The sequence below is a fragment of the Amia ocellicauda genome, chromosome 14, assembly GCF_036373705.1.
Source record: "Amia ocellicauda isolate fAmiCal2 chromosome 14, fAmiCal2.hap1, whole genome shotgun sequence".
Lineage (NCBI taxonomy): Eukaryota > Metazoa > Chordata > Actinopteri > Amiiformes > Amiidae > Amia > Amia ocellicauda.
In genome coordinates, this window is record NC_089863.1 from 15,949,675 (window position 1) to 16,091,931 (window position 142,257).

Consider the following 142,257-nt stretch of genomic DNA (forward strand, 5'->3'; position numbering starts at 1 on the left):
ATAAAAACTCCCATATGTCCCCAGTATTTAGAATATGGTGATTTAAGGTGACCTAGAAAATAAAGTAGATCGGGCCTCTCCAGGACTAGGGTTGGAGACCACTGGTCAGATTTAATAAAGGAACCGACTTCCGGCTTTTCTTCCAGCCTTTAGAATCCCTGATAACTATATTTCACTTAATCATTAAGGTGACATAAAGAGATCAAATATGCCCTATAGATGCTGCGGATATCATTCGGCAAAGGCCAAACCGAACTGAACCGATGGTTCATCCATTGCTCAGCACTACGGAGTCTACTGGGACTCGTGTAGAAATGGTGTTACTGGGATAATGGGTAGGAAAGTATAAACTGCATTGTTGTCATAACGCGTTGCTTGAAACCAGAGAGCAGAATATCAGGGTGTTGAGGCCTCAGGGAAAACTCATCTCTGTCTGTATCAGCAGCCACCAGCGAAAGGCAACCCGAGACTGGGGAATCGAAACAGCAGCCACAAACACTCCCGTACACCACAGGAATGAGAGGGGCTGAAGAATGTAGAATATATAATCTTGGGCTTAAAAAACAGACCATGTAATAACCATTAGTGATGATTAGTAATTAAAATGAAGTGTAAAAAGTTAAAATGTAATTCATTATAAACACCTCTCATGAAAACACCCAGCACTGCAACAGTCTCTGTTTGGAGTTTTTTGGTCTTTTTATTTAATTGTCTTTCTTTCAAGTAAAATAATCTGGAATTACACTGGAGAACACAGGAATGTAGAAACTGAACAAAAATAAAAACCTCCACCTTCTGCACACAACTCCCCCTGCCACCCCAACTCTGTCCTTTCCAAAACACCTCCCTCCCCATCCCACCCCTCAGTCCATCCAGTGGAAGAAGAAAGCTCTAGACTAGTCCTTCCGCTCCCCTCCCTGTACCCCCCAGGTTTCCATTTACCGCCCGACCGGCAGTCTGCAGCCTCATACACCATCAGAAATAATACAAAAAAAAAAATGATACGACAAAAACAAAAAAAAAGTCTGGGAATTAAAGTGTTCCAAGCTCATCTTCCTAACAGAGTTCAGAGAGACTGGGGAGTGCGCGTGTGTGTGTGTTTGAATGCGTCTCTATTCAGAGTCAGGCTATACAGTTCGCACAGCCCTTGTCGTAGTCGTGTGTCGGAGAGCAGCTGGGGATGGCCATGTGGCACAGACGTGACTGACTGGCACACGGGGAGCGAGCACACGCGTGTGAGAGGTGGTCAGACCCTGCTGTACACACTCCCCGGCCCGACCGAACATCTCCCCAACCCCCGGTTTGGGTGACCCTCTCTGTGGGCGAGAATCGAGTGATTTACACGGCCCTGCTAGCCCAGGTTGCTCCACAAACCCTGGTTTACCAAGCCACAGTGAAGTGGGGACGGACGAAAACAGAAAAATACAGGCTGCAACAAGGAGGGCACATAGGCCAGGCGCTTGGGAATGGAGGGGAGACGCAAGGATGCAAACATTTTGCCTATGCAGCTCCTGAGTCATTATAACCCCATTTTATATATTTTTAAATTCTGTGAAGAAAACAAAAACAAAAGTAACGCCTGCTTCAGGTCTTGGGGAGGCGGCCTAAACTGAACTCCCACACCTCACTCTCGGAACTCGATCGCAGCATATTCATATACATCTGCCAACAGCAAAGGGCAGGGCTGTGCAGTTTCACCAAACCCCCTCTTTGTCTCTCTCACGCTCTACTTGCTAGTAATAAAGCAGGCCAATACCACCCCCCCGCCCATCCCTGATAAAACACAGGAGTGAGATTGTGTGTGTGTGTGTGTGTGTGTGTGTGTGTGTGTGTGTGTGTGTGTGTGTGCCCCAGTCTCTCTATCCACAGTGCACATGGGTCTGTACGAGTCCACGCGCATCTCTCTGCTATGAGCAAATACAGTACATTGCCGGGGTCAACTCCAGTCTCATTGAGTGTAGGATTACAGTACGTCATCTGAAATAACCCGCAGTCTCTCTCTCTCTCTGCAAGGACAGCACAGTCCCACATTGTCTTTCCCCACAGAGAGGAATGTCTCCGTCAGCAGCACAGAGTTTCAGTTTAGTCCTTCTCTCTCCCACTCGCTGTCCATCCGTGCAGTGCCGCACACTGCAGGCCTCCCTCCCTCTCGCACTCCCCCTCTCCGTTGCAGCTCACTTCTTTCACTGACCAAAAAGCCAGAGGCGGTACCCAGAGAGAGAGAGGGAGAGGTAGAAGGGGGTGGTGGCTGAGGGGAGAGAGGAGAGGGGTGTGGGGGTGGGTCCGGAGAGGCAAAACAAAAGTTCCTGTAGATTCATCTTTTCGTCTCCAACCCCCAACCCACAATCCTCTGCGAGAGGACCGTGAAGTCTCTGAAATGGGCAGACATTGTCCAGCCGGTACCACATCCACCTCTCTCCGTCCCCCTCTGGGTCTGTCTCGGTCTCTCTCTCTCTCTGTGCGGGGGCCTGGTCAGGTCTTGCCCCGGCGGCTGGGCGGGGGATGTCTGTGGGCGGAGGACGAGGAGGAGGAGCGTGTGTTGCTGGCGGGCGTGCGGGCCTGAGCGGCGGCGGCGGCGGCCACACTGCGCAGCACCCGGTCGGGGGTTCCCTCAGAGGGAGGACCCCGCTGCCGGGAGTGGCCCCCGCCCCGGGATGCCCTCCGTCCGCCACGCTCCTTCTCCCGCCCGCCTCTCTCATGCTCCGAAGAGGAGTCCCGACGGCGTCGCGGTCGGCCACCCTTGCGGGAGTGCCGCCACTGCCGCCGCTGCTCTCGGTCCCCCCCCAGCCCTTCGCTGCAGGAGGAGGCCCCCTGGGAGCCCTTGCCCTCCCGGCGCGTGCTGTCCGCCCCTGTGCTGCTGCTGGCCCTGCTGTCTGCCCGGCTGCAGCCCGTGCTCTGGGAGCTCAGGCTGCGGCTCCCCCGGCTGCCGCTGCTCCGGCTGCTGCTGCTACTCCGGCTGCTCCTGCCGCTCTCGCTCTCGCTGGGGCTCCGGCTCTGGGCGCTGCGTTTGGCTCCAGCTCTTGACTTTTTCCCCTCTTTTTTTTTCTTCTTCTTCTCCTTGGCGTCATCAGCAGCTGCCTTTTTGCTCTCGCTCTCCAGTGGGGGCACCAGCGGCCCAGGGCGTTGTCTTGTGGACCGAGGCCCGGGGTCCTCCCCTTCCGACTCGTGCCTGCCCTGCCTCTGCTCCTCTTCCGCACTGCCACCTCCCCCACCAGGGTCCGAGTGGCTGCCCCGGTCGGCCGACGAGGAAGAGGAGGTGGAAGTGTTGCCACCCTCCTGGCCCCGAGCCCCTGGTCTCCCGGGTCCGCCACCGCTGCTGCCCCCTACGCTGGCCGGTCGCACAGAGCCCCTGCCCCTCATGGCCAGCAGCTTGGCAGCAGCATTAAGGGCTGAGCAGCGTTTGCCCAACACCTCTGTGGCTGGGGATGGCCGCTGCTGCTGCTGCTGCTTGCGTCGCCGTTGCTGCTGTTTCGGAGAGGCCAGGCTGGTTTTCTTCTTCTTGGGCTCGCTGTCGGAGGTGGGCTGGGCGGCTGTGCGGCCAGGGGTCCGGTCTTTGTGGGCCGACGTCCTGCGGGTCACCCTGACTGACACCTCGCTGCCCGACTCGCCGCCCGTGGTGGTGGTGACTGTGTTGGGCGTAAGTCTGCCGGAGCTGGCCCTGCCCCTCCCTCTCCGCTTCAGACCTCTCCTCTTCTCCTCTCCCGGCTCTCCCTCTCTCCCCACCTCCAGCTTCCGGTGCGCCGCACGGGTGAGGCGCTGCCCGCCCTCCCCAGGAGACTCCTCCGAATCAGAAGACGAGCCAGAGGAGGACTGCGAGGAGGGATGGGCGACTCTTCTCCGGGAGGTAGTCTCCCCTTCCTCTTCACTCTCCCCCTCTTCTTCCTCTCGCTTCCTCTTCCCCCCTGGCGACCCAACACTCCTCTTCTTCTGCTGTTGCTTTTTCTTTTTCTTCTTCTTCTTGCCTGAGCGGGAGGACGAGCGAGAAGAGGAAGATGAAGAGGAGGGGGAGAAAGAGGAGGATGGCGAGGAGGAACGAACAGACTCCTGGCTCTGGCTGCTGTGTTTGTGCTTCTGCCTCTTCCCCCTCCTCTCCTCCCCTGTCTGACTCCTCCTCCGTCGCTCCTTGGTGTGGGGCAGCGGGGTGCCGCCCCGGATGGTGGCCCTGGTCACCCTGCGGAGGGAGGGGGAGGCAGAGCGGGAGGGAGAGGGGGAACGCTGCTCCCCAGACGAACGGGTCACTCTCCTCCTCTTCCGGTGAGAGGGCGGCGGCTCCTCCTCCTCCTCTTCCTCCTCTCCATCACTCCTCTTTCCTGCCCTCCTCTCCTCAGTCTCTTTCTCTACGGAGTGTCCAGACTTGCCAATCTCTCCGCACTCCTCCTTCTCTCCCCTCTCTCCAGCTAACCTTCCCTTCTCCGCTTCCATTTCTGCTCCCGCTATCGTTTGGCCTTCCTCCGCCCCTATCATTTCCCCTGCTGCCTTCTCACCTCCTCCCTCTGCCCACTCTCTTGCGCTATCCGTGGGCAACATGTGGGCACCAGCAGGGAGTGGTGGTGGGAGGGGTGGACAGGTCTGGGGGCCGTCTGAGGTCACCGCGAGGCTGGGGGGGTTCGGGGGAGAGCTGCTGGAGGGGGTCGAGGTTAGGACAGCGTTGGCTGCTGACGAGGACTGGGGTGTGCTGGCGGGGGAGACCATGTCCGAATCTGGCCGCCGCTGCTGGTCCTTGCGAGGGCGGCCCCGCTTTCGTTTGGGGGAAGGCGAGGGGCTTCTCTCCCCTGCTGCGCCCCCCACCACTACCTGGGTCTTGGGAGGGGAGTTGACGGACTTGGACTCCTCCATCACCCGGGGTGGGGTCTTGGGGGGCCTGCCACGCTTCCGCTTGCCTGGGGGAGTGGTGTTGGTGTTCGAGGTGCCGGTGCCATCTGGAGACAGGCTGTCCGGGTCTGGGGGAGTGTCCTGCTTAGAGGGCGATCGCTCCCCTGCGTTGGGTCTGCGCTCCCCCCCGCCCCCTCCTCGGCCCCTGCCCCGGCCCTGCTCCCCAAGCTGGGCGGCCATGCGTGACTCTGTCTCCAGGCGGCGGCGCACGGGCAGGTTCCGCAGCACCGGCATGTCCAAAGGGTGGGGGGGAATCCTGCCGGGGCTGGGCAGGGGGTCTTGGGGGTTTCTGGTAGCCACACCAGGGGGTGTTTGGTTGGGTTGCTCCTGCTGGGCGGGCTGGCCAGTGGGGGAGGAGGATTCACGCATTCTGGCTTCTGCTCCTTCCTCGGTCCCGGCAGCTCCTCCTCCTCCGGCTGGCTGCCCTTCCTCCTTCTTCCCACCGCTCAACCCTCGCCTCCTCCTCTTCAGCTCTTTCTCCTCCACCACCGTCACCAGCCGGCCCGGGAGCTTGCGCAGCACCTTGGCCGAGGGAGAGTCCTCAGGCAGGCGGCTCAGGATCTCCCCGTCCGCGGAGACGCGCTTCCTGGGGGAGCGGGCCGGTGCCAGCGGGGGCGGGGAGCTCGGGGAGGAGGAGGCGGGGGACAGGGATTCAGAGACAGGCGAGGGCAGGGCAGGGGAGGACAAAGGGGGCACAGTCGGGCTGGTGGGCGGGGGCAGCAATGGCTGTGGCGACGGCCCGGGGGCGGGGGGCTCTAGGTCCGGCCTCCTCAGGGGCTCCCCTCGGCCCGCAGTGACGTCGCCCTCAGGCGGCTGGGGTTTGGGATCCACAAGGGCTTTGGGGGGGGCGGTATCGGGGCTGATAGCAGAGGGCGGCCCGCCGTCGTGCACCTCCTGCGTTGGGGGTGTGCTTGGGGGTGTGCTTGGGGGAACGCGATTGGTCTCTGCATGCGTCTCTAGGGCGATGGCCAGCTGCCCCTCGCCCACTTCCACCACAGGCTCCCCAGGCGAGGTGTGGGTCTCCGGGGTGCACTGTGCCCCCAGTGCATCAGAGGGGCCTCCTGGCGCGGCTCTGTCTGGGATGGGCAGAGCCACCGGGGAGAAAGGCTTCACTGGTGGGACAGGTGACAGGGGCAGGGAGTTGGGCGGGGCGGGAGCTGTAGAAGGCACTGAGCTGAGAATTGCGGCAGCGGGAGGGTTGGTTTGCGGGGGGGCCTCGCTGGTGATAGGCTGGAGTGCAGGAGGAGGGGAGGGCGGGTGGGCCAAGGAGGGGAGCTGGTCTCTCTCGGGGGGTCCGGCTGTCCCTGTGCCCGGTGACACGTCTCTCCTGGGGGAGGGCAGCACAGACTGGGCGGGCGGAGGCGGCGGGGTGGCTTTGGTGGGGCTGGCAGAGTCCAAGAGGCACCAGGGCGGCCTGGTGGCTGCTGGGGGTGGTGGCGGCTCTTCTTTGGTGTCTTGCTGTGGAGCCGGGGCAGCAGTCTCAGGCACTTCTCTGTGAGGCAGGGGAGAGAGTGGCGGGGTGGTGGGGGGTGGCGGCGGGTGGCCTGCACAGGGGTCCTCTGTAGGGGGAGCATTTGGAATCGAGGCTGGAGTCAACACCAGAGGAGGGGGAGGAGGATGAGGAGGAGGTGGGGGGGAGGTGGAAACTGAAGATGACACGCTTTTTTCTCCATTTCCCTCTGCTGCTTCCAGCCTCTTCCCCACTAACTCTTCCTTGACGTCGATATCAGCTGCCTCCTGGACCCCGTCGTCCAAGGGCCGAGACAGGGGCAGGGGCAACGCAGGCGTCTCCGTGCCTATCTGCCCCAGTCCAAGGGCCTCTGCTCCGGGCTGGGCAGGAGGGGAGTCCTCTGGGAGTTGCTCGGGGGCGGGGTTAGCTTCTCCTCCCTCTGGCGCTGGGGTGCGTGGTCCCCTCAGCCTCCCGCTGGTCCGAACGCTGGGGGCTCCGCGCTCCTTGGTCTTCCGGGACCGGCGGTTGGGGGGATCCTCGGGGGAGGCCCTGGTTGAAGGCAGCGAGGGATTGGCCTCGTCGTCCGAGGGCAGCTTGAACACCTCCTCCTTCGCCTGGTCCAGCCCCTTCCGCGCCGCCTCCACCTGCTCCTGGAAAGGGAGAGAGAGAGAGAGAGAGAGAGAGAGAGAGAGAGAGGGAGGGAGAGTCAGACGCTTGTGTTTCGCTGCGTCAGGGCTGCGCAGTGTAGGGGGTGTAAAAGGCAGGTCTTACCTCTGCCTGTTTCAGCTCCTCCTTGCACACTTCCTCCAGCGAGGCCTCCAGGAAATTCATGGCATACCGCTCTATTGGAGTCAACTGTCACAGAGAGAGGGACGGGGGGGAGAGAGGAAATGTAAGCCACCTTAGTGCTTACAGCAGCAACCACAAAACTCTGAGGAATGTATAAGAACAAGTTGATGTCTTATAAACTGTACTGTATGAATATATAACCTCAATGTGCGCATGTCTATCCACAGCCACGTACCTGTTCCACAAGAGCAGCTATTTCCTGCTCAGCCTTGGAGAGCTCCTCCTCTTCCTGCTCTCGCCCCGCCCCCTCGCTGCCCTCCTCCAACGGGATGTTCTCGTTGAACTCTGCCAGCTCCGCCACCTGCTCCGCCTTCGCCTGGGAAGCCGCGGCGATGTCCTCCTCGTCCTCTGCCCGGCACAGGGCCTGAGAGACCGAGGAAGGGGGGGAGAGAGAGAGAAAGGTAAGGAGAAGGAAAAATAAAATGCTAAAGTTCCTGGAGAAACACTCTGCATGTGAAAGTATGTTTCTGTGTACATGTAGTAGTGAGGTAAGTAGAAGATACTACAGTATACAACAGTTTACTATACCATATCACAAGTTACTACAGTATAGTATAAGAGTGTAATATGGTATAAAACGGTGCATTATAGTAGTATAATACTGTACTACAGTATTTGTTGTAGTACTGTAGTAAATACTGTATACATCACAAGGTAATGAAGTATACTATAGAAACTTATAGGGAATTAAGGCATGTAGCAGTAAATATGGAATAATATAAATTGGTACTAAAGCTCTATATACAAATGTAATGTAGTATAATTATTATTATTAGTAGTAGTAGTAGAAGTGCAATATGTATTCATATATAATACAGTATTTGAAGGGGAAACCATATGGTTAAATACTTAAAAGCATGATACAATCATAGAAAATATGCTATATTATAGGGAGGTAGAGGGGATTTTTCTGACCAAGTTTCATACCGCAAAGTTGTGACAAGACTGAATAATATGGAATAAGAGTATAAATCCATATTAAAGCCCTGTATACAAATCGTATGTAGTATTATTATTAGTAGTGGTATAATACAGAATTTTATGCAGAAATGAAATACAGGATATTCAGAGGTCAATGGGAAATCCAAGTACAACACGCAATGTGGACAGAAGAGCAGAGACAGGGAGGCGGATTCAAACTCTGGGAATCGTGCCTGCTGATTGGGCCGTAATTTCCATAACCAACGCTGACTGACTACTGACCTACAGCTTGGAAGGTCCGTGTGCAAGAAATGTGTCCCGCCACTGAAGTCAATACCAGTGTGTGTGTGAGTGACACTGAGTGAGTGAGCGTGCGTTTGCCAGGGATGTACGCCAGCATGTGTGTGTGCTATCAGTACCTGCTCCAGGATCGAGGTGTGCTTATGGTTCATTGGCTCTTCCTCCTCGGGCCGGGGGGGCGGTGGCGGTGGCGGCGGCTGGCTCAACAGCTCAGCCTCCTTCCTCTCCCCCTCGGACAGGTCGAACAGCTCCCTGATCGTTTGCTGTTGGGGGAGAGAGAGGTAGTGCTCAATATAGAAGCCACAGTGAAAGGGTTAAGCGTACTATCACACAGCTGGGATCTCGCACTTCAAATATGAAGCTTAACGAGGCCGATTCAATTACACATTTTACGAAGCGGTAGAATTAGGCCCATGGAGTCGAGTTTTTCACACTGCGTATGGCTGGAGCAGAAAACCTGCCAGACTCCAAGCATCCGGGGCTCCGTCACATATTTAGACTACAGCTGGTCATCTTGAACACCAACGATACAATTTTACAATAACAAGGTTACCTATAGTCACAATATTATGTTGTGTAGCTGACCACCACAAAAACAAACCTCCATCAATTCCACCGACTCCTTTAGTGCTTTCACCTTTTCAAGCTCAAACTCTATAAATGTAAGGTTTTCCTGCATTTGCTTGGCAGTTCTCAAACTGTTTGACCTGGCAATGAGACTGGACTGCATGTTTAGGGGTGGATTTTAAGAGGACTTGGACATCTTCCACGGCAGCCACGCTGGAAGGAGCAGCTCTTTCGGGTGAATGATAGGCTGTGTTCGGGTTCTAAACCCACCTAACGTTTAAATCAAGGGGTGCCAGTCACAGAAATGCTACTCAACTACAGTGCGCTCCCGTTTACCACCTTCCTAATATCGGAAAAGAGGAAAAACAGCCACACTATACTGTTCAACCTAAAGTAAGATCCAAACAACCCAGACTGGTACCTCAAACATACACTACACAACTGTGTTACAATTTTTTTTACAGCATCTCAGACTTCACAGACAGAGGAAGGTAGGAAAGAGGAAGAGAAGGGAGGAAGACATACAGGATGTGGGTTGTCTCTTCCCCGTCTGTGGCACAGCTGGCACGGTAGGGAGCCGGCAATGAGTTGCAGGGGGAGAATTTCATGTCAGCACCAGCTACCAAATCCTGGCCTACTGCCCTGAGGCCAAGACCTGTTAAGATGCTGTAAGAGGAGGAGGAGGACAAATGGAAGCCGAAAGAGATGAAGAGGGAGGTGGTACCTGTTTGAAGAAGGCCGTGGTGAAGTTGCCCCCCTCGATCGCCATGTCTCCCAGCATCCTCTTCTGGTTGGCTTTCTTCAGGATGTTCTCCTCCACCGTGCGCTCGCTGATCAGCCTGCAGGGACGAGAGAGTGTCAGACATCTCGCGGCACCAGGGTCCTTCCGTCACGGTGTCAGTGTGCGTCTGTGCATGGCTGCGCCGTACCTGTAGATGTGCACGTCTCGGGTCTGGCCGATGCGGTGGCAGCGGTCCTGGGCCTGCGCGTCCATGGTGGGGTTCCAGTCGCTGTCGTAGAACACCACGGTGTCAGCCCCCGTCAGGTTCACACCCACCCCCCCGCTGCGCGTCGACAGGATGAAGCAGAATATCCGCCGGTCTGCGTTGAACCTCTCCATCAGAGACTGAGAGAACGACAGAGTTAATAAAAACACACTGACAGGAAACTACAATACAGCAGTGTGTGAAAAGAGAGAGAGGGCGATGAAGGACAGACAGGGCTGTGGGTGTCTCTCCCCCGTCTGAGGCACAGCTGGCACAGTGGGGAGTCGGCAGTGAGTTGCAGGGGGAGAATTTCATGTCAGCACCAGCTACCAAATCCTGGCCTACTGCCCTGAGGCCAAGACCTGTTACGATGCTGAATGAGGAGGAGGAGGAGGAGGAGGAGGAAGAGGGCCCAAACATTGGGCTGCAGGAGAAAGAGGATCCAGAGACACTGTCCCACCTGTCTCTGCTCCACGCGTGTGCTGCCGTCCAGCCGCAGGTAGATGTGGCCGTGGTAGTTGAGGAACTGCTCCAGCACGTCCAGCATGCGGGTCATCTGGGTGAAGATCAGCACGCGGTGCCCCCCCACCTTCAGCCGGCGCAGGAGCCGATGCAGCGTCTGCAGCTTGCCTGAACACGGGGGCACACAGAGCCAAGGTCAGGGCCTGGATTCACCTCCCCCTCACCACCCCAACACAGAACCAACGCACTGCAGTGTTCAATCAGCTGATCTGCCTCCTCAGTGCTGCCTGATCTAACTATGTGTGGAGAACACACTGCATCCGTGCAGAGAGGGGTTGAGCATAGGTGTAGGAGTGTGAGAGTGTGTGTGTAAGAGCGAGCCCCAACACTCACCACAGTCGTACTGGATGAGCCGCAGGTCGGGGAACTGCGTGCGCATGTTGCAGTGGATGCGATGCAGGCAGACGGTGCGGGGGGACAGCTCGGCACGCAGCCGCTCCCGGAACACCGCCTGGTCGTGTGCCAGCCAGGGGGGGGGGTGCGAGGTGTGCATCGTGATGGCAGGGGCCTCCACAGGGGGGATGACGAAAATGAACCTGCCAGAGAGAGAAGGAATGGTAATAAAGAAATAAACCGGTGCTGAAGTGTGGCGTCAGTCGGGGCGGGGGGAGAGCACCGCACAGCCGCAGTACCTGTCGATGATGGTGTTCAGCTGCTGGATGCGCTGCTCTGGCGTGTGGATGGCGCGCCGCAGGGCCTCGCTGCGCTCCCAGTACCGGTCGGGCGCATCCGACTGGGCCGCCAGGCAGTGGGCGTAGCCGGAGCTCTGCCACTGGCCGCAGGGGGCGGCGGGGCGGGGCGTGATGGTCAGGAACTGCAGGACCTCCTGGCCGTAGATGGGCCGGGCCGAGCAGTGCTGCTCGTTCACACGCAGGATGCGCGAGAGCCGGGCCTCGCGCTGGGCCTTCCTCCGGTCTGCCAGCCAGGACTGAGAGAGAGAGCAACCACTATAAATATAAATTCCCACATAACACAAGATCCACTGACATTAACCTGATAAATGTACACTACACAACTGTGTCATGGATTCGGTCATTTTAGTTTTTTTTATCTAAACCAAATGCTTTTTGCCAACATGTCACCTCAGCAACCAGTGACTGCATCTACCAAATCCTGGCCTACTGCCCTGAGGCCAAGACCTGTTAAGATGCTGTAAGAGGAGGAGGATGAATATAAATTCCCAGTCCACATATAGGTAGTAATAAATATTTATATAGCACTTAAAGAACAAAGTGCTGCACAGTTAAAACAAGGATATTCAAGGAAATAAAAAGGTAAAGAGGACAAAATACAGTATCAAAGTGGCTGAAAATAGTTAAGGAGAACAAATACATTAAATAAAAGAATCTTATTTTTTTAATAACCGTTACATTCGGAAATGCAAGTGAATAAAATGGAGTTTTGAGATTTAAAAAGGACCGAAGATCTAGCGTTAAAAGGCTGGCTGATCCAAAGTCTAGGGGCCTTTAAGGCAAAAGCACAATCTACCTTAGACTTCAACCTAGAGTTTAGAATGGCTAAAAATCCCTGACCTGAGGATCCGAGTGGACTCATAGCATCTCAGCAATGTAGGAAGGCACCAGGCCATGCAATGCTTTGTGTGCGATTAATACAATTTTAGAATCAATTCAAAAATATACCGGCAACCAGTGCAGAGGGGCTAGTACTGGGGTAACATGCACGGACGTTTTCATCCTGGTCAGTAATCTAGCAGCAGAAGTTTGACCTAGCTGGAGTGTATAAGAATTTAGGCCTGATCAGAGGGCGTTACAGACTAAATAAAAGCATGAATAATTTTCTCTGAGCGAGAGTGTGTGAATGCAATGTCTCACCATGTAGAAGGGGGAGCGCGGTGGTGGGGGGGGCTGGGTGCGCACTCGGGGGAGGCTCAGCCCGCTGCCCAGGTGGGGGCCGGCCGGAGTGGGGGCCGCCATGCGCAGGGTGATGACGTCGCTGTCCTCGCGGCCGGACGACGTGCTTAGACGAGCTGGTGGCCAGCGAGGAGAGGAGAGGGGACAGGTCAGATCGGAGGGGACCCGCGCGCACACACACACACACACACACACACACACACGAGGACAGTCCACAACACCCACCTTGTTCGGTGCCCGCCGCTGGGCCCTGCAGCACCCTCAGCACCGGCCGCGGGGGGGGCGCAGGGGCGGAGGGCGGGGGGGACGGGGATCGCAGCGGGGGCCGTGGGGGGTGTGCCGGGCCGGGGAAGGGCACAGGGGAACGCAGGGTGAGCTGCGCAGGGGGGGGCAGGCGCAGGGAGGGGCTGTTGTTGGTCTGGGGAGAGGGCAACGGAGTGCGGGGCGAGGGCGGCACTGCCAGAGTGGGCACCCCCTCCTTGCCCGCCGCCTGACGCACCACGATCTTCACGATGCCGGAGCCCGACACCATGGAGGAGGGGACTGTGGGAGAGAGGAGAGGGAGCGGAGGGAGAGAGAGAGGGAAGAGAGGACGGGGAGAGACGGAGGTTAATAACGACAATGCACACTGACGGTCATCATAGCAGCTCCCTAGCGACTGCACAACACACGGTACAGCACGCTAACAGTGCCGCACACACGCCCGACACACACAGATGGAGACACACAGGCATACCATACCTTGTGTGGTGTTGAGAGGCAGTGCCAGGGTGGGGGTGCTGGCTGCGGAGTGCGTGGTGACCACACCGGCGCTGCTCTGGCTCACAGTCTGAATCACAGCCACCTGCGCCGGCTGGCTGATAAGGTGGTGTTGCCCCCCGCTGGACACCAGGTGCACTACATTCCCTGCAGCGTACGAGAGAGGGGAGTGTGAGAAAGAGCGAGACTGTGCAAGTGAGAGTGCTAGAGCTTGCATAGTGTACACACACACACACACACACAGACTGACTGACCCTGCACTGGGCGTGGCTGCCCCATGTTGACCTGGTGCACCTGCGCTCCGGACAGGGTCAGCTTGTTGCCCTGCAGCTGGAAGGTGACGGGTTTGCTGCCCTGAGATGTCTGGACTGGGCGGCCGGCCAGGGAGGCCAGCTGGGCAATACTGACCACCTCGCCCGCTGCAGAGAGACGGAGAGAGAGAGGGGGTTAATGTGGACAAGACCATTGCCAGTACATTGACACTGAGACAGGCAGACTGATCTGGACCGAGACCAAGACAGACAGGATGTGGGTGTCTCTCCCCCGTCTGTGGCACAGCTGGCACGGTGGGGAGCCGGCAGTGAGTTGCAGGGGGAGAATTTCATGTCAGCACCAGCTACCAAATCCTGGCCTACTGCCCTGAGGCCAAGACCTGTTAAGATGCTGTAAGAGGAGGAAAAAGGACCCAAACACTGGGCTCCAGGTGAGACTATACAGGCTTTTCTGGTGAACATTTCCCATAATGCCTCGCTGCTCGCAGAGACAGACGAGAACCGAGAGCTGCCGAAGGTGACGTCACAACAAGAAGCGATTCATAGGTATAGGCATCAGTTCATGTTACGATAGCTGTATCCGCTTTATTAAATCATTCCTAAATATAAGTGCAGCAACGTACATTTGGAGAATAATATTAGCATCATGGGCGGAGTTTGCAGGAGGGGCAACTGGATATGTCGATTAATTTAGTTCCAGTATTTTACAATTAAGATTAAACAAATATTAACAGTCGCTGCACAAAATGTAATGTGAGGGGTAAAGCAAACCAGAGCCCCACTGTGCTTCTGCCCCTCAGTCCCAGAGTAAAGCAACACTATGCGACATTCCTGTATTGGATGCAATATTTTTCAAGTTCGGTCGTAACCCATGAGAGTGAATGCTAATATAAAAGTGAACAATTACTCTTTAAAGTTTTCATTTGCTGGACACATGTAAATACTCCTCACACACGCTTACACCAGTGACTTGAACTGGGGTCACAGGTGCGAATGACACACTCAAGCATGGCACTGTGCAAGGCTTTGTATAGGCAACTAAGTTATTGTAGAAAATCACCAAGCACCCCGCAATCTTTCTATCAGTCAACCCGCAAAAGTTGGCTTCGCTACGAATCTTATGACGTCACCTGCAGTGGCTCTCACCCGTCTCCGCGAGCAGGACTCCCAGGTGTCTCCGTGAGCAGCGAGGCATTATGGGACACGTTCACCAGAAAAGTCTCACCCACTGGGCTCCAGGAGGAGGAGGATCCAGAGACAGATGTAGTGACTAGATGCTACAAAGCACCGACACTGTTGGCATTTTGTGATACTCGGCCATTCAGAGAGAGAGAGAGAGAGAGAGAGAGAGAGAGAGAGAGAGAGGGGAGACGTTTTGACACAAAGACAGACGCACAGGGGCGGACAGAGCGCTCACTCACAGGGCAGCCTGGCTTGCATGTCGGGGGTGAGGAGGACCCTCTGGGTGATGGTTCCGGTGGGGGAGGCGGTGTAACTGGTCAGAGGGGCCGCAGAGGAGGGGGTGGCAGTGGGGGGCCGCAGGAGGGTGCCGGGGGAACGCACGGCCAGGACGGGGAGGGGGGGCGCCGGCCTCACGGCCCCTGTGGCCACACACAGAGCGCTGGGGCCCGCCGTGGCCATGGGGGAGCGAGGGAGCACCGGGGCAGCTACTGGGCACAGAGAGAGAGAAGGACGTTGGTTAAGAACATATACAAAATACACAGAACACCAGGCAGGAAACTGACTGGTTCCCATCAGCAATGGCGCAGTCTTCAGATGGAAAACGCTGCCGTCGTTCACTTTCCGCGTCCGTCTGTTACTCACCTTGTGGGGCGGAGAGGGGCTGCGGGGGCACGGGCACAGGCTCCATGGCGACAGGGGGCCGCGGGACTGGGCAGGAGGGTGAGGGGGGCGGGCGGGGGCTGTTCACCAGCAGCACGGTGCGCCCGTCCGCCTTGGGCAACGGCTGGAACATCCTGACACACAGAGAGAGGGGTTAAAATACTGCGCCTGTGCCGTACTGTACTGTACTGCAGTGTAGCAGTGCGCCGTGCCGAGCTCAGTACCTGTTGACCTTCATGCGGACGGGTTTGGGGCGCGGTGGTGGGTCCGGCGAGTCCATGACCTCCTGGATGAGGCGGCGGGTGACCTTCCGGCGTGGCAGGAATACATCTGCCTGGTAACGGGACACGTGGCCCTCCAGCCCCACCAGGTCGAACATGGACAGGTCACAGCGCTGGGACACGGGGGGGAGAGAGTGTTAATATCTGTGAAGACCCCCAATCCTCTCGCGCTCTCTCTGATCAGATCTCTTCCACATCCTCTCCTCACGCCAGTGAAGCCCCCCCACCACGCTCACCTTGAAGGGGTTCGTGTCCAGGGCACGCAGGGTCAGCGAGGCGGTGCTGTAGACCACCCGGGACGTGATGAAGGGCGAGTGGATGGGCCGCGGGTCGAACAGGTTGGGGTGGTTGCACACCTTGCGCAGCTGCATCAGGATGTTGATGACGCTCATGAAGTGACCGCTGGCCAGTGTCTCCCGAGTGCTGGACAGAGAGAGGGACGCGAGAGGTCAGCGGCCGTTCCACGCTCACTCTGTCTGTCCTCCTTCAACACACCTACAGCAGGCAGAGCATCCTTCCGCCCCCGCCCCCTCCCCACACTCACGATGCTTGGGCCATGAAGTCGTCATACAGGAAGCGCTGTCTCTTGGAGAGCCGGCAGCGCACCACGTGCTCGTACTTCTTGGGCATCTGCTTCTCCACGTCCGCCTTGATCCTGCGCAGGAGGAACGGCCGCAGCACCTGTGCGTGTAACGGGAGGGACGCAGTGTTAGTGCATCGGTGGGGAACCGCAGGTGTAAACAGTGCGTCACTGTGCGTGTTTACAGCAGGCGCAGGCAGCGGGCACCTTGTGCAGCCTCTTGACCAGGCCCTCGTTGTACTCCTGGCTGCCCTCGATCATGCCGGTCAGGGGGTTGGAGAACCACTCCCGAAACTCCCGGTGCGACTGGAACACATGGGGCATCAGGAAGTGCATGAGCGACCACAACTCCATCAGGCTGTTCTGCAGGGGCGTGCCGGTCAGCAGCAGCCGCCTCTGACTGCGGGGACCGGGGAGGGGGGGGCAAGATGGACAGACATTGTTATACAAGAGTGAGATCCCCACGCGGCTCAGCTCACAGGGCTGTGGCCAGAGAGATGCGCAAAGCCGGGACGGGTGGGCTGTACCTGTTGAAGTTGAGCAGGCTCTGCCAGCGCTGTGATTTGAAGTTCTTGATGTTCTGCGCCTCGTCCAGAATCAGGTACCTCCAGCTCTTCCTCCTGAAGGCCTGGTGGTCCTGCAGCACCAGCTTGTAGGAGGTGATGCACACGTGGAACGCATTGGGCTTTGTCCAGCCCTGAGAGAGACAGAAAGAGAGAGACCAAGAGAAAGAGGAGATGAGGGGAGAGAATTACGTGATGCTTCAAAACCCAACCAGAAACGCATCTGTATTTAACGCAAGATTTTCCTCCCACATGAATCTCAGATCAGTGGAAGTATCAGATGCCCGGAAACGTGGCCAGACTAACTGGGGTGCTGGTGTCTGGCCCGGACTCTCAGTCACACAAACCGGACCAGATTAAAAGGATAGATCAATTCAAAACTAAGTAAACTAGATTTAAACTACATTTAAACTAGATTCAACGGTGCCCCCTACCTGTCTCTTCAGCTTGCGCTCCTTCTGGCTGCCATAGTAGGTGAGGATCTTGAACCCGGGGCACCAGCGCTTCAGCTCCATCTCCCAGTTCAGCATCACACTGGTGGGCACGATGATCAGGTGAGGGCCCCAGTTGCCTGCGGGACAGAGGACAAGGGTTACGGCAGGGCCCAACGTCTCTCGACTGGCTACTCCCACTCTGTCCCTCTCCCCTCTCTCCGTGTCGACGCTCCCTCTCCGTACCCTTCTCGCACGCCAGGTGTGCCAGCAGGGAGATGGTCTGGATGGTCTTGCCCAGGCCCATCTCGTCGGCCAGGATGCCGTTCAGCTTCTTCTCATACATGGTGACCAGCCAGTCCAGGCCGATGTGCTGGTATTCCCGCAGCGTCCCATACAGCAGGAAGGGGATTGGGGTCTTTACCTGGGGACAGGGAGCAGAGACAGGGTATGAGACGCAGTCCAGTAGTGACCAGTGTGGTGGCCATTGTGTCCAGAAGAACAGTCACCTGTGTGGTGGCCAGCGTGTAGCCCTTGGGCTGCAGGCTCTCTGCGGTGGCGGCGATGTCGCTGATCTCCTTCTTGGGCCGTGGGCCGGGGGGACCCTTCTCTCTGGGGGCCGGAGGGCTGCGGTCGCCCTTGAGCAGGAACTCCATCCCCACGTCACCCCCGGCACCCGAGCCCCCATCCTCATCCTCGCTCTCCACGACTGTGGAGGAGTCTGAGGAAGAGAGTGAATTTCACTTGCAGCCTCATTTTAATGTCAGTTTACGGTCTGCAGCCATTTGTCTGGTGTAACTCCTGCCCTGCATTGTTGACCTTTGTTTTGCACTTATGTAGTAAGTTGCCCTGGATAAGGGCATCTGCCAAGAAATACAAATAATAATAATAATAATAATAATATCGGACAAAACCGGTGGAACACGCAGAAACACACCCCACCTCCGATTGGTGGACTGACGCCTCACCTGATGAGCTGCTGCCCTCGTCGCTCTGCTCGCCCTCGCTCTCCTCCTCCTCCTCCTCCTCCTCATCGTCTCGCTCTCTGGAGCTCACAGATGCCGCTTCCTCCCCCTCCTCCTCGGAACTGGGGGGGGAAGCCGGGCTGGAGGGGACCTCGAAATCGTCCGCGTAGGCCCCTCTGTACCTATCCAGCAGTTCCTCCATACTCATCTCACCTGAGAGGAAGAGATATTAAGGTTAAAAGTGAACTAAGCCTGAGAGAGAAGGTATAAAACAGCAGACTGATAGAACACCAGCCAGAGAGAGGGACAGAGAGAGAGACTGATCCCTACCTTCCTTGGCCAGGTCGTTGAGCTCCTGCGAATGATCCGCCCCCCCCTCCACAACTTCCTGGGCAGCAATAGTGTCTTCCTCATCCTCCCCTAGAGAGAGCGAGGAAGAGATACGTTAACACAGTCCTACAGCGTGAGAGAGAGACTGAGGCAGGGAAGAGAGGGGTGGACAAAGAGGAGGAGGGCAGCGGTCACCTTCATCCTCATCGGCGGTGAACTCTTCGTCCTCGTCTTCCTCCAGGGCTGGACTGGAGGCGCGGGAGGCCTCGTCCACCGAGGAAGAGTCCTGAGAAGGAGGGGGGGACAGAGAGGTTAACACCATACGTGTGTGCAGTATCCTCGTCTCACATCTCTGTTTACATGCAGAGAATTCCGTCAAACAGAATAGATGCTTTCCGATGGAAGAACACTGTATATGAACACTAACACAAGGCAATCCGTTGGAGATATTAGTTTATATGTACAAGAGATGTAATCAGAACACATTTTAAGCACACAGAGGGTATTGTATTCCAATTTAGCTATTAGTCGGTTTTAGGCTTCATGTAAACACAGCCTGTGTGTGTCTCTCACCTCTTTGTGCATCTGTGCGCGCAGGGTCTGCAGCAGCTCGTCCAGGGGCAGCTCACCCTCCTGTCTCAGCAGCTCGATCTCCCTGCGCTGCGTCTCCGCGTCGTTGCCCTCCTGCTGCTCCTCCACCTCGATCGTCTCCTCGTCATCCTCTTCCTCACACTGCGGCTCGAAGTCCCCGTCTGGGAGGAAGGCAGGAGCACAGGGCACTGAGCACAGGCAGACGCACACCGAGCCCATTCACAACCAGAGAACCACACAAACACAAAGAAGAAAAAGCACTCACGCACACGTTCTGAAAAAGTCAAGACACAAACACAGTACCGCACCTTCCTCCTCCTGGGTGGGCCGGGTGGCGGGGGTGGGCCGGGCTGGGGGCAGTGGGCCGGGAGGGGGCGCCTCGCTCAGAGACTGGCTCAGCAAGTCGGAGTACTTCTCCGTCTGGCCCACGATGAAGTCCAGCTGGAGGTCCAGGGCCTTCTTCCTCTTCTCCTCCAGACGGGACTGCTGCTTGAACTGCACCACCTGGGACAGAGGGAGGAACAGAGGCGGAGAGACGGAGAGACGGAGAGAAAGGGGGAGGGAGAGGTGGTCAATACAAACACACTATGCAGAGAGATACGGACACAGACACAGGAGAATGTTACACACACTCTACAGGACTAACATTTTAACATTACTTTTTTTTACTTCACAGATCGAGGAAGGTAGGAAAGAGGAAGAGGAGGGAGACAGACAGACAGAATGTGGGTGTCTCTCCCCCGTCTGTGGCACAGCTGGCACGGTGGGGAGCCGGCAGTGAGTTGCAGGGGGAGAATTTCATGTCAGCACCAGCTACCAAATCCTGGCCTACTGCCCTGAGGCCAAGACCTGTTAAGATGCTGAAAGAGGAGGAGGAAGAGGCAGAGGAAGAGGAGTAGTGTGTCCACTCAAGAGTGCGCATCAGCCTGTGTCAGTGCGTCAATTAAGTACCTCCGCCATGCTGGTGGAAGCAGTGTGTAAGTGTGCGAATGCATTGGCTGCAGTCTCAGTGCCGTACCTTCTCCACACTGGTCCAGAAGCAGCGCACCTCCTTGGCGATGGAGGAGGCGATGCGGCGCAGCTTGGCCTGCTCCTCCCGCCGCGCGCGCTCCTCCTTCTGGCGCAGCTCCTCATGGTGCCGCATCACCATGCGCACCACCTGCACAACAACCACAAAAAACATCACCATGCGTACGACACAAAAACCACCTCAACATTTTTATTTAACAAATATAAATAACCAAACTAAATTGCTTTTGTTTTTACATAAAATACATCAAAATAAAAAGTACCTAATTTATAAACTACCATGAAACAATGGCAAATTAACCAAGGCTCTGAATTCAAAATAGTGCAAGTCGTTCAAAAAAAGTACACTTTAATAATACAAAAAACCCACCACATGCATTAACTACACACACACAGGGCTGTCCCGCAGGGTACATTTTTACCTTTGAAGATTCGGAACCTTACTGAATAAGGTCAAAGCCTCCTTGGTGCTAATTTGCATAATTTATAGATGACCTCATTAGCTACTAGTGCATAGTTTTGAATGAAATTCCTTTGTTTTATTTTTTTACAGGTCCATTTAAGAAATGCATTTCACAAAATAAAACATGTTCCTTCAGTAATTTTTGAAATACGCTAACCTTCATGAAATACATTAACCTTCCTGTAAAAGCACTACTCATAATAAACTATGCGTGGTGAGGTATGTTAACTTTAATTTGTAATCAACACAGAAAGTGTCGGAAATAGCGAATCGGTGCAAAACACTTGATGACTAAACCCCAGTGTTCAGTATATTTTAACTACTGAAAGTTAATACTAAAGACACCGCAACACAATAACCTTAACATTTGTGTTAACTGTAATAAAAAGACTCCCTTCCACAGTTCAGAGTTTGTGTCTACATTATATATTATACTGAAAAATAATAATAATGGGTCAATTGTAACTAACTTGGAGTTGGTATGGAGCTGCATACTAAAGGGATCATCTCCAGTGGGCTGCTTTCAGTTCAATGCATTGGACCTATTAAGCCTAATAAAATAACGCATAATAAATTTAAACTCACGAACCCAGAAAATGCTTGTCCCCGTGATACCAAATTTTCTCTTTCAAATTTACATTAAGCTTTTTGGAGGTCTTCTGTGCATTTAGCAAAAAATTTAAAAAACAGCAAATCTGTCGAAACAAATGATGGTGTATTGAAGAGCTGGGGGGGGATCTCGTATTGTCGGGGGTGCTTGCGGATCAGCTTTAGCCCTGGCGCAGGAGAGCGGGGGGCGGAGCATGTGCACTTGTGCTTTAAAGTTTTTTTTCATTCAAGCATATGCACCGTTTTCTCATTGTTTTAAAAGATCGATCTTGGGATTTTGCAAATCTATATCAGATCGTCCAAACCAGATCGTCGCAATTAATCGGAAAATCTAACTTTTTACCCAGGCCTAACAACCACTTTCAACATCCACACCACCTACGACACTTCAACATCAGCACCATCTGCAAATAATAATCACCACCAGCACCACAATAATCACCGCGTCGTTGCCACCACTACGCACCTTGCGGGCCACGCCCCTCTTCCAGCGGCGCTCCTGGGCAAAGTCGGCGGACAGCCACTGCATCTCCTCGCACAGGTAGTCCCAGTGCACCTTGGGCCGGGCCGGCTCCGACACGCGGGACAGCCGCTTCAGCGACCAGAAGCCCTCGCGCTTCAGAGCAGCCGTGCGGTGCTCGATCTCGGCCTCCTGCACAGAGCGGGAGGAAAGAGAGACGGAGACATGAATTTATGGCACACATCCAGACAAAACTGACAAAAAGAGCACAGAAATTGTAATAAAAATCTGAGAAACGCACACAAAGGTGAATGGACACACAAGCAGAGAGGGGCGGGGGTCAGACTCACGTGCTTGGCCAGCTCCGCGATGTCCGTGTGGCTGCGCTCCCCCTTGGTGTGGCGCTGGGCGGGGTCGGCGGGCGAGCCGGGCGAGGCGGAGCTAGGAGCCCTCTGCGGGGGGGAGATGAACTTGCCGTGGGGGCCCCGCAGCGGGGTGAAGTGGCGGTCGGAGGGGGGTGTCCAGCCGCTGATGGAGGGGCCGGGGAAGACGGGGGCGGGGGCGGGGGCGGGAGTCGGGAGGCCGGGGCTGGAAGAGATCCTATCCGCAAGCCACTGACAGACCTGGAGGAGGGACGGGCGGGGGTGAGCAAGAGAGTTCACAACTTTTTAACACAAGCACAAACTCCAAATGACCGATCTGAAGCAGTGTCACAATGTATTCCACTGTTCCAGGAGGGGAACACAAGAACGACAGTCCCTTAGTCACGCTAATAAAGCTCCTCTGAAGTGAAGCGAGATGAGAGGAAGTCATCTGCGAGGATTCTCTCTCAGATCAATCTATATTGCAGTAGTGGGGGAGGGGTGGTGGGACAGTAGGATAACCATCTGACCTATGATTATAGTGGGTATAGTTATTAATAGTTAAAAATAGCGATAAAATAAAAACACCCCGTTAAGTCTGTCTCCTGCGGTCCTCCCTACAGTGCTCGCCTTAGCTGTGCCAGCCTTACCTTCAGAAACATGCCCTGCCTGCCTGTCCTGCCCTGACCCTGCAGAGACAGCCAATCACACGTTAAACCTGCAGCTCGGGACGGGGGCTGGAGTCATTCAAAGCAGCTTCTGCGATTGGCTGTGGGACTTACTCTACAGGAAGCAGTGCTCAACTCTAGCTCCGCCCAGCTCACAATTAGGCCAGGGCCCAGCGCAGTTCAGAAACCTGTATTTCTTCCCATTAATGATTACACAGTGACCGGTTGAATTGAGGAGTTTTCTAGAAGACCTGCATATCTGACTAAACACCTTCCTCTTCAGTTTATAGTCATAATACAAATGATGAGCTGGACTAAAATTCCCACCACCATCACAGAAGTCTTTTCCCCCAGTACATGCATATTGCTTTATTACAGAAACTATGGAATGGCCAACTCTCCAGAATTCACTGAATTTTTTGACAATTTTAAGTTACGGGAGTAAGTAACTCTTACATAAACGGTCGAACGCAGCACCCAAGAACACATACAGCTCAGGAAAAAATTAAGAGACCACTCCAAGTTCAGAAATCAATGTTAAGTGGTCTCAATTTTTTCCAGAGCTGTAGAGCAGACAAAAACAAAAACAGTCCCAATCGGGCTCACAGACAAAACATCAAACCGGGAAAAACATCGCCTACCTTGGACTGTGCGGGACTGAGGAGAGGACCTGTGGTCTGGGCCTTCCCTGCAGGTGTGCCCAGGTCCTCCCTGACTTTCCCCAGGACACCCCCTCTTGCTCCTGGGATGTCAGAAAGCGGGGAGAGGGGCACGGGGCTGTTGTGCTGCTGTGAGGCGGCGGACAGGGCAATGTTGTTGTGGGGACCCACGCTGGGCTGTGGGGGGGCTGCGTTTGAGACGGGAGAGAAGGCGAGGGGCAGGGGCAGGGTGGGGGTGTCGGTCAGCCTGGCCGGGGTCTGCACTGCTGGGAAGGAAGGGGGGAGAGCAGAGACCACCAAGGGCAGCCTGGGTGCCCCGGGGGAGAGGGCAGGGCGGGTCACCACTAGGAGCTGGGGGATGGGGCGGTCAGTCTTGGGCTTGGCACAGGCTTCGCCGAGGGGGGTGTTGTCTCTGGGCAGTTCAATCAGGGCGGCTCTGGGCACCACGGGGGTGTGGGGAACCCCCGCGTTGAAAGCACCACTATCGGTGAAAAGCAGGGGCTCAGGCAACACGCAAGGGGGCAGCGCGGCCGGGAAACTGCCACTATGGGGCTCAGGGTCGGCCGCTGGAGCCTCTGTCTCATAGAGGGGTTCCGGATCTGTGTCCGACTCAGGATCGGCTTCCAGGATCTGGTCGGGGAGAGTGTCCTGGGCGAGGTGGGACAGCGACAGGTCCGGGACCGAGGTGCGCACACTGCGGACAGCAACGGAGAGGGAGGAGGAAGAAGGGAGCGACAGCAGCTGGAGAGGGGGCTGGGCACAGACTGTGTGGTTGGGAAAGGGGCTCTGGGACAGACTGGATGCGATGGTGGGCATCAACTCCCTGTCGGGGACGTGGTCTAGTGCGTCGGTGGTGGCAAGAGGGGCAGAGCAATCCACAAGCCCGGCCTTCAGGAGGGGCTGTCCCTGCCCCCACTGGGCCTGGCAGTCCGAGGAAGGGAGAGCAGTGCTGGGAGCCCCTGACACATGTTTCTCCTCCTGGAGTGGGGCAGCCAGGGAGGCAGTGCTGTCTGTCAGGGGAGAGGGGGAAAACTCAGTGGAAATGTTGTTCTTGGGAGGTGGGGGGGGCTCCAAGGGGGCCACAGACACTTCCGACTCACACTGGGGGGCGTCCACCTCCACCTCCATCCCTATCTCGGTCTCGGCCTGGGAGAGGAGAGGCTGCTGGGACTCCTCCAAACCGGGTCCCTCATGAAATGCAGGGAGGGCGAGTTGACTGCTTTCTCCAGCCTCCAGGGTGTCACCCTCGTTGGCCTGGGAGAGCGTCATTCCTGGGGGGGCGGCGGCGTTGATGGGAACCAGGCTGACATGGGCCAGAGTGCTGGTCTCTTCCTCGGGACCCTCCGCCTGCTGGGTCACCGATGCTCCGTCGGTCTCGCTGGGGTCTGGCCCGTCCTGGGCAGCTGAGGGGCTCAACTGGTTCTGGAGGGCGGGTTCAGTTATCTGGCTCTCCTCAGCCTGGCAGTCTTCCATGGCCGGGAGGGGGGCGGCCACCGCGGTGTCCTCAGGCTCAGGAGTTTCCTCCTCCATCTCCATGGTGAGCAGGTCAGGCACATCAGATGGCTGCTCGGCAACCCCGGTGTCAGTGAATTGTGGCGCGGGCTGACAATTCTCTTGGCAAGTCTCATCTGCTCGGCTGTTCCCCTCTTCCGAACACTCTTCTGCTTCCCCCTGCTGCTGCTGCTCTGTCACAGGGGTCTCCCAGGGAGAGTCACCCAGGTCGTTCAGTGCCGGCTCAGAGGCGGGGGCATCTCTGGAGTCATCGTCTTGTTCTATCGACACCGGAAGGTCTCCGGGGTCGCTGTCAAGGTGCAGGTTACCAGAGTCGCTCTTCACAACAGGGTCACTGTCCACCAGCATGCCTGAGTCCCTGTCCTCATACGGTGTGAGAGGAAGGGACTGCAGTGTCCTCTGCGCCGTACAGTCATTGGTTTCAGGGGGGCTGGCCACCTGGCTGCCCTGAGGCGGCATGGGTTCTGAGGCCAGCTTGCCACCGTGGCTACCCGGGAGCTGGCTGACCATGGGGCTCTCAGTCAGAGGAGGAGTAGGAGCCACCTCCGCGTCACCTCCCACCGGCAGGGCGTGTACCGGCTCCGGGTTAGACAGGCTGGGGGTCGTGCAGTGACTGCTGCCCGGCCTGGACTCTAGCGGGAGGATGGCACAGCGGGCGCTCGGCGCGTTGAGCGCATCCGGGAGCGCCTCCTCCGCGCAAGCTTGAGCAGAGTCCTGGTGAAGTCCCGGAGCAGGCGGACCTGCGCCTCGGCCAAGCGCAGGATCGCCAGCATCTTCAGCAGGGAGGCAGTGCTGGGCCCCGGCGTCCGCTGTGCAAGCGGAGCTGTGGGCGGCGTCCCCAGGAGGCTCTGTGTGAAGTCCCTCGCCTGCGTCGCCAGGGCTACCAGGCGCTTGGCCTGCCGGCTCTGGCTCCCCCCTGAGATCGGGAAGTTCGCTGACCGGGCACCTAGATGACCCCGCAGAACCGAGGCCCGGGGATGCAGTCTCGCCGCTCTCGGGGGCGCCGCACGGAGGCGGCGGGTCACTCTGCGTGGCCGGATCAACAGTCTTTCCCCCGGGTCGGCCCGGGGACGCAGCAACCTCTGCATTCGTCTCGAGCCAGTCTGGCTGGCCGGCAGGGTGGGGACTGTGTGGGGGGCCGGCCTCCTGCTCGTCAAATGTGTTCTCTGGGGGGGAGTCTCCAATATTGGCCTGCGGGGCGGGGGCAGGGGCAGGGGCAGGGTGAGGCTCGTTATCCTGCAGGGCAAGGGGCAGTGGGGGCTGGGTGGGCTCTGGGACACTGGCTGGGTGGGCAGCGGGAAGGTGGTCTGTGGGGCTGGTGGCACTAACATCTGTGGTGTCGCTCTCTGCCCGGCTGCAGTGCTGCTGCAGCTGTTGTTGTTGTGTGTCCTGGTTGCTTGCGATGTCACAGATCTCCCGGGGGGGGGTGTCAGGCCGGTCTGGGGGAGGTGCGGCCCCATCGTCTCCATTGGGCCCAGGAGGGTCTGCGGTCTCCATGGGTCCTGGAGCAGCCTGCGTGGCGGCACCGGCCTGAGATCGGGGGGAGTTGTGGGGCTGCTCGGTCTCCTCGGCCGCCTGGTCGGGAGGGTGGCTGTCCTGCTGTGTGCCCTCCAGTACGGGCGTCTCGGTCTTGGCCGTATGGGGTAAGGGCTGGTGGGCGAGGTGCGGTTCCGGGGAGCCTGTTCGGTCTGTGTGCTGCTCCTGCTGAGGGCAGGGGGGCTCCAGGGCGAAACGGAGCGCTCGGCTGTCGGGCTCGATGGCGTCCGCAGTCTCCCAGGGGGGGCTGCTGCGCTGCTCTCTCTCCTGCAAGGGGGGCGGCTGTGTGGCGGCAGCGGCGGCCTGCTGCGGGGCATGCTGGGATAGCCCGGCCTCATTCTGGACAGCCAGTCTGAGGGGCGAGGCGTCCGGAGCTGGGGACCCCTGCAGCGTCTCCCCAAAACCACCGCCGCACACCGCACCTGGGGGGGAGAGAGAGAGAGAGACACAATACTTTGAGGGGATTGCGTGGAAAGCAGGGTGAAGGGTGCGGTGGGAATGGGGAGGGTAGGTTAACAGCTCTGAGTAACTGTGTAAAAGAAATAAAAGGGGCAGTGCTCCCATCACTGCCCCTTTCATTTCTTTTACAGTTACTGTAATCAGAGCAGGACAATGGGCAGACGGACAGGCACTCCTCACCTGTCTGTGGCGTAGGACAAGGCTCTTCTGTGCTTTCCACTTCCAGGATGCTGAGTTAATGGGCACCTCCACTTCTGCAGGGGAAACACAGAGGGAGAGGGTTTAATACAGCAGCTGTGATAGAAGGGACACAGCAGAGAGAACTGCAGCTTTTCAATGCTTTAACTCCAAAGCTGCAGTGTGCTTTTGTCTGGATTCATTTCCTGCAGATGACCACCTGCCTCGAAACTGTTTAACGGCAATAAACTCCCCTCCATGTCACACACACACACACACACACACAGCCACTTATAAAGGTCACCGCAACAACAGAGACATGTTGCCCCCCCAGTTGTTCGCAGTCACTTCTAAACCTCGCTAGATTATGTCTAGCCATCCCCGAACACTATTACTATGGTCACCGCGGCACCAACAACACTGTCCCTGCATGCAATTTAAATAACCTGTGTTCACAAGACCAGCAAACAATGCAATTTTCCTTTCCCACCGAGTAGACGTATCCCCACGGCCCACATTAAGGAACAAGATTACTACTGTGCTGATTTTCGGACGCAGGTAGAGGGACAGCTCACTGTACTACAGCACAACGCTACAGTCTAACACAGCACCAGTCGGCCCACTGCACTACAGTGAACTTCAGCACAGCCCACAGCTCTGAGCTGAAATACGGCAAAGCACACATAGGCCTGGTAATCTGATAACTGGACACAAATCCCTGCTCTCCCTGCCTCAAGGCTTTTTTAATCTATCCTTAAACTTAACTACAGCCTAGCCTGTGGGCATAGATCAAACAATACTAAACAATTCAAACACATGGTCAAAGAAATTGGTTCAAACCCAAAGGTTGGAGACCTCAGACAGACGTGCCACTCTGAGCCATGGGGCTTTCCATGCCAGCCGCTGGCACCCCCCGATCTCCGTCCCCAACCCCAACAGCTCGGGCTGCCCGAATCCTCAACCCGATTGGTAATTTGGATTCATTGTGGCTGTGCTGCGTTCAGCTCTGAAGATTATGTATCGTCTCTCTTTAGCCACAGGAGGCCCGAGACATTTAGTCTTGGTTGGCACAGCTAAATTATGGTCAGTTGCTAAAACTATTTCCAAAGTTATCGTCATTATAATATATTTTTATACACCATTTCTTATTCATCAAACCATTTCAATGACTCGGAAGGTGAAAAATCGACCCGATTGACTAGGAGCCCCAGTACACGCGGGCCACCCCTGTATTCGATAGACGCGTTCAGTGCAAAACCCCGCGTCAGTGCGGAGGAATGAGACCCCGCGGCTCCAGCTGGCAGAGTGTCTGAGGGGGCTGACTACACCTCCTGCTCTGTTGTCTCTCTCCTAATAGGCAAACTTTGCGTGGGTGAGCGCCAAGCGCCAAGGCCTGATAAGCAGCCGAAGCCTGCAAAGTTTTCGGTCCATGAGGCTGACGTGAACATAAGCGGGTGATGAGTGAATATATGTATGTTAAAGTAACCCATACCCCCAATTGCAGAACTGCCAATTGTATTAGTCCAGTTAAAGAATAGATTTGATTTACTGGAGACACTGGGGATGAAGGGCTGACCAGACAAACGGGCTCGGGAGACAGGAGACAGGACACATGGGGCTGGGGTCCTGGGGTCCAGACCATTTCAAGGGGTATTTCAGTATTTCAAGGGGTAGTGGGCACTCGTGTGGGGGCGTCTTACAGTAATATGTGACAACATACTGGCATTAGCCTCAATGAGCTCTTAATTGAATATCTCAGTTCACAGGAGGTTAACAGTGACAGAACACCTTTTTATTGTGGTACGAGGCTCACTTCAGGGCTGCCTGTGTGTGTTCACTGTGAGATCTGTGGAGAGGGGGCTATAAACCTTCGCTTCCCCAGCCACACTCACCCTGGCAGAGACGGGCTGCGGCTCAGTCCCACTGCCTTTCCAGAACTGGAGGAGGAAGGGGGAAGAAGATGGACACATCCACACGACTGAAAGCGCTTAAGTGTGGATCCAGCAGGTTTAAGGGGAAGCCTGCTTCAGTGGGACCTGCATGTGGTGCTCAGTCCTGCACTACCTAACCGGAGGCACTGAAGACTGCAGCCCAGCTACCTTCACAGTCCAACCCTGGATGGAAAGCCTCTTCCAGCACGACTAGTTTATGGCTGAAGCGTGCTTACCAGAGCAGAGGCACATAAAGCACACAGCACTAAACATCAAAATGCTCCCGATCTTCAGCGACTTTCACTACCAGTGCCCTGGACTCCATGCCCGCCAGGCCCCCCTCAGACGCGCGTTGGGAAGTGATTTATGGGAAGCAGGGCAGCCTCTATTTATAAACAAGCGGTGCCAGTGCCTGTGCCAGTGGCTGTGCCTGCTGCAGCCGGGCAAGCGCTCCCTCTCAGCCAGACAAAAGCGTGCAGAGCCGTGCACATCAATAATACACCGCTACCGATACTGCGTCTAGGTGGTAATAATTCATAATCACCAGGCACTTCTGTGAGGAGGGCGACGTGTACAGTCAGGGCCTATGTGCAGGACCGCAGGCGAGCCATTGTGTACACCTGGCCAGTTGGGTCTTCTTTCCCGATCCAGAGCACTTCACTCCTTTTTCAAATGCATTGCAATGGGCACACGCAACGCTGCTTTTTAGTGTGGGGGGCGCATGCAATGCAATGCAATGCGCATGCACCGATTCCCCTTCCACCCCCCCGCTACCCAAATAAAGCGCTTTCCAGCACTCAGACGCATGTGCATGTGTCTGCTTTAACCCCCGATCTACACGGATACTGTGCAACTTCCCTCACTGGCGGGATCACAATGCCGCTGCAGAGCGACCTTCCCGGGGCTGCCGCTGCCGGCTCACGTTGTCCCGTAGTGTTACGTAACGCCGGCACTGGCCTAATTTCTATTGATCGCTCTCGCATACAGTCATGTAGTGCTAACCCCCACCCCCAGCGCAGCCCAGTCTTTCCCCGCTCTCTCGCACACAACCCCCCCACCGCACACGCCTCCTCCTCCGCAGCCGAGGGAACAAACCCCCGTGACGTCACCCGCGGGGTCACGCACAGCCCGAAATAACCCCGATATTGTCCCAGCACTGCTTTTCCATTTCTGGACCCGGGCCGGACAGCGGCATGCAGGGCGAGCCGGCCATTGTGGTCACATCACGTTTTTTCCCCCTAAATACACACCGGAGGTATTTGCAGGGATAATTCCGCGCAGGGGTGCTCCAGGGGGGTCCGCGGGGGGCAACGCGGCGGGTCCGGACGGAGGCAGAGCGGGGAACGAGTCAACGCGATGCGGACGGCGCATGTGCGGGCTCGGTTCTGGACGGCTGCAGCGGCTCGGTGCGGGCGGGTTTGCGGGGAAGCGGACGCCGTTCCCCGGCCGGCTTTCGTGGGAATACCCTCCTGCCAGGCCAACCAAACGGAGCGGAGACGCCGTTGCTCATGCGCTGCCGCTGCCGCCTTGTGCGAGCCCCCCCTCGGCACCCCCCCTCCTCCTCCCCGACCCCCGCCGCCGCCATCTTCTCTCCCCTCCTACCTGAATTTTGGAGCCGCTTTCTTTCACTAAAAACTCGGGGAAGGAGTCGCCATCCGCCTGAAATCGTCCTCAATCCGTAACGGGGCCGCTCCAAACTGTCTCTCGGTACCCAGCAGGCTGCTGGCGGGACCGTGGGAGCCGGTGAAAGTGCGGGCTGACTGGCTGCGGGTCCGGACGGCGATTCGGCGGCGGCTGCGGGGAGGAGACTCGGGTTTCACCGAAATGGAGGAGCCGCCGCGAGGCTGCAGCCGCCGCGCCTCGCGAGAGCCGCCGCGCCGCGCACAGGCCGACGGGAAGTGTAGTCCCAGTGCTATCAGCAGTAGTAATTATGCGTCTGTTTTTGTGTGTGTTTTTACCACTTCGACTGTAACTTCTGCAGCTCCGCACACACTCTATAATATTTGTACTTCTCTCGTTTGTACTAGGATGTATGCTGCTGTTGTAGATTATAGACTGCATAGGATCCTGGGATCACTTAGTTATTAATGGACACCAAACGAGCACGATGGGGCGAATGGCCTCCTCTCGATTGTAAACTTTCTTATGTCGTATTGTTTTCACTGACTGCTTTTATCGCACGTTGTAATGTTTTGGAAATATTTCCCTGGCGAAGGGCATCTCCCCATGTGATGAATACACGGACAAGAAGTTACAGAATCAAAAGTAGTTGACAGTAGAAGTTGTAGCCGTAACTATTGCAGTGTGCTGTAGTAAAGTGTAGGATAGTGCAGTGTACTGCAGTAAAGTGTATGATTCTGTAGTGCAGTGTGCTGTAGTAAAGTGTAGGATAGTGTAGTGTGCTGCAGTAAAGTGTATGATAGTAAAGTGTAGGATATTGTAGTGCAGTGTGCTGTAGTAAAGTGTTGGATACTGTAGTGTGCTGCAGTAAAGTGTATGATTCTGTAGTGCAGTGTGCTGTAGTAAAGTGTAGGATAGTGTAGTGTGCTGCAGTAAAGTGTATGATACTGTAGTGCAGTGTGCTGTAGTAAAGTGTAGGATACTGTAGTGCAGTGTGCTGTAGTAAAGTGTAGGATACTGTGCCGTAAGGTTAGGTGTAGAATACTGTAGTGGAGTGTGCTGTAGTAAAGTGTAGGATAGTGCAGTGTGCTGCAGTAAAGTGTATGATTCTGTAGTGCAGTGTGCTGTAGTAAAGTGTAGGATAGTGTAGTGTGCTGCAGTAAAGTGTAGGATGCTGTAGTAAAGTGTAGGATACTGTAGTGTAGTGTGCTGTAGTAAAGTGTAGGATACTGTGCTGTAAAGTTAGGTGTAGAATACTGTAGTGGAGTGTGCTGCAGTAAAGTGTGGGATACTGTAGTGCAGTGTGCTGTAGTAAAGTGTAGGATACTGTAGTGTGCTGCAGTAAAGTGTAGAATACTGTAGTGCAGTGTGCTGTAGTAAAGTGTAGGATAGTGTAGTGTGCTGCAGTAAAGTGTATGATTCTGTAGTGCAGTGTGCTGTAGTAAAGTGTAGGATAGTGTAGTGTGCTGCAGTAAAGTGTATGATAGTAAAGGGTAGGATATTGTAGTGCAGTGTGCTGTAGTAAAGTGTTGGATACTGTAGTGTGCTGCAGTAAAGTGTATGATTCTGTAGTGCAGTGTGCTGTAGTAAAGTGTAGGATAGTGTAGTGTGCTGCAGTAAAGTGTATGATAGTAAAGTGTAGGATACTGTAGTGCAGTGTGCTGTAGTAAAGTGTAGGATACTGTAGTGCAGTGTGCTGTAGTAAAGTGTATGATTCTGTAGTGCAGTGTGCTGTAGTAAAGTGTAGGATAGTGTAGTGTGCTGCAGTAAAGTGTATGATAGTAAAGGGTAGGATATTGTAGTGCAGTGTGCTGTAGTAAAGTGTTGGATACTGTAGTGTGCTGCAGTAAAGTGTATGATTCTGTAGTGCAGTGTGCTGTAGTAAAGTGTAGGATAGTGTAGTGTGCTGCAGTAAAGTGTATGATAGTAAAGGGTAGGATATTGTAGTGCAGTGTGCTGTAGTAAAGTGTTGGATACTGTAGTGTGCTGCAGTAAAGTGTATGATTCTGTAGTGCAGTGTGCTGTAGTAAAGTGTAGGATAGTGTAGTGTGCTGCAGTAAAGTGTATGATAGTAAAGTGTAGGATACTGTAGTGCAGTGTGCTGTAGTAAAGTGTAGGATACTGTAGTGCAGTGTGCTGTAGTAAAGTGTAGGATACTGTGCCGTAAGGTTAGGTGTAGAATACTGTAGTGGAGTGTGCTGTAGTAAAGTGTAGGATAGTGCAGTGTGCTGCAGTAAAGTGTATGATTCTGTAGTGCAGTGTGCTGTAGTAAAGTGTAGGATAGTGTAGTGTGCTGCAGTAAAGTGTATGATAGTAAAGGGTAGGATATTGTAGTGCAGTGTGCTGTAGTAAAGTGTTGGATACTGTAGTGTGCTGCAGTAAAGTGTATGATTCTGTAGTGCAGTGTGCTGTAGTAAAGTGTAGGATAGTGTAGTGTGCTGCAGTAAAGTGTATGATAGTAAAGTGTAGGATACTGTAGTGCAGTGTGCTGTAGTAAAGTGTAGGATACTGTAGTGCAGTGTGCTGTAGTAAAGTGTAGGATACTGTGCCGTAAGGTTAGGTGTAGAATACTGTAGTGGAGTGTGCTGTAGTAAAGTGTAGGATAGTGCAGTGTGCTGCAGTAAAGTGTATGATTCTGTAGTGCAGTGTGCTGTAGTAAAGTGTAGGATAGTGTAGTGTGCTGCAGTAAAGTGTAGGATGCTGTAGTAAAGTGTAGGATACTGTAGTGTAGTGTGCTGTAGTAAAGTGTAGGATACTGTAGTGCTGTGTGCTGTAGTAAAGTGTAGGATACTGTGTCGTAAGGTTAGGTGTAGAATACTGTAGTGGAGTGTGCTGTAGTAAAGTGTTGGATACTGTAGTGTGCTGCAGTAAAGTGTATGATTCTGTAGTGCAGTGTGCTGTAGTAAAGTGTAGGATAGTGTAGTGTGCTGCAGTAAAGTGTATGATACTGTAGTGCAGTGTGCTGTAGTAAAGTGTAGGATACTGTGTCGTAAGGTTAGGTGTAGAATACTGTAGTGGAGTGTGCTGTAGTGAAGTGTTGGATACTGTAGTGTGCTGCAGTAAAATGTATGATACTGTAGTGCAGTGTGCTGCAGTAAAGTGTAGGATACTGTAGTGCAGTGTGCTGTAGTAAATTGTAGGACACTGCCATAAGGTTAGGTGTAGAATACTGTAGTGGAGTGTGCTGTAGTAAAGTGTAGGATAGTGTAGTGTGCTGCAGTAAAGTGTATGATAGTAAAGGGTAGGATATTGTAGTGCAGTGTGCTGTAGTAAAGTGTTGGATACTGTAGTGTGCTGCAGTAAAGTGTATGATACTGTAGTGCAGTGTGCTGTAGTAAAGTGTAGGATACTGTAGTGCAGTGTGCTGTAGTAAAGTGTAGGATACTGTGCTGTAAAGTTAGCTGTAGAATACTGTAGTGGAGTGTGCTGTAGTAAAGTGTTGGATACTGTAGTGTGGTGCAGTAAAGTGTGGGATACTGTAGTGCTGTGTTCTGTAGTAAAGTGTAGGATACTGTGCTGTAAAGTTAGGTGTAGAATACTGTAGTGGAGTGTGCTGCAGTAAAGTGTGGGATACTGTAGTGCAGTGTGCTGTAGTAAAGTGTAGGATAGTGTAGTGTGCTGCAGTAAAGTGTAGAATACTGTAGTGGAGTGTGTTGTAGTAAAGTGTTGGATACTGTAGTGTGCTGCAGTAAAGTGTATGATACTGTAGTGCAGTGTGCTGTAGTTAAGTGTAGGATACTGCCATAAGGTTAGGTGTAGAATACTGTAGTGGAGTGTGTTGTAGTAAAGTGTTGGATACTGTAGTGTGCTGCAGTAAAGTGTATGATACTGTAGTGCAGTGTGCTGTAGTAAGGTGTAGGATATGGTAGTGCAATGTGCTGTAGTACAGTGTAGGATACTGTAGTGTGCTGCAGTAAAATTAGGATACTGTAGTGCTGCAGTAAAGTGTAGGATACTGTAGTGTAGTGTGCTGTAAAGTTAGGTGTAGAATACTGGAGTGTGCTGTAGTAAAGTTAGGTGTAGGATATTGTAATTTAATGTGCTGTTGTCAAGTGGAGTGTGTTGAAGTACGTTATAATGTTTTGAAAATATTTCCTTGGGGAGGGGCATCTGCAAATTAATACATAAATAAACAAAAAGTTACAGAATCAAAAGTAATTTTAACAGAAATTGTAAACAATAACTTTTAGATTAAGATTTTAACATCAGCATCAGAACACATCTGACTGAATATCCAGCAGTAATTAAATGCTCTGCGAAGAGATCTATACCTAATACAAATGTATAGATAATATGATATTTTGTAAGATGTCCTGGACAAGGACGTCTGCTAATTAATTAATAAATAAATAAATAAATAAATAAAGTGTAGTTATATATAGTGAGGGAAAAAAGTATTTGATCCCCTGCTGATTTTGTACGTTTGCCCACTGACAAAGAAATGATCAGTCTATCATTTTAATGGTAGGTGTATTTTAACAGTGAGAGACAGAATAACAACAACAAAATCCAGAAAAACGCATTTTATATATATTTGTAAAAGTTATAAATTGATTTGCATGTTAATGAGGGAAATAAGTATTTGATCCCCTATCAATCAGCAAGATTTCTGGCTCCCAGGTGTCTTTTATACAGGTAACGAGCTGGCATTAGGAGCTCTCTCTTGAAGGGAGTGCTCCTAATCTCAGCTCGTTACCTGTATAAAAGACACCTGTCCACAGAAGCAATCAATCAATCAGATTCCAAACTCTCCACCATGGCCAAGACCAAAGAGCTGTCCAAGGATGTCAGGGACAAGATTGTAGACCTACACAAGGCTGGAATGGGCTACAAGACCATCACCAAGCAGCTTGGTGAGAAGGTGACAACAGTTGGTGCGATTATTCACAAATGGAAGAAACGCAAAATAACTGTCAGTCTCCCTCGGTCTGGGGCTCCATGCAAGATCTCACCTCGTGGAGTTTCAATGATCATGAGAACGGTGAGGAATCAGCCCAGAACTACACGGGAGGATCTTGTTAATGATCTCAAGGCAGCTGGGACCATAGTCACCAAGAAAACAATTGGTAACACACTACGCCGTGAAGGACTGAAATCCTGCAGCGCCCGCAAGGTCCCCCTGCTCAAGAAAGCACATGTACAGGCCCGTCTGAAGTTTGCCAATGAACATCTGAATGATTCAGAGGAGAACTGGGTGAAAGTGTTGTGGTCAGATGAGACCAAAATCAAGCTCTTTAGCATCAACTCAACTCGCCGTGTTTGGAGGAGGAGGAATGACCCCAAGAACACCATCCCCACCGTCAAACATGGAGGTGGAAACATTATGCTTTGGGGGTGTTTTTCTGCTAAGGGGACAGGACAACTGCACCGCATCAAAGGGACGATGGACGGGGCCATGTACCGTCAAATCTTGGGTGAGAACCTCCTTCCCTCAGCCAGGGCATTGAAAATGGGTCGTGGATGGGTATTCCAGCATGACAATGACCCAAAACACACAGCCACGGCAACAAAGGAGTGGCTCAAGAAGAAGCACATTAAGGTCCTGGAGTGGCCTAGCCAGTCTCCAGACCTTAATCCCATAGAAAATCTGTGGAGGGAGCTGAAGGTTCGAGTTGCCAAACGTCAGCCTCGAAACCTTAATGACTTGGAGAGGATCTGCAAAGAGAAGTGGGACAAAATCCCTCCTGAGATGTGTGCAAACCTGGTGGCCAACTACAAGAAACATCTGACCTCTGTGATTGCCAACAAGGGTTTTGCCACCAAGTACTAAGTCGAAGGGGTCAAATACTTATTTCCCTCATTAACATGCAAATCCATTTATAACTTTTTTGAAATGCGTTTTTCTGGATTTTGTTGTTGTTATTCTGTCTCTCACTGTTAAAATACACCTACCATTAAAATTACAGACTGATCATTTCTTTGTCAGTGGGCAAACGTACAAAATCAGCAGGGGATCAAATACTTTTTCCCCTCACTGTAGTTCAGCTACAATATACTTCATATGATATATAACAACACTGGAGGAAAATGCATTTGATGGTAGTGTGTTACAGACAGCAATATATTTATTTATTTTTTATTTTTTTCCAACACCTCCCCAATCTGACAAGATCTGATTGCAGTTTAATGGACAATGTTTATTTAGCTAAACAAATTATGAATTACATTGTTTGACATTAAGGATGTTTTCTTTCCACTGCATCTACATACGTGTCAGTATGTGAGTGTGACTGTGTGCGTGTCCGTGTGTGACTTTACCTTCACCCACAAGTCTGAAATGGCCGATGAAAAGGACATGTCGGTTTTAATAAAAACTCAGCAAAAATCGAATCGGTGTCTGAGGGCTATTTTTCCCATTGGAATGACGAAGGAATATTCAAACATTAAAGCGAGAGTTGGCTTGTTCTGTAACTTTGGCTGTTGTGTCCCACAATGCACCAGGCTACTGCACCTGCTTTGCCCTGGATTGATTGTCATACATATGATTATATCCTTACCTATGGTCTAGTGTTTTATAGAATAATGTTGCAAATATAGTACTTGTAGTTACACTTATTGTTATTTTTGTCATCTTTCTCCAAGGGGACGTATGGTAAGCTCCTAGTAACCTAGCTAGTCTGATTAAACAGATTAATTGAATACTTTACTGCAGGCTGCACATTACTACAGGTGAACGGCATCTTGAATGCAAAGAATCCCATCAGACCACGAAGCCGAAAAATAAATGTAAATGATGTTACATCAGTAAAGTATAATTCAGCTCTTGGGACCCAGCAGCCCTGGCTTGAGGCCACCTATATGGAACACAAATATAAACACAACAATTTCAAAGATCTGAGAGAATTAAAGATCATATAAGGAAAGCAGTCAATTGTAATGAATCACTAGGCCCTAATCTATGGATTTCAAGTCTTGAGTTTTGAGGGAGCGTGCGACAGACTGCAGGAATGTCCACCAGAGCTGCAGGCGGGTCAAGACCCTGGTGAGGACGATGAGATGAGCTTCCCTGAGACGCTGCTTTCTAACAGTTTGTGCAGAAATTATTCGGCTGTGCAAACCCAGTCTCATCAGCTGTCCGGGCGTCTGGTCTCAGACGATCCTGCAGGCGAAGAAGCTGGATGTGGAGTCCTGGGCTGCTGTGGTGACACGTGGTGTCTAAATGATGTTATGGTAGAGAAATGAACATTCAATTCTCTGGCAACAGCTCTGGTGGACATTCCTGCAGTCGGCAGCCAATTGCACACTCCCTCCAAACTCAAGACATCTGTGGCAGTGTGTTGTGTGACAAAACTGCACATTTCAGAGCGGCCTTTCATTGTCCCCAGCGCAAGCACCCATCATGCTCCTGTTGAATCAGCTGCTTGATGGCACACCGGTCAGGCGGATGGATTATCTTGGAATAGGAGAAACGCTCATTAACAGGGATGTCACCTAATTTGTGCATAACATTTTGAAAAATTCATTTTTTTTTCTGGGATCTTTCATTTCAGCTAACACTTTACATGCTGTTTATATTTTTGTTTAGTATAGAACAGACTGTGGCACCCCACCACAACCACTGTACCTACCTAGGGTAATCACAGCCAGCAGCAGGTCATTGGTCGGATTTAGCCAATAAAATGGCTCGACCGAGTAATGAGTTTAGGTGGAAATGAGAAGACCCAGTCCCATGCTACACTGTATGGTAGGGTACTTCTACTGTAGTGTGCTGTAATAATGTGTAAGATACTGTAGTACACTATGCTGTACTCAAGTGTAGGATACTGCAGTGTAGTGCTATAGTAAGGTATTGGATACTATAGTGTGATGTAAAGTTAGGATAATGTAATGTGCTGTAGTGTAGTTGGAAGGTACCGTAAGTGTAGAATACTGTAGTAAAGTGTAGGATAAAGTGTAAGACACTATAGTGCAACAATAACTATAGTGCAGGGTAGTGTGTTAAGTGTAGAATACTGGAGTGTGCTGTAGTAAATAATGTATAGGATATTGTAGTGTGCTGTAGTAAAGTGTAGGTACAGGGTAGTGTAGTTGTGTGTTCTGCAGTGTAGAGTATCAGTGTCGTGGGCTGTAGTAAGTGTAGTGTGAGTATAGGATAGTGCAGTGTGTGCTGGGGTAGTGTACCACACCGTGCTGCAATGTAGTGGCCCTGGACTCACTTGTCCACATTTGGGTCAAACACACTTACCTGTGAAGTTATGTTTTCCCTTTTCTGTTTGGAATCAAAACCTCAATTATGACTAGGGCTGATCAACCTTGTGACCAGAGGTTCAATTAGGAGCAGACGGTGTGGCTGATGATGCAAGAACACAGTTAAGTATCCCTGTCCATGCACAACACTCCGGCCCACAATGCATTGCCCACACAGAAACACCACCCACACTCCATACAAACCACCAAACGAACACAACAGCGGCCCAAATAATAACAAAAACATTTAGATTTTTTTTTTTTTTTTTTTTTAAAGGAAATCCCAGGTGTTAAAAATGTACAAAATATTCTTATTCATATCATAGCAGTTTTTGTTGTTGGTTTTTCTTTGTCGATTCTCACTTTGCTTGTCATGTTTTTTCAGTTTTCAAGTCCGCTCTTCAAGTTTTAACCCCCACCCCCACCCCATTCCCTCCCTCCCTTTAATTCACTACATCACTTCATCCCTTTCGGTACAAAGTCCTGTGTGGGGACACTCTCTTCCCAACAGTTCATTGACAGTCCAGTATTGGTGATCCCAGAGTCCATGTCTCCCATACAGAGGACACTGTAGTCCACATGAACAGTCAGGTCTGAAGGGAAAGGATCAGGACCTTGTGTCTCTCTGTCATGATGCTCAAGATCTCAGTCCCTTCAAAACAGCTTTAACCCCGAGCCCCCTATCCAAAAAACACAGCAATTTCCTTTTTTTCTCTCCCCCATAATCATTTCACTCTCCAACAATGTCCATTACTGAGCAAGGGGGTAAAGAAAGCCAGTAACAGTCCAGCAAATATATAAAGAAATAATAAAAAAAAAAGAATATATTTATTAAAAATAATTAATAATATTAATAATTACAATGTCATAACATTACACAGTAGTCCTGGCGAGAGTCGGGGGAAGAGGAGAAGAGAGGTGGGGGGGGGGTAATGGTTTGTGTGTGGGGCAGCTCTGGAGGCATGGGGGGGTTCTTTATAATAATTTATAGTCTTAATAAGAATAGATTCTAAATGTAATAGCCTGATGATCTTTATTTCATTACAGTGCAGCCACAAGAATTACTCTCATCAGCTGTTCAAAATTGGGAATAAAGAGTGAACAAAAAACAAGGTGAGGGGGCAGAGAGGGATGGAGGGGTGTCAGAGTGTGTGTGTGTGTGGATGGGGGGTTTTGAGTGTGTGTGTGTGTAGTTCCCACAGTGCTGTGTGTGTACTCTCTCCCTGCCCCCCTAAACAATAACAATAATACCAAATAAAAATAAATACAAAAAAAAAAATACCTCCCTCCTTAACCTTCTCCCCGCCCAATTTAAAAAAATAACTTGTCGACAGTAAGGGCAGGTTTTCCACTCCCCACCCACAGCAGTTCAGCAGTGTTCAGTACTATCTGGAGTCCCGCTCTTTGTGGGCGCTGCTGTACAGAGCCAGCTCGGGTGGCCCACCCATCCGCGAGCTGCGGGGCGAGGCGGAGGCCCGGCCGGGGGCCACGGAGGGGATGAGCGGGGGCGGGGGGCCAGCGCCCAGGGGCCCCATCAGGCCAGGCGGGGTCTTGGTGAGGATGCCGTTGGAGTGGTGCGGGTGGTGGGGGTGGTGCGGGTGCAGGGCGGGGCCCAGGCGGGAGTAGAGGGCAGCGGGCGGGTGGGCCGCCTGGTGGTGGGGCGGCGGGCCCAGCAGGCCGGGGTGGGCGAGCTGTTCCAGGGCGGCGGCCGCCACGGGGTGGGCGTGGGGGTGGGCGTGCGGGTGGTGGTGGTGGTGGGCGGGCGGCCCGGGGTGGACGGCGTAGAAGGAGCGCGCCCGCTCGAAGTCCTCCCGCAGGATGTGGGCGCGCTCCTCCTCGTCCAGCAGGCCCCCGCCGCCGCCTGGGGGAGGCGGGCGCTCGTGGGCCATCAGCCCGAACTCGTCCCGGTGGGCGGCCGAGGGCGTGGAGGAGGACGAGGAGGAGGAGGAGGGTGCGGCGGCGGCGGCGGCAGCGGCCCGCTCCGCCTCGTAGAAGCGCTGGGCTTGGTGGTGGTGATGCTGCACAGCCAGGAAGCGGGCGTACTGCGAGTCGGTGCGCAGTGCCAGGGCCTCCCGCCTCTGCTGCTGCTGTTGCTGCTGCTGCTGCTGTTGCTGCTGCTGCTGTTGATGATGCTGCTGCTGCTGAGCCGCCAGCTCCCGCCAGGGGTCCCAACCGAAGGGCGTGGCCTGGTGGGACGGCGGGGGTCCGTGGTGGGAGAAGCGCTCTCCGGCCATCACCGCCGCCGCCGCACCCCCCAGGAAGGTCTCTAGCGTCCGGGAGCGGTCGAGCAGCGAGAGGGAGTTCAGCGGGGACAGGTGGTGTGCGTGGTGCGGGTGGGGCGGTGGTGGTAGCGCCGAGGGTCCGGCAGTCAGGTGGGGGTGCAGCGAGGAGGGGTGCGGGCGGCTGCTGGGCCGATCATAGGGGTGTGGGGGCGGTGGGGCGTGCGGGGCCAGCAGGGAGATGGGGATGGGCTCCGGCTCCTCTTTGCGCTCCTCCTTCACCTTGATCGGAGGGGCGGCGGCGGCTGGGGGGGCGGGTGTAGGCGGCTGCGGGTGGGTGGCCGACTCGGAGGTCTTCTTCGGGTGGGAGTGCAGGAGCAGGTCGGGGGTGCTGGGCTTGCGGTCGGGGGGAGGGAAGGACAAAGAGGAAGAGCAGGGGGTGGTGGTGATGGTGCTGGAGTTAGAGGAGGAAGATGAAGAGAGGGGCAGGTTGGGGGGGCAGCCGTTCTCCCTGGGAGGGGGCCGCGGTGGGTTGCTGGGGGGCCGCGAGGGCTCGGCGGCCGGGGTGGGGGCGCAGGAGGAGGCGGAGGAGGAGGAGCGGGGCCGGTCTGGGGGCAGGGGCAGCGGCCTGGGGGCGGAGGCAGACTGGCGACCATCCCTGTCCCGGTCTCGGTCCCTCTCCCGCTCCCGGCTCTGTGCTCGGGGGGCATCGTCCTCCGGGGCCCCTCCTCCCGCAGCGTGGCCATTGCTGTGGGAGACGTGGCTCGACTTGTGCTGGGGGGGCAGCCGGGGAGGCTGGGCGGCCGGCGACATCCTGACGGGGTGGCGGCCGTAGGCGGAGCTGTCGCTGCAGGGGAGGAAGTAGGAGAAAAGACGGGAAGTCAGAGAAACATCAAAAGACACGGCTTCATGAGCGCAGCATCCAGAATCCCTCACTGCCAACAGACCAGGGCTCAAACGCAGGTGCAACACTCTTCAAACATTTATTCTTACCGATCCTTCTCATCCTTGATGAGGGGGATCTCTCTCTTTTCATTGTCTCGTTCATGCTCCCTCTCTCGTTCACGCTCCCTCTCTCGTTCACGCTCCCGTTCCCTCTCTCTTTCCCGCTCGCGCTCCCTCTCCCTCTCCCGCTCGCGATCACGCTCCCTCTCCCGCTCCCGCTCGCGATCACGCTCCCTTTCGCTGTCTGGGCCCTTGCTCCAGGCGGGGGCGGTGGGGAAGGAAGGCGGGGTGCGATGCAGCCGGTTCCAGGGGTCGTGGGGGTTGGCGAAGCTCGCAGCCGGCCCCCCCGGGGACTCCTTGTGTCCGAACATGGAGCTGGCTCCTGAGATAGAGGGACAGAGACAGGGGGACGAAGGAAAGAGAAAGTGAGAGAGTGAAACGGAGACACATAAAAAAGGCAGAGCGAGTGATGAAGTGAAACACTCAACTGGTCAAACTGATCGCAAACTGCTCACTGACTCACTGACTGACAAACCGTTCAGAGTGCAACGCACCCCCCTATTCCCTACACACCCAACCCCAGGGCTAAACCCGGCCCAAGAACACTGCTGTCCATATGTAGCGCTTGGGAGCGTGTGCGGATGTTGGCTACTGAACACTGTTATTCATTCTCTGGTGATCTGTGAAGTTAAAAACTATAACAATTGCCTGAGTCAGACTAATCAATTAATCCACTGTTCAGAGATGCAGAAGATACTATTGAACATGGTTTCTTAAGTTCTAAACATGTATCTAATACCACTAGCATTACTAGGATACTGATGATAACATTACTAAATCAAATTTGTTCAAACACAGAGTATATTTAGCCGTGTAGATCTACAAGTCATTATTCGATAAATTACAAATAAAACGAATGATAAAAATCAAACCACAAAAAACTAATATTTGCAAGTGCCAAATAGATTTTTGCCAAATCAACCTGAGCTGAAGTGACTTTGGACCAAACTGACTCATTCCCAGGTAAACAAACATGGCACATGAGCTTCACGCATGTTGCAATGGGAAGACAATATTTTGCTACAAATTCAAATTAGCAAATTTTTTTTTGTATTCGTCCAAGTTTGGATTTGCTAAAAATGTGCGAAGTTCGGCGTCGACGAATGTGGATTCGAACTGTCACAATTCTACTGTAAACCTCGCTCACATAAATGGCAGCCGTACGGAATGAGGTTGCGGGCAGCAGAAAAATATCAACTGAACCTGATTTTTTGAAAAAGAAAAAATCGAAACATGTTTATGGTTACATTTAAATGAACTTGAACTCAGCGCTCATCTCGCAGGAAGCTGCTGTCAGGGATAGCGCTTTTACACTGACAAGGAGCCGGTGCTGGAGCCGGAGCCGGTGCTCGGCCTGGGATCCAGCTGATTTTTTTGCGAACCGGCCCGCTTTTCCACCGGTTTTGGAACCGAACGCTGATGTCACTGGTGTGGGCGTTCCCAAGCGTGGAGTAGAAGAGAAACACACGGAATAATAATCAGCACCGAGGCAACTGCGACTTTAAACCCTATTTAACATCACAATCAAACTCATTGTAAAAAGCAAAACAAAAAACGCGAGATCACATAGACAAGCAGAAACGAAAATACAACTATACGAATATGCAAAGATAACTCAGCCTTTTATTTGTATTTATTTGTATTGATGCATTAAGGGATTTACACCGATTCGCTATTTCAGACACTTTTACTGTATTGAATAAAATACATGCATTCGTCACCGCGCACACAGTTCATTATGAATATACTTTGTATGAGTGGATACATTTTCATTCATTTTGTGGCGTATTTTTACTTTTATTCTTATTTAAAACACAATGACTATAGGCTAGCCTATTGATTATGGATGCGGCTGTATTGGGGATATTTGCGGCGCAGTCGTGGCAGATCAATAAACTGTCGGACGATCTCAGGTGATGTTAATGGTTGATGGGAAATTGTGCTTATTGATGAAGTCTGGGATGATGGTCCAAAATCATTGTTGCATTGTCCCTGATGCCAGACACGCAGCAATGCACTTGTGTTTTGAAAGTCACCCTGGACAAATAATATTATTATTATTATTATTATTAATAATAATATTATTATAGTAATAGTAATAATAATCCATTGTTAGCACTGCTGTGTATTTGATCTTCTCTTACTGTACAATACGTATGTTTTGTGTAATTCGCCCTGTGCTAAGAAAATGAATTTATTCATACATTATTAATCATGCGCAAACCAACCTGGGACACATGACTCGTATGCACTGGACCAGTTAATGACCAGTTCATTATCAAACATTTCTGTTCAATCTATATCGTCACATTAACCCTCCATCATCATAATATCGCTATAACACGTCTTTCCTGTCACGGAAGGTGCGCTCAGTTGTCTCTCATTGCTGCCATTTGTGCCGGCACGGAGCCAGTTCTTTTGCGGTGGAAAAGCAAAAAATGTTTCCAAATTAGGCACCGGCTCCGTGTCGGTGGAAAAGCGCTAGGAATGACCTCAGTCAAGATGTCCAGTGCCTTCCCCACAGCGGGGGGGGACAGTGCTGACCGAATGGCCAATTCCATACAGTTGACCAGCTGTGTGGAAGTGGGCGAGGCTAGACAAGGGCTTATGGAAAAATCCAACACCGTGTATGGCCCAATTTCGAGAGACAGAGCAGGTGGGTAGACTGAGAGAGGGACAGGAAGAGTGAGGGCCAGATAGAGAGCAGGACAGCTTGGGACAGGCAGAGTGGGGAGGACAGAGAGGATGGGAGGAAGACGCACTCTGGACACTCATGGAGAGAGCCAACCCCCGTATGGCTGGGTAATGGGGAGACATCTACAATGTAGTGGTGGGCCAGAGGACACCAAGAGACATGAGAATGAGTGGGTGACATGGAGACAGACGGACAGAGGGACAGGAGTAGGAGTGGTGGACGGTGCTCACCCAGTGTGGGGCTGCCCAGGCCGCCGAACGCCCCGTTCCCCAGAGCGCCCAGCGGTGTGAAGGATGGAGAGCGGCCAAAGGGATCTGCACACAGAGAGAGGGAGGGTGGGGACGGAGGGGGAGAGAGAGTCACAGAGAGAGGGAGTCAGAGAGAAAGTCAGAGAGAGAGAGAGAGAGAGAGAGAGAGAGACCTTAGGTTAAGTTATTTTCCATGACTGATCACTGATCCCTCAGCTAGACTATAGTTTGTGCTGTGCGAGTGTGTGCGAGAGCTTGAATGAGTGTAAAGAGAGTGAGCGTGTGTGTGTGTGTGTGAGTTTGAAAGAGTGAGTGTGTGTGTGTGTGAGTGCGTCTCTTACCCAGGTGAGATGGGGTGAGGAAGTTGGAGTGCGGTCCTGAGGGAGGGGCAAATGGGGAGGAGTTTGGATGGACTCCTCCTGCAGAGAGGGAAAGAGGAAGTCAGAAGGAGAGCATTGAGCACACAAGCCAAACACACACACGAGCAACGCAGAGACCCAGACAAGCCTTGCAGACACCGACACTTCCTCCAGCTCCCCCCACCACAACTCCCAATCAAATAGAACATTGAAAAACCACCCCTCCTCCCCTCTCCCTCTCCAACCCCAATCCCTCACCAGCAGCAGTGAAGAGGGCAGGCCGGGGCAGCCCCCCGAGCCCCCCCAGGCCCCCCGCCCCAGGAAGTCGAGCCAGCAGGTCACTGCGGAAGTCCAGCTTGTGAGGATCAGCCTGCATCTGCTGAGAGAGGGGGGGGGGGGGGGGCAGGGAGAGGGAAGGAGGAGAAGACAGAGGAAGAAAAACAAACCGGGATTAAGAAAGAGCGAGATGCCACCACCTCCCTACCCGCTGCACTGGCACAGGCCCGGCTTAAAGGGATACTTTGGTATTTTGGCATTTCTCACCCACAGTCATACGAATGCATGGAAACCTTTTTAATTCTGTGCGTTCAGTTTGAAGCAATTTGAATTTATAATTTCATTAGCTTAGCACAATTGTCACAAACCGCTGACTCTCAAAAGCTGCTAATAGATATTATAAATTCTCAAAAGCTGGGTGGAGCACATTTGTACATTAAATATTCTATACAAGTCTATACAAAATCTTAAGTATTTTGATTAACGAGTTTAAACATTTTACTTTTGGAACTCTTTCACTGAACTATGCATTTCATCTGCCGTGATGAGGTGGTGCAAGGATACGCTCACTGTGCATGAATATAAACAGAGCGCAGGCAGAACCGAAAGTAGCCTGTAAATAGCTATGCAGAAACTCATTACTTATGATTATCAGCAAATTAAATGTATTGAAGTATTGAAATGTACTATGTATAGTATTTTAAGACTACAAATGACTGACGGCCAAGCTTTTGAGTATTTAAAAGATCTATTAGTCAGCTTTTGAGAATCAGCGATTTGCTACCATTTGCTCCCAGCAATCGTGTTAAGCTAACAATTATAATTTCAAAATGTCTTCAAACTGGATGCACAATTTACACAATTAAAAAGGTTTTGTTTGATTCGTTTGACTCTGGGTGAGTAAGACATCAGGATAAAATGCCAAAATACAAAAGTATCCCCTTTATGTGTCAGTTGTCCGTACAGTTAAAGCCACATCTTAAGTCTAATAAATTCTCCCATGACTCTCTTACATTGCCATTTTCTAAAACATTTGAGTTGCGGACAACAACTATGTAGTGCTACTTATTATTATTCAACACTGATGGGTAATTGATGTGCAATTATGGTCGTACATGAGCAAGTGCTGTGAAAATAGTGTCATTCTAAGTGTGATTTTTTTCTATTATAGGTCATCTTATTTTTATCAGTGTAGGCTATTTTTGTTTTGTTTTAGTATTTAGTATTGTTTTGATTGGACGGGATGCTTTTTTGGGCTCCAACTCTTTGATCATGTGATCAGACGATCACTAATAATAGTATGAGGCTGCATTTAAGAAAATGTTTTAAAAAGAATAGTGAAACGCTGCAACTCCAATGAGATCAATGTTAAAGCAGCACAAAGTCAACACTGGTGTTTTTAGAAAGGAACCTCCACGCACATCACTGAAAGCACATTTGTCACACTTAAAAACAAACAATTCAGCCGAGTCATTTACACAGCGTTCTCTTAAATATTTATTTGAATCTAAACAGTGCATTTCAAATGATCCTTTTAAAGTCAGGATTTTTATTCTGCAGCTTTATAACTTCATAAAAAAACAACAGTCTGCAATAGAATCATTTGCACATTGTTCTTTTAAATCTTTAATTCCATGTGTGTGTATTGTATTCGTGTAGTTCCGTTTCATTGTCTCAGTCCACAGGCTCCAGTGCAGAGCGACAGGACCAGTGAGCTATGGGACTCGCACGCGATGTGGCCTGACAGGTGTGTGACGGGACGGGCGTGTCAGTTCCCAAGGCAGCCTTGGCGTTACCTTGACTTTCTCCTGGTGTCGGAGGATCATCCAGGCCACCCGTACGTGCATAGCACACCACTTCCCCGGCTTCTGTGGACGGAGCAAGAGGGAGGTTAACACACACACTTACGGACTAGACACTACAGTACAGAGACGGAGAGAAAGCAGCATGCTAACACTGCAGGAAGAGCTGAAAGACAGACAGGATGTGGGTGTCTCTCCCCCGTCTGTGGCACAGCTGGCACGGTGGGGAGCCGGCAGTGAGTTGCAGGGGGAGAATTTCATGTCAGCACCAGCTACCAAATCCTGGCCTACTGCCCTGAGGCCAAGACCTGTTAAGATGCTGTAAGAGGTGGAGGAGAACCCAAACACTGGAGGCTACAATGCACCAACAAGGAGAGGCAGACAGAAAGAGACAGAGATGGCAAGAGAACAGATGGAGATGACAGAGGAGTGATGGAGCAACGATGGTGGGAACGAGTAGAAGGAGGTTCTTACATTACTGACTCGCAGAGATGTCCTGAATGGGTCAGTCAGCTGAAACAATAACAGCAGTGTCAGAGCAGGGGCACCCGCAGCACAAACTAGCACACACTGTGTAATACACGCACACACATGCTGTAAAATACACTTAACTAACATGCTATACAATACACACTAACATGGCCACAAAATACACACTGCAGCACACTGTAAAATACACACTGCACACGCACGAACGCAGGGACTCACCCGGGGGTCTTTGGGCTGCAGCGGGTGAGGGACCGCCCCCAGGCGAGCTGCCATCTCTGGATTGGTTGCCTGGAGAGACAGAGCAGCTTGTCAATCACAGCAGGGCAAGCCCCCATTGGGTGATACGTGTCTAGAGCAGTGCGGTTGTCCACTACAGTCCAGTGCTGTCCAACTCCCCTCTATATGACTATGACCCTCACAGTGAGCTTTTGAATCCAAGCTACCAGTGCAGTAGTAGTGTGTAAAATAGTCAATATAGAAGCGTAGTCCGTGTAACAGTGCAGGAGTGTGTATAATACAGTACACCAGTGTCTATAAGAGTGCCATAGTCCTTGTATTACGGCACAGTGAAGACAGGCTCACCTTAGGCTGAAATGCTCCTTGCAGTGAGCTGAAGGGCCCAGCTGGGGGCAGCACGGGCGGGATCCCGGGCACAGAGGGGGTGTAGGGGGGGTAGAACTGTAACACAGTCAACACACAAAAGCACTCAGCAGCAATCACCCATTACAATTAACGAACAAAACAAGTGCAACAGTGGGCCAACAAAATGCAACTGTCAAGCCAAGCTATGGACCCAGACATATTCATTGTACACTATGCAGTTATGGAAAATAAGCTGTACTGTTCTATGGATTAATTTTATGAGGATTTTGTGTGATTATATTTGTTATTGCTTTCATTTTGTGTATTAGTTGAATTAAATTCTGCATGAATTCTACTTTTTAAACATTTGCACAGGCACAGTGACTGACAGACACACAGACAGAGAAAGAGGGGTGAAGAATGTGCTGAAGACTCACAGTGTGTCGGTACAGCCCATCCATCTTCCCTGGGTACTTGTCGAACTGAGAGAGAGAGAGAGAGAGAGAGAGAGAGAGAGTGTTGTGGGAGGAGGCAGAGCGATTGTGAAAGACAGAAAACAAAACTACGAGCAATAGAGCCTGACATAGACAGGACTTTTGTGGCTATTCATAATGTATCTGATGTGTTTCACTTCCCTGTGTCTACAAGTCAAGCACACATCTCCACTTCTGAAAGCAAAGTATTTCCTCAGTGGGCGTGACGGACACTTAAGGCCACGTCTCCCACAAGAGAGTTATCGGTCCAGAAAACCTGGACGCGGCATAAGTCTGTCTTCATATAATTATAAATCATACTAACGATACAAACTTGGTTAAAACCTCTTCCTTAGACTGGTTTTCCTTAGTCAATCACTCAATGCATTCTGGGAATTTTAAGACACAAAGTCAACAGTGTCAACCCACTGAATACACAATCTGTAAAAGACGCAGAAACAATGGAAGAATGTCCTAAAACAAATATTTAAGGGGAAACATCTGGGTACTGGAGGAGGATCTCCCTCAAAACTCAAATTGCCACATCTGGCTATTGAGGCACCAGTGCCAGTACCAGTGACAAGAGCCAGAGGGAGCAGTGTCCATGGAAAGAGACTTAAATCCTAAAATAGCCTGGGGTGAGGAGGCTACCTTTTTCACCCGTCTTAATTTTTTGCAACCGTCTCACTTGCATTAGACTAGTCTGTCAAATTTTAACTAGTCCAATGGTTTAGGCTAGTCTAATATTGTTTTATGCATCCGGCCACAGCCCTGCAGTCTATTACACAACTACTGTCTAAGTGGAGCTGCTATCCTGCTTCTCACCAGAGGGGGCGCTGCAGCGGGCGGTGCCAGGAAGGGCGTGAAGTGTTGGTGGGTGTGGGTGTGCTGGTGCTGGTGGTTGTGCTGGTGGAACTGGAAGGCCAGGTGAGGGATGGCGGGCTGGGCCGAGGAGGCGCCGGTACCGGAGCCAGGGGTGCCGCCGGACGCCGAGCCCCCCGATGACGCCCCGGCCCGGCCCTCCGCTGCCCCTGCGCCCCCCGCGCTGTCCCCCCCACTGCGAGACCCCGCATTCTGGGAGGTCAGGAAGCGCGAGTTCAGCTCCTGACGTAACAGGTCCTGCTCTGTGAGGGAGAGAGGGGGGGACGGAAGGGAGGAATGGTTAATACTGCCTGCTGTGACCCCCTGCATACCATATTTTAACTATCGCACTTATTCTACAGTGGTTTTAGTTGTTTAAGTATGACTTTGTAAATTGCATCATGTTTTGAACTGTACTTTTGCACTTTTCACTGATCTGCTAAAAAATAAATAACAGGTGGGGTGTCATTTTTATTTTATTTACATTAAAAGGTGTACCTATACTTTCTAAATATGTCCCAAACAGAGTTTCATTCACATCTGTTGCTTGTAAAATGGATTTCATTATGAATCATAATTCCTTTGTTCCTATGCAGACACTAATAGTCATAGTATTAGTAAAGTAAGTAGTCATTTACTTTATTGAACTATTAAATTGCCATAACGTGCAATTACTCTTCCAGTCAATGACACTGCTCAGCTGTTCAGAGGCGGGATGTTAATGATCATCAGAATGACTTGCTGCACAGTCAGTCATTCAGCAATCGGATACATTTTTGCAAAGGTTTAGGAATAATTAACATTCATTTATTTCAATTTAGCCGCTAATTTTAGATGCAACCTTATATTATACACATATTTACCATGGTGTCTCTCCCTTGGGTGTGTTATTGTTGTTTGGTAATGTGCGCAAATGCAGCAAAACAGCCTGAGAGACAGTGAGCTGCTGTGACTTCAAGCATCAATAGCTGCAGCTTCCAGTGAGCTGGACTTGGAGGCTTGTTTTTTTTTTATACACTTGTCATTCAAACCTACACAGTTGTTTGGACCTACCTGCAGTACTATACAAGTGCATTCTGAAAAGTCAAAAATGATGATACCCCAACCTTTAAGTGCACTGTAATGCACTGACTGCAGTGTGATGACTGTACATCCTAATTAGTATCCCCACACACGAGGAGTCATAACAGAGCCAAGCAGAGACACATGTGTCAATCAAATAGATGTTCAATGAGCCAAGTGAGAGATGAATAGACACAATGGGGGGATAGTCAGACAACAGTCAGCTAGACCAGCACAAGGACAGACAGACCCTAAAAACAATCACACGGTCAAACTGGCAGACGGGCACAGACAGCCACAGACATTTACCTGTGAAGGCCGCCGCCGTGTTGGCAGAGGCCGCGTGGCTGGGCACCTGCAGCAGCGGCGGGGGAGGCGGCAGGCCTGGGGATGAGGTGAACAGGCCGGCCGCCCCAGTGCCCGGGTGCGAGGGGGGCCGCAGGGCGCCGGGGTAGCCGTGGGTGGACGGGGGGCCACCGGGGGTGCCCAGAGACAGGGCCAGGCCAGAGGAGGGGGTGGTGGGGCGGCGAGACGGGGGCTGGGAGGAAGAGGGTGGCCTGGCAGGAGTAGTGCTCCTGTGAGAGACAGAGAGCGAGAGACAGAGACATAAGTTTACAAATCAGGAGGTCATTTGACCCATCATGCACGTTTGGTGTCCAAGGATCCTATCCAAATGGTCTTCACAGTAATTTTCACAGTTAGTCTAACCCATGTCGTGTATAATGTTGCAGATTTGAGCTACATGTGCAATTGCAGACTGAACCTCACAGACAGAAGCAGAGCAGCAGGGCTAGAGGGGTGCAGCCCTGGCCCAAGACGAGTTCACAAGTGTGGACCAACCTGACGTTGTTGAGGCCTAGACCGCTACTGTACACTGACTGGGGGGGGTTGGGGAAGGACAGGGAAGGAGGTTTGTTCTTGGGCTGGGGGGGGCTGGGGGCGTGGGAGGCTGGGTGGCCTTCGCAGGTGAGCTGGGGTAGGGCGGCAGGGGGTGCGGGGGAGGGCGTGTGGCGGGGGCGGGGGAGGGCGCGGGGCGGCAGGGCCTGGGGGGCGGAGGTGGAGGAGGCGGCGGCGGCACTGGCGGAGGGGGCGGGATGGGGGTGAGGGAGGGAGATGGACAGGGGGCCGGTGAGCAGCAGGCTGTCGCGGGGCAGGGGCTCCTGGCTCCTCTCCTGGCTGCGCTGGAGACCCGAAACGCGGGGCGTCACCGAGAGCCGGGGCGGGCCTGGGGGGGCACAGGCGCGGCCGTTCATCGGGGTCACGGCCGTCTCCGATACTGAGAGGGAGAGAGAGGAAGAGCGATGAGACGGAGAGGGTGAGAATATTGGGTGAGTTAATATTGAAATATTAAGTACAGTGCTCTGATAGGAGACTGAATGGACACTTTTCAGAGAGAGAGAGGCAGGATAGGTAAAAGTAATAAGAGATGTACAGGGAGGGAGAATGACAGGGCTGTGGGTGTCTCTCCCCCGTCTGTGGCACAGCTGGCACGGTGGGGAGCCGGCAGTGAGTTGCAGGGGGAGAATTTCATGTCAGCACCAGCTACCAAATCCTGGCCTACTGCCCTGAGGCCAAGACCTGTTACGATGCTGAAAGAGGAGGAGGAGGAGGAAGAGGACCCAAACACTGGGCTGCAGGAGGAGAAGGATCCAGAGACAGATGTAGTGACTGGATGCCACACCTTCTTAAACATCAAATTCAAGGACATTTCAAGGACTTTCCAGGCCCAATTCCCTCAAATTCAAGGACCCAACACAGCAAAGTTTGAGACACGGATCAAAGTTAATTACTGTTACAACACTAAGAATGTTTATAGTGAGAACTAGCAGGCTTTACAGAAACTCACAGACAACAATTAAAGAGAGAGAGGCCTGAATGTGTAAGTAAACAAAAATATATTCTTGCACAAAATATATAAACTCAAGCACTTTCAATGACCCATGTCTATTTATGTCTATTTTCAAAAACTTTCAAGGCCTTGATTTTTCTCTCTCAAATTCACAAACTTTCAATGATTTCAAGGACCCGTGGGAACCCTGTACAATGCTTCTGTGATACTTGGCCATTCAGAGCCACACGTTAAGACTGAGAAAAACACGCACAGCGCGACAGTGCAGGTCAGCTCACCTTTTCTGGTGGTTACAGTAAACATCTGATCCATCTCATCATCCGACACCTAAAAGAAGGAGATGAGGAGGAGAGAGAGCATGTGCAATGTTATTATGCAAATTGAAGGGTTTCTTATTTCAAAATGAAGAAATCTGTATGCACATATCTAAGCAGACTTACACAATTATAAAACAAAGATTGCATAAGATGTTATTTACTTGATTTTATGCGAAGAAAAAGCGCTTTTTGAAATGGATCTGCCTATCTATTACGGCTGCAGAAAACGTGCTTTTCAAATGCGTTGCATTAGTAACCTGGCAGTGTCTTTATTCCGTGCTGGATGAAGGGCGAGGGCCGCCTTCAGTCCTGTATAGATAGGATACTGATTTGCAGTGCCGACAATAAACAAACACTAACACCAACCAGCCAGTCACCAACCTAACACAAAATTTGCATTCATGATCAAACCGGTGACTGATCAAGGCATTGATCCAGAGACCTGGGTCTGCAACGAGATCTAGATTGAATTCCAAGGAAAGTAAAAAAAACTTGCTGAGCCGATCAGAGGACAGACAGACGAGAGCTATATCAAGTGTGATTCTTAAATTGTTTGTTTATCAAAACGAGCGCATATGCATAAACAAGAAAACCATTATAAACTTCAATGCAATAAACTATATACACTGGTGTTTAAATCAGTATGCACATATCTTAGTTATACAATTATAAAACAACTACCAATTATAAAAATAGCATGAAACTGAAATGACTATGCAATGTGCTTTGAAAGAGTCTGTATTGCAGCTGCATACATCAATGCAGAAAACATGCTTTTCAACATTACAGTGCCCTACACTAATACAAAACAATGAGCATTCATGATCAAACAGCCGACTGAGCATTGATCCAGAGACCTGAGTTTGGAACGTGATCAAGATTGAATTCAAGACAGGCAGCAGACCAGAGCTATATATGGTGCAATACTGCTAATAAAATGATAATGTATGAATATATGAAATCCTGTCCTGCTCGGTTTCAAATGACGTGTTTCAGGAATCAACACGATAACTATCACAATGACTAATGTTATTACAAAGCCCAGATGGTTGGCTATATTATATTCAGTATAGCATAAACTGCAGGAACGGCGGTTGGAGAAGAAAGTATAACTTATTAAGTTTGAGGAGTTTACAGCCAAAATGCCTTATATGCATTTCATTCAAATATTTAGTAACAGAGAGATTTACTTTTGAGTTCTAGCGGTTTTGGTTTAACGAAGACAAGTAAATAAACAAATCGCAACCCCATCTTTAAAATTTGATGGTCGAAATCGAACACTCGTTCCGTTCGATTTTCGATTTACAAATGTACACCCCTAATGCGTTTCCATATGGGGTTGTGATTACGACTCTGTCCTGATCCTGAAGGCGTCGTCGTAAGGTTTCCCAAATCTCTGCACTAGATAGTAAGTGAATGGTACGTGTCTTTTGTTTCAGTTGCCCCCCCCGCCCAAATTTGTTGTCATCATCGTTGGTGGTACGAGAGAGAGAAAGCAACAGAAATTCCCCAAATCTACAAGGAGGGCCAGTCTCACCCTGTCTCCAGAGTCACTCTCTGTGTCGCACTGTGGGAGGGAGAGAGAGAGAGGAAAAACAAAGAAAATAAAAGGTCAGTTTACATAATGTTCACTTGTGCCTTAAGATGGCAGTCAAATAGCAGGCGTTCTTTGCCGTTCTATCACTGCACTCCAGAGCATCCAAAGACACAGGACTGACGCTTCACTGTAGAGACTTGTTTTAAGTATCATCTAGGAGTGTCTTGACCGATTGTTTTTTTTGTTTTTTTAAACTTGGCTTGGTGCAATGACTTCTCTCAGTTGCCACCCAGCTCAGTGAGAGCCCCTCAGTGACACTCTACACAATAGACAACACGGCTACGTTCATGAGAGCGAGAGAGAACGCGCGCAGGAGAAGCACTCTGGCCCCTCCAGCAAACTGAGCTTGAGACCTTCGCTTGAAAGGTCAGAGGTTAACTTGACCGAAAAACAAAGCCGTTCTAGCAACCCAGAGCACAGATAATTGGCCCTGCAGTTTGGAAGCCTTCTGGACCCCCTATATGTGGATTGTAAAGCGGTATAGAGAACAGACAGGAGGTACTTACAATGTAGCCAGTCTCCAGAAACACACCACCGGGGCCCTGCAAGACAGGAGCACAACGTGTTTTTAACTTCCTTGCTCCAGACCCCCACTACAGGTTCCATAATTTTATTTATACATTGAGATTACATCCCACTGTGAGAGAGTGGGAGAATTCTGGGAAATCTGCATTACACATAGCAGTTTTCATTTTGGAAGCCATTTTAAATGTAGTCTTACTTGTTTTTGACTAAAATGCTTAATCTTAGTAAAATTTTAGTAATTATTAGTTTTAGTTAATATTAGTCGACAAAAACTAGTTTTAGTCAATGTAATTTTAGTCACATTTTATTCATATATATATATATATATATATACACACACACACACTTTTTTTTTTTTTTACTTCATTATGACCATTATGCATTATATCTGATGCCAGATGTTTACATCAATTAGCTCATTGATGCAAAACATATTGATTGACTTAATTTGAAAAGTCACAAAGCTTTAAGAATGAGTTACAAGAACAGTATGGAAGCATATAGTTGACTTTAAATGCAAATGCAATCATCCCATTTGTATGTTTATATTCTAGTATGCACATTCGCAGACAATATTAAAATTTCAGAAGGCTTTTACATTAACATTTTCAAAGACTTCCCACCCTCATACACACAAAATTGGATATATAGTGATATTAAAAGCATAAGCATATTGTTAAGCCCTACTGTAGCCAAGCGTGAATTGCGCTTCTTGCTGTAAGCACTTAACATGGTTTACTGTACTTAACCAATTAGATCTTAACTTTACTAAATTACAAGACCCACACTTACCAGTCTTATATACAAAAGAATAGGCGATTAACTTCACACAATCTATATAAATTTCACGTTAAGCCCAATACTGTAAACCACATGAAGTGAAGTGTTTCACTGAACGTTGAACAAACGCAATGAGCGAGCCAAGGCATGCATGATGATTGGACCATGAAACAGCTCCCTGACTGCCTCCCAAAATACTGTCATTTATGTCTATTAGCCTTGTGTCACATTTCAGTCAACTAAAATTAGAAGGCATTTATTTTTAGTTATCACTTTTTCCACAGTATTCCATCTCATTATCATCACTGAAAATAGGTTGCTGAAGAGGACATGCCTCTCACTTCTATCCCAGAATGCCTCACTCTCAGAGCCCCACTGTCTTCTATGATATTCACATTACTACACAGGGTGACTCGTCTCCAGCTTGCACCGGCCTGTGTTTAGACAACAGTGCCATCTATGAGGGCTGAAGGCAGCGGCGTGTGTAAACTCGTCTCCCTCACCTCTCTCTTCCTCCTCCTCTTGCTGGCCCTCTGCTCATTGCCATGGTCTCGGCTGCAGAAGGCGGGAGGGTGGTGCGGGAGGGAATCCCCGTCGTCAGGCTCCGAATGCGGCCCGTCCTCCAGCCGCTTCCGCTTGCCCCCCCGGCGGTCCCACACAGCTGCGCGCTCCGGGGCCTTCATGGAGCCATCCTTCTGGGGAGGATGGCCAGATGCACACACACAGATGGGTAAAGACACACACACAGAGAGACACACAAAGACAGACAGACCGACCGACAAAGGGACAAAGTTCAAAACTGTTAGTGAAATGCAGTTTTAAAACACTACCTATGCCTGTAGCTGAAAGTAATGACACCTATCCTTCTAAACCAGTGGTGCACAAACACGGTCCTGGAGAGCCCCAATCCAGTTAATCTTACATGTCACCCTAAATCACCAATTTCTAAATACTGGGAACACATGTGAGTTATTAATCAATTACTCAAATCAATCTCTTGCTCTGAGAGACTGCAGGTATTCAGATAATTGCTCCAATGGTTTCTAAATTACTGAATTTACCAAACCAAAGCTTCACTGATCAGAATGAAATACTTCCCGGTGTTTATAAATTGGTGACAGAAGGGTGACCTCCAAAACCTGCCAGATAGGGGCTCTCCAGGACCAGGGTTGGAGATCACTGGTTTAGGGTCACTGACAAAATAGTTAATTTCAAGACTGGGACCACATGGAACATATTGATCAATTAAGCAATTAACTTGTTCAATTAAGGGAGTACAGGTCATTGAGGGCTGAAAAGGGTAGTTCATTTTCTTTATACCCAATCTCTACATAACTTCATTTCACTAATCACCTGCTTAATTGATCACATTTAAATTATTCCAGGCATTAAAAAAATGATAAATTAAAGGTTACTACTGAATAGGGGCCCTCGAGGACTGGGTTTGGGAAGCTCTGTTCTAAACAGTGTTATTCAGTGAATCATGATTCATCAAAGTATTGGTCTTGGGCACCAAGAGTGCATTGATTTCTATGGAGTGGATCACACACTCACACAAATATTAGTCTTATCTAGGCTGAATCAGTGTCCAACAAACTTAAAAATGTACTACTGACAAGCATTGTTTAGTCTAATTAACACCATCTTAAATGAGTCAACCCATAACATGAAATTAATGCTGGGACTTCTTTCTACAACCACCAATCCAAACCAGGTGGAAAACCCAGGAATACATGTACAAAAAAAATCCTGACACCCAGACTCCTTCTGTTCCTCAGACAGTCTGAGCTGGGAAAAAAAAGACAATCGCAAATCCGCCACAGGTTTGTAACATTGCATTTCCCACTCTGTCCCCAGTGCCTTGCAGACTGCTGTCCAGTTTTCAGTGTTTGGGGACATTTCGATGCAAATCGGAAATGGGAAATGGGTTGGAACCTCAACCGAGAACAGCATTGTGGGAGATAGCGCTCGGGACTCAAGGAGTCCAAAGTCAAATTCACCCACTTTGTCCCAGGACCACGAGGGGTTAAAATCCAGATTCATTTTCTTACAAAACCAGGAGATTTACATGCCTCGGGCCCACATAGCAAAAAGTGTCCTTTTAACCTCTGGTTGCGCAATATTCTGAAAACAACCTAATTTTATCTCCCATTTATTGCATGCCGATATTTGACAATCGTTTTGTGGCCTAGTCACAAGACACGGAACAAAAATGCTTCCCGATTCATGAAAAACAAAACTCAAGAGTGCCCTTATTTGAGCTTTGCCAAGTCTTCATTGAGAACACACCCTCGTCTTTAGATCTTTCTGTGAACCACAACTGTCTTTTTTGGAAAACACACTAGGTGGGTTTACTGGGAGCACAGTGGGGTGTAGTGTAGCAGGGCTCTCTCTGTCTCTCTCAATACTGAAACATCTTGCCCCGTTTAGCCCCGACAGACGGTCGTGGATACAGAGGTGAAGCTACACGTTGCGTCTGAATTCGCCAAATTTAAGCAAAAATGACCAGCGGTGTCTTATTTTAGGTTTTTCAGTCCTATTTCCAGTTTCAACTCTCACCGTACTCCTCTGCCACTGCCTCCTCTCTGTTGCCCCTCCACAAGCCTGCCCTCAGCTTTATGTATAGTATTTATTGATATGTTTATGTCCTAGAAGATGTCCTTACAGTTGTCCCAAGAAACATCTCCAAAGCATGACATCACCCAGCAACATGCGACAAGTGCAAAACACAAACAGACAACAAGCAGAGCGTGCTGTAATGTGTACACTCTTTGTCACAGAAATGCGGTTGATATTGCAAAATGAAATTGAAGTGGTACTGGGTTCAAACGGTTACAAAATAACTTCATATCAAGTCATCTTCAGCTCTCCCCTACTCGGAGTGGATGCCACCACCCCTCTCCCTCACTCAGCCCAGAGGAGCCGGGGTCCCTATGTGGAGGGGCACTGGAGGCCCTTAACTGAAAGAAAAAAGTGCAGAGGCCAGATCACAGAGGCCTGTGGGCCCAATGACTCTTCCTCACCCTGCAGTCAAACAGCCACTAGGGCAGCTGTTCACCAGACGTAGGAAAGACCGATTGAGGTCACAGGTCCAGTTCCAGTAAACAAACACTCCTTTAGGAGGAGAGCAGGTGTCAAAACACATTCTGTCCAGTCTTCAAATCTCCAGTCATCATGTGACCAGGAGGGGGAACGTGGGAACCCCTCTGTGACTGCAAAGCATGTGGTTTTGGTTGATCCTGAGCTCTATGCTAGGAAGTGGAGCTCTTCAGACTGCTCAAACTGCTCAACAGGAGCCCTTCTTACTATTGTCGACTGACGAACAGTTGGGGTTGTTCAGAAAATGAACCACGACGACAAATCGGCAAATAACGACAAATCGGCTCTTTGGATGAAGTTCTCGGAGAGGGGGTAGAGAGCAACCCCCACTGACAGAGTGGAAACAGATGCTAGCGGACCGAAGGACCGCAAGAGATTGTGCTGATTGATCAGAGGGGTGTAGGGAGAAACGAGAGCAAAGGGTAAACCAATGCACCCGGGAGGCAGAGAGAGAGACAGAGACAGAGACAGAGACTCCTTTGAGCAATGCTTCCCCTGTGCATTTTGTCAGTAACCTTTATTTTTTATCACCACAGAACTGGTTTTGAACAATCTTATGTGGTGAGGACCTGCTAGTAGTGGTCTCATACTGTCTGGGCTCAGGGTGGCTTTTAATAGAAATGCGCACAGGTTTCCCCCATCTTGGTTTTTAAACTTCACTGCAGGAAGATTTGGGGTCCTCGGGAGCAGTTTGGGGGGCATCCCTAGAAATGCTGGGCTAAAATATCACTGTCAAGCCAGACAGACAGCTGTCACTTCGTTTCCAGCCCTACTCTCCAAACTCTACCAGAGCCCATAGGCCACAGATGTATTTCGGTGCTGAATCGAGTCATTTGGGTTCACATTAACAGTCCACTCCAGTGTGTTGGGAACAGGGGCCACAGTGGAGATGGAAGACAACCAGTAGGAGGGCCCCCACCTCCCTGGTGTTGACAGATCCCCAGGTGCCCATGTCATGATGTGTATTAGAGGCAGCTCTCACACCCCCACTCCCAGGCACGCCCTCCGCCCTGTCAGTGTGTGGATTAGCAAACCCCTGCAGGGCCAGGATGAGGAAGGGCAGCTGTGATGAAGACTCCAACGAGCCTTATATCGGTGTAAACAAATACCAATATATCACCTGCGATCACTGTCTCCTGTCACCCTACCCCACTTCACATCACCCCCAATCTAGACGTGTACATTAACTCTCTCACACACACGCAGATCGTACCTCCAGGGCCTCCAGGCTGATGAAGCTGGCGATGGCGAACCCGTCGATGATGTCCTCCTCGCACGACACCGACTCCCGTTTTCGCCGGCGCGGCGGCCTGTGTCTGCTGCTGGCGGCGCCCGGCCTGCACTCCCCGCCGCCGCCCGTCGCCGCGTCCCCGCCGCCCGCCGCCTCCCTCTCCGAGCCCGAGGAGGGCGACGAGGCCCGCTGCTCGGCGAGGTCGGATCTCCGGCGGCGCCGCTCTCTGTCGCGCTGCGAGCGGGACCGCCGGCTCTGCCTGAAGCCGCTGCTGCGGCCCGGCCCGTCCATGTCGACACGAATAAGAGTCCCGGGTCCCTCAGAGCCAGCGTCGTCTGCAAACCCCCCGTGGACGGTGGGGTTTCTGTTAAATAAACCGTTTTCGCTTCCTATATATTGTTTAATTGCAATATATAATCGTATATAATTGTCTCTCAAAGCGGTACTGGTTTCGTCACCTTTTGTAATTTCCACATAAAGAAGCTCCCTCCCCTCCCTGGCTTCCTACCGCACTCCCCCTCTATAATAAAATCAAAAAATGTCTTTTTCGGGGGGAAAGGGGAGACAAAATGGGAGATGCACACAAACTAAGCTTCCTCCCTGCAATAACAATATCGCAATATCTGCCGTCTACGCTCCGGATCCGTCGCCGATGCGAGTCAAGTCACACGCCATGGTCCCACGAAACTGGCCTCTCCGGGGGAAATCAGTCACAGACGCATCGCTGAATGGGGTTTTACCGCCGTGTCCACCGGGGTTCACCGCTCCATGGCGCTGCCTGCCGGGGACGGGAGCTCGGCCTCTCCGCTGCCATTAACTATCGGCTCCCCCTGCTCTCGACAGCCGCACACGCCGACCATCTTTCTTTCTCCTCCTCTTCCTCTGTTATTGAAATGTTGCCACCTTTCAGCATAAAGGTCTGCCCAGCTTTCGGTCCGTGATTAATAAATAAATAAATAAATAAATGGCGGCCGCTGTGCTTTTCTGTGCGTCTCCGAAAAACAATAATAATAATAATGGCAATAAAATATTAATAAATAATAAATGTGCTTCCCGGTTCCGGCTCGGTATATTGGCTTTTATCCGAAATGCGTCAAATTGGCACGGAATTTGGACACGGGTTTATCCATACAAATGACATTTATATACACACACATATATATAGACATATGTTAATAAGTGTTATCGGCAGTGCTATAAACGATACTACCCAACAACCGCAGAAATGATACACGTCTTCATACACGATAATTAATGCGAGCTCATTAAAAAGCCTACTTTTATAATAAAAAGTACACAAAAAAAAGCTGGCCCCGTGTCTGTATTACTGCTGTAAAACAGTTTTCTGTATTAGGATGCCGTTTTCAACAGGCCCTTCCCTTGAATCGAGCTCCCCTTTCTGGGCTGCCAACAAAATAACCCCGAAAAACGACAAAAACAGCGCGGAGGTAAACACGGCGATCCCCGATAACTCATCAGATGGAGGCCCCGAGGTGCAGCTCCTCTCCCCGGGAGCAGATTGGACGGACGCGGTGCTTTGGCTATTGGCTCTTCACTTTCCGCATCCATTAAAGAAAGTCCCCAGGCCCGAGAATGTACGGCGGACGCGCTGGAAGCCTCGGCCTCGATTTACATCCACATCCTGGCGAGGCGAGCCTGCTGACCGGACTCCTCCTTCTTCCGCGCCCCGCTGGAGCCAACCAGGGGGAGGAGGGACGACGACGACGACGACGACGAAGAGAGGGGGGGGACAAGGGGAGGTTGGGGGCCGCAAATTCACCAGTTTTTAACAAAAGAGTCCTCCCGTACAAGCCCTCGCAGACCGCGTGTGGACCGGGCGGTTGCCTTTCCGCGTCGGAGCGGGCGGGTCGAGAGAGAAAAGCGGCTGTAAATAGCGCGTCCGGAGCCGGGGTGCTGTTGTGTGCACAATACTACCACCGGGCTGGGATGTACACATATGGAGGCGAGGGGGAGGGGGATCGGAGTGTGCGCTGGAAGGGAGGGATGGATGGAGGGAGGGAGAGGAGGGGTGTGAGTGGAGGAGCCGCCACAGGGGGCACGGAAGGCGAGCGGGTTTCAGGGGCGCCCCGGTTCAGAGCTCTGCGCCCCGGGGATGTCGTTCGCGGCGGCCCGGCCCCCAGGGGCTAGAGGACAGCGGCGTCCGTTTGCTCGTATTGTTGTCGCAAGGCCTGTGTTTGTAGGTGTTTGTTAGATGTATGTCAGTTACAGACTGGAAAGTCCGGTTTCCTCCCTGCCTCTCTAACACCAGCGCCTCCTCGGATCGATACCCGAACCTCCCTGTCTGGGTCCGGGCAGTGTTTCCTCTCTGCGCCCGCTGTATAGACCTTAATTCCCCCACTTATTTAAACACAAATACCACAATCACTGACACTATGACGGCTGAGCGACTGCCGGTCACTCCCCGGGCTGTCTCCAAAGCCCCCGGTCCCACTTGACCGTCATGTCGGTATCTGTTACCCCGTCTCTCTCCCCAACACCCCCACGACAACAACACAACAGGGACAGTATAGTCACAAGGGCTGGGCGATGCGGCCGCTGCTGCCTCTCCTGCCGTCACCGTCTTCCTCTTTTTTTTTTTTCTTTCTTTCTTTCTTTTCCTCCTTCCTAAGTCTTGTCTATTGACTAAAGCCGCCGCTTGTGTCCCACAGCTGCCTGTCTGTCTCACTTCCTCTGCCCGTTCACTCGCTGCTGCTCCCCGCGTCTGTTGCCAGCTCTCTTGTGCGGTTTTGCCCGAGTTCCGGCTCGGAGCAGGAAGGGGTGGCGCCCCCTGTCGTCTCGGAGGAGTGAGTCTCTCTGTCTCTCTGTCTCTCTCTCTCTCTCTCTCTCTCTCTCTCTCTCTCTCTCTCGACTTAGTACTCAAACATCTTGGCCTGTTTGTGCCCTCTGTCTGTCTGTCTGTCTGTCTCTGTCGGCTTAGTACTCAAACATCTTGGCCTGTTTGTGCCCTCTGTCTGTCTGTCTGTCTGTCTCTGTCGGCTTAGTACTCAAACATCTTGCTCTGTTTGTGCCCTTTGTTCCTCTGTCTGTCTGTCTGTCTGCCTCTCTCTCTCTCTCTGCTTAGTACTCAAACATCTTGGCCTGTTTGTGCCCTCTGTCTGTCTGTCTGTCTGTCTGTCTCTGTCGGCTTAGTACTCAAACATCTTGCTCTGTTTGTGCCCTTTGTTCCTCTGTCTGTCTGTCTGTCTGCCTCTCTCTCTCTCTCTGCTTAGTACTCAAACATCTTGGCCTGTTTGTGCCCTCTGTCTGTCTGTCTGTCTGTCTGTCTCTGTCGGCTTAGTACTCAAACATCTTGCTCTGTTTGTGCCCTTTGTTCCTCTGTCTGTCTGTCTGTCTGCCTCTCTCTCTCTCTCTGCTTAGTACTCAAACATCTTGCCCCGTTTGTGCCCTTTGTCTGTCTGTCTCTCGGTCTCTCTCTCCCTTTGCGTCTTTTCTTGCCTTTTGAAAAAGAAAAAGCCTGTCTTTCGTTATCCTACAGTATGTCACTCTTTTATATTCTTGCCGTTCAGATAGTTATTTCTAATCAAACTATCCCTGCTGTCTAATTAAAGTGTCTGTAAGGTGCAGTTGCAACCCTGATCAGCTCATAGCGGCTCTGTGAAAGGATCCATTGAACGTTTATTTTATTTTAATTTGCTCAGCTCGGACTCTGCGCTCCTCATGTTTAATCTTATTTTTTCCTGAGATCAAGATATTCAATTAGATTTAACTGCTGTAGTTGACAGTACACTGTAATTATGGTCAAAACTAAACAATGGGCCCTCTTTTGTTAACATCTCCCTACAAAAAATACTTTAATCTTGTTTGATGAATCAATCAAAACATCTTTAACTCCTCAAACTTTTCTCAACACCTCTGTGTTTTAGATGTTTTTGCTCTGTCCTTAATAATCTACTTGATTCAAGTCTTCAAAACTTGATTAAAGTCTTCAAGATCATGAAGGGCATCGACCACATCAAACCAGAGGAGCTTTTCCAGATCAGCAGGGACACACGCATCCTGGGACATAAATGGAAATTGGGCTTCAAGGCATTCAAGACAGAAAACAGGAGACACTTCTTCACACAGAGAGGCGTCACAATCTGAACAAACTCCCCAGCGATGTGGTAGAAGCTGAAAGTTTGGGAACATTTAAAAATAGACTGGATAGGATCCTTGCATCACTCAGTTATTAATGGACACCAAACGAGCATGATGGGTTGAATGGCCTCCTCTCATTTGTAAACTTTCTTATGTTCTTATTTGAATGAATAGGTCTGTCCGGAGACAGACATGATAAAGATTGAACAATTAAGATGTATGTCTATGGAAGAACCATTGGGTCTCTTGTGGCTCTTGATCATTTAATTGAAACTGTTACCGCTATTGTGTTTGTTTGATTCTGATCTTATTCTAGGGATTGCGGACAAGTATAGAAGCAGAGCGATCTCGGGGACCAGGGCAAGAACGTACTGCTATAGTCTAACCCAGCTGAGACCAGGCCTACTTATCAAAATCCATAGTCCTGTAGTGTGGGGTTGTATTTGTTTTTATCTCAATTATTAAAGGAAATTAAACAAAACAGTCAATTCATCAAGTAAAGGGTTTTTGTGATTGATTAAAATCGGGTTAAAAACCAGACACAAACCACAAGTGAATTGGACATTATTAAGATTGTGTGAAGGTCTGAAATGAACCTCACTGAGACCCACACTCCCTTTGGAAACTGCCTGTCTATCTGAATAACTCAGAGTCCCATAGACCTTCCTGCTCTCTAGTCCCCTACCAACATGGAGCCGATACGACCTCTGTTCTGTGTCCCTATTGGAAAGTACTGATGACGCCCCCCAAGTCTGGTGCTGTGATTGGTCGGAGCGGGAACCCCCCCATCCCGACGGGCTCCCATTGGCTAGGTGCTGTCTAGCGCGTATACTGGCATGTGATTGGCGGACTGCCACGTCCATCGCTGTTGACAGTTCTCGAATGCTGGTAACTTCGTTCTGAGAAAGAAGCCCGGAGCAGCTCGAGGTGACGTACCTTGTTGTTAAATTGCATTAAAACAACACTGTTGATGCAGTCTGACATTTTCATTATAACAGCTTTAATAAATAAAATAACTGTACAAAAAAAGCAGTGCGTAAATAAAATACCTAACTGTATTCTGCAAAATAAACAAGATTGTTGTAGAACGAGTGCATGCCGTTGTGCAAGCTGCCTATTCCAATTTCTTGCACTACCGCAGGCGAAATCTCCCTCTCTCCAATCCCAGACAGAGAGGACAAAGTGAAACCTCATGCATGTTATCTTTCCATTTTAGGCCGCAGTGAGGACATCCTGCCCGGGTTGGGACCAAGCCCGAGTCTCGCACGGATCGCACGTCCCTCTGCCCCCCGCCTCTGCGCCCCCTCCTTGTCCTACTCCTCCCGGCTCGGAGGCTTCTAAGCTGGGGCGCGATTGTCACTACCACGCCGAGGCCGCACCGGGGAGCGTACAGTCTAGGGTCGCTCCCTATGTGTTGATTATTACCATTATTTGTAGTCAGAACCCGGTGACGTCACTGTTGCTGTTGGTTCAAGGGGACCAGACGACAAGGGGCGACTTCAAGTTCACCAGCTGTGCCGCCTGGAGGGATAACTATCGCGATTTTTACAGTGGGAAGCCTGCATTAATATAATAATTAATGTATTATTATTAGACGGGAGACAACAGTGGCGATCAGAGGGAGGTACCGAAGTAAGCCAAGGTTTACAGCACTGGTTTGCGGCAGGAGAAGCACGGAGCAGATTGAGAAACAGACACTGTGACAGAATCACGCGTGTTGCTGACGAATCCTTCCACTGTGACATCACCACTGCCGGCCAGTCGAAGGGAAACGACCTTTCCTTCCCGTTTCAGTGCAATACTTAGTTTGTGTATTCTAGTGTATATTATAATCGATTTAGGATTATCTTCACGTTTTTGTACTTTCTTAGTTTTCGTTTTTTTAATTGTATACAGTATATACATAAATGTTTATGTTGAAAGTTAATGTATTGAGATTAGCTTGACTATTTACATACAAGGCAACGTGATATGGGTAGTTGTCAGTTCAAAATGAGATTTCATTGAAAATGAGAGAAAATGCTTCAGCTCGAACTAACCAGGGATCAGTTGTATATGCTAACTAAAGAAAAAGTTTATTTTAGTCAGTGACAGCAAACCTCTTTGATAGAGTTTAGTGTACAACCAGGGAAAATGACCAAATAGAAACAGGGACCAGTATTATTATTGTTGTTATTATTAATATTACTTTGTTTTTCTGTAACGTTCCAGTGAGATTGTTCCATATAAATTAGACTGAAGAGACAGACTTTCAGCTTTAGACGTTGAGAAAGCGTGCAATACAATTAAAATACCAGCAAGTAACAGCGCCTCAGTTTATCCCTCTTGCATATCTCTCATTATTATTACTTGGAGGCCCACCTGTCCGGCCAACTGTATTGACTTGATTGGAGAAGAGAGGGGAAATAGAAGCCAGGGACAGCAAGCTTAAGTGACAGACGTTTACAATCTGGAGGTCAGGACCTGATCTGCGGGAGCTAACTGCTGCTAAAAACTGACCAGTACAAAAAGCATTCCCAGGGACCGCTCACGGGGAGAGAGTGAAGAGGAGCTGCAGCTCAAACAGACACAAACACGCACACACACAACTCCTGGATAAGAAGATTTTTTTTTTTAATAAACACAAAAGGGTCTCACAAGGCCTTAAAGACAACCGATTGTATAAAACGTTCTCATTCCGGTGGCATTTCCGCTGCTGAGCTGCCACAGACTGTCCCCGAGAGGCCGGGCGCTGCGCTCAGGGTGAGTCGGGTGGGAGGGTTCATGGGCAGTTCGGTACAGTACAGGCAGTGACTCGGCAGCAAGAGATCAGTAACAAGTAACAAAAGACCCCCCTCCCCCACCCTCTGTATAGAAAGCAAGCAGCAGGGGTTACCTAAAGTGGGCAGACAAAGGCCACAGATAGTCACTGAATGTACAGCAGCCCCAGATTAATGACTCCTCTGGAGGACGGGCAGTGTTTTGTATTTTTTGGGTGGAGAGGAAGGTTTGAAATAGTTTGGTTCTACGGAAGGAGTAATTGTTGACTAATAGCTGACACACGGTCTTGCCTGACTTGCCATTTCCGTGTCTGTGTCTCTCTTTTACACTCTCCCTCTCCCTCTCCCTCTCCCTTTCTCTCTCTCTCTCTCTAGGATTCTGCCATGACTCGAGACTTGCAGCTGGGAGACGAGCTCCCCGATTGGGCGGGGGCCAAGGAGTTCTACCAGAAGTACGACCCCAAAGAGGTGATTGGCAGGTGAGTCACCCAATCCTATCAGACTGGACTGTACTGCACTGTAATGTGGTGGAGTGGATGGTACTGTGCTGGGCTGTAGTAAACTGCAGTGTGCCGCGCTGTGCCGTGGAGCTGACTGCGGTGTCTGTGGCGTGTGTGGCAGGGGCGTGAGCAGCGTGGTGCGGCGCTGCGTGCACAGGCAGACGGGGCAGGAGCTGGCTGTGAAGATCATCGAGATCACGGCGGAGAAGATGACTGAGCAGCAGCTGGAGGAGGTGAAGAGCTCCACCCTGAAGGAGATCCATGTGCTGAAGACCGTGTCCGGACACCCCTCCATCAGTGAGCCCCTTTCGTTCCTTCTCTCTCTTTCGCTCCCTCTCTACCTTTCACTCCCTCTGTCTTTTGCTCACTCCCTCTTTCTGGACACCACTCCATCAGTGAGCCTCCTCGCTCGTTATCTCCTTGACTCTATTTCTCCCTTTCATTCCCTCTATCCCCCCTTGCTCCCTCTCCCCATCTCTCACGCCCTGGCTCCATCTCTCCCCTTCGCTCCCTCTTTCTCCCTGTGTCCCACTCCATCTCTCACTCCCTTGCTCCATCTCTCCCCTTCGCTCCCTCTCCCTCTGTCCCACTGCATCTCTCACTCCCTTGCTCCCTCTGTCCCACTCCATCTCTCACTCCCTCACTCCATCTCTCCCCTTCGCTCCCTCTCTCTCCCTCTGTCCCACTCCATCTCTCGCTCCCTCTATCCATCATTCCTTCTCTCCATCTCTCACTCCCTCGCTCCATCTCTCCCCTTCGCTCCCTCTCTCTCCCTCTGTCCCACTCCATCTCTCGCTCCCTCTATCCATCATTCCTTCTCTCCATCTATCACTCCCTCACTCCAGCTCTCCCTCGCTGCATCTCTTGCTCCCGCTCCCTATTTCACTCCCTCTCTCTCTCCAGACACCAATCCATCAGTGAGCCTTCCTTGCTCCCTCTCTCCCTTGCTTCATTAATGACTTCCTCACTCCCATCATCCCTCCAATACACCCCCGGTCTCTTTCCTTCTGGACACTCCTCCGTCACTGAGTCTCCCTCTCTTTCTCTCGCATGAATATACCAGTACGGTCCTTGTCTAATTACCCTAACACCGCTCTCTCTGCCTCTCCTCAGTCACCCTCATCGATTCCTATGAGTCGGCTACCTTCATATTCCTGGTGTTTGACTTGTGAGTACTGCCACAGTTACAATGTATTATTATTGTTGTTATAATGATGATGATGATGGTTATTGGTGGTAGTAGTTGTGTTAAACACACGCTTGCAAGTTATAAATGATAGCTATCCAACTCAAAGGGCTGCCAGTCCCCTAATGTCCAGTCAGTCACTGCCTATGAGATGGGGGCCCCAAGTGCATTATGGGAGCTGTAGAGCTGGCCTCTTCTGTGCAGCTTCATAGCAAAGCACTGCAGAAATGAGCTGGAAACTAATGGCAGTGATGAACGACTACTGTTCAATCCCTGGTGAATTACACTGATACCTCTCTGTCTTTGTCTCAGGATGAGGAGAGGAGAGCTGTTTGACTACTTGACCCAGAAGGTGACTCTGAGTGAGAAAGAGACCAGGTACCTATCATTTATTTTATTTTAAGTTTGTACAAGCAGTATGATCAATACAGTTTTCATTATAATATTTAGCATTGTGTGTCTCTCTCTCTCTCTCAGGAGTATAATGCGTGCTCTGCTGCAGGCCGTCCAGTACCTGCACTCCCTGCGCATCATCCACCGCGACCTGAAGCCCGAGAACATCCTGCTGGACGACAACGGCCACATCAAACTAAGCGACTTCGGCTTCTCCTGCCAGCTGGTGCCTGGGCAGAGGCTGCGGGGTGAGTGGCGTGGAGGAGAGGAGAGAAAGGGGGGAGGTAGAGGGGTTGTGGTGGAGAGAGGGGGGAAGAGGGAAACAGATCAAGTCAGTCTGTGTCTGTATGGACACTCCAACTCTCCCTGTCTGTTTCTCTCTCTCTCGCTCTTCTTTAGTGTCCAGTCAGTCAGTGTGTCTGAATTAGCTCTCTTTCTCACTCTCTCGCTCCCTTGCTCAGAGCTGTGTGGCACTCCTGGGTACCTGGCTCCTGAGATCCTCAAGTGCTCGATGGACGAGACTCACCCTGGATACGGCCAGGAGGTGGACCTGTGAGTATCTATGTCTCTGAGAGGACAGGGGTGGACCAGTGAAGTGGGGAGTGGGACATTACAGTGAGATTGACAGGAAGTGTGCAATGATTCTGAACCCGTGTTGACCTGACACATGCACACTGATACACACACTGACACATGCGTTCCCCCCCCCATCTCTGTGTGCAGCTGGGCGTGTGGAGTGATCATGTTCACTCTGCTGGCGGGCTCTCCGCCCTTCTGGCACCGCAAGCAGATGCTGATGCTGCGCATGATCATGGAGGGCCGGTACCAGTTCGGATCCCCAGAGTGGGACGACCGCTCCGACACCATCAAAGACCTGGTGAGACGCAACGCACTGCAGTGTAACACACTGTAGACATTATATGGTGAAATACACTGTGCTCCTGTGATACACGCTATTATAAACTGAAATCCACTGTAGCCCTTAAACCCCGAAAGTACTAATCACGCACTCCTTCCCTTTCCCTCCCTCTCTCACTCAGATCTCTCGGTTGCTGGAGGTGGAGCCCGCTAAGCGCCTGACCGCTGACCAGGCGCTGGCACACCACTTCTTCCGGCAGTATGAGCCAGAGGAGGTGCGGAGCTTCAGCCCCTATAGGAAGTTCAGGGTGAGTGATGGGGAGAGGGGACCGGGATGGACAGTAAGTGCAGGGGGAGCAGGGGGGAGAGCGAGAGAGCGAGAGAGAGCGCAGGAGAAGATTGTCTTTATTCTGGATTAACCCTTTCATCCCCCACCTCTCTCTCTTGCTTTCTCTTCTGCTTCCCTCTCTTTTCATTTTGTCTGGCTCTTTCTTCTCTCTCCCCTACTCCTTCCTCCACTCCTCCCTCTCTCTATCCCACTCTCCTGTCTTTCTCTTTCCTTCTCCCTCTCTTTCCAGGTGCTGATCCTCACAGTGCTGGCCTCCATCCGGGTGTACACTCGCTACCGCCGGGCCCGGCCCCTGACCCGGGACATCCTGACCCGCGACCCGTACTCCCTGCGGGGGGTGCGGCGGCTCATCGACGCCTGCGCCTTCCGCATCTACGGCCACTGGGTCAAGAAGGGCGAGCAGCAGAACCGGGCCGCCCTCTTCCAGAACTCCCCCAAGATCGTGCTGCTGGAGCTGGCCAGTCTGGAGGAAGAGGAGGCCGACTGAGGAGAGGGAGGAATAGAGGAGGCGGGTGCAGAGGAGGGAGAAGGGCATCATGCCAGGAATCATGGGAGAGACTGTGGATTGGATTTTGGGAATTCAGCATTAAGGATTTCATTTTTTTGGGGCATTTTAACATTTTTGGTGCGTCTGTTGTATATACTTGTGTGTGTGTGTGTGTGTGTGTTTGCTGCAGCTGAGTGATCTGTGGATGGAGGGCAGGAGTTTCTTTCATATCGAAGAGGTCAAAATCTGTTCCTGGAGGCTTTTTGTTTTTGGTTCCAGATTATAAGTTTTATTTATTTTATCAACTGATTTTTATTTTTATTTTTTTTAATGTTTTAGTTTTGTTTCTACAATTGCTAAGCTGAAAAAAAACAACTGCTGCTGACGCTGACAGTGCCCTCAAAATGGTTGTCGGCTCCTGGGCCAATCGAATGAATCACTTGCTTCGACTCGTTTAAGGATGTTCTCCCCCCCAAAAAAAACAAATCTGAGTTAGTCTGTAACAAGCAACCCAACCCCGAAATATTATCGTGCCTTAAGCAGAATGTATTGCCTGCGTTCCCAGAGAGGGAGGCGTCTTAACAAAACGACTAACCTGATTGGTTTAGAACTCACTTAAAAAAATCCTTTGTGATGTCATCAATGTGATTGGCCAGTGTGAGAATGTCTGGGGCACTGGTGGGTTATCTCAGTCCTGGAGGGGCTGCTGCAATGCCGTCTGCTTTTTGGGGACACCTGGACTGTCAGCTACTTGATTAGTTCGTTAATGTTGCTTTAATTGAACTCATTAATTAAGAAAAGACACAGAACTGAAAAGGAAGGGTTTATTATTATTATGAAAAGAACAATACAGATCACTCGACCTCCTGCAAAGTCCCATTCACTGACTGGCTCTTTTAGGGGTCTCGAACCCTGGTCCCGGAGAGCCCCAGTCCAGCAGGGTGAATGTATCACCCCATAAACTGTCATTCTACACTGACTGTTGTGCTCAGGGAGGCGAGCGGTGTGTGGTCCTCAGAGAGACTCTATAGAGACCGTTGGGAGTCAAGGGCCCGCAGATGCCCACAGAGCTCCAAGACCACTACTACTCTGGGGGTCTCTGTCTTTCCAGAATCACCAATCTATAAGAGCCTTTAGCTGAATTAGGGGAGGGAGGGATTGGTTTGCAGTCATTCCTGCAGTTCTTTTTGTTTTGTTTTGTTTTTGTGTTAACGAGCGAGGGCCTCGTTAATTCCTAGAGACAGAGAATCCTCGCACCTTCACCCCCTCCCCTTGCGCTTGTGCTTCCACTTCCTAGGGCCTGCCTCCTCCCGAGCTGCGAGGTTGTGTTAGTGGCCCTGGGTGCTGGTGCTCAAGGATATAACGGGAGGGGCCCCAGTGGCAGAGGGAGGAGGGGACGCACGTGACTGGCTTTACTGCACTGAGCTTTTCCCCTGAGGTGCCGTCTCGACCGCTTTGTCCACTGTACTGTAACTGTACTGTACTGGGTATTGAAAACCTGTGTAAGAGGAATGAACACAGAGAGATTAAATTGCCTGCCCGTTTACAAGCCTGGTCCTATCTACCGTGTCTTTTTTGTTCTTGCTTTTTTTATTATCGTATTGGATTTATTGATTTGAGTTTTCCCAGTGAGAGAGAGTTCAATACGGCTCGGACTCAGGGCATTAGTACTGCAGTGAGCCCGAGAGACTGGGGGGTTTTCACACACACCCACAAACACACATTTATGCCGAGCCATGGTGCTGCATTGCAGTGCAGAAAGGAGAGTCTCTTCACTATACTCTCCCTTTAAGGTGCCACAACAGCCTGAACCCCAACCCTGCCCACCATCAAAAGGCTTACAGATATACTAACTAGACACCACTGTACACACCACACACACACACACAAATGGACTCAAACACTCCCACACACACAAACAAGTGTTAGAAGTGTTGAAACATGTCTGGTTATTTTTATTGACTATCAAAGAGTGACAGACGTACAGAAAAAACTGATGATTTTTCTCTAGTCATGGCTGTACATGTGTGTGATTCGACACCAGGCCGCAGGTATCATTTCTTGTGTCGGTGGGTCTCCAGGGATGCCAGCCGGGCGCCCAGCTTCTCGCCACTCTCTCTCAGCCTCTACTCCAGTGCCGCCTGCACCCGCCCCAACTCCACACTAAGCTCCGATTGGACCAGCTGCCTCAGCTCCGCCCTGGGGGAGGGGCCTATGGGGAGGGAGAAGGCACATGAGGATTTCCGAGAGAGAGAGATTTCAAAGATTGGAAAAGTTTTCTGATCACGGGCTCCTGCTCTTCTGTACCTCTGCTGTCCTGCGGCACGGCTCCCTGCTCACTACTCACTGTGTGCGCTGGTGCCCAGAGGTTGCTCGGTCTGTCTCTCTGCATCTGTGTCCATCCCCCGCTCTCTCTCTGCCTCTGTCTCTCTGGCTCCGTCCGCCTTGGGGGCTGAGACACACCCGCAGGGAGAGAACTTTCAACCTCAGTATGAGACGATACCTTTTAAGACGCGAGACAAAACTGGAAAAGTGTTTCATCTGCCTTTGACCTTATTTACCTGCCATCTGGGACGCAGAGTCTGTTGCGTCTGGGTCAACCATTCCTGTGTAAGACAGGGAGAGGTCAAGTCTCACCTGAGAGAGAGAGAGAGAGAGAGAGAGAGACACAGATGTATAAATATATCACAGTCACAGGTCAGTTCATTGTTTTAATTTGTGTTTGGAGGCGGTACCGTATCTGCAGCAACAGACAGGCAGTACCTGTGGAGTGAAGGTGTATTTGTACAGGCTGTAGTGTCTGAAGTACGAGTTGACCAGGTACTCTGTGACCTGCGTGGCCTCCTCTGGGCTGTAGAGATCGATACTGAAGGGAGGGCGCTGCAGAGAGAGACAGAGAGACAGACGGGGGACTTAGAGAAAGGGAGAGGGAAAGAGTCTAGGAGGAGGGAGACTTTTTGGTGTCGATTTAAGGAGGTGCTAAAATTGACAGACAGAAACTGACCCTGACAGACAGACTCTGATTCAGAGGTGCAAAGACTGACTGTGATGCCATTACAGAGATACAGACAGACTGACACACACACCCACACACGGACAGACAGACAGATTGACTGACTGACCCTGACGCAGTGACAGAGGATGAGCTCAGTGCAGTAGGAGAAGCAGTGCTCAATGTTGTTCAGCGGGGTCTCTGAAATGGCAGCAACGAAAACACGGAGACAGTGAGACTGGCAATGAAAGACAGAGGGACAATGAGACAGAAGGACAGCGAGAGGAACAGGGAAACCACGAGAGTGGGAATGAAAAACAGATTGAGACAGACATGCAGAGTCAGAGAGACACTGAGAGAGACAGAGAGACTGATAGACACACAGTATCGAGTTTTCTCATTGGCTATGGTGGTTGAAAGGCCTCCACAGTTTGAACCCACCAGTGTTGGCCAGGTGCACAGCTCTGATGATGGACAGCAGGGTGGCGGTCTGCTCCCTGTTGAAGCCCCGCCCCCTGCAGAACAGCACTGCGTACAGGTACAGGTCCACCAGCACCCCGTCCCTGGGCTCGGACACCCGCAGGCCCAGCACACGGGCCAGCACGCTGACAGAGAGAGAGACAGAGGAGAGAGCTGGAGACACGATGCAATGCACAGCAATCGGGCAGAAAGAGCGAGAATGGGGGCGAGAGAGAGGAGAAGAGAGGGATGAGAGACAGCAGACACAGATATATTGGTGGAGAGAGATGAAGACAATATAATCCACACCATTCTGGGGAGGGGAGGACAGAGGCAGAGGGCCGGGGTGGGGTGGGTCACGGTGCTGTCTCTGTGCCTCGAGCGCCTCACCTCTGCAGCCGCTCTGTACTCTGCGCCGCCTCCACCTCTTCCATGTCGCTGTAGCTCAGGTCAGCCCTGCACAAACACACACACACACACACTTCAGTACAGTCAGTGACAGCAGGCGATAGTGTATTAATGACACTGATCAAGAGAGACGTGTCACTCACCACAGCAACACTCTGGGCTTCAGAGGATGAGGCTGCAGAGAGAGAGAGAGAGGGAAGGAGGGATGAATCTGATTTACTATGGGGGTGCCCCTCATTGCTCACTAACCTTTCCCCTGGCTTTCAAAACACACAATGATTAATCACACCGTGGACAAGACATAGCAACTGAATACGTAACAGGTAGGAGTGGTGTGAATGTGGCAGCTACAGTTTCGTTGTGTTTCAGTCACTCAGCAAAGGTTTTTGTGGAAAACAGTCATGTATGCGCTGTGCAACTTTCTGCAGATCCGTGTACGCTTTTAAATTCCTTAGCCTATGCATTCAAATTAGGGATCATTAAAAACGTGTTCCTACCATTGTTAAAGTCTTATTCCCCTTCATCTCCCAGCACGCAACGATTACAAACGATTGCAATTATCGTATAATAAAATTAGAAATTAAAACGCATGCAAACATTTATTGAAGCTATTACTATATGTGCGGTTCAGTTTGGTGTTGAGTATTTTAAAGTCCGAAATGACAAATGCTGTGGTGTGCAGGCTTCCCTAGCAACAACACCCTCCTCTTCCTCCTGTCATGTGACCATTTGCACCATTTGTTGCTTAGCTGATAAAATAATGCATTTAATGATTGCAATATATGGTTAGCAAACTACACCAAAAACTGTTTCGGTAACTAATGATATCTGTCAGGGATTAGAGTTAAAAATGGCTTTCAATGAATTAATTAATAAGGACGTAATCTGACGTAAATACGCACGCACGTCAGTACTACGTCACACGAACGTACACCAATCATAGGGCGTAGGCGGCGAGGGCGGGGCTTGGGACGCAGCCCTACGTTGCAGGGTACTTCCGCCGGGCCTATCATCTACATCCGGGTCGCGGTGTAGGATGTGTCGGAGGTTCGGTTCCCTTCGTTGTTTATAAAGGTTTGTAACATATGATTGTCTTTTCTTCCTCCGATCTCTGTATAGCGTTTCCCAGCGATCTGCCCTGGCCGGGACACGATGCGTAAATGTGCTCGGAACGGGAGGCTTTTTGTAGGTGTGAGCTCGGTCCCGGCGGCGATCTGCAATTCAGCATCCCGTCCAGCCGTAATTGTCTCCCAGTCTAGTCATCCCTCCCTCCTCTCCCTCTCTCTCTCACTCCGTGTGTCTGTCTTTCCCTGCACTGTCCGTGTGGGTGCCTCATGTGCATCAGTATCATTTGCGAAAGAAGCGGCTGGGCACCATCGGTTTGCATGATCTCCGGAGCAGATGTCGGCCGAAGAGGGAGAGAGCAGCCGTGTTCATTGGGGGATACATGTATTCAGTTATTATTGCTTTGCATCGGGGCTCTGGCACCATGTTATGAATCTGCACACTGCGATCACTCAAACCACAACCTCCACCGCCCTTCTCTCACTGTGCCTTACTAATAAATATCACACGGTCACTGTATGGGAAACGTACCGGGGGGAGTACAGTCCAGAACCGTCAACTCGTCCAATTGCATATGCATTATAAGCGAAAACAGTATTATTATGATATAGCTGATGCGTCTTATGAGTATTGCATACAAATAAACACTCTTCTTTCTAAGCAGCACATATGCATAGCGTGTAGTGGTTTCATAAAGAGCATTAGACAACAGTTACACACCGAGATACAACATCTGCGGTGTATGGGGTTAAAATACCTAAATGGTTATTTATTAGAAGCAATAATTGCATTAAAAGTACTAGTGTTGTGATCCGATCTCCCGTAGTGCGCAGTGTATTGTAGTCTGACAGATGCATCGCAGGGTTGCACAGCAGGGTGTGGGTTTACACTGTAGTCCTGTATCAGTGAAGGATGGGTCACCTGATATGTTTTCTCTTTTTGTAGATGGATATGTTCCTTATTCCTTTGCCCCCCAGAGCTAATTAGTTATTATTTTCCTCTCTGCCACCTGACCCCTCTCTCCCTCCATCCACCTCTCCCTGTCTCCCCTTATCTTCCTCTCCATCTCTTTCTCTGTGTCTCCTACACCCTATCCCTCTCTTCCTTTATGCATCACTTCCATTCCATCTCCTACATCCACCTTTCTCATTCTCTCTCTCCTCTCTCTCTGTAGGTGTCGTTGCAGTTCCCTCGGTGGGTCAGCAGGAGGCAGTGTAAAGATGTCGGGGACGGCGGGAGGAAAGCGAACTGGCGGAGGGGGTGGGGAAAGCAGCCCCCCAGGCCCCCCCGAGAAGAAGGGCAAGAGGGAGGAGAAGACCACCACTACTTTGATCGAGCCCATTCGGCTGGGAAGCGTCTCGTCCACGGTCAGTCCCTGGCCTCTCAGCAGGCCCCAGTTACTACAAGCATTACGTATTGTGCTGAGCTATGTGGTTGAGGTTGTACAGCTGACTCTCTGTGTGTCTCTGACTGTCTCTGTGTGTGTCTCTGACTGTCTGTGTGTGTCTCTGTCTCTGACTCTGTCTCTCTGTCTGTGTGGGCACAGGAGGAGATGGACATGAAGGTGCTGCAGTTCAAGAACAAGAAGCTTTGCGAGCGGCTGGAGCAGCGGCAGGTGCTGGAGGACGAGCTGAGGGAGAGGATCGAGAAGCTGGAGAAGCGGCAGGCCACCGACGACGCCACGCTGCTCATCGTCAACCGCTACTGGAGCCAGGTACGGCACAGGCTTGGGGTAGTGCACCCACATCCACTGGACACACAGGGACTGTCATACAGGCTGTGATATACACTTGGGATATTCTCTTACTGTAATACACACTGTAACATACACTGGGAAATACCCTCACTGTAATGCACACTGTAATGTACACTGGGATGCACTGTGACTTAGGGCTGTGCCGGTAAACGATATACTGCCATAATCATCCTTACTGGCAGTAAATAAATATGGCAGCCATTCCAGTCCATTCATTTTTGTATTTGGAATTTGGGAGAAATGTTGTCAGTAGTTTATAGAATAAAACAAAAATGATAATTTTACCCAAACACATACCTATAAATAGTAAAACCAGTGAAACTGATAATTTTGCAGTGGTCTCTTAATTTTTTCCAGAGCTGTGTATGTATGTATATATAATGTAAACGTAATATATATTATACAGCTGTGCTTAAAAACCTGCAGCTGCGATAAATAAAACCATTAGTGGTGTGAGACATCGGACCAGGTGTCTGTCAGGTTGTTCTCAGCTGTAGCATCAACACATTTCCATAATGACTGTCTTTGAGCGTACCTGTTTGAAGACGCTATTGTTGCTGCAGTAACTCAGGCGCTACAATTGCGTGGAGCAAAAGTGTCTCAGGACAAGACACCTGTCAGTCATTCTTTAGGGCCATTCACTGTGGGCTGCCAAGCTGTGTTTTCTTCTAATAGTCTAATAAATTCTCCCATGATTCTCTTGCATTGCCATTTTCTAAAATATCTAGTTACGGACAATAATTATGTTGGGCTACTTCTTATTCAACACATTGAAGAATATATAAAACTTAAATGGGTACTGTTTTTTCTGTCAAATAAACAGATTGAGATGTGTAATTACGGTCAGTCCATGAGCATGTGCTGTGAGAAAAAGTGTAATTGGAAGTGTGACTCCTCATAGCTCAATAAACAGGAAAATACATTGGGGCATTTATTTTCCTGTTATATCAGGGATGGCTAACCCTGGTCCTGGAGAGCCACAATCCTGCAGGATTTCCAGGTCTCTCTTAATGACCAATTAATGGATTCCCAGAATACAGGGACATTTTGCATAATTAAGACCACAATTAGTTCAATGCAGTTGGATCTGGATAGAACAAAAGCCTGTAGACCCTGCGGCTCTTCAGGACCAGGATTAGCCTCCCCTGTATTATAGTAATCTTTTGTCATTGTTCTTTGAAATAATTATTTGAATATTAAAAGTGTATGTCAAATGCTCCTTTTCAAGTCAGGATTTTTAGTCTGCAACTTTATAACACTTTTAAAAAACTATTTGTAATGTAGTCATTTAGCACATAATTCCTTAAAAGTTTTATTTTATTCTGTTTGTGTATATTTGCTAATATTGTAATGTTCCGGCTGCAGTTGGATTCAAACCCTGGTGACCGTACTGCATCACAAAAAGGCTCACTACAATATTACTTTTAATTGGTATTTATGTAGTTCTGCTGTTTGATTGAACAACAAAACCGAATTGAAAAGTTAATTTGAAGAGTCTTCCTACTTAATTTACCGACCATGGTGTAAAATTCTTCAATGGTATAGTGATACTAAAAATCTGTCGCCAGCACTGGAGCCAGCTACTGCATACTCTGATGGTTACACTGTCCTAACCCTGGAATATATACCACAGCCAGGCTCAGCATGCAATAATATTACTAATATCCTCTATGTCCTTCTGCCTCTTTGCTCAGCTGGACGACAACGTACATATCCTGCTCCATCGCTTTGATGGTGACAGCCCCAAGACCCCTGCCCCAGACGCGCCCCCTGCGCCATCCCCAGAAGACGGGAGGCCGGAGGGGGAGGGCTCGGAACTCCAGCCCCAGGCTCTGCGGGAAGAGCAGGCCGAGGCGGGGCAGCAGGCCGTGGGAGAGTCAGAGCAGGATGGGGGAGAGGCGGGTAAGGTGGAATGGGGAGTCCAGCCCCCCCACACAGACTCTCTCTCTCTCTCTCTCTCTCTCTCTCTCATTCTCTCATTCTCATTGTCTGCCTCTGAGTGCTGCTTTCCCTCTCAAATTCAATGGTAACTTTACTGACATGACGAACAAAGCCAATGCAGTTTTACACAAAGAATACAATACAACTGAATAACAAAAGTAACATCCAAAATAATGACAAAAAATTAGTGACAAGGCTAATATTGACAGAATGATAATAATCAGCTGAGGGTGCAGGTGCCAGGCGCTCACTGTGGGAGCCTCAGGCTGGGACAGGCCGCTACATATTGTGCCACTGGTGGGGCTGTGTGTCCTTCTCCCAGGACAGTTTTTAGTGTCTCAGTGTCAGTAATGGGGGAGAGAATTGGTGTTTTTTGAGGGTAACAGTCCCCTTATTGGTGCATATTTGTTGCAGTGACAGGAGAAAGAACATCTCTGTCTGGACCTCTCTGGTCTTACAGTGACCACACAGCCTGTTCTCCCTGGCCAGCCAGCTCTGCCTGTGTCGGCCTGTTTCTATGGCCAGGCTGTGGTCACTGAGCCGGTTTTGGTCAGGATCTGCCTCTATGATTTGTGTTTAACCGTCACCAGATATTCTGCCAGGGTGTAGTTTATATTTGTACGCCAGTGTGTTTTGTGTTTTAATGTTGGCTTCCCAGTGGGCCAGATAGGAGCATTTGAGGTGTTTGGTTCAGCCCTCCATGCATTGTTCGGGGGAATAATATTAATATAGGATTAATATTATCGAGCCTCTTCTTTAAGGCATAAAAATCTCAGCGTTCTTCTCCTTTAGTGCGTTCACTGCCTGGTTAAATCTCCCTGAGGCGCTGATGGTCAGACCCAGGTGTGTGTAGCTGGTGGTGCGCTCTAGGATGACGTAGCCGAGAGTGAAGTGATACTTGTTTCTCTCTCTCGCCTTCTCTTAGAGATCATGTCCCTCTCTCTCTCTTTTTTACTGGCACTGTATCTCATTCTTCCGCCTCTCGTTCTCTCTCAGTTAGTGATGGTCTCTCCCTTCCCGCAGTCCCCCTGTCGCCGCCAGGTGCCCTGAGCGATACGACGCAGTCTTTCCTCAGCTCTCTGAGCAGTAGCAGTGCAGAGGAGCTGGAGCTGCAGCTGCAGGACCGCATGGAGTTCAGCAAGCGGGCGGTGGCGCGCATCGTCAGGGTGTTCGACCGGCTGCACCGCCGCATCGAGGGCCTGTGCCACCGCATACAGAAAGCAGGTACTGACACACACTTTACTGCACGCACTGGAACACTTTACTGCACACTGCGCAGGTGCTGAGAACAGGCAGTATTGATGGCCCGTGCCACCACATTCAGTACTGCACACTGCAGCTGTACTGCTCCATTAATGCCCTCCCTCCCTCCTCTCTCAGTGTGTGAGGATGACCGGCAAAGAGAGGGGATGTCCGTCAGCCAGTCCCTGCTGGAGGAGAACCTGCGGCTGCAGCAGCTGGCCAACAGCCTGCAGGGCCGGCATCACAAGATGTCCCTGGAGGTACGAGTCCACTGCCCACCTGCTCTGTGGCTCTCTCTGGCTCTCTGCCCCTGTCTCGTAGCTCTCTGCTCCTCTGTATAGCTCTGTACAGGTGTCTCTCCCACAGTCGCTCTCTCCAGCTTTCCCTCTGTCTCTGCCCCGCTCTGTACTGTCTCTCTCTCTCTCTCTCTACACAACTCTGTGTGCAAACCCTGTCGCTCTGCCTTCCTCCCTCAGTACAACGAGCTGGTGGACAAGGTGACGTCCTCGGAGACGAAGGTATCCGAAATGGAGACGACGGTGGAGGACCTGCAGTGGGACATCGAGAAGCTGCGGAAGAGAGAGCAGAAACTCAACAAGCACCTGGCCGAAGCCCTGGAGCAGGTGGGGGTGGGCGGAGCACGACATCTGAGGGGGGTCACACGGCCCTACACTGTACTGTACTACTCTACACTTCACTACAGTAAACTACAATATACTGCACTGAACTGTATTGCATTGACACATACCGAGCAACTGCACCGCATGGCACTATAGCCACGGGTCTCCTATGTGCCCTGACTGGCGGTGCTACCTCTGTGGCATGTAGAGGATGTGTGTGTGTGCAGATGCAGGGCGCTTTGTGTGGACAGGCTGAACACACTGCTCTATTGACTCTTTCTCTCTGTTTACACTCTCTCTCTCTCTGTTGCAGCTGAACTCTGGGTACTACGCCTCGGGGAGCTCCGGTGGCCTGCCTGGAGGACAGATCACACTCAACATCCAGAAGGTACTGACTGACTGACACACTGACTGACTGACACACTGGCTGACTGTGTAGTGACTCTGACAGTGTTTATCCCCCAGGTTGTGGTGCTGACCGTGTCTCTGTGCTCTCTCCCTCTGTCTGCCGCACCCAGTTTGAGATGCTGAACGCGGAGCTGGAGCAGAACCAGGAGCTGGCCAACAGCCGCATGGCCGAGTTGGAGAAGCTGCAGGGGGAGCTGCAGGAGGCTGTGAGGGAGAACGAGAAGCTCAAGGTGATGTCCTGGTGCACACTGACGCACACGCACACACACTCACTCACTCTGATACTGACGCACACTGTGACACACTGACTCAACCCTCCCCTCTCTCTCCCTGCAGATGGACCTGAGGAACGTCCCGGAGGAGGCCCTGAAGGAGACCCCGGAGTACAAGTGTCTGCAGTCGCAGTTCTCCCTGCTGTACAACGAGTCCCTGCAGGTGAAGACGCAGCTGGACGAGGCACGCGCCCTGCTGCTCACCACCAAGAACACACACCTGCGTCAGATCGAGCACATGGAGGTACGGCCCGACGCCCCAACACGCTCACTCACTGACCGGCACACTGACACCCTGATCCGTGCCTGACTGTCCCACCCTCTGTGTCCTCGGCCGTCGCAGAGCGACGAGCTGTCCCTGCAGAAGAAGCTGCGCACGGAGGTGATCCAGCTGGAGGACACGCTGGCCCAGGTCCGCAAGGAGTACGAGATGCTGCGGATTGAGTTTGAGCAGAACCTGGCGGCCAACGAGCAAGCCGGTATGCCCCCTGACCTCTGACCCCTCACCTTTCCCCCCCAGCCATGGTCTCCCCAGGTGCACGTGCTCTCCCCTTGACCCCTCAACCCTAACCTCTGATCTTTCTCCTCTTTGTTCTCCTCTCAACTCTGACCTCTCATTCTCCTCTCCCAAACCTCTCGACTCCGACCTTTCGTTCTCCTCACCCTTGACCTCCCAATCCTGACCTCTGATCTCTTTTTTCTCTCACTTCTCACTTGGGTCTCCTCTCCCCTGACCTCTCGTTCTCCTCTCACTTTGTTCTCTTCTCCTCTGACCTCTCTGCTCTCGACCCTGACCTCTGACCTCTCTCCCACCCCCCCATCCCGTGCTGTCACCTTTCACTCTTTCCTCCCCTGTCCTCGTTCTCTCCTCTCCCTCCCTCTTCATCATTCACTCTATCCCTCAGGCCCCATCAACAGGGAGATGCGTCATCTGATCAGCAGCTTGCAGAACCACAACCACCAGCTGAAGGGCGACGTGCAGAGATACAAGAGGAAGCTGAGGGAGACGCAGATCGAGATTGCAAAGGTGCCTGCTGTCTGTGTCGCTGTCTCTGTCTCTCCCTCTCTCTGTCTGACTGTCTGTCACGTTCGGCCACTGACACCGTGTCTCTCTGTGTCCGATTGTCACTGTCCTTCTCTCCCACAGCTGCGCTGCCACAGCGGGGAGGTGGTCCCAGCGGCGGAGGAGCCAGCCCCCGAGGGCGGGCTGGAGGTGAAGAAGGAGGAGGAACAGGAGGAAGAGGAGGAAGAGGAGCGGCGGCGGGAGCTGGAGAGGCAGCGGGCCCGTGAACGAGAGAGGGAGGTGGAGAGGGAGCGAGAGAGGGAGCGCGAGCGGGAGAGGGAGCGGCAGCGCAGCGAGGAGATCAAGAGGAAGGATTCGGACACCCTGAAGCTGCTGAGGGCCGAGCTCAAGTGAGAGGACAACTGTCTCCCTGTCTCTGCGTCTCTGTCCCTCTCTGTCTCCCTGTCTCCCCAGTCTTGCTCTCTCTCACATAGTCTTCCAGTTAATCCACAGTCCACTAGGCAACCTGTTTCCCTGCCCCACAGTGACCAGACCCTCAATCTGTGTCTTGTCTGTCCTTCAGGAAAGCCCAGGAGAGTCAGAAGGAGATGAAGCTGCTGCTGGACATGTACAAGTCCGCCCCCAAGGAGCAGAGGGACAAGGTGCAGCTGATGGCCGCCGAGAGGAAGTCCAAGGCTGAGGTGAGGGACTGGCCTCTCTCTCTCTCTCTCTCTCTCTCTCTCTCTCTGTGTAGTGTTCCCCTGTCCTCAGCTACAGTCTGGGTGAACCCCTCTCTCCCCGGCCTCTCCCAGGTGGAGGAGCTGCGGGGGCGTATCCGGGAGCTGGAGGAGAAGGAGAGGAAGGACAGCAAGAAGCTGGCGGACGAGGACGCGCTGAGGAAGATCCGCGTAGCTGAGGAGCAGATCGACCACCTGCAGAAGAAACTCACCGCCACCAAGCAGGTACAGGTCTCTCTGGAAGAAACTTTGCTCAATGAGATGGATGTGTGGCCACTGTACAAATCCTCCTTCCTTCTCATCCTCGCTCTCTCTCTCTCAGGAGGAGGAGGCCCTGCTCAGTGAGATGGACGTGACCGGCCAGGCCTTTGAGGACATGCAGGAGCAGAACATCCGGCTGATGCAGCAGCTGCGGGAGAAGGACGATGCCAACTTCAAGCTGATGAGCGAGAGGATCAAGAGCAACCAGATCTACAAGCTGCTGCGGGAGGAGAAGGAGGAGCTGGCCGAGCAGGTGCTGGCCCTCAAGACACAGGTGAGGGGGTGGCTGGGTGGGGCAGGGGGAGGCGCTGTCGTGCTGTGGTGTTGTACGGTACCGTGCTGCAGTGTGTCAGTCCCTGCTCAGCTCTCTCTCTCTTGGTGTGTCAGGTGGACGCGCAGCTCCTGGTGGTGCAGAAGTTGGAGGAGAAGGAGGGAGTGCTGCAGAACACGCTGGCTGGCCTGGAGAAGGAACTGGGGCTGCGCACACAGGCCCTGGAGCTCAACAAGAGGAAGGCAAGACTGCTGCCTCTGCGTCTGTCTCTCTGAGACTCTCTCCGTCTGTCTGTCTGTTGACGATGTCATAGGTTTTCCCTCCTATGCCACTCTTCAGCAGTCTGAGGAACAGTCCGGGGTGCCAGATGACTCTCTGTCTGTCTCTCGCTGACTCTCTCTGTCTGTCTTTCTCTTTCTCTATCTCTCTCTCTCAGGCGGTGGAGGCAGCGCAGCTAGCGGAGGATCTGAAGGTGCAGCTGGAGCACACGCAGGCCAAGCTCAAGGAGATCCAGACCTCGGTGTCGGACAACCGCAGCGCCCGCGAGAGAGAGTCCTTCAACCTGAAGAGAGCGCAGGTTCGGCCCCCTCCCCGTCGGCGCCGAGAGTCCCGTGGCGCCGACCCGAGTGCAGACCATAGATCCGACTGTAACACGGGCTTCTATGGATACTGACTCTCCCCCTCTCCCCCTTCCTCAGGAGGACCTGTCCCGGTTACGCAGGAAGCTGGAGAAGCAGAAGAAGGTGGAGGTGTACACAGACGCGGACGAGATCCTGCAGGAGGAGATCAACCAGTACAAGGTGAGAGGCGCTGGGAGCAGTGGGGCCGGTCCGGTCCATGGCATTCTGCCTTCCTTTAAAGCTAAGGTCACAATACACAATGTTAAGCCTGATTTGGCCCTCCCGACAGATCTGCACTGATCGTGACGACAAGCAGCCTGGTTGATGGTCGTGTGGTGTGAGACGGTCCACAGTGCAATCGCTTCCCCTCCGATCCGATAATAAGCATCTACGATTTTATTAAACACTCCATCGGCACCAATTGTCCTCACAGATGAACACAAATAGCAGCAGCGGCTCGTGGTCGCGTTCTTGTTGTGCAGATTTCCGCAGTTCTTCACAGATCTGCAGAAACCCCCTGATCCCATTGGTGGAGCCATGCAGATCCGTGCAGAACTGCAGAAATCTGCTCTACACAAACGTGACCTGTACACATGTCTGTGTTTGTTTACCTTTTCTCTGGGTGGATCACATGTGTTTCTGCGAGCTGTGGGGAGTTTAGAGGCTGTGTCGGAGCTCCCCACGACACAGCATTTCAGATCAGTTGTGAAGTGTGTGTCCCCCTGTACTTAAGTGATCGTCTAATGTGACTCCTTCACGACGCAAAATACATACTTTCGGTGAAAGACGGTGGTTAAGTTTGAGCTGCCCACGTTCTCAAAATCGGGTCGGATTGGAGAAATCGTGTAGTGTGACCCCAGCTTAAGTTGTCATTGCTGTTCGTAGTGCTGTCCTTAATAATGTTTGATGAAGACCATTAATGCCACCTCTGTCCCTCTTTCTCTCTCTCTCTCCCCAGGCGAAGCTGCGCTGCCCGTGCTGTAACACACGGGACAAGGAGACAGTGCTGACCAAGTGCTTCCACGTGTTCTGCTACGAGTGTCTGAAGACGCGCTACGACACGCGCCAGAGGAAGTGCCCCAAGTGCAACGCCGCCTTCGGGGCCAACGACTTCCACCGTATCTACATCAACTAGAGGGAGCAGGGGAGGGAGAGGGAGACTGGATAGGGTGGAGAGAGGAGAGTAGGCGTGTCTACATCAACTACAGAGTGAGAGAGAGTGAGTGGGGAGGTAGAGGGGGCACGTGTTTATCATCTACAGAGAGGGAGGGAGAGAGGATAGAGAGAGACAAAGGGGAGATGTCTACATCAGCTAGAGAGGGAGAGGAGCAAGGAGAGGGGATATTACATTAGAGAGGTTGAGAGAGGGTGGGGTGCGTCTACATCAATGAATTTGGGAGAAGGGGAGTGTGAGAAATCGAAGGGAGAGAGAGGAGACGGGGGGGTGTCAGACAGAGGGGCTGAGGGCATCTACATCGCCAGGAGCGATGGGAGGATAAGGTGTCTGTGTCTGCCGAGAGAAGAGAGAGCGAGACCGTCTACATCAATTGGAGAGAAGTGGAAAGAGAGATGGGGGGGGAGATGTTGCATGGATGGGAGATGGGTCACCTGTTTGCTCTGTGGGTCCTTCACTACCTCCCCTCCTCCTCCTCCCTTTGTCTCTCCTTCTCTATCTCTCTTTATTTCTCCCCCCCCCACTAACTAGTGTAAATATTCCTCTAGGAACACTGGGTCACATTTATCAACTTCCTTAGTGTGATAGTCGACGGCAGTAGGTTGAAGCGGGGATTAGAGTAGCTCTTAATGCCAGCTGAGTTCCTCCCCTCAGAAAAGAAAAAAAAATCTTTACTTACATCTCCGTTTCCTAATTTGTTTTAAAATGGAGTGTAGGCCTGCGGCGTCCCGCTTCGGGCCTGACGTGGCGCTTTTCCACATCCGTGGCCTTGCCGTTTTGGAACATCTGACTCGCCAGGCTCGGTCTTTCGCACCCTCCTCTGAATTTGAACCCGAATGTTTCCCGTGAGCCTGCCTGGGTTATAGAGTGGTAGATGTGTTCGTCGGGGGGGGGGAACGGGGAAAGATGTGAAAACCCCAGTCTGAGTCCAGCACACTTTCTCACAAGGCCCTCTGAAGACATTGACTGTGCTGTCTCAGAACATACATGTATATATTTGGTTTTATTTGGTTTCATTTTTATTCTTCTTTAATGTTATTGGGGACGGTCTTTTCTGGGTACGGTGCAGACAGGGTGCTGACTGAGGCGACCGGCGCTTAGATGAACCAGTCGGGTCATTGTGGGGGGGGGGGCGTTTGGGATAATTCTTGTCCTCTCTCACTCGTTTGCTCGTTTTTGCTCTTGATTTCTTGCTCTCACACTCTTGCGCTCTCTCGGTTCCTTCCATTCTCTCTCTCTCTCTCTCTGATTTTCTGAGCACCTGAGGCACAGTCAGACCCTTCACCTCCTCTGCTGGAACAGACATTTCGTTTGAATTTATCTGTGAGCTTTTAAGATTAGTTGTGTGGACTTCACAGGCCTCTGTGATCGCAAACATCCAACTAGCTGCGTCTGTACTGACTTCACCGGCGCTTGGTGAGGGGCGGTTTGACGCAGTGTAATTACTGCCTGGGTCTGTGTGTCATTCTTCTCTACCCTTATTGAAGAGGTTCTTTTTGCATTTCGTTTTCTAAGACGGGTGTCAGGAAGCAAGATTACAAAACCAGCTGGGGGCAGGCTGGGCCGTGAAGAACATCCCTCCGTAGAAAGCCTCCGTCGTTCCTGGCAGCTCTTGAGATTTCTATCCGCTGGGTTTTTACTGGAGGTTCCCCACACTCTGTACAGTGCTTGGTGTGGCTGTGGAGATGTTGGCCGATGATGCAAGACTCTGATTGGTAGATGAGTCAAGATTGTCCTCTTAAGAGAACATGGCTGTATTTTAACCCAGGTGTCAGGTACAGTCTCTCTCTCTCTGTATAATTTTTAAATTTAGGCCGGGTGCCACAATACCTTTTAAATATGAAGAGACTTTCCCCCAGGGAACAACTTACCTACAGGACTGGTGCTGATTGGCTACCGGAGGCTAGGAGAAGCGCCCAGCTTCAGTAACGAGATTCGCCATTGGATTAGACTACTGGATCACTGCAGACGGATTTTTTTTTTCTTTTCTTTTTTTTCTTTTTTTTTTCTTGACTTTCTCCGACTGGGATTCTTGAGACCTTTTACCGTGTTCATTTTTTAAGATTTTATTTTATTATTAAGGTGTACTGAAACTTCAACTGCCAGCCTTGTCTTGTATTATAAAGTAAAAAGAAAAAAAAATTAAAAAAAATCTAATATGACAAACGTCGAGCTCTTGGTTGTGGTCTGTGTGTGAATGGAGAAGGCAGTCGGTCTGGGTGATGGGCATTGGTGATCCATATGGGTGATGGTCAATATCATGTCTAGAGTGTTGTCCTGAATACTATAAACCACTGGTGGCATTTTTATATTTCTTTGTATTTTATCTATGTACTGAAAACCAAATCTTCCTCCTGGCTTTACAGCAGTGAACTCCTGATATACACTCACCTAAAGGATTATTAGGAACACCATACTAATACTGTGTTTGACCCCCTTTCGCCTTCAGAACTGCCTTAATTCTACATGGCATTGATTCAACAAGGTGCTGAAAGCATTCTTTAGAAATGTTGGGCCATATTGATAGGATAGCATCTTGCAGTTGATGGAGATTTGTGGGATGCACATCCAGGGCACGAAGCTCCCGTTCCACCACATCCCAAAGATGCTCTATTGGGTTGAGATCTGGTGACTGTGGGGGCCAGTATAGTACAGTGAACTCATTGTCATGTTCAAGAAACCAATTTGAAATTATTCGACCTTTGTGACATGGTGCATTATCCTGCTGGAAGTAGCCATCAGAGGATGGGTACATGGTGGTCATAAAGGGATGGACATGGTCAGAAACAATGCTCAGGTAGGCCGTGGCATTTAAACGATGCCCAATTGGCACTAAGGGGCCTAAAGTGTGCCAAGAAAACATCCCCCACACCATTACACCACCACCACCAGCCTGCACAGTGGTAACAAGGCATGATGGATCCATGTTCTCATTCTGTTTACGCCAAATTCTGACTCTACCATCTGAATGTCTCAACAGAAATCGAGACTCATCAGACCAGGCAACATTTTTCCAGTCTTCAACTGTCCAATTTTGGTGAGCTTGTGCAAATTGTAGCCTCTTTTTCCTATTTGTAGTGGTGATGAGTGGTACCCGGTGGGGTCTTCTGCTGTTGTAGCCCATCCGCCTCAAGGTTGTACGTGTTGTGGCTTCACAAATGCTTTGCTGCATACCTCGGTTGTAACGAGTGGTTATTTCAGTCAAAGTTGCTCTTCTATCAGCTTGAATCAGTCGGCCCATTCTCCTCTGACCTCTAGCATCAACAAGGCATTTTTGCCCACAGGACTGCCGCATACTGGATGTTTTTCCCTTTTCACACCATTCTTTGTAAACCCTAGAAATGGTTGTGTGTGAAAATCCCAGTAACTGAGCAGATTGTGAAATACTCAGACCGGCCCGTCTGGCACCAACAACCATGCCACGCTCAAAATTGCTTAAATCACCTTTCTTTCCCATTCAGACATTCAGTTTGGAGTTCAGGAGATTGTCTTGACCAGGACCACACCCCTAAATGCATTGAAGCAACTGCCATGTGATTGGTTGGTTAGATAATTGCATTAATGAGAAATTGAACAGGTGTTCCTAATAATCCTTTAGGTGAGTGTATCCTCCTATTTCAATCTGGTCAGTTGTCCTGTGCTCTTAGAAAGATAGAGATCTGTCAGTAAAGTGCCAACAAATGGGTCTACAAGGGGAAAAAACAAAACTGTTCTTTAAATAATAATAACAACAATAATGCAGACATTTTGGGTCAATTGCAAAGAATTGAAAGCTGTGTACTAACTGGAGATGATCCCGCATGTTTAATGTCCATTGCAACAAAGTCGGCGGCTGAAGTTGGTCTCCAGTTGCAGACTAAACAAGCTCTGCATTGCAACGAACCCCAAAATCACTGCTGCTGCCTCTAGAGGAGACTAAGTACGCAACTAACTTAGTCCTGCTCCAGATACGGACTTCATATGGATAGTACCGTACTAAAGGGAACTAAATGTGAAAAATTACAATGTATTGACTATTTTTGTTACTGAACTACTCATAACTCGATTCATAACCACTAATCATTTTGTTTTACATATCAAATAGTTACGTTTTTGTTTTTGACATTAACAGATTGACATGTAATTTATTAATAATGATCTGTTGGACAGTGGTGAAATTGACACCACAGCTAACAAAAAAACATAATTAAATTAAGAACCAGTGTACCAGTTGTCGGTTGAAAGGTTTTATTAAATACTATGAAATAACTGAGCATATATTGAAAGCTCTACAGGAATTATTACCCAACTGGAATTGCAATGCGATATTATATTAATTATATGGAGTTATAATACAATTGCGCTGTATGTTAGAGGTGCCGGCTCCCAACCTCCGCCTGTGGATTATACTTGTTATTTTCTTTTAAATAATTCAGACCAAAGTATTGAATGTTTACTCTAGATCAGGGATGGTGAACCTTTTTTGGCTGGAGTGCCCAAAGTCTGGTTTGCATATACTTTGCTAAGTGCCAAAGGGTGCCAATGATAAATTAGGGATATAAAAGTTTATACAGAGGCTAAACAGCATTTTTATTAATAAATATTTAGGTTTATTTTTTTCTTGTAATTAAGTTTTTATGCAAACATGCCAATAAAACAAAAAGCAATACAGAAAAATGTATAAACTATGGACAGATAGAACCATCCCACCCGCCACCTGTATCCACTGCCAACCTCCCCCCACCTTGAACCCCCCCTTATCCCTCTGTAGTCTGGAGAGCAAGTGCAGCTCCAGTCTGCTAATGGCAGTCTGCCACAGAGTATGAAGATGAATTAAGTGAGGCACATAATCTTCCCAAAAAGATTACAAATACGCAGGTTCAATTTTTGCTCACAGATTGTCAATTTACAAATATAAAAATAGTAATAGTAATAGTAAATAGTAATAGCACTTCACTAGCTCTGTCATTTTTGGAATATGTCCCTTTTTATTTTGGACAATGAGAATCTTTAATCCTCATTCAGATTAAATAAATCAATCTTAATTGTATATAATGGAACAGCATGCCAAAGCATGTCACAACATTAAAGAATAAAGAATAAGTGCATCATACAATGAATACATCATGTAAATGTTGCAGTAGTGCTACAGTGCAGTCAAATGCATGAATCACATTTCATCACGCATTAAGTTTGAGGATTATAATGCTAAAATTAATTTAAAAACCCCATTAAAATCACAATCTACCCCCAAAACAAAGTCCCACAGATTCCCCCATTGCCCTGCCGTTTCATACAAGAAGTAGTTTGTTAATTTGGCAGCATTAGTAACCCTTCATATTGTTTTGTTTCGTTTGCACTTGCACTCAGTCATTACCAATGCACCTTCGTTGTTTTCAGCGTATATTTACTTAATATCTACTGCGTTTACATTTTGTAAAATAACTAAAACTGGTAGATTAATAGCCATTGGGTGCCACTTGTGTTTTAAGACATACAGTGCAGTTATCAATCTAGCGTTAGTACGAATGTGCACAAATGTTTGTCATGGAGGGTGATCAGTGCCAAAATGAAGATGAACGTGATTATGAACATGAACATGAACAGGATTATTAACATGAACATGAACATGATTATGAAGACGAACATGAAGAGGATTATGAGCTCTGGATAGGACAATACGCGCACTGGTCCCGCCCACCAGCTCTGATTGACAGAGTTCAATGTTTTGTCACATCGGAAAAAAAAAGAAATACAAGAGACGCTATGAAATGTAGAAGCGCATTGAGACAAACGGGAAATAAATATATACATGTTGAAACTAATGAATGTATAAATACATGTTTAAATAAACACATAAATAGATGAATACATACATACATACATACATACATAAATATACCTAAAAACAATCATCCATACATCATAATTTGGACCCAAAAAATCCCCCTGATGAAGATGAAGATGCAGACTGTGCGCTTTTACAATGTTGCCAAAGAAAGTGATCAGAAGTCAGAGGCAGAGCGATGGCGGACAGACGTGTTTCAATGCAAGTTAAAACTGGATAGTTTCCATATTGTGTTTTGTTTTTGTTTTTTCGGGAAAATGTACAGACACATCTACTCGCTCACACGGTATCTATATATAAAGGGAGGTGTTAGATTAAGTCCTAGATTTGACTCTATTGCAATAATTTTAGGCTTTATACAATGTATTGTGGAGCTATAGTACACATACATAAAGATATAGGAAGGCTTTATTCATAACGTAACGACTGGGCGGGACTCGAACCCGCTCTGCCGCGTCACAATGCACATTCGCCGCAGCGCCATAGCGAGGCTGCAGAGCACTGGGTAAGACGCACGACTGCGAGACTGGAATTTTTTCAGAGTATGGAGGACTATCCAAGCTTACATTTTTAATACATACACAGAGAAAATAAATACACGATTATACAAATACATGGACATTTAGGGCTATCTATTTATGTGTTTATTTAAACATGTATTTATACATTCATTAGTTTCAACATGTATATATTTATTTCCCGTTTGTCTCAATGCGCTTCTACATTTCATAGCGTCTCTTGTATTTCTTTTTTTTTCCGATGTGACAAAACATTGAACTCTGTCAATCAAAGCTGGTGGGCGGGACCAGTGCGCGTATTGTCCTATCCAGAGCTCATAATCCTCTTCATGTTCGTCTTCATAATCATGTTCATAATCATGTTCATCTTCATGTTCATAATCATCTTCATAATCATGTTCATCTTCATGTTCATCTTCATGTTCATAATCATGTTAATAATCGTGTTAATAATCATCTTCATGTTCATAATCATCTTCATGTTCATAATCACGTTCATCTTAATTTTGGCACTGATCACCCTCCATACATCACACTAACATCTTGCTCGTGAAGTGCAGATCTGCGCTGCTCCACCAATGGGGGCGGGGGATTCTTCAGTTCTGCGCATAACTGCGAAAATCTGCGCACAAGAACCCGACCTGAAACATGAATATTCAGACAATGACGTTAGCGCTGCTCAATTACATGGGGCCGGTGCCGTCACTGCCAAATACACTGACTGGATTCCTAAAGTGCCAATCAGTTTAGACAATTGACAGGCGGGCTGGCAAAAAAACAGCACAAAAACGCACACAGTCGCTCACTTGGCGAGCCCACCTATACGGCTGTGCGTGCCGCTGCGGGCACGGTGCCACAGGTTCGCCATCCCTGCTTTAGGTCTAGTAGAAACTCAACTGCACCGGCACTTGCCAGTTTGAATGAAACCAACGCGCGTTTTTGTCGTACTGTTACCCCCGGTGACATGGCACACACACACACACACCGACACACACACACACACACCGACACACACACACACACACACACACACACACACACACACACACACACACACACCGACACACACACACACACACACACACACCGACACACACACACACACCGACACCGACACACACACACACCGACACACACACACACACACACCGACACACACACGGACACACACCGACACACACCGACACACACACACACACACACCGACACACACACGGACACACACCGACACACACACACACACACACACCGACACACACACACCGACACACACACACGGACACACACACACACACACGCATACACAGACACAAACACACACGGACACACACACACACACACACACGCATACACAGACACAAACACACAGACACGGACACACAGACACGGACACACACACACACACACACACGCATACACAGACACAAACACACAGACACGGACACACACGGACACACACACACACACGCACAGACAGACACGCACACACAGACAGACACGCACACACAGAGACAGACACACACGCACAGACAGACACGCACACACACGCATACACAGACACAAACACACAAACACGGACACACACGGACACACACACACACACGCACAGACAGACACGCACACACAGACAGACACGCACACACAGAGACAGACACACACGCACAGACAGACACGCACACGCACGGAGGTGTGTCTGTGGAAATGTGAAGGTGGTTTCTCTTTGGCATGTATGCGTTACGCCCACCATGTACATGTCCCGCTACACTAATGCTGTGATTTGTCTTCTGGCTGTAGCGGGTAGGGCGTCTGACAGCATGACAGTCATTTATTTACAGACATTTTAGGTCAATATGTAAAATGCAGTACATGCACAAAAAGCAGCTGACATTTAACATATTAGTGAGGATTTATGATTATACATGATTATACCTGCTGCAGATAACATCTAAACTTTTTAATGTGCAATACCAGTATTTCTTAAAATAATAATCATAATAATCATAAAACAAATAATGAAATTTGTATACAAGCATAAGTGGATATTATAATCGCTTATGGCGTTTGCCATTGTTTAGCACCTCCTGCCAAGACAACATCGCCTCAAATTGAAAACTACAAAATATTGAAGGTATTTTTCAAATTATATGTCAGATACATTAAGTGCACGTCTACAAGTTTGTGTTTCTTCATTAAACCTGGCGTTTCAGAGGGGAATATTAAAACGCGGTGAAAGGTTGAAGGAAAGGATGCTTTTGGATTAGGGAGTCCCTGAAGCTGGAAGAGCAGGTGGAGAGAGGGAGCGCTTCTGCGGGATGGGGGTGACCGGAGTGCGGGGCTGTTGGCGTGGGATCAGGCAACAGACAATGGTAACAATGGACAATGGTTTATTGTACTATTATGGCTATCCATTGTTTTGTGTCTCATTAATAATCAGCTTTATTGATCCATCTCTGACACTGAAGAGACTATACTACTTTTATCACTGTAAAAAAAATAAGAATCTTTCTTTCTCTATTTATTTTGCATTGATTTTGTATACTGTTTGTTGCAGCTTTAAATTAGATGTTTGCTACAGTGATGGATAGGACACACATTTTCTTTATAGCTTATCTATTCAACAGAAGCAAAGAGTTTGCCCAAATGTTTAACTTTGCTGGTTAAATGCGTATTTTCCCCTCTCGTGCAGCTAACATATCAAGAGCGGTGTTACAGCATAAAGAAAGAAAGACAAATAAATTATGAAAAATTAGAGAAAGCTAGCAGGGACTCATTTGCACAAAAACGGTCACAACCGCTTTCTGATTTCCCGCCCTCGGGCAGTATTCTCTACTGGAAATGAAAGGAAAATTCGATTGGAAGGCAAACTAATAACAATACCTGGCCTCTTCTTTGTGCTATTAGGCAAGTTATATATTTCATCCTTCAGAATTTAATTGTATTTTTACAGATGGCAAAAATAGCAAGGAATACAGATTGTGGAAGGGAGGATTTTGCTTCTGTGATCACTATTAATGAAATATTTCTATTTTTTTATAATTATAATTATTGTTGTTTTTAAGCAAAAGGTGCATCTTAAGTATTTTTTTAAGGAAATACTTTCTGCAGCACTCTGGATCGTATCATTTGATCTACACAGTACATAATTAATAAATGAGGATTACATGTAGAGAGAAAGAACAATATTATATATTATATATATATTATAATATATTCGATCCACATCTCAGACCTGGCCGTTTAGATGTTAGCTTTCTGTTCTCAGTGCTGGTGTCCTGTGTTGTCTCTCCCCCAGGAGCTGTAGAGGCCAGCGCTCTCCCTGACTCCCACTGGGCAGCAGCAGCAGCAGGAGTGGGGCAGGACACAGGGCCCACCGCTACTGAAGACCACCAGGGGCTGACTGAACAGCACAGTAGGAGATGGAGTGAGGAGGAGCTCAGGGGATCCCAGGGAGTCAGAATGGCAGAGGCGGAGACTAAGTGTGCGACACACGGACGATATACGCTGTGGTCTGACCAAGCAGGGTAAAGGGTCATGCCTCCTCATGTGAAAGGTGAACCAGATCTGAACTCCATCCACTTTAAGATTCAGTCCCTTGCTACTTCGGAGCTGGTCTCACAATCACAAGCCTGTTAAAATGGAGTTGGAGGGACTGGACTGCGTTACGTTGGCTGCCTATGGGGCAAGAGGAATGATGGAAGAGGGCTTGGGTGTATCAGGGAAGGAGAGTCCCTTGTCTGTGCCACTACAACAGCAGCAGCAGCAGGAGGAGGAAGAAGAGGAGGAGCATCCTGGGACCTCCAGCATGGCCGTCCCATCCCTGTCCCCCACTGCCACAACACCCAAGCCCCCTGCTGACAGGGAGGGCAGTCACCACTGAGCCCATTGCGGGAAGAGCTTCCGGCGCATGGGCAACCTCAAGAGCCACCAGCACGTGCACACGGGCGAGATGCCCTATTGCTGTGCCTACTGCGGCAAAAGCTTCACCTATGCCATCAGCCTGAAGTCCCACCAGCAGACGCATGCCAGTGAGCACCCCTTCCGCTGCGCTCAGTGTGGTAAGAAGTTCGGCCGGCCGGAGGCGGCTGCGGCAGCACCAACAGATCCATGCAAGCCGCCGGCTCTACTGCTGTGCCAAGTGTGGCAAGACATTCGCGTGCTCCGGCCTGCTGAAGATCCACCAATGCATCTACACCAGGGAGCGTCCCTACTGCTGCCAACAGTGCAGCAGGAGCTTCGGCTGCTCCGAAACCCTGAAGGACCACCAGCACATCCACACGGGTGAGCGGCCCTACCCCTGTTCCCTGTGCGGCAAGAGCTTCAGCCACGCCAGCAGCCTGAAGAAGCACCGGCCCATCCACACCGGTGAGAAGCCCTATGGCTGCACTCTCTATGGGAAGACATTCAGCTGGGCCGAGAGCCTCAAGGACCACCAGCAGATCCATACCGGAGAGTGCCTCCACTGCTGTGATGACTGCGGGAGGACCTTCAGTCGGGCCCGGGAACTCAAATCGCACCAGCGCACACGAGTGGGAGTAAGAACACAGGCAGTGCACTACTCAAGAGCATGGGGCATGGAGATCATCTTGGGTTTCTGTGCAGAACAGCATCAAAGTTTGCAGATTCAATCTTTGGAGGGCAACGTGTCTGAAGCTGGGTTCTGTGGTTTGGGATTGTGTAAATGCCATACTGTGCTCCCTTGACACCTCTGCTGGAATGTGAGTCAGTCCGTCTTCTGCGTACTTATGGACGTGTTGTGTAGCACCAATAAATCCCACATTGTTTTTTTGTTGTTGGCACAGCTGGCCACAGACACAAACAGGGTGACATTAAGACTGGTTATTTATTTATTTATTTATTTATTTATTTATTTATACTAATATTAATTATACCTACATCAGGGACTTTTAATAATTATTTACATTTATATTGCAAGTGAAATGTATGTGTTCATCTAAGAAAGAAAATCCACATTAATAATAATAACTATATAAAAAATAACTATAATAATAATTATAATGATTATAAAAAAAACATATCTAGAAAACATCTAGAATCTATGAATCTCTTAATATGTGTTAATATAGCATAAGCTGGAAGAGAAAGAAAGGAAATAATAATTCTACATTTTACTTTCTGCACGACATACATTATACAGGATGTTCTTGAACCTCATTATCTGTCTTGGTGCAAATAAAATAAATCAATGGATCATTGTAATCACTAATCTATGTTGGATCTATAATTTGTTTTTCTGAATCTTTCAGTTTTGTTTTGACAGGAAACCTATGAAAATCACCTTCTAACTCTCCTGTAGCTTGTAGATTATAACTCAGAGGGAGGTGTGTCTGTGGCCACTGTAGTTTGCTGGATGTGACACAATGGCTGCTCCAGTGAATGACGGAGAGGTGTGACACAGTCGCCGCCCCCAGAGCCCCGCAGCGATCCCAGGCAGCCTGGTTGTGGAGCTCCCCCTGTGGCAGGGGGTCACTGGACCGCACTAAGCTGTGACAGAGACACAGAGTGGCAGAGTCAGAAGGAATTGTGTCCTATTCAGAAACGCCTGCTTGTGTCTGTGCTGCGCAGGGAAATTACTTTAACTCTGAATGTTATATCATGGACTGGACATTGGGTAAGTTAGCTTCACAGACTGCAGTGTAACAGTTACCATAAGCCCTGTGTCTCAGATCCAGCTCTGAGCATCTTCTTTCATTTCCACGTGTATTTACTAAAATCAGAGTAACAGTGGGCAGACGTACCTCTATAGCAGATGAAGTTGAGTCTCTCCTCACAGGGCCGGTCAGTCCAGGCGTGGTCCTCAGTAGTATTGGACATGGCTCCACAGTAGCTGTACTGGGGGCACTGGGGCTGCCCTCCCTGGACCCACTTTTGGTATCCCAGGGCCTCCCTGTTCACCCAGAACCAGGAGCGGGTTATGAAGCTCTGCCTCAGGCCCAGCCAGACGTGGGGGGTCTGGGCGTCTGCGGCTGTCAGCGCTGTGAGGTTGTGCTCCTTCTCTGAGACGATGCTGGTGAGGTCAGTGTAGTGAGCACGGCAGTGATCCAGAGCCTCCTCCCACGTCTTGTTCTCCCTTACCAGGATTAACTCTCGCACGTCTGAAAAGAAATGAAGTAGGATAGGGAATCAAGGAAGAGCAAAATATTTCAAAGTATTGGTGCAAATGACAAACTGTCTTCGAAAGGATCAGCCATTGGCTCAACCTACTCCTCAAGTCAATTGGATTAATGAAGATCGGCACTCGATTCTACAAACAGCCTGGAGATGGATCTTAAATGTGACTGATTAATGATAAAATGTAAAACATGGTTCAACTAATTCAGAAACAGAATACAGTAGGCCTTCCAGGATGCAGTCCCAGACACAGACCCCAGAGGGCGCTGCTCTTCAGCTGGCGATGCAGTGAGTCCTTTCTCACAGAGGGATCTTTCAGGATTTAAAACATGTGCCAAATAAATACACGCTAGGTATGTTGCCATAGAATCTAAATCTAATGGCCAATTTGCATTAGCTGATTTGACTAGAGAAGGATGGTATTTGGAGAGGCAGTATAAACACACTTTATAGTTCACAGTAAGGAAAGTTTTGGTACTTAAATACAATTGCACCACACAGAAACAACAAACAGCCCAGCTTTTGTGTTTACATGTAGCAAAATGTAAAATGCCAAAGCAATAAAGGCAAGAAAACTAGGAAAGTATTTACCTATTTTTAACAAGCAAACCAAATGCAATGAAAAAGTGACCTTACCTTCCTCACAGATGAATGGCATCATATACCCACTACAGGAAAAATCATTCCATTTGCCATCTTTATACATCCCTGCACATTTCTCATTGCCAAGAAAGTTGTTGGGCTCATATTTATTCCAGTTTCTAAATGACGACGTTCCCCCATCTGACCACTTCCAGGGCTCGTTGAACAGCCCTATCCAGACTGTGCCACCCCCAGCTCTCTTCCTCACTGTCTTGTTCTCACTGTCGTTCTGTATGGTGACCAGGTCAGTGTGTTTCTCTCGGCAGTAGTCTTGAGCTGCGGCCCAGTTTTTACTCTCCTTGACCAGAGTGTATCTCTGGGAGGTGTCGCTGGTCTCTGAGAGAGAGAGAGAAAAACTGGATGAGAGAGGCTGGGAGCAGTGCAGGTGTGTAGGTTTGAAGGCTCTCCTGGTGTGAGCGAGACCTGTTAGACCACTCAGCAGCAGACTCAAAAATGAATTACCTCAACAATTTACAGGATCTACAGTACAGCAGACAGATTGCTTTGTATGACGGCACAGAGTCGGCCCTTTACCTGTGTAGCACATGAAAGGGTGCTCCTCATCACAGCTTAGATCCTCCCAGGAGCCTTGAAAATCCACTGCAGCACAGAAGAGATTAGTCTTCCAGTTGGTGTAGTTGGTCCTCTCTCCACTGACCCACTGCCAGTTGTCGGGGCCATGGTACAGCCCAATCCACTTTCTCCCAAATGTATAGTGTTGGCTCAGTTGTGTAGCTTCTGCCTCTGTGTAAATGGTGGCCAGATCTTTGTTCTCATCTCTGCAGTATTTCTGTGCCTCTGAGAAAGTCTTCTGTTCAGTATGGTTGGAGCATCTCTCAATGATATTTCTTGATTTGTTGTCTGACAAATAAAACATGGATAGAATGTGAAGCAGGAATGCAATGCAAACGATACTATTTATCTTGGGAACACATTTGATTCTGAAAATCTCACACACTACTATACAATACTATACTATACTATACAAGTGTTGGTGAGTGGGATGAATGAAGTTATGCAAATACTGGAATGTGATCTGTGATCACCAGAGATTACAGATGTTTTCCCTTTTGTGGATGTGGGTTTATTTACTTGCATGGTGAAACAAATTGGAAGGAAATGCTTCATGTTGTGTATTGAAACTATTATTAATCCTGATGACGGAGTAAGACTGTGAAACACTAACTGTGGAGTTGATACTTATGACAAATCCAGTGTTTCAGTTGTTTTTCCTTATGACACAACCCATCCTGAAACCCCAAGCATATCTACTGACTTTTGACATTCACCATTATCTGGCAAGTTCAAAATGTTTAAGTTTGAAAAGTTTCTTATATGATAGAGTTGATCTGGAAGAGTATGATACATTTTATACACAATAGCAACATGTAAAGATGCATAAAACCATTATTTTAGGAACAGTGTGTTCCCCTTAAATGTAGTTATGAAAGTTTTAATATTATTAGCCATACATTACTAATGGAGCATCTCTAAATAATATCTCTACATCTAGAGAGATGGAATCAAAGTCAGCGGACACCAAGCGTTCCTCCAGGACCAGAGCTGGGAACCACTGGTATAAAGAAAAACAAGATTTTAATGACTTACTATCACAGCAGATGAACCCAGTTGTGATGCTGCATGAGGCATCTGACCACATGTTTCCTAATGCTGGCTCCATTATGACACAAGCCTGTGACCTGTTGACATTGCTTGGTCTTTCCGGTGCCCAGTTTCTAAACAATGACTCCCTTCCATTGGACCACTTCCAGGGCTCGTTGAAGAGGCCTATCCAGAAGACACTGCCCTGCCCTCTCTCCTTCGCTGCCTCGTTCTCCCTCAAGCTCTGGATAGTGACCAGGCCAGTGTGCTGTTCTCTGCAGTAGTCTCGAGCCTCAGTCCAGTTTCTATTCTCTCTAATCAGAGTGTACCTCTGGGTGTCATTGTCTGTGTCTGAGAAGGAGAGAACAAACAGCCCACAGTCAGAGTTCCGGTCTCAGTCTGAACACTTCAGCACTACAGCTTAAAACTCTACACTCTACACTAAAACACTACAGCACAGTGGAATGAATATCCAAACACAGCCCATTTGTAGCCTTGTTGCCCTTTCCACAATTCTCCATGTGTCTCTGGCTTTAACACACAGAGAGAGTGAGATGGACTGAGTACTTGATGCTGCAGGTTAACCCAATAAAATCAGGGAAACACAAACAGCGTCTCATAAGGAGCTCTGCTTCTGACCGATGTGTGAATATGATGAAGTGCAGTGAATTGTGTCTTACTTGTGTAACACATGAAAAAATTTGTCTGGTGACAGACAACATCCTCCCAGGTGCCTTCGTCATTGAATTTAGCACAGAACCAGTTCTTCTTCCAGTTGTAGAAGGTGACTTCCTCTCTGCTGGACCACTGCCAGTTTGGTTGGTCACGATACATGCCCATCCAGGCACTTTGTTGAATTAAAGACAACAGCTGGTCTTGGTCAGTCTGGTTGTACACAGTGACCAGGTCAGTGTACTTCTGCCTACAGTAGCTCTGAGCTTTAGTCCAGTTCATCGGAGTCGCCACATAGTGGTATGTCTTGATGTGGCACTGGGTGACTGCATAGAGGCCTGAGGAGCAAATCAAACAATCACTCAGGACTCTGATGACACACAGTAAGCTTTTTTAAAAGAATGTCTACAATTAGGGTTGTGACGAAGTTCGAATCTGCATTCGCAGATGTTGAACTTCACACGTTTAGCAAATCCAAACTCCGTTGAATACTAAACCAAACAAATTCGAATTTAAAACAAGGGCAGTAATGTTCAGACTGTACAATGCACTAGTTAGAGCTCATCTGGATACTGTGGACAGTTCTTTGCTCCACACTTCAAGAAAGATATCACTGCTCTAGAGGCAGTTCAGAGGAGAGCAACCAGACTTATTCCAGGTCTGAAGGGAATGTCCTACTAAGAGACTGAGGGATCTGAACCTTTTCACCGGAACAGAGGAGACTACGTGGGGACTTGATCCAAGTCTTCAAAATCATGAAAGACATCGACCACATCAAACCAGAGGAGCTTTTCCAGATCAGCAGGGACACACGGACCCGGGGACACAAATGGAAATTGGGCTTCAAGGCATTCAAGACAAAAACAGCAGACACTTCTTCACACAGAGAGTCGTCACAATCTGGAACAAATTCCCCAGCGATGTGGTAGAAGCTGAAATAGACTGGATAGGATCCTTGGATCACTCAGTTATTAATGGACACCAAACGAGCATGATGGGTCGAATGGCCTCCTCTCATTTGTAATCTTTCTTATGGTCTTATGTTCCTTTACAATCCAGGATCTAAGATCTCATATATTGTATACACTTGTGTAAATTGGAATTTGTAAAATGTATTATGCTTTGAATTGTTCTGTATTATGTAAATTGGAATTTGTAAATGTTTTATGTCTTGAACTGCACTGTTTTTTTGCAGTTTGTATATATATTTTGTAAGTCTCCCCAAATAATAATAGTAATACAAATAAATTACAATTACAAATTGACATGCAGTATGAAAGGAGGTTAAGTCATGATGTTTAAAGCCAAAGGTGTATTGCACATATATTGTATTTTCAAGTGTGTGCATTTAACCTGTTTTAATTTCATTTTTTTCTAATGCAGCCACTTGCTGAGAAAAATGTAAAGCAATAAAATGTATGAAAAAAAACTTGAATATAATTAATTCACTTGTTTAAACATTTGAAAAACTATAGTGAGGGGGGAAGAAAACACACAAATCCAACAGCTCTCATATTTAAACTGCACCATAAAATACAACATTGCAAATAATGAAACGTCCATCGGCAAACTAACTTTACCATGAAATCTTACACTTTTATAATGTAGTCATTTAAGGATATGTAAGATTAATAGTTTATATTTGGAATGTGCGTGCTTTTTTGTTTTTTCTCATTTCTACATCATTTACTCGAGTATTTGGGTTTGACCTTTTGTCCTTCTTTGGGCAGTTTTTGTCGACCACATAACTGATGCCAAACGTGCTAAAACCCCTGCAGGTCAGCTCCCCCTTGTGATGCTCATCGCAGCAGCTACTGTCTATCAAAGCAGAGGGGCTTGTGTTTTTGAAATGTAGTGTAGCTTAGGCTAGTAGTACATGTAAGTAGTAAAGTGACTAGTAATATTAGTATTAGATACATGTTAAGAACATAAGAAACCATGTTGAATTGTAACTTTTGCATCTGAACAGTTAATTCAAAATGTCTGAAAACTCATGCAATTGTTATAGTTTGAACAGTGAAATAATAGTAATACATTGGACTATGAGCTGATGTTTTTTCAACTCTATTTCACATTTACAGCATTTAATGTTGTCTAATAAAAACTGTAGTAAACTGATTTTACAGTACTACTGGCAAATACAAAATGCCCCTCAACCTACAACTAAATACACTATGTCAGCATCCGATGTATTTAATGTTTTAAAATCCACATTCGACGGATGCAGATTTCTGTCAGCTCCATCACATCCCTATTTACAATACAACCCTTGTGAACCTTTTTCTGAGCTCAATGATACACTGCTGAAGATCCAGCAACATGAATGAACGGTCAGGCTAGTGGGCAACGTTAAACTTAACACGGTCAAACTTAAGAAAGGTGTGTCTTTTTGATGGAGAGATGAGATGGGCAGCTAGCTTACAATCAGATCGACACACCATTGGTATGATCAAAACCATGGAGCAGCTAGTGTGTCCTGACTAATTACAAGCTTTGTTCTGTTTTATGGCTTTTTCACTCTGTCGCTGCAGGTGACGTTGAGGCGCAATTCTTATTCGATCAGACTCACCTGCCAACAGGAAAACAGCCAGCCCCCTCCTCCCCATGACCCTGTGTGCAAAGAAGGAGGCGTGTTCAGAGTGGACAGAGAGATTCAAACCATATATGTAGGAAGACATAATATTTCACACCTGCCATCTTGACCTGCCTTTAAAAGCTGAAATCAGCATCTTTAACCGCCACCCATTTCTTAATTGGTTCACAGAGATCTACAGCCCAATTGCACATTTATTAACAATTTCTATCCATTAAAAAGGACAATGCTGTTTGACACCAATTTTTTTTCTAAATTAATTAAGTTGTTTCAAACTATTGAGTAATTGCTACAAAATAGGTGTTGCTCTGCTTCACCTGACTGCAGTTAAAAGAGTATCTCCCTTTAAAATGGAAAAGGGATTGTTCATGTCGCAGTCCCTTTGTAAACAGGATGTGGCAAAACAAGGATGTCCCACTCAACTCAATTTAGTGGCAATAATCAAAAAAGTGTATTTGAAAGAACAAGTATGCAGTATGCAGAAATCGACCAAGTCTAATTACAATGAGATGTAAGTATTACACAGGTATTCAGTCCAGCAATGTGAAACTGTGAAACACACTGAGAGTTCAGTGCCCAATGTAAATCACTTGATGAGCAGCTAATGAGAGACCACATTGGGACAAATTATCTGATTAGCTTTTGGAATGGATATCCCATACACCAGCTAAATCTACAGAAACTTATCCTGCAAGTATTTTTAATAGATATATAAATTAATGGAAATATGCAATAAATGACACAAATGTATCCAAATCCAGTTGGGAAAATGTGTCAGAAATGTTTTCCTAATGAGGAAACCCAGCAGAGTGATAGTCAAACTTTGGCATTTGGATTTCTGTTTCTCAGTAAAGCAAGGCACTGGTTAGGCTTGAGGGTGCTTTGTATGTTGCTTTCCACAGGTGATACAAAGGCTTGGTAAATTGGGAGGCATCAGTTCCAGTGCTGCAGTGATTCCCATAGTGAATGTGCTATCTTGTCCCGGCTGGAAATTATGCAAAACCGGTGCATTCCATGCAGTGTCTCCATACTGCTACCTTTACATGCATGTTGATAAACACGGGGTTAAAGAATTTTCTGCCTGTACACACACTTTCATGCTTGCTATGTATGGTTCCAGAGAGTGATCTATGTTATGCACAGACAACATTATTGTACGACAAACAGAGAACATTAGAACACTACGAGTGTGCTGTCTTTGCAACATTTTTCTCACATTGTCTTTATCAGAACCAAAATTCGACCAAACACACATACACTGACTGCTGAAGCCCGGTTGCTTGAGCACATCCTCTCCCAAACACACTTGGGCTTTTCTCTCTCACACACACACAAACACACCGGGGGTTTTCTCACTCTCCTATGGAAGTAAAGTTAGAAATTCCTCTCACAAATGATTTTCTTCATGTATACTTAAGAAAGATAAGGTCAAATCAACAGTCAGACCAGAAGGTACTTTGACCCCTGTCTGTGATTTTCGATCTAGGAGATAATGACAAACAGTTTGATTTCAGTGACTGCTCCCTAATCCTAGTATTGACCTATGAACTCTTTCCTCTAATAGATTCTGCTTAGCTAGCTTTTAAGATAACATAGTAATGACTTATTAATTGTAACCAGATCTTTGTTTTCTGTGTATGAAAAGCTCTGACTTTTGGAATGCAGTTAGAGCAACTTTCCACGTCACGTGTAATAAAGGCATTGCAACCTGATTGAAGACTGAGTTTCTTCCACACTCCTTAACACACACATACACACTGACACACCCTTACACAAACATACACCCTTACAAACACACACACACCCCAAAACCCCCCAAGACACAGTCCCAGCCCCAACAAGTGAGTGTTCCTGTAGACAGTGAGATGAAGGGCCCGTACCTGTTCAGTGCTGCGCCGGTGCCCTCTGTCTCAGCGTTGTTGCACCCCCTGTCTCAGCGCCGCCGCCCCGTGTGTCTGCCCTGCCCTTGCTGCTGTGTCCCTTCTTGTTGTAACAAGAGCATCCTGGACCTCCCCGCATGCAAACTGAAGATCTGTTTCCTAGTCAACAAATTGCTTCTACCTGTCTACCCAATTTGCATACATCAGATGCCTGCTTTGTCATGTGCTTGTTACAGCACCCCATGTTCTGCAATCTCAGGAGGAGGTAATGGAGTGAAATATCCAGAGGTGTGTGATGGCTTGTTGGTGCAAGCAATGTCCGCAATCCTCTTTAATGATGCGCTATCCTGGCAAAGACACTCCAGTCGTGGCACTGCTGTGTGAGGGAGCAGTTTGGCCATATTTTGCTTGAGAAAATTGGCAGAAATGTGTCCCCCTATCCCACACGTGTGAATCTTTACTGCATATATGCAAATCCTCATTGGTCAATTGTTCAATCAGAAATCAGTCCATAATCGCGTATAACAGTGAGTTGGTGTTGGCATTAAATGGAGCAAGTCAGAAGACTGAGAAAGAGGGGCACCACAACCACAAGCCCAAAAAGGAAGAGGGGTACGTGTGTGTGGTGGCACAACAGCTCAAAGGGGAAGACACAGAACAGATGTTTCCAATGACCTATGTGCCAGTATGATTGAGTGAGATCCAGACTACAAATATACAAGAACATCAAATATTCTGAATGTACAAAGTGTCAGTCTGGCCTACTGACCAGGTCTTGAATTGACACCAAGGATGAAACAGCTGTACGGATACCTTTGACAAGAACATTGACAGAGTGAAGGAGATTAGGTTCCAGTATGGACAAGTCAGGGCTCATCGCAGTAATGGATTTCCTTACAATGTTTCATTGCAGATAGTTACAATGGCTACTCATGTTCATTTTGTGTTTCCCTTGAGGCAAATGTTTTGCCACATGTATTCATATATACGATTAAATTTGCCCAGAGTGAGCAGATGTGGGAGGAGCCTCACTGGTCACAGAGCCACAGTCACTGTTCATGTCAGAGAGGTGGAAATATTGCCATGTTTGCTGCCATCTCAAGAGAAGGTGTGCTTTACTGTTGGCCCACACAATACAGCACACCTAACTGCATCCCCCTGACCTCTTGTACAATAGACTTGTACGCCCTGAAGAGAGAGAGCTGGTGAGACCTGATATGCCAAACTTCATAACAATTACACAGAAGTATTTGCTTTTTCATGTAATTTATTAATGTATTTTTTTGTTGTGACATGTATTTGCTGTTATGAGAGTCTGAGTGCATTGTGCAAAGCATTTGTGTGATTTTGGTCATGCGTGTATATTGTTTTGAAAAGGTTAATTCTGTTTGGACAAATGTGCTCAAGCAATCAAGAAAAACTGTAAACTTTAAGATGTCTGTGGCCAGATGAAGACACACAGAAAATGTGCATCATTTAACAATATCCAGAACACAAAACTATCCTGTATGGTAGGGTGCAAGAGGGGAGACATTACTAACAATGAGCCGTCTCATTCTCAAAGCACCCCAGCGATTCTACAAAAATGTGGCAAAAGGTGTTGTGATCAGATGAGATCAAATTTGAACTTTTTGGTCTAAATTGCAAGCAGGACATTTGGCGCAGACCCAACACAACATATCTCCCAGTCAACAATAATGATATATGTACACCAATCATCCATAACATTATGACCACTGACAGGTGAAGTGAATAACACTGATAATCTCGTTATCATGGCATCTGTCAGTGGTTGGGATATATTATGCAGCAAGTGAACATTTTGTCCTCAAAGTTGGGGGCCAAATTGTGATGGCTAGACGACTGGGTCAGAGCATCTCCAAAACTGCAGCCCTTGTGGGGTGTTCCCAGCCTGCAGTGGTCAGTACCTATCAAAAGTGGGCCAAGGAAGGAAAAGCGGTAAACCGGCCACAGTGTCATGGGCGACCAAGACTCATTGATGCACGTGGGGAGCGAAGGCTGGCCCGTGTGATCCGATCCAACAGACGAGCTACTGTAGCTCAAATTGCTGAAAAAGTTAATGCTGGTTCTGATAGAAAGGTGTCAGAACACACAGTGCATCGCAGTTTGGGCAATGTTCTGCTGGGAAACATTGGGTCCTGCCATTCATGTGGATCTTACTTTGACACATACCACCTACCTAAGCATTGTTGCAGACCATGTACACCCTTTCATGGACACGGTATTCCCTGATGGCATTGGCCTCTTTCAGCAGGATAATGCACCCTGCCACAAAGCAAAAATGGTTCAGGAATGATATGAGGAACACCACAACGAGTTCAAGGTAGACTTGGCCTCCAAATTCCCCAGATCTCAATCCAATCGAGCATCTGTGGGATGTGCTGGACAAACAAGTCCGATCCATGGAGGCCCCACCTCGCAACTTACAGACTTAAAGGATCTGCTGCTAATGTCTTGGTGCCAGATACCACAGCACACCTTCAGAGGTCTAGTGGAGTCCATGCCTTGACGGATCAGGGCTGTTTTGGCGGGAAAAAGGGGGAACTACACAATATTAGGCAGGTGGTCATAATCTTATGGCTGATCGGTGTATGTAAATATGTGTGTACTGTGTATGTGTACATATAAGTAATTTTCCATCAAGTGTTTTTAATGAGCTGCAGCTACACAGTGAAGCTCAGGCAGTATTTGCTTATGCAAAACCACAGCCAATCACACGCTCAGGTCGGGCCATGCCATGCTAGGGTCTAGTTACCATGGTGACACTGTGGTGCTCCTGGAGAGACCCCAGCATCCTGCCCTGACCTGTTCACATGCAGCGGCCTCCACACACCGAGGCAAAACACCATGCATTAAAGAGGGCTTAACCTGATATAATTGCACAGGGAGAGTTGTGTACATGCTTGTGTAGTGCTTCATAACACAGTATAAAGAACACATTTTTCACATAAGGAAATGCTTCACATCGTTAGAAAGCTGAGAGTCTCAGCTTTCATAGAGTACCAAACACTTGACAAACAACACAACGGAGTACACATGCGATTAAAGAGTAGCACATGGATTTGGTGCCCTTTTAAGGTTTGTCAGCTTAAGGGGTTACATTTTGTAAAATAAAACGATTCCATGATTTCTTTATCTCCAATTGTTTACTTTTTCTATGCTTTAATTTCAGAGTATATTGAGACATTACAGTTTTTCTCAATTGCTTGACCACATTTGTCCAACCGGAATTCACTTTTTCAAGACAATTAACACACAACCCCCAAACTGAAACACATTGGCCAAAATGACACATTTAATTTGCAAGACTCTCAAAACATTAAATACATGACACAAAATCAAAATATACAACTTGTGATCTAATGAAAAGATATTTCAATCATTCTTTACATAATAGCCCAATAAATACTAACTACAACTTTCAATATCCCCTAACATGGTTAACCCACTTTGACATGTCTGTGCCATTTGTTTATACTATGTTTATACATATTATAGTATGTACCATAAAAGGAAACATGTTATCACAGCATGCGCTTTATTCTTTTTTCCCTTAAATTATTTTACCAAAGATGATCAATACAGAAAGAATGTCACTCAAGATCAGGAATATCCAGAACCAACAGGCTATATTTGACCTTTTTTAATTTTGTCCTTTACAAATGCAATGATGCTGTAGATACAGAGAATACAAATAAAATACTCCAAGCTGAGAAATCAATCAAAACAGGCAACACAAATACACTATACATCACAGTCAGTCCATTCGTTATTGTCGATCAGGATACATGTTTTAATCAAAATCACACTGGATGCTTTCCCTCGCAATGCAGCAAGGAACAAATATCCTCACATGGCCCATCCACGCTTGGCCGTTCTCTGCAGTGATATCCAGACAACTGGCATTCATTGCATTTAGAAGAGACATCTGGTCATGTGGACAGAAATCAGAGAATAATTCCTTGACTGGATTGAGAAAAGGAGAGTATGGTGGGAGACATTGCATTACCATTCCTGGGTGGGCTGCAAACCATCAGTACCCAGATGGGAGATGCGGAAAGCAACATTGTCCAATATGATGAAGAAGCAGGACGTCAGGTCTCACCAGTCCTCTCTCGTCTAGTGGAACCACTCTCTGGTGCATCAAGAATTGTGAGGAGACGTTCTGTATTGTAGGGGCCAGTTGTAGGGATGTGGTAAAGAACCCCACTGCTGGAGAGAGCGGCACACATGGTGATGTGTGCACCCCTTTGCACATTCACAGTGCCCCTCTTACCAGTGGGGTTCCTCCCTCAACTTCTTATATTTGAAAGGTTGAAGGTGGCTTCACTCAATTAAATTGCAGTAATGTATGGGGAGTTGTGTTGCTCAGCCTCTCTCATGGAAAAGCCATGATTGACAAAATGGTCAATAATTGTGGCACAAATGTAATCTGAAACATTAGCTCTTTGTATTCCCCTTTGAGATACTCCACCACCACACATCTGATCCCCCCTTCCTTTATGGGTAGCTCTACCGCTCCTTTGTCCTTGCCCTTGTGCATATACTTGTCCTTGCCCTCACCCTCACCCTCAGCCTCTTACTTGGTCCATCCTTGCAAGCAGCTCAACTGTGACCTATTTTATGCATGAATGAGGACTGCTTGCTAAATGAATAATTGCGCAAAGAAGTTTTGCACACGTGCAGAAGAGGTTCACATTCATGGGAGTAATTTGTAGTAGATGTGACAAAATGTTTTAATTTTGTTTGACATGATTTACTCAACTGAGTTTTGTGTCTTTTGTATAGAGTTGTGTTTTGCATTATGTGTGAAAGCTATGAGAAATGACTTAGTGTTTTGCAAAAATGAATAAAAAAAGTAAACTGCATAAATTTCAATAAAAACTGGAAAAATTGAGTTGTTCTATAACTATTGACCAGTAGTGTACTAACTGTGAAAACAATATCTGAGAATCTGCAAAGATAATTTACTTATTAGTCATGATTCATAAAATTGAAACTCATGAGTTACAAAAGTCAAAAGTATTAGGCACTGTCTCTCCTGTAATTTTCATCTGGCCACAAACATTATTCTATGTAACACAATATATTTTCCCTAGCCAGGCAAAGGTACTGCAAATATGATCAAAAGTCTTTGATCTAATACAATATATCTACCCTATGTAGCCTATGTTGTTCTGAATTCTAGAACAGCAGATGGGAGGGCAGTTGAGCACCAGAGCACCATGGTGCCCACTTCCCTCCAGAACAGGGAGGTAGTTATAGTAGGAGACTTGATTCTTAGAGGTGTAGATCACACAGTGTGTTCTAGTGATAAGGAGACCCACATGGTATCTTGCCTGCCTGGTGCTCAGGTTGCAGATCTCCCTAAACTAGTAGACGAGCTACTGGCCAAAGCTGGGGGGAATCCACTGGTCATGCGCAAATGTCATACCAATCCACAAGAAAGGGGACAAAACTGAGCCAGGAAATTACAGACCAATCAGTCTCACCTGCATCACTTGTAAAATGTTGGAAATAATTATTAGACAGAAAATAGAGGAGCATCTTAATGAAAACCATATTCTTGGAGATAGTCAACATGGGTTTAGACGAGGCAGATCATGTCTTACTAATTACTTACTAATACGACCTTTGCTTTTTCTAATCTATATTAATGATCTGGACTCTGGGATAGTTAGCAAACTTGTCAAATTTGCAGATGATACTAAAATAGGTGGTTCAGCAGATACAATCTTGGCAGCACAGGCTATTCAAAGGGACTTAGATAACATTCAGTTGTGGGCCGACACCTGGCAGATGAAATTCAATGTGGACAAGTGCAAGGTAATACATGCAGGTAACAAAAAGGTCCACTATAATTACACTATGGGAGGAATAGAACTAGATGAAGTAACGCATGAGAAAGACCTAGGAGTCTACGTGGACTCCTCACTTTCTCCATCCAAACAGTGTGGGGAAGCAATAAAAAAGGCAAACAGGATGTTAGGGTATATTGTCAAAAGTGTAGAATTGAGAACAAGGGCAGTGATGTTCAGACTGTACAATGCACTAGTTAGAGCTCATCAGGATACTGTGGACAGTTCTGGGCTCCATACTTCAAGAAAGATATCGCTGCTCTAGAGGCAGTTCAGAGGAGAGCAGCCAGACTTATTCCAGGTCTGAAGGGAATGTCCTACTGAGAGACTGAGGGAACTGAACCTTTTCACCCTGGAACAGAGGAGACTACGTGGGGACTTGATTCAAGTCTTCAAAATCATGTAGGGCATCGACCACATCAAACCAGAGAAGCTTTTCCAGATCAGCAGGGACACACGCGCCCAGGGACACAAATGGAAACTGGGCTTCAAGGCATTCAAGACAAAAACAGTAGACACTTCTTCACACAGAGAGTAGTTACAATCTGGAGCAAACTCCCTAGCAATGTGGTTGAAGCTGAAAATAGACTGAATAGGAAGCTTGGATCACTTCGTTATTAATGGACACCAAACGAGCAGGATGGGTTGAATGGCCTCCTCTCATTTGTAAACTTTATTATCTCTTCTTATCTCTTACCCTTCCATGTCCTCTCCCAGCTTCCTTCGTGTCTATCTCAAAAGAGGGTACCAATAGCCCACTACCCATTATACAGTACTGATTGGGCAATTTAGAATTCTGTGCCCTAGCATTTGCTGATTGACTGAGCAGATGAACACAACTGCAACTAATTTGCTTCAATTTGGCACATGGTTTTACCAAAGTGCGAACAAAGCAAAGTTTTGAATTTTGTATTTATTGATGAAATTTGTATTTACAGTTTGCAAAACAATGTCAAGGAGGTGTTATCAAAGTACAAATGCAAGAAAATTATTAAAGCTATGTAAATGGATTTAGTAATTTGATCATGGAACCTCGCCATGTCACTTGGTAGGTCCTTTCGCTGAGGTAGGAGGAGAACCAGGTGAGAGCAGTTCCAGAGATCCCAAGGTCAGTGAGGCAGGAGAGGAGGATGGAGTGATCAACAGTGTCAAATGCTCTGGACAGGTCAAAGGAGGATGAGGACTGAGGAGAGGGAGCCCGAGCACGGCTGAGGGAGTCAGTGACTGCCAGGAGAGCCGTCTCAGTGGAGTGAGCTGTGCGGAAGCCGGATTGCAGAGGATCAAGAAGTGAGTGATGGGACAGAAAGGCAGAGAGCTGACAGTGGACCGCCCACTCGAGGATCTTTGAGAGGAAGGGGAGTAGGGAGACAGGGCGGTAGTTCTGAGGAAAGGTGGGGTCAAGGGTAGGTTTCTTGAGGAGTGGGATGACAGCAGCTTGTTTAAAAGCAGAGGGGAAGCAGCCAGAGAGGAGTGAGGAGTTGAGGATAGTTTAGGGCACAGACTGGAGGCAGTGCTGTGTGGACTATAGTGCTCAGATTGTACTTAGATCTGTCTGGGTCATAGGCCCAGGTTGAATTAGAGGATAATGCCGCTTTTGTTAACAGTGAAGATTAAAAAATATTGAATCGCACAAACATGACACACAGGAGTCAGGGCAATGGCTGGCAGACTTTACTTTCAATTAACATTCAAACCATAAGGTACAGATTTTCTTTTAATACATGTTTTGAAAGTAATACATTAATAATGATTACAGTTTAAATTTGAAATAAAACTCAGAAGGTCATAATAAATTAAGGAAAAACTAGGAATTCCAGCAGATACTACAAATTAATTAATTTAAATTCATTAAAATGTTTGCTTCAAGAATCCACCTTAAAAATTACACATGAAGTTCCTTCTTCCAGAACTATTCTATTTTGGCAGTTCTTCACCCACCACCAAATTCCCTTAAAGAAATAAATAAGTGTATACTTACAATCAAATATATGGGTCCATGACAATTTGCCCCAATAATATGTTCTTCACATATTTAACCATGAGTGCATTAAATTATTGTAAGCCACAGAACATGTATATGTATATTTTATTGAATTATTTTTCTTAATTTAAATTTATTTGAGACTAATTGCAATAGTTAGGACAATTAGGACAGATTGTTGTGGCAGTAGGCTACTTAAAACATGTATCACATTAAAGCCTGTATCTCTGCTGGCATTGTGGTTAAGGAACAGTGCTGCAAGTGGGGTGTTGTAGGTTTGATTCCAGATGTGGGGATGTTATTTCTTATATAGTGTGGCACGGGGGGGGGGGGGGGATGTTGAGTTATGTGCCAGTGGGTGTATGGGTGGTTGCAAGTAGGAGAATTCCCCCCCAACTTAGGCTTCAAATGCTGGCTGTGGTTTTTTTTTAAGCAGAAGTCAAGGGTTCTTTGTCTTTCTCTTTGTCTTTGTGTTCTTTTTTTTATGCTGCTACTCAGCCACCCTCCTTGTCCCTGTCCACAACGGGTATGAGAAAAAGAACTAAATGGTCCTCCCTTTTATGCAGGCAGCCTTGAGACACCTGTTCCTAGGGGTGGGTCAGCTGACTGCTGTAGTAGGTTAGCTGACAGCCCACAGGAAGTTGAGTGCTGGGGTTTGTGAGCAATGTAGCTTTAATTTTTTTTTTGTGTTTGTAGGCCTAGCAGCCAAAAAATTTAAGACACGTGCAGGGATATATAGATCTTCTATAACCCTACTCCACACTGTGTTACAATAGGTATTGAGTTCTGTCTAAAATATGTAAGAGACGAACTTGCCCACATTTTAATAATAATTAAGTGTTCATTTTCAGAACTGTTTTGAACGCAAAGATTATATTTTAAAGACTTCCTTACCAAAAAACTATACTTTTTAATATACCTATATGAAAGCTGGTCTACATTAAGTCACCCTCACTTGCACTAACAATTGAGTTGCATATTAAATTTTTTTTATTGAAATATAGGCCTATCTGTATAGCATATGACATAGTATTAAAATTCCAACTGTGTGTGTTCCACTCCCAGAGCCCTGCAGCGATCCCTGTGGTGGCTGTGGAGAACTGCTGGGGCTGCAGCTGCTGCGGTGGGGGGTCACTGGCCCCCACACTGACCTGCGGAGGAGACACAGACAGACAGACAGATTGATGGAGAGGCAGCAATGTTGTCAGAAAATGAGAGATTGAGGTGCAGTGAAGGTAAAAAGAGAGGTGCTGGGAAGAGCTGACGATTTATTATGTTTTATTCGACTTCTTTAGAAATATACACAACTTTTCAAAAGTTTGGGGTCACTTAGAAATGTCCTTGTTTTCAAAAGAAAATCATTTTTTTGTCCATTATAATAACATCAAATTGATCATAAATACAGTGTAGTGTTAATGTTGTAAATGACTATTGTGGCTGGAAACAGCTGTTTTGTAATGGAATATCTACATAGGTGTACAGAGGTTACAGGCTCAATATGGCCAGAAACAAAGATCTTTCTTCTGAAACTCATCAGTTTATTCTTGTTCTGAGAAATTAAGGCTATTCCATGCAAGAAATTGCCAAGAAACTGAAGATCTCGTACAACGCTGTGTACTACTCCTTTCACAGAACAGCGCAAATTGGCTCTAACCAGAATAGAAAAAGGAGTGGGAGGCCCCGGTGCACAACTGAGCAAGAGGACAACTGAGCCACCTATTTTAGTATCATCTGCAAATTTGACAAGTTTGCTAACTATCCCAGAGTCCAGATCATCAATATAGATTAGAAAAAGCAAAGGTCGTATTAGTAAGTAATTAGTAAGACATGATCTGCCTCGTCTAAACCCATGTCGACTATCTCCAAGAATGGAGGATTCTTTGATGAAAGCAAAGTTTGAAGGACACAATTATTATTTTAATTAAAAATTATTATTTCTAACCTTGTCAATGACTATATTTCCTATTCATTTTGCTATATTTCCTATTCAAACTCATTTAATGTATTTTTTCTTGGAAAACAAGGACATTTGTAAGTGACCCCAAATTTTTGAATGGAAGTTTGAATCTTTGTACAGGTGCAGTGTGCAAGAGACTGAAACAGGCTCCTCCCCCTTGTCTCACCTCCTTTGCCCCTCATCTCCTTCTCCTTGTGGAAGACCCGCCCTCTCTGTTCCCTCCAGCGCATTGTCACATTTCCCATCCCTTGCCGGGAGAGCTGCTGGTGGATCTGAAATGCCATAACTGGATTATTGCACCTTTTAAGAGAAACCTATTTAATATACATAATGTGGTTAGGAAGAGAAAAAACAATAAATAATCACAAACTTGGAAATATATATGTAAATTGTTCATTACTCAGGTGTATTAGAGGATCTAAGGCATTGTAATTTACAGGGACAGACATTTGAAAACCATTGACATGATGCAACGTTATTGGTTCTTCAGCTAGAATGTTCCCAGCTTTCGAAACATTTCATCCTGCACATAGTCACACACTGGTTTATCATGCAGGTTTCCCCTAGTCCTTTTACCACAGGATTTCTGCCCTTTGACAATGTTACGTGCGTGTGTACATTCTGGCCACTGGCGTGTGCTCTGTGTCTGTTGTCCTCCTATCCCTATTGTATGCAGGTGTCCCGCTATGATTGGTTCTCGTCCCAGTCACTCAACTCCGCTGTTCCGTGCTGTTCCTGTCCAATCAGATGTCTCCAACTACTGCTTAAATACCCCATCATTCCTCCATTTTGGGAGACTACCGATTGCAACGCCATTTTGTGTTGCTACCCTGTCTGTTTGTGTAAAATACCTTTGTGAGTGATTGTTTTTCCTTGTGTAAATACCCACTGTTTTCTTCTCTGTTTTGTTTCCGTTTACATTGTATTCTGTATTGTGCTCTGTTCAGGGGAGAACGGGTAGATAGGTGAGATACCCATGGGTTTACATGGTTACACGTAGGGATATATGTTGTCTAGCACATTAGGTATTTAGGTAGGGGCGGTGATCACCCCTCTGTACTAGTTGTTAGGTTTAGATAGTTTAGTTAGTATAGCTAGTTAGGGTCGTCCTACAAATACAAGTCAGGTAGTGGTGTACTCTTTTAGACTAGCTTAGGTAGGTTTTGTTTTGTTTCTGTGTTAGCTGACACTGCCCAAGGTGTTTTCCTCTGTATATTTGTTCATTATTTGTATCATTATCATCACGTGTTTTTGTATACTGTACATACTTGTATATACTCCCCTCCCCATTGTAAATAAACCCTTCTTATATATATATATATCTTATTGATATTGTGTTGGTTTCTGCACTCCCTTCACTCTCACACTACTGCATTTGTGTGTTTTATGTTACGTTCCCCTTATCTTACTGCACTGGATCATGAATAAACCTTGGTCTACCACAGTCACCAGGCCTTAGAGATATGCATCATGGTGTATCATTGATAACCCCATGGTCCAGTGTTAGTGAAGCACAGCAAAGGCAGGTGGAACCCATAGGAGACCACCAGGACAGTAAATCCAAGTGTAAAGTGTACCTGTACATGGAGGTGTGCCTGGGGCAAATAAGTTAATGTTTCCTACCTGTTGTAACACAGCCTGACTGACTTTCAGGTCATTATGATTCTGCTCAGATCCTACTGTGATCTTCACCTGAAGTACAGACCAAGTCACTGTGGGTGAAAAAAAAAACATTTCAAACAGTCATGTGAAAGGCCTGATTTGCAGAGTGCAGGCCTCTTTTGAAGGAGGGCTGTCAAACACAATTCCGGGAGAGTCCACAGTCAGGTGTGTTTCAGGTGTGTCCAATGCCAAGGTTTCAGTGACAGACTGAAAACAGTCAAGGCTGAATTGCAACTGCAGTATTACATAGACACGCAAGTAAGAAGAACTAGACCAGTGGTCCCCCGCCAGGTTCTGGAGGACTCCCTGGTTTTCATTCCAGTCCCAGTTGTTGTCACCTCACTCACCTGTTTCCGATTTCCACCTGTTTTTGAGCTGAGAATGATTGACCAGGCTGAAATAAGACAATCAGGAGTCTGCAGTGTTATCTGGTTTACTGGGTTCTCAAGGAAACTCACCTTCATAGCAGATGAAGGGATATTTGACACTGCAGGTGTAATCATTCATCATCCCTTTATCTGCATTATTCACATACACATGAACACATTTATCGTCGCCATTATAGTTGTTTGGCTGGTTAACAGGCCAGTAGCGAAATACTGAGTTACTCCCATCAGACCACTTCCAAGGCTCATTGAACAGCCCTATCCAGATTACACTGCCCCCAGCTCTCTCCCTCACTGCGTCGTTCTCAATGTGGTTGCTTATAGTGACCAGGTCAGTGTGTTTCTCTCGGCAGTAGTCTCGAGCTGCGGCCCAGGTTTTACTCACATTGATTAGAGTGTATCTCTGGGAGACGTCACTGGTCTCTGAGAGAGCAAAAGAAACAAAAGGGATGAGAGATACTGTGACCCTGCAGACATATTTCATCCTGACAACCTAGTGTGAGGTTGTAGTTTTTTTGGTTCTAACAAATTTGATGTGAGATAAATGTTGCAGGAAACATATGACCCCCTGAGCACACAGGGTTCTCTGATTCTAGCACAGTAACCCTGTTCACCTCTGGAACCTCGATATACATATTGAGTGTGATTTTTGCATCCATTTCTACAATATGATTGGCTTGATCTTTTCCTTTTACTTTACACCATATTTTCTTTCTGTGTATTTTATCATTTGTGATATTTTGAGGTAGTTTACAGTTATGTAAATGCTGTGTTATGTTATTGAATGAGGTCTTTAATGGGGAAGGATCAATGATAAATGGGACACCAGTCATTGTAGAAAAACATGCTTTTCTCGTGCTTATGTGAAATCAGATTACATTATTGCACTTTACCTGTATAGCAAATGAAAGAGTAGCTTTCGAAACAGCGTACGTCCATCCAGTACCCTGTGACATCTATGACAGCACAGAATTGACTAGTCTTCCAGTTGGCATAGCTGAGTGTCTCCCCATTGGTCCACAGCCAGTTCTGCTTGCCTTTATACATTCCGATCCACCGGGTACACATGTCGGTACAATTAATCTCTAACAGCTGCTGGATCTCCTCTGCATTGTAAATGGTGGGCAGGTCTTTGTCCTGAACTCTGCAGTAGCTCTGGGCGGTCGACCAAGTCATCTCCTCCAAGACAGCCTCACACCTTACAGAGATGCTGACGGAACTATTTCCTGGAAAGCACAAAATCAACACAAAAGAAGAATTAGAGCAGGGTAGAAGATTTGGCCCATACTCCTCAAACTCGAACGTTGTGATGGATTGCTCCTGTCAGGGCTTGGCTGCTAGGGTGTCTGTGGTGGGGACTCCCTTAACACCTTAGCACTTCCCTTAGCAATCAGCACACTCACTGCAGCTGAGTCTTTTCTCATATAATCCCTTTGCTTCATCCCGTCATATCTACTGCCCATTTACCAGCAATCTGATGTCTGATGATATTTCTGTTTTCTTTGTGTTGTAAGCGGTCATATATATAGTACAGTGCAGGTAGGCACATTCTTGGCCCATTTTCACAGTTTCTTCCTGCAGGACAGCTAGCCTGTCACAGATATGTTAAATTGACCAGGTTGACAAATAAAAAAAGTGGATGGTTTTGTTAACTGAAAAGAGCACTTTGAACATTTGCTGTGATGCTTACCTTTCTGTTTTTGTGCGTGTGCATTTTTGGAAACATGTTAGCTTTGCATGACAGTAAACTTTGAAACTCCCTTTTGTCCAATATCCCTGCCTACACATTTTGTTTTGGAAATGATGAATGAGGTTAGTATTGGTGCATTTGGGTTTCAACACATACGATGGGAGAGAAATGTTATGTTAATGTTAAAAATGTAAAAAAAAACGTATCCCTCCTAACTACAGGCTTTACCAGTTTGACTTGCTCATTGCTTGTATAGAATTGCACAGAAGAAGATTAATTCTTGTTGATGTTTGTTGTCGATTGCTGCCTACATGCATAGTGCACGAAAAGACTCACCACTGCAGCAGTAGAAGGCCAGATTAGTACTACAGGGATAATCATCCCAGTCTCCATCTGACTGAATGTTGTCAATGCAAACACAGTCCTCATTATGGTTGTAGTTATCTGGTTTGCCTGCCTTCCATTGTCTAAACACAGAATTTCCCCCATCTGACCACTGCCAGGGCTCGTTGAACAGCCCTATCCAAGAGATGCTGCCCTGCACTCTCTCATTCAGGCTGTGTATAGTGGCCAGGTCTGAGTTGCGCTCTCTGCAGTGCTGTTGGGCTTGTGGCCAGCTTTTCTTCAGATTCACAAAGGTGTACCTCTGGGCAGCATTGGCAGCATCTAGAGACAGTTAATAGGTAACTCATGATGGAGCTTAGTTAATAGTATATTAGTTCTTAAAGGGATACTTCAGTATTTTGGCATTTTAGCTTGATGTCTTACTCACCCAGTGTCATACAAATATGTGGAAACCATTAATTCTGTGTGTCCAGTTTGAAGAAATTAGAATTTCTCATTTCTTTAGTTTAGCACGTTTGCTGTAAGTCAATGTTTGCAAAATGCAGACTCTCAAAAACTGGTTAATAGATCTTTTACAGACTCATAAGCTGGATGGATAGCACATTTGTACATTTATTATAGTCTATAAAAAATCAAAAGTAATTTGATGAATATGCTTAAAACTATCTGTTGAAACTATCTTGCTGAACTATGCATGTCCTCAGCTGTGATGAGGTCGGTACAAGGATATGCTGTGTGTGCAAATTAAAACAGAAATAAAGAAATTTTTTATTATTACCAGTAAATTGTAATCATTAATTGAACTATTAATTTACTATTTATTGTATTGTAAGACTATGAATGACAAACAGCCAAGCTTTTGAGTATATAAGCATATTCTGCAACCATTGACTTCCATCTGTTGTGCTAAGCTACCGAAATGATACATTCTATTTTTTTCAAAGAGGACACACAGAATTAAAAAAAAACTTTCCACAGATTCGTATGAGTAAGCAATCAGGCTAAAATGCCTAAATACTAAAGTATCCATTTAGTAATGCAGGAGATTTTGATTTGCATTAATATGATCCCCTCCTTAGCCCTCCCCACAAAGAATAACAATTTTGGCAGTTTAAAATGATTGAAAACAAACTCAGGCTTAAATCTTTCAGTTTCATGGTCAATAATTAAGGAACTAATTGGCAACTACAGGAAGTTATAGGACCTCATTAAACAGATTCATTGTAAATGGAAATGGAAGAGTTTTGTAGCAATCTCTTGCAATCAAAAGGCAGTAGGGGTCAGAGCTCTGGACTCTGGAGTGGAGGGTTCAGCCGTACATTAGGGACACTGCTGTTGTACCAGAGTTCTAATGACTCAAGTCTCCTGCATTACTAAAGGGATACTTTAGTTAAAAAAATATTAATATTACATTTCTATTTTATCTATTGCTGCTAGTAACACTCATTACAGTATCAATGTGCGCTCACAGTAATCATTACAGTTCACTTACATTTCCTTAAGCTACAGCCGCAAATGAATGTGCACGCGCAGTAAGTAATTAAGTACCTTCAGAGGTCACTATTGCACTTGTGTTACTAGGTCATTATCAAGAACGCCCCCGTAACACAAGCACAGAAGTGACCTCTGAGCTCTTTGCTATGTACCGTGGGCACAGGAACAGGGGAACCCAGTTGCTGTGCTGGTGGGATGGTCAAGACAGATGGGGGTCAGATATCAGCAGGACAGGGCTATTGGTGGTAAGGCAAAGACGTAATCTTGGTCATGGGCAAGGATCAGGCAATCAGGGAAACAGGCAATCAGGGGAAGAGCAAGTTTGTGGTCGGGATGTCAATCAAGAGGTCAAGGAAACAAGGCTATAACAAGGCACGGGAGATTGCTCAGAGATGTAGTTGACACTGACAAAACTTTGTGACTTGTGACAGAAAAGTGGGGAGTTAATATGGGCACTAGAGGGAAGCAAGAGACCAGGTTTGGGAGGTGCATGGTGAATGGGGCCAGAGGGTGATTGAACAAGTGCACGTGGTGTTAAGGAATGTTGCTCAATTGATTGATTGAATGAAGGGAGCTGGGAGAAGTGACTGGTAAGGAAGGTTGATGGTGACATCTAGTGGGGAAAAGTGGAAGTGCTTGGACTGGGGGACAAGTGCTGGTCTGTGGCCATGACATTCTCTGTGTTGTACCCTTGAGAAAGGAACTTTACCCACACTGCTCCAGTAAAAACCCAGCCATATAAATGGGTAATTTATGTAATTATGTACAAATAATTTAATACACTGTAACAATTGTAAGTCGCCCTGAATAAGGATGTCTGCTATGAAATATAATAATAATAACAAATAATCAAACTGAAGAGAATAATTTCAAGCTCCTGTTGACCTACAACCACTTTGATTTGTGTATTGCAATGTTTGCAAGCAGGTAGTCTCAAAGCAAGATTATCAAATTCTCATTGTTCTACTGACAACTATTGGCCATACCTTTGTAACACACAAAAGGATGCCCCTCATTGCAGACTGCATCTTCCCAGGTGCCGTCCTCATTGACTTTGGTGCAAAAAAACAGGTTTCGTTTCCAGTTGTAGAAGGCAACTTGCTCTCCATTGGACCATTGCCAATTGTCCTCATCTCTGTACATCCCTATCCAGGCACCCAATTCCTTATTGCCACTTGCAAGATCAAGAAGCTGAGTGATTTCAGCCATGTTCTCTGCAGTGGCCAGGTCAGTGTATGTCTCTCTACAGTAGCTCTGAGCATCGATCCAGCTCTTCGCAGCTGCCACAAAGTGGTACTGTTTACTGTGGCAGGAAGGCACTGAACAGAGCCCTGAGGAACATGCCAATCAGAGAGAGAGAGAGAAAGAGAGAGAAAAGCAGCAGTGCACATCAGCCAGCTGATAATGGCCTTTGGGATATAGTGCTGTACTGTAACTGTTCCTGTGCTGTACTGTGCATAATATTGCTGTAATCACTGCACTGTATGTTGAACTGTTGTTTGTTAACTTATGTTAACTACCTGAGGGTAATCTGTGATGTGTTTGGGAGGAAAAACATTTGCTGTGACTTCTGAATAGGGGCATCTGCTTCCCAATAAGGTAATGCTTTATTTGAATGCAGCTCTGCATAGCCAACATAATGCCTCTATAAAGCCTAAATAACAAATTATACCAGTATTCATATTGTGTTATGATAACTTCTCCATGCATCATAACAGGTGCATAATTATTCATAACACACACATTTGTCATAGCATTTGCCATAAAGCTATTGACATAACACTACTTACCAAAATCATGACATATTGTTATGACACTGTGTTATTACAAATCTGACAATTCAGATATAATTGTGTGTTTGTTGTGATTTAATATGTTAAAAGATAATTTGTATATTTTATTTATATTTAAGTGAAAGGGATTTCATTTAATTTGATTGAATAACAAACTATTTACATGTATTAGTTGTTAAGGGTTAAAATACCATAATGTTCCCACTTCCATCCATCAATTTTTGAAGCTGCTAATCCTGGTGGGGGTTGTGGGGAATCTGGAGCTGATCCTGGTGAGCATGGGGTGCAAGGCAGGAATACACCCAGGATGGGAAGCCAGGCCATTGCTGGGCAACACACACATACCTACAGGGCAATTTATCATGACCAATTAACCTATCCTGCATGTCTTTGGATGGTGGGAGGAAGCTGGAGTGCCTGGAGGAGCCCCATGTGGACATGGGGAGGACATGCAGGCTCCACGCAGGCAGGCTCCACGCAGGCAGGCGCCCCCAGCTGGGACTTGAGCCCAGGGCCCCTGGAGCTGTGAGGCAGCAGTGCTGACCACCATGCTGCCCCCTTCCCACTTCCTCTTTGTATAAAAGGTGACGTCTGCATAGGAGATCCAGCTGCGCCTCAGTTTTAGTTTTGGTAACAGGACATAAAATCCCACATCTGCACATCCTCCCACCACAGTCCCCCTCCTGAGCTGTGGCCCTGAGGCATTCCATTAGCCTCTGGCCCACCCATACACCCCCCAGCAACCCAGGACTCCTGGGTGCTCCAAATTATAACAGTTGGGTACTCACTATAGTTTCATGTGAGTGAGGGACCCCTTGCAGTGTGCGGTGCTTTGAGAAACGAGCAACAGAAGAGGGGGTACAAACACCACTGCGAGGGGCCGCACGTCAGTGATCGAGACCTTGTGTGGCTCTTCTGCCCGAAGCTGGACAGCAAGTGGGCGGGCCCCTACCTGGTGGTGGAGCGGTTGGGGGGAGATAGTGTACAGGGTTCGCCTCCCCCCAGGAGGCAAGTCCTCCACCGGCACCGCCTTGCTCCCTATCATGGCCAGACCCATCCCAGCTTCCTGGACCCTCCACCTGCTACCCCTTGCCCCACACCCATCCTCCTTAACTTGCCATCTGCTGCCCCTTGCACCGACCTGTTGCCCTTTCTCCCTCACCTGTTGCCCTTGGCCTTTCCCCAGTGACCGGCCCCTGAAGCTTCCCTCTCTGCCCCTGCCCCTTTTTCCAATAGGCAGGGGCCTGGTCCTGCCCCCCATGGGCCCTCTCCTCTGCCTGTTTGCCCTGCCCAGAACCGGAGGCCACCAGGATGCTATGCTGGATTCGCCTTTCCCTCGGAGGTGAGGGACTGGGGGGGGCTGTGTAGTAATCCTGGTGGGTGTCTGAAGAGCGAGTGTGTGTGTGTGTGTGTGTGTGTGTGTGTGTGTGTGTGTGTGTGTGTGTTGTGTGCCAGTAGGACAGCCTAAGAAATGGGGGGGTCATAAAAGTGTTTGGGGGTGGTAGGGTCATGTGGCTTCCCCCGTCTCCACGGTGGTTTCGCTGAGGAGTGGCGATTGGCGGGAGGGAGTCATGTGGCCCGGGGGAATATATTAGAGAGCAGTGATGTGCCGCTCGGGAAGTTGAAGTTAGAACAGAATAGAGAAAGCATCTGAGTGCTGTTATTGAGAGTTTGATTTGGAGGGAAAGTTGACGTACCTCCTGAAGTACCTAATAAAGCCTGAGGTTTTATTGGAAATCTTTTTTGGTTATTTTCCCTTTATTCTACTACCGACCTCAGAAGTCTTGTTTGCTCTGGGTTGTGGGTTCAAATCCCAGGTGGGGCAGTGCTGTTGTACCTCTGGGCAAGGTACTTCACTTGACTTCAATTCACTTAGATTGCTCCAGTAAAATGCCCAGCTGTATAAATGGGTACAAATGTAAGTTGCCCTGGATAAGAGCGTCTGCTAAATGACAAATAATGTAATGTAATGTAATCTGCTGCTACATTTCTGAGTCTTTTCCCTGGTGTTTTGCCTCGTGTAGTTGGCCTGTTCTCTTGCCTTACAATTATTGGATCTCCTGCTCTAACCTATTTGCCTAATTGTTGACATCTTGCCTGCTTGACTACAACCTTGGATTCCCTCTATTGTCCTGTTAACTGGTATTCGACCCTTTGTTTGTTTTCTGACCTGCGTAACTTACATCTACACAGAGCTGCGTTCAAGTAAAGCATTACCAAAACGATAATAAATTATAATAGTGTTTCTGGTTTAATATATACATATATATTCCAGAGCATATCTTTAAATGTGTACTAGTCTATATAAGTGTAGGACAGCACCTTATATAGGATTCGGTGTGTGTGGGTTCCTTTTCCGTCTGTGTCCATGTGAATGCAAACATGTAAATCATTGTAACTCAATGCCTTATCAATTGCAACTCACCTGCTAAGATGTGGAGGAGGAGGAGGCCTCTCTGTGCCATGATGATAGACAGTCTTTTAACAGCAGCGGATCATCCAGTGGTATTTCTACAAAGGGTAATATTAAAAGAAAACATTACATTCTCTGTTTTTAGAGCTGTTTTTATAGTGCAACAAGTAACAAGTAACAAGTAACAAGTAGGCCTTACAAACCAATCTGTAACAGAACTCAAACTGTCATGGATGGGGAGTTATAATAATAATAATAATAATAATAATAATAATAATAATAATAATAATAATAATAATAATAATAATAATAATAATAATAATAATAATAATAATAATAATAATAATAATAATAATGAACAGTTATGAGAGTTAACACAGAAAGCATGGGCGGCACAGTGGCTGCCTCACAGCTCCAGGGTCCCAGGTTCGAGTCCTGGCTTGGGTGCCTGTCTGTGTGAAGTTTGCATGTTCTCCCTGTGTCCACATGGATTTTCTCTGGGCACTCTGGTTTCCTCCCACTGTCCAAAGACATGCAGGTTAGGTGAATCTAAATTGTGGTGTGTGTTGCCTAACGATGGACTGGTGTCACGTCCTGGGTGCCCTATTCCTGCTGGGATCGGCTCTGGCTTCCCAGCAACTCTTGCCAGGATAAGCGGTTTCGAGGATGGATGGACATAGAAAGCATTCGTATTGCCATGTGAATCCCCATATGGAACAAACCAATATTATTAATATCTCATATAAATATTATTTTAGGGTGAGATCAAATTATAACTTTGACCTCCCTGCAAATCACCAAGTACAAACCTGTATCCTCTCAGTTAAATGTATCCATTAAAACCACTCTACTACCAAGAGATTCAAATGTGTTTAAGTATGCCACTGACATTTCCTGGCAGGTCAAAGATTTGATTTGGTCTAGCCCTTGGTCTGTAATACACATATTTACATATTTAGTGGACAATATTAGGTAAAGTTAATTTAAACAGTATATTTTCAATCTGAAAAATGCATCCATGGCTTACAGATGGAAATAGACTTCAAATATATTCCAGATGTTTTAAATTTAACAAAAAGGGCCAAGTTTGGCCACAAGAAAAATATAAGGGTCACACATTTCTACTTTGTACTAAAAAGGTATGCTCTGCATGGGGATCCCTGAGAGAACTATGTTCAGTCATGCTGTTTTCCATAGTAATATGATTGGCCCCAATTTGTTACTAAAACCAAGCAAGCTCAACTCTAAAAACACACAGCTGCAAAAAGACACAATCCTTAACACTAACATCAATTTGCATGGAAAACCTGCATAATCATTCTCATAGTATCCCTCCCCCACCTTGAATTAATTATTCTTTCCCTTTTCTCCCTGCAGACACAACATGCACAATTTGCATGGCTCTGGCCTGGCAGCTGAGTGGTGTTTTGTAAATCATACAACCTTATTTTGGCAAATATATACAGAAATGCATATACCTCCCTAACTAAGAAATTTAGGACTGTGGTAAAGGACTTAAGGAGACAGCTTTGACATTCTGTGTTTTAGGACAGGCCTGTTCTCACCAATGTATGACAGATAACACATACATGCTGGAAGACCCCCCTTGTCATGTCACTGTTGTTTTCAGCACCACCTAGTGGATTGTGAAGCTACTTCATTGTAGTCCTACAGGTCATGTGACTTGTCCTATAGGTCATGTGACTGTATATAATTCAAAATGGTGGATGCTCTCTTTAAGGGTGATTCGGCAAGCTTTCTCCTGCTTACAACCACTTTTTGATTGTAAGTTTTGCCATTGTTTGTTATAAGGTGCAAGCATGCAGATATATTTTGACATTTCTTATATTTATTCATGACATGTGAAATAGTTGGCCAGAAAGAGGAATGCTAAGCTATTTTGTAATCTTTGTTGATGTTATGTTAGGCAGCTTTGCATTTGTATAGCACCAATTTGTTAATTAATTGTGTCTTTATCTGCAGTTTTACAGTTAAATTCATGGAAGATTTAGTAAACAACCTCAACCTCATTCCTGCCTCTGATCTTCTTTGAAGCCATGTTCACTATCTGTTGATTTGTGTAGCGTAACACACATTGGGGACAGAATACCCCCAACTGACAAATGGGCTGCCATGCCCCGTCTCCACAGAGTCTAGCACCACATTCCAGTTGAAGATTTATTTTGTGAAACACAGACATTAAAGGTACTTTATATATTCCATAGACCAGGGCAACAAACCCAAACACAAACTACATGCTGATAACAGAAGTGTTACCCAGCTTCTCCCTCAGCTTGATAACAAACAATAAAAGGTGGCTTAAAACTAAGTAATTCCACCTCAGATCCAAAACATGCTCAAGCCATGTTTGGTGTTAAAATAAAGAGCATTAGCTAAAGCAACCATTGGACCATTTATATTTCACATACAGTGCAAAATTCACATTTGGTAAGATAATTATTCACACATCCTAATTGATCCTCCACTGACATGGGCATCAGACCAGCCCCCCCCTGGAATTACAAGAAGACTCACATTTAACATTATGGAGAAAGAACACCTGGCTTGTTTGGTATCAACTGCAAGGTCATGCTTTGAGGGAATTGAAAATGTAACTGATAGAACTAAAACCTGACAATATAGAGAGTTAGAAACTCTAGGTAACATTTGAACCATTTTCACATTCCTCAAAGCCATCCCACCCACAATACACATTCTGTAGGAATCAAGGGAGAGGAATGGCGAAGACTGTGTTGATTCGAATTTCAATTTTATTACCCCAAACCTGACCAATCAGAAGTTTGGAAGGAAAGAGATTAGAATCTCTTTGTCTAAATGTATAAAAACAGAAAGATAAAACTAGCAATTCAGAGTGGTACAATTTGGAGTGGAACAACCTGGCATAAGAAACCAAGGAGATGAAATCCAGGAAGACTGAATGGAACCACAACCAGAACTTCTCCACCAAAAACCTGAAAGCTTTGCAACCGTCCTCAAGTCGACGCAGTCTGCCAGCCCTCCCCGCTTTCGACCGTCTGCAAAACTGAATCTCAGTAAACCACACAGGTTAGTATATGTTAAGTACTAGTCAAGAATTAGGGAGATCGGCGTCCGACAACGCCATGCTGCTCAGGGATGTCGTGGCCTACTCGAATGAGAGAGGGCTTCCCCTGGTCCTAATCAGCTTGGACCAGGAGAAAGCCTTCGACAGAGTGGGCCACGAATACCTGCAGCTCGTCATGGAGAGGATGGGTCTCGCTCTTGGCCTGAGGAAGTGGGTCAAGATCATCTACAGCGGCCTAAGCAGCAGGGTCCTTGTGAACCGCCACCTGACCGAACCATTTCCGGTCAGGTCGGGGGTCCGGCAGGGTTGTCCCCTGTCGGCCCTGCTGTACGTCCTCTGCTTGGAGCCGTTCATGCAGGCGATCCGCCGGGACGTCCGGGTGACAGGTTTCCATCTCCCGGGTTCCGGCGGAGAGCAACTGAAGGCCCTGGCCTATATGGACGACGTGGCCGTGGTTTGCACGGACGCTCCGTCCGTGGCCAGGGTCGAGGAACTGCTGGACGGCTTCTGCAGGGCGACGGGGGCCGCTGTGAACAAGGCCAAGAGCGAGGTCTACCTCTCCAGGGCATGGCCTGTCGGCCGGGGCCCGCCGACCGTGTTCCCTGTGAAGCCGTCTATCAAGGTTCTGGGGATCACGATCGACGGGACCAACACGGGCACCCGGAGCTGGGAGGAGGCCATAGCGAAGGTCCAAAGGAAGATCCACGGCTGGAGCACAAGGACCTTGACGATGGCTGGTAAGGTGCTGGTCGTAAAGGCCATCCTCTTCCCGATACTCCTCTACGTAGGAATGATCTTCCCCCCAGACAAGGTCATCGCAAAATTAGTGACCCGAATTATATTTCGGTTTGTCTGGGGGAGCAAAATGGAGAGGCTGAAAAGAGTGCAGATGGTGAAGGGTACCCTGGATGGAGGCAGGGGGGTCCCGGACGTTGTGCGGCTGATAAAGGCGCAGGGGCTGGCCTATGTGGTCAAGAACATCCAGGCTGCTGGCAAGAAGGTGAGTTTCATGAACCGCTTTTATTTTGCCAGCAGCCTGAGACCATTCGGCCTCTGCGCCATGGATAACACCAGGCTGCACTCGTGGGATCCCCCGCCGTTCTACAGGGCGCTCCGAGCCTTTGCGCTCGAAGTAGGCCTCCATAAAGTCGTGCTGGCCTCCTGGGATTACAAGACCATCTGTAGCCAGATGAGATCTACCCAGGAGACCAGCCGGATAGAAGATTTCCCTCCCGAAACCTGCCGGTTTATCTGGGCTAACGCTACGCACGTTTGCCTCACGAATACGCAGAAAGATGTCTCCTGGATGGCTGTGAGTCGGTGTCTCCCCACCCGAGTGTTCATGCACAGAAGGGGCATAGCTCCTTATGACACCTGCCCCTATAAGGGTTGCCTGGAGAAGGAGACGGAGGCTCACATCTTTAGTGAGTGCCCCTCCGCCCACAGGGTCTGGCTCCTGTTTTCTCCGTTCCTCCACAGGTTTGCCGTTCCTGCGCGGGCGACCGCCCAGCAGATCCTGTACGGTCCGGCAAGGGGAATATCATCATCTACCCCGAGGTGCTGGTGGCGTGTCGTCTGCGCAGTGAAGCAGGCACTGTGGGAGGGACGGAACATCTGTCTGTTCAACAAGCAGGAGCTCGACCCGATCGTCATCGCGCGGAGGGGCATGGTGTTCGTAAGAGACTATGTCAATCTGGAGGTCCATCAGAGGGGCAAGGAGGAAGCCTATAAGAACTGGCACATACAAGATCTGGGGGAGCTCAGGATCCCATGATGGGACCCACCTCCGGGGACGGTCAGTTCCCCCTGCTGGAGCCCGAGTCCAAGATCTTTTAAAGATTTTATGGATGATTGTTTTTAAAAAAAAAGATTTAAAAAATGAATCTTAATTGTTTTTAAAGATTTAGTTGCTTTTAAACCACATTGTTTAGGGTTTTTTGGTTTAAGTTTTGTTATATTCTTTTGTCAAATACATTGACCGTTTTGGATTTAATTTTAAATGCATTGGACCTTTTTTGTTTGTTTTTTATTTTTACCTTTTTAATTGTTTCTTTATTTTGTTCAATGCATTTTCAGTTACTTTCAATGTATTTGACGTTTATGTTGGTGAGCAGTTTTTGCTTTTATCACGTTTGTTTTGTTGTTTTGGGCACGTTTATTTTGAAGTTAATTGTTTTGTTCTTTGTTAAAATCACAGATTTTAAAAATTTTAAGTGATTTTAAGGATTGATATTTTAATGATTTTAATCACAAGTATTAAAAAAATTGAATTGTTTTTATTGATGAAATGAAAAATACTAAATTCAATAAAATAGTACTAGTCAAGAATTAAATAAACCACAATTACATAAATCCTAGTTTATGAGATCTAAATTGTAGGAACGGGTAGCGTAATCATAATAGTTGTTGGTTATTTTGCATGTTTTGCGCTTCGAGTCAAAACTCGAGTATTGGATAGATCTCCTCTCACTCTTACTTTGAATATTATCCACCCTGCTTGTCTCTGTCCTATCTTTGCAAATACATGTTGTCTATTTACATTTTTAATAAACCTATTTCTGTATAAAACAAAACAAGGTTATTTCATGCAGATCAACCTCACCGCTAATCTGAATTCGTATTCAAGTATTGTGGTAACTTGCGTATCAACCTGGTCTTGTTTCAGAGGATTTGACTGCTATGGATTGTATGTGTGGGGGTCACTAGGTAACTTAATGTTATTCAGAAATTATTTCTTCAGATATTTGATACCAGATAAAAATGAAAACTCCAGTTTAAAGTCTTAGGCCACTAATAAAACAATAACTGTAATGATAAATTAAAACAATTTGTCCATTGCAACATTGTGGCTATATCTTATCAGCATCCTTTCATTTAATTAAACTATTTACATTTTTTTAGTAGAAACTGAAGACGTAGCACCTGGATTAGTTTTGCTTGACCTCCCCCATATTGTACCAGAGACACTAAGAGTAGGCACATGAACTGCTTCTTTAGATGTGCTTTGTATGCATATACCGACTTCCTCCTGTGTAACGCACACACACACACACACACACACCCACCCTGATCGATAACATAGCCTTGTTAGTACATCACCCCCAGACCGATTATTTACAGAGAAATGGGGGTGCCTACCAGCTCAGTGTAGTGCGTGTCTGCCTGTCCAAGTGCTGTCTCTCTTTCTGTGGCACTGCTGGGTGCTGTAGCGCTGTTATCAGACACCAGAACCAGAGATGCAAATTCCAGCTGTAGAGGCACCAGTCATTTCATATAAATGGAATGACAGAGAGGGCATTTTTAAGCGAGCTGGTATACAAAATCTCACAACTGAAGACTTGGATGGAAATATTCTTCAGAGGTGAATGATGACATCCAGATACAGCCTTCTAGCTTTTAATTATTATCATGATAATTCAGATTGCTTAGTACTGTGGTTTTGTATTTATTTATTGATTGAGTTTTATATGACAATCCTATTTCAACACTCAACATTACCAAAATGTTCAAATACACTGCTGGCATAAACTACCAACAGATACTGCTTATTGTAACCACAAACATCCAACATATTTGATTAAATTGTCTTTTGCTGTGATTTCTGTTCATGGGGTGTTGTATTGAAGTGCAACAGCCAGGCATATGCAAACTCTGAATCACCTAGACAGGCTATGGTAGACTGATGCCCTGTGTCAAAAAGCAGCGATGTAAATTCAGCTCCCTGTTTTGTTAACTGATTGTGATTTCCCTGGAAAGGAAACCAAACAAACAAGCAACCAAACAAACCAAACAAACAAACAAGAACTTTGTTGCATCATTGCAATAACGCATAACAATATGACATTGTGTCACCTGAGGTATCAGAGGCTCAGGATGGCTAAAGGGAAAATAAGGTTGGGATGAGGGGTTTTAATTTGCTAATTGCATTATTGATTGATAGGGGAGTTTGGGTACCTTTGATTGGTGGTGATGGTTAATAAATTGTGTTAATTTACCTCTTTAGTTGAGCTTCCCACAGGTAATTAGCTCCAACTAGGTTAATTTGGGTGTGACTATGCCACTCAATTACTCAACACACACCTGTTCTCCATTGACTGACTGGAACTGCATAAAGGCAGAGGAGCAGCTGAACAAAAAGGGAACAAAAAGCCAAAGCAGAGAGATGTGCAGCATATGGAAGCAGTGCAGGTTGGAGAAGCTTGTGAGGCTGGATTAAAAAGGGCAGTGAGGACTGAGGGAAACACCAGAATTGTTTTCCCAAGGCTACAGCTGTGAGGAGATCCTGCTATGTGAAAATCTAAGTGCCTTTCTTTGACTAATTTGTATATAATATTGAACAAAGGAAAGTCTGAATGGCTTTTATTGCTGCTCTTGCCTTGAATCCCCTCCTGTAGCCATTACCTTTTCCAGGCAAGTTAATGAAAAGTGCACATTTGTGTTCATTGCTGTCTGTATTGGCCTTCCTTGCAGCTCTGGTGTGTCAGGGTCCTTCTGGGCAGAGTGGTCAGTGGTCCAGGCCTGAAGCTGCACCTGTAGAGATGCACGATGAACCAGTGGTGCAAAAGGGAGGTGGACTGGTGAACATGACTGAGCGAATGAGACTGTGAATTGCCAGCCACTTATCTAGGTAGCTCCTGAGACTGCTGGCTTGTTTTTCCCTTCACTGGGGGATGTAGTGGGAGGTGGCATTTGTGAGGTGCAGAGGACTCGACTACACTCCTCAGAGGGACTGGAGCTCCTTGGAGCTGTATTGAAGGACCAAGGATTTAGAGCAGGGGTTCCCAATGTCTGGTGATGGAGGGTCCATTTCTTTTTTTGGAGGCTGCATGGGTGGGGTGTGGGGCATGCACAGTAGAAAATGAACTACCAATGAAAATGAAATGCCCCAAATCACTTTCCCCCCCCCCCCCATACATGTGTTGGAACACTTATAAACTGTAACTTGTGGGAAATAAAACTATTACATGTACACTTTGTAACGGAACATTTTCAGAGTGTCAAAATATAGTAAAGGGTTAGAAAAGGAGTGGTTGAAGGGGCATGCATTTGCCCCCATGGCTGCACTTTGGGATCCCCTGATTTAACAATGCTGTCTGGACTGGGACCTTTTTTTAACCCTGTGATTGCTGATATTTGTGCTGGACTACTAGTAGGTGGGGCTGTGTTTATTTAAGGTTTTAGATTAGGTTCCTTTTGTATTTTCAGTTCAAGGTTAGGGTTTTAGCATTTGTATAGCCCATCTTTTATCTTTTATTAAAGGTGAGCAGTAAGTTTTAGTTTAGCCGTTGCAATTCTAGTCATGAAATGTGCATTTAATTTTCACAGAGGGGACTGGGACTCCTTTAATTGCACTATTTAGGATTAATATTCTTATTTCATGTATGTTTTACCTTTTTCACTTTTACAATGTTTGTGGTTTATTTTGCTTTACTGGATTGTGGATTTATGTGGTTTTTATGAGTTAATTGTTTTGTTCTTTCACTGAGCATGCTCCACAAGGTGCATACTTGCCTGGACTAACCCGCATTCCTCTAATCATTTTCACATGTGCTTCCCAACCAAGTTTGGACTATATAGACTGCTGCAGGCTGTCACTTGGCAGTAGTGATGGGCATTCTGAAGCATTGAAGCTATTGTAGTTTACAGCTTTGAATCGCTCAATACATAGTCACCGTAGTGACATCGTCTGTTCAATTATTTTTATGAAAAATTTCAATCGGGCTTCTGCTCCGCCCACAGTACAGAAACGGCCCTGTTAAAAGTATTAAAAGACGTGTTTCGGTCCTCAGATTCGACCTTTGTGACATGGTGCATTATCCTGCTGGAAGTAGCCATCAGAGGACGGGAACATGGTGGTCATAAAGGGATGGACATGGACAGAAACAATGCTCAGGTACGCCGTGGCATTTAAACGATGCCCAATTGGCACTAAGGGGCCTAAAGTGTGCCAAGAAAACATCCCCCACACCATTACACCACCACCACCAGCCTGCACAGTGGTAACAAGGCATGATGGATCCATGTTCTCATTCTGTTTACGCCAAATTCTGACTCTACCATCTGAATGTCTCAACAGAAATCGAGACTCATCAGACCAAGCAACATTTTTCCAGTCTTCAACTGTCCAATTTTGGTGAGCTTGTGCAAATTGTAGCCTCTTTTTCCTATTTGTAGTGGAGATGAGTGGTACCCGGTGGGGTCTTCTGCTGTTGTAGCCCATCCGCCTCAAGGTTGTACGTGTTGTGGCTTCACAAATGCTTGGCTGCATACCTCGGTTGTAACGAGTGGTTATTTCAGTCAAAGTTGCTCTTCTATCAGCTTGAATCAGTCGGCCCATTCTCCTCTGACCTCTAGCATCAACAAGGCATTTTCGCCCACAGGACTGCCGCATACTGGATGTTTTTCCCTTTTCACACCATTCTTTGTAAACCCTAGAAATGGTTGTGCGTGAAAATCCCAGTAACTGAGCAGATTGTGAAATACTCAGACCGGCCAGTCTGGCACCACGCCACGCTCAAAATTGCTTAAATCACCTTTCTTTCCCATTCAGACATTCAGTTTGGAGTTCAGGAGATTGTCTTGACCAGGACCACACCCCTAAATGCATTGAAGCAACTGCCATGTGATTGGTTGTTTAGATAATTGCATTAATGAGAAATTGAACAGGTGTTCCTAATAATCCTTTAGGTGAGTGTATATTTGTCAGTAAATCCTAACAATACCATAGGCCTAGAAAAACTAATTTGCTGTCTGTCTGAGATTAATACATGGATGACAAAAAAATTCTTATGCTTAATTCTGACAAAACAGAAGTCCTAATTTTAGGAGACAAATATCAAACTGTTAATCATGCACTGACAAAACTGAGTAATGATAACTTTAATTTCTCCCCTAAGGAGATGGCACGAAACCTGGGTGGCATCTCTGATCATAACCTATCCTTTGAATCACACAATGTGTCGATCTTCCTTCCTCCAGCTTAGAAACATTGCTAGACTAAGACAATTCCTCTCATTACATGACACTGAGAAATTGATGCAGCATTTGGATCTATATTGGATTACTGCAATGCCATTCTGTCAGGCTGCACAAAGAGAGAGATTTCTGCACTTCAGTTAGTCCAAAATGCTGCTGCAAGAATTTTCACTAAAACAAAAAAAAAAAACATGATCACATCACTCCAGTATTGGCTTCTCTTCACTGGCTGCCCGTGCACTACAGGATAGACTTTAAAGTTCTCTTACTAACATTTAAAGCACTGAAGGGACTGGCACCTCCCTACTTATCTCCTTATCGAATACACTCCAGGTCAACCATTGAAATCCCAGGAAGCTGGTTACTTAGTGCTGCCTAAAATACACAAGAAAAGCGCAGGTGGTAGAGCATTCAGTTATAGGGCCGCGAAACTGTGGAACTTTCTTCCAGCCAATGTAAGAGATGCCCCCTCTGTTTTAGCCTTTAAATCATGGCTGAAGATTCATCTGTTTAGTCTCTGTTTTTCTAGCCCATAGTGCCGCCAGTGTTTTTGGAAATGTCCTGCATTGCATGACCAGTATCTGAGCACAACTGTCTTCCAGCAACAGCCCCCTCAGAGGGTCTGACAAGGCACCTTGTCTCCCACCATGGAAGTGTGATGAGGCACAACCCTCCTCTGGGGCACCCCACCCGGAGGGCCAACGGGGCATTCACACTCAAGGTCCGACAAGCCATTGCCACCCAAAGGCTGTTGATGGTCCAACCCCCCCACCCCTGAAGGCCGGCAGAGGCACCCACCAGAAGGAAGACTACAGCCAGCAGCACCAATCAAGAACTTTCTGATGTCCTTGCTGCTGTAACAACTATACTGCCTGGAGGGGAGGCAACCATTAGGCCTAGGCCCTAAGCTGTGGACCTGCAGAGATTCATTTTCACCTACATGCCATCCATAGGAGTTTTTTGTTTTTTCTCTCTTCCATGCCTAAATGCTTTATTTAAATGTTCATTTACTTTATTTTAGATAATGTAAACTGTTTAAAGGTGTATGTTTACCAGTCTGTAAAGTGCTCTGTGGCTACCCTGCGAAGGGCACTATACCAATAAAAACGGATTGATTGAATACATGATTCGAAAGGCAGCAGTACTCAAGACATCTGTGAGGTAATATACAAATTAACCCATCTTTCATCTGTAGTTCAATAAAGGTTATGTGAAAATGTCTGTAATGTGTAGTCAACATTTTATATAGACCATAGTTATATGTATTTCCTATTCATATATCTAGGGATGTGGTTGTGTAATGATCCGAGGGATGCAGATCTAGAGTATAGCCTACATTTTGTTTATCAGACAGATATGCTTGTGCAACTGGGGAAGTGATGGTGTATATAACAGGGGCCAAAAGAAGACTATATTTGGGGAACTGGAGAGAGATGCATGTGCTTGTATAAACAAGAATAGTGATTGTGTTGGAGGGACATGATGATGCAACCGGACAATTGGTGTAATTTAACACTTTACCCCATTTTCACCTGTCTGGATTTACTTAGACACGCAAGTGTTTAATATGGGCCGCATATATAGGTAAACAAATAATTACATAAAGTGTAATCTGCAAGCAACCTCCACTGCAAAACACTGGCTGAGTTTATTGTTCGATCTATAGCTATATAATGAAGTGAATTGTAATTACAATTTTATATACAGCACAGTAAGACGAAGCAAAATGGACTTACTCAGTGGGACTACTAAATGGATTTACTTATTGATGTATTGATTTTAGTAATAAGAAGCTGGGAAATATGAAATTATGCTTAAATACGAAACTGAGACAGCAACAGAGTGAAAACTTTTATTTACAGTGAGGGAAAAAAGTATTTGATCCCCTGCTGATTTTGTATGTTTGCCCACTGACAAAGAAATGTCTATCAGTCTATAATTTTAATGGTAGGTGTATTTTAACAATGAGAGACAGAATGACAACAAAACAATCCAGAAAAACGCATTTAAAAAAAGTTATAAATTGATTTGCATGTTAATGAGGGAAATAAGTATTTGATCCCCTATCAATCAGCAAGATTTCTGGCTCCCAGGTGTCTTTTATACAGGTAACGAGCTGAGATTAGGAGCACTCTCTTAAAGGGAGTGCTCCTAATCTCAGCTCGTTACCTGTATAAAACACACCTGTCCACAGAAGCAATCAATCAATCAGATTCCAAACTCTCCACCATGGCCAAGACCAAAGAGCTGTCCAAGGATGTCAGGGACAAGATTGTAGACCTACACAAGGCTGGAATGGGCTACAAGACCATCGCCAAGCAGCTTGGTGAGAAGGTGACAACAGTTGGTGCGATTATTCGTAAATGGAAGAAACACAAAATAACTGTCAGTCTCCCTCGGTCTGGGGCTCCATGCAAGATCTCACCTCGTGGAGTTTCAATGATCATGAGAACGGTGAGGAATCAGCCCAGAACTACACGGGAGGATCTTGTTAATGATCTCAAGGCAGCTGGGACCATAGTCACCAAGAAAACAATTGGTAACACACTACGCCGTGAAGGACTGAAATCCTGCAGCGCCCGCAAGGTCCCCCTGCTCAAGAAAGCACATGTACAGGCCTGTCTGAAGTTTGCCAACATCTGAATGATTCAGAGGAGAACTGGGTGAAAGTGTTGTGGTCAGATGAGACCAAAATCGAGCTCTTTGGCATCAACTCAACTCGCCGTGTTTGGAGGAGGAGGAATGACCCCAAGAACACCATCCCCACCGTCAAACATGGAGGTGGAAACATTATGCTTTGGGGGTGTTTTTCTGCTAAGGGGACAGGACAACTGCACCGCATCAAAGGGACGATGGACGGGGCCATGTACCGTCAAATCTTGGGTGAGAACCTCCTTCCCTCAGCCAGGGCATTGAAAATGGGTCGTGGATGGTATTCCAGCATGACAATGACCCAAAACACACAGCCAAGGCAACAAAGGAGTGGCTCAAGAAGAAGCACATTAAGGTCCTGGAGTGGCCTAGCCAGTCTCCAGACCTTAATCCCATAGAAAATCTGTGGAGGGAGCTGAAGGTTCGAGTTGCCAAACGTCAGCCTCGAAACCTTAATGACTTGGAGAGGATCTGCAAAGAGGAGTGGGACAAAATCCCTCCTGAGATGTGTGCAAACCTGGTGGCCAACTACAAGAAACGTCTGACCTCTGTGATTGCCAACAAGGGTTTTGCCACCAACTACTAAGTCGAAGGGGTCAAATACTTATTTCCCTCATTAACATGCAAATCAATTGATAACTTTTTTGAAATGCGTTTTTCTGGATTTTTGTGTGGTTATTCTGTCTCTCACTGTTAAAATACACCTACCATTAAAACTATAGACTGATCATTTCTTTGTCAGTGGGCAAACATACAAAATTAGCAGTGGATCAAATACTTTTTTCCCCCACTGTATACTGATTCTTATTTATAGGAATTATGTTTCAAAGTCTATCCCAATTTTGTTATACGTCTTACGTTAAATGAGCAAAGCTTACCATTTTCATTTGCGCAGAACAACTCCCATTCCTGCAGCATCCAAAAAGAAAACTTTTCTTTTTCATGGACTGCGGTGTTTTCCTTTCACATCTTATTTTTCTTTTGAAGACAAACTGAATCTTTTGGACTGCCATGTTAATTAAGATTAGAAGCATTTGTACTTCTACTGTTCCAGAAAAGAAGCACCTGATACGGTCAGACTCGGAGCTCACAGCATGTTTTAGTGACTGTTTGTTGGTCCTGTAGTTCCCGACTCTTTTCTATTATCTGGTATTTGTATCTATGCAAATGTATTTTCTGTACAAACTTACACGGATCAGCCATAACATTATGACCACTGACAGGTGAAGTGAATAACACTGATAATCTCGTTATCATGGCACCTGTCAGTGGGTGGGATACACTCACCTAAAGGATTATTAGGAACACCATACTAATACTGTGTTTGACCCCCTTTCGCCTTCAGAACTGCCTTAATTCTACGTGGCATTGATTCAACAAGGTGCTGAAAGCATTCTTTAGAAATGTTGGCCCATATTGATAGGATAGCATCTTGCAGTTGATGGAGATTTGTGGGATGCACATCCAGGGCACGAAGCTCCCGTTCCACCACATCCCAAAGATGCTCTATTGGGTTGAGATCTGGTGACTGTGGGGGCCAGTTTAGTACAGTGAACTCATTGTCATGTTCAAGAAACCAATTTGAAATGATTCGACCTTTGTGACATGGTGCATTATCCTGCTGGAAGTAGCCATCAGAGGATGGGTACATGGTGGTCATAAAGGGATGGACATGGTCAGAAACAATGCTCAGGTAGGCCGTGGCATTTAAACGATGCCCAATTGGCCTTAAGGGGCCTAAAGTGTGCCAAGAAAACATCCTCCACGACCTTAACACCACCACCACCAGCCTGCACAGTGGTAACAAGGCATGATGGATCCATGTTCTCATTCTGTTTACGCCAAATTCTGACTCTACCATCTGAATGTCTCAACAGAAATCGAGACTCATCAGACCAGGCAACATTTTTCCAGTCTTCAACTGTCCAATTTTGGTGAGCTTGTGCAAATTGTAGGCTCTTTTTCCTATTTGTAGTGGAGATGAGTGGTACCCGGTGGGGTCTTCTGCTGTTGTAGCCCATCCGCCTCAAGGTTGTACGTGTTGTGGCTTCACAAATGCTTTGCTGCATACCTCGGTTGTAACGAGTGGTTATTTCAGTCAAAGTTGCTCTTCTATCAGCTTGAATCAGTCGGCCCATTCTCCTCTGACCTCTAGCATCAACAAGGCATTTTCGCCCACAGGACTGCCGCATACTGGATGTTTTTCCCTTTTCACACCATTCTTTGTAAACCCTAGAAATGGTTGTGCGTGAAAATCCCAGTAACTGAGCAGATTGTGAAATACTCAGACCGGCCCGTCTGGCACCAACAACCATGCCACGCTCAAAATTGCTTAAATCACCTTTCTTTCCCATTCAGACATTCAGTTTGGAGTTCAGGAGATTGTCTTGACCAGGACCACACCCCTAAATGCATTGAAGCAACTGCCTTGTGATTGGTTGGTTAGATAATTGCATTAATGAGAAATTGAACAGGTGTTCCTAATAATCCTTTAGGTGAGTGTATATTAGGCAGCAAGTGAACATTTTGTCCTGTGTCCTGTGGAAAAATGGGCAAGCGTAAGGATCTGAGCCACTTTGACAAGGGCCAAATTGTGATGGCTAGACGACTGGGTCAGAGCATCTTCAAAACTGCAGCTCTTGAGGGGTGTTCCCGGTCTGCAGTGGTCAGTACCTATCAAAAGTGGTCCAAGGAAGGAAAATCGGTGAACCGGCGACAGGGTCATGGGCGGTCAAGGCTCATTGATACACGTGGGGAGCGAAGGCTGGCCCGTGTGGTCCGATCCAACAGACGAGCTACTGTAGCTCAAATTGCTGAAAAAGTTAATGCTGGTTCTGATAGAAAGGTGTCAGTTTTTTGCGCATGGGGATGTGTAGCTGCAGACCAGTCAGGGTGCCCATGCTGACCACTGTCCACTGCTGAAAGCGCCTACAATGGGCACATGAGTGTCAGAACTGGACCACGGAGCATTGGAAGAAGGTGGCCTGGTCTGATGAGTCACATTTTCTTTTACATCACGTGGATGGCCGGGTGCGTGTGCGTCACTTACCTGGAGAACACACAGCACCAGGATGCACTATGGGAAGAAGGCAAGCCGGCGGAGGCAGTGTGATGTTTTGGGCAATGTTCTGCTGGGAAATCTTGGGTCCTGCCATTCATGTGGATGTTACTTTGACACGTACCACCTACCTAAGCATTGTTGTAGACCATGTACACCCTTTCATGGATACGGTATTCCCTGATGGCATTGGCCTCTTTCAGCAGGATAATGCACCCTGCCACAAAGCAAAAATGGTTCAGGAATGGTTTGAGGAACACAACAACGAGTTCAAGGTGTTGACTTGGCCTCCAAATTCCCCAGATCTCAATCCAATCGAGCATCTGTGGGATGTGCTGGACAAACAAGTCCGATCCATGGAGGCCCCACCTCGCAAATTACAGGACTTAAAGGATCTGCTGCTAACGTCTTGGTGCCAGATACCACAGCACACCTTCAGAGGTCTAGTGGAGTCCATGCTTCGACGGGTCAGGGCTGTTTTGGGGGGCACCTACACAATATTAGGCAGGTGGTCATAATGTTATGGCTGATCGGTGTATATCGTATTTCAATTTTCTTTTTTTTTTCTCTCCTGTCTAAAATACAAAACCACACAGGTTGCGTGTCCCTTCTCTAAATCTGTATCTATCGCTTTCTCTGTCTCTCTCAATACATTTGTACTGTAGCATTCGCAAATCTGTCTCATCTCTATAACCCTCAAATTTGAGGTGGCTCAGACCTCTTTTAACTACTATGGGGGTTTGATGCACTGATGTGTATTCCAAACCAATTACACACTGTCAGCTGCTGCTGTGGCATAATGAAGCTTAGTTTCCAGTGATCGTGGTTTCTGGCAAGGTGCTGCAGGGCTTCAACACTTTGTATCGATTCACTGTGCTTTGGAAGTGTCGGTACTGTATTGTGAAGACCAGTGGTCTACGGGAAAGTATTGTGCCCCCCACCAAGATCGGAGCATGATATGCCTACAGTCAAGCAGGGTAGTGGCACCATCATGCCATGGGGATGCTTCTCCTCCACAGGGACTGCAAAACATGTTAGGAATGAAAGCAAAATTGATAGAGTAGAAGTACAAGCAAATACTAGAGGAAAACAT

At 48.0% G+C, this 142,257-nt stretch overlaps 5 protein-coding genes across 9 annotated transcripts; 2 read left to right on the forward strand and 3 right to left on the reverse strand.

Moving 5' to 3' along the window:
* Positions 1-676: 676 nt before the first annotated feature.
* On the reverse strand, positions 677-26,307 carry srcap (Snf2-related CREBBP activator protein). Of its 2 annotated transcripts, none has more exons than XM_066723255.1 (32): positions 23,185-26,307; positions 21,864-22,136; positions 21,520-21,705; positions 19,971-20,111; positions 19,261-19,456; positions 18,935-19,113; positions 18,557-18,647; positions 18,362-18,451; positions 18,035-18,244; positions 17,576-17,787; positions 17,313-17,490; positions 17,070-17,206; positions 16,600-16,769; positions 16,280-16,472; positions 16,037-16,173; positions 15,729-15,915; positions 15,436-15,605; positions 15,194-15,345; positions 14,791-15,036; positions 13,352-13,516; positions 13,080-13,244; positions 12,564-12,881; positions 12,300-12,454; positions 11,100-11,395; positions 10,801-11,003; positions 10,406-10,575; positions 9,889-10,085; positions 9,684-9,798; positions 8,512-8,655; positions 7,347-7,535; positions 7,094-7,177; positions 677-6,972 (listed from the first exon to the last, which is right to left on the reverse strand). In XM_066723255.1, exons 1-32 carry the CDS (start codon positions 26,209-26,211, stop codon positions 2,473-2,475), a joined length of 12,876 nt encoding a protein of 4,291 aa, XP_066579352.1. In that variant the 5' UTR covers positions 26,212-26,307; the 3' UTR covers positions 677-2,472. The 2 variants fall into 2 exon arrangements, with proteins under 2 accessions (XP_066579352.1, XP_066579351.1); XM_066723254.1 differs by having other exon boundaries at positions 14,791-15,039.
* Positions 26,308-39,341: 13,034 nt separating this feature from the next.
* Positions 39,342-62,826, reverse strand: fbrs (fibrosin). Of its 4 annotated transcripts, none has more exons than XM_066723258.1 (18): positions 60,076-62,826; positions 56,267-56,455; positions 54,965-55,000; positions 54,399-54,428; positions 52,823-52,871; positions 51,536-51,971; positions 51,005-51,270; positions 49,598-49,896; positions 48,737-48,781; positions 48,300-48,395; positions 47,937-48,005; positions 47,703-47,741; positions 47,223-47,294; positions 45,409-45,529; positions 45,133-45,210; positions 44,774-44,857; positions 41,837-42,170; positions 39,342-41,690 (listed from the first exon to the last, which is right to left on the reverse strand). In XM_066723258.1, the coding sequence occupies exons 1-18, from the start codon at positions 60,382-60,384 to the stop codon at positions 40,010-40,012; spliced, it is 4,233 nt and encodes a 1,410-aa protein (XP_066579355.1). In that variant the 5' UTR covers positions 60,385-62,826; the 3' UTR covers positions 39,342-40,009. The 4 variants fall into 4 exon arrangements, with proteins under 4 accessions (XP_066579355.1, XP_066579354.1, XP_066579353.1 ...); XM_066723257.1 differs by having other exon boundaries at positions 45,409-45,526; positions 56,267-56,458; XM_066723256.1 differs by having other exon boundaries at positions 56,267-56,458.
* Positions 62,827-65,035: 2,209 nt separating this feature from the next.
* On the forward strand, positions 65,036-72,277 carry phkg2 (phosphorylase kinase, gamma 2 (testis)). The gene is made up of 11 exons (XM_066723260.1): positions 65,036-65,118; positions 65,408-66,933; positions 67,326-67,429; positions 67,572-67,747; positions 68,564-68,618; positions 68,949-69,014; positions 69,114-69,277; positions 69,491-69,581; positions 69,753-69,906; positions 70,070-70,195; positions 70,466-72,277. Exons 3-11 carry the CDS (start codon positions 67,335-67,337, stop codon positions 70,721-70,723), a joined length of 1,185 nt encoding a protein of 394 aa, XP_066579357.1. The 5' UTR covers positions 65,036-65,118; positions 65,408-66,933; positions 67,326-67,334; the 3' UTR covers positions 70,724-72,277.
* Positions 72,278-72,652: 375 nt separating this feature from the next.
* Positions 72,653-75,431, reverse strand: cfap119 (cilia and flagella associated protein 119). Its single transcript, XM_066723261.1, has 9 exons — positions 75,080-75,431; positions 74,726-74,757; positions 74,565-74,630; positions 74,157-74,320; positions 73,846-73,916; positions 73,487-73,603; positions 73,285-73,360; positions 73,071-73,175; positions 72,653-72,935 (listed from the first exon to the last, which is right to left on the reverse strand). The coding sequence occupies exons 1-9, from the start codon at positions 75,104-75,106 to the stop codon at positions 72,850-72,852; spliced, it is 744 nt and encodes a 247-aa protein (XP_066579358.1). The 5' UTR covers positions 75,107-75,431; the 3' UTR covers positions 72,653-72,849.
* A 157-nt stretch (positions 75,432-75,588) lies between these two features.
* On the forward strand, positions 75,589-88,122 carry rnf40 (ring finger protein 40). Its single transcript, XM_066723262.1, has 20 exons — positions 75,589-75,656; positions 76,822-77,014; positions 77,194-77,361; positions 79,098-79,305; positions 80,368-80,568; positions 80,725-80,846; positions 81,063-81,209; positions 81,520-81,594; positions 81,725-81,844; positions 81,951-82,130; positions 82,230-82,365; positions 82,792-82,913; positions 83,034-83,299; positions 83,473-83,590; positions 83,702-83,851; positions 83,949-84,161; positions 84,275-84,400; positions 84,595-84,735; positions 84,857-84,958; positions 85,737-88,122. Exons 2-20 carry the CDS (start codon positions 76,868-76,870, stop codon positions 85,911-85,913), a joined length of 2,919 nt encoding a protein of 972 aa, XP_066579359.1. The 5' UTR covers positions 75,589-75,656; positions 76,822-76,867; the 3' UTR covers positions 85,914-88,122.
* The last annotated feature ends 54,135 nt before the right edge of the window (positions 88,123-142,257 follow it).

Excerpts from the sequence above, each read along its gene's own strand:
- srcap (XM_066723254.1), bottom strand. The coding sequence starts at position 26,211 with ATGGAGACCGCAGACCCTCCTGGGCCCAATGGAGACGATGGGGCCGCA. Across the intron at positions 19,114-19,260 it reads GCCCACCCAGGAGGAGGAAG|ACGGGGACTTCGAGCCGCAG; the intron begins GTGCGGTACTGT and ends CCTTCCTCCCAG. Across the intron at positions 7,178-7,346 it reads TAGCTGCTCTTGTGGAACAG|TTGACTCCAATAGAGCGGTA; the intron begins GTACGTGGCTGT and ends TCTCTGTGACAG.
- phkg2 (XM_066723260.1), top strand. The coding sequence starts at position 67,335 with ATGACTCGAGACTTGCAGCTGGGAGACGAGCTCCCCGATTGGGCGGGG. Across the intron at positions 68,619-68,948 it reads ATATTCCTGGTGTTTGACTT|GATGAGGAGAGGAGAGCTGT; the intron begins GTGAGTACTGCC and ends TCTTTGTCTCAG. Across the intron at positions 69,582-69,752 it reads TACGGCCAGGAGGTGGACCT|CTGGGCGTGTGGAGTGATCA; the intron begins GTGAGTATCTAT and ends CTCTGTGTGCAG.
- rnf40 (XM_066723262.1), top strand. The coding sequence starts at position 76,868 with ATGTCGGGGACGGCGGGAGGAAAGCGAACTGGCGGAGGGGGTGGGGAA. Across the intron at positions 80,847-81,062 it reads ATCACAAGATGTCCCTGGAG|TACAACGAGCTGGTGGACAA; the intron begins GTACGAGTCCAC and ends TTCCTCCCTCAG. Across the intron at positions 84,401-84,594 it reads TGGAGCTCAACAAGAGGAAG|GCGGTGGAGGCAGCGCAGCT; the intron begins GCAAGACTGCTG and ends TCTCTCTCTCAG.
- fbrs (XM_066723256.1), bottom strand. The coding sequence starts at position 60,384 with ATGGACGGGCCGGGCCGCAGCAGCGGCTTCAGGCAGAGCCGGCGGTCC. Across the intron at positions 51,271-51,535 it reads CTAGGCCTCAACAACGTCAG|GAGCACTACTCCTGCCAGGC; the intron begins GTTGGTCCACAC and ends TGTCTCTCACAG. Across the intron at positions 49,897-51,004 it reads CACGGCGGCGGCCTTCACAG|AGCAGGACCTGTTACGTCAG; the intron begins GTAAATGTCTGT and ends TCTCCCTCACAG.
- cfap119 (XM_066723261.1), bottom strand. The coding sequence starts at position 75,106 with ATGAAGGGGAATAAGACTTTAACAATG. Across the intron at positions 74,321-74,564 it reads AGTACAGAGCGGCTGCAGAG|CGTGCTGGCCCGTGTGCTGG; the intron begins GTGAGGCGCTCG and ends TCTCTCTGTCAG. Across the intron at positions 73,917-74,156 it reads TGTGCACCTGGCCAACACTG|AGACCCCGCTGAACAACATT; the intron begins GTGGGTTCAAAC and ends CTGCCATTTCAG.